Source organism: Pseudopodoces humilis, chromosome 1, assembly GCF_049639895.1.
Source record: "Pseudopodoces humilis isolate 2021_Gansu_Grassland_sample_001 chromosome 1, ASM4963989v1, whole genome shotgun sequence".
Lineage (NCBI taxonomy): Eukaryota > Metazoa > Chordata > Aves > Passeriformes > Paridae > Pseudopodoces > Pseudopodoces humilis.
This window is the reverse complement of record NC_142200.1, coordinates 11,268,024-11,389,919: the sequence shown is the minus strand read 5'-3', so window position 1 is coordinate 11,389,919 and position 121,896 is coordinate 11,268,024. Positions and strand designations below refer to the sequence as shown.

Sequence of the window (121,896 nt, the reverse complement as noted above, 5' to 3'; positions counted from 1 at the left end):
TGTTAGTGCAGCAAATACCTGGAGCACATGAAGCCCTGTGAAAGCATATATACCTCATAACCCCAAAATCCCCAGCATACCCCATTTTAGAATCCTTGCACCCCAGAACATCAGGCTATTGTGCCTCTGGAGCTGTTTTATGAGCCTAAACACTAGCTGAGCCATGAGCTGAATGCAGAAACATGGTTGGAGGAGGAAAACAGGTCTCTGTGAAGGAGCACTATGAGCCAAAACCACAGACTTTTGCTAGGCTTCAGTAAGCAGCTGGCTGCACTTGTATACTTGAGTGCTTTGGGAAACCTTATCTACAACCACCGTCATGGATATAACAAAGTGTTTAAACAGCCTCACCCAGCTGTGGCGGATCTCTCGGTGCTTAATCATAAACACAGGCAGAATCCTGATGGCAGCCAAAGGAAGAAGACTGGAGTGTCTGGCATGTGTGGGATGAGCTGCTGGAGGCCTGCTTGACACCAGACAACAGGAAGGTGTAGGAGATGGAGGAAAAAAAGCCCAGGTAATGTCTCTTTTTATTTTTTAATTTTTTTTTTTGGTAGTGAAAATGCAAGTCATCTGCACTTAGAAAAAAAATAATTTTAAGAATACTTAGAGACTTAGAATTTTAACATTAAGGTGCTTGCACGATGGTTTCATTTAAGTCAGGAAGTTTGGGTTATATTTTGGTGTTTTTTTTGTTTTGGGTTTTTTGGGGTTTTTTTGAGGTTTTTTGTTGTTTATTTGGGGGTTTTTTGTTTGTTTTTTGTTTGAAAGTCTTCAAGAGAAGATCATGAATTCTACTGAACTACAAGTAGGAGGAGATTAATGTCTCTGGCAAGCATATTTTCTTGTGTCTTTAGGTCTTTCTTTTCTTGTCCAGTGTTTTCTAGAATTTCAGTGTCTTCTGGTTCACACTTGGTGTTCATTGACCCAGCAGTGCAAGCTAAGAGGACAGAAATCCCTTGGAGCACTCTGGTCCAGGGCTGTGGGGCTTGAGTGTGTAAGAGTGGTTTCTGTGTCTGCATCAGTTGGCTTAACATAACTGCTATCTCTCCCTGTAATTTTGTGATTCTATTCTGAAGAAGTACTTAGAAACAGCATTGCTGTGTTTCATAGGTAAAGGTAGATACATATATCCATCAGTTTATCCATTGAGAATGTCTTTTAATTTCAATAGGATGCATCTAAAGGCAAAATTTGACACTTAAATCTTTTAATACTCATGGCAATACTCGTAGCAGCTGGAAATAATCTTATTTTCCTGAAATTGATCACATTCATGAGCTGGGGATCAGCTCTAGTTTGTGAAGTGATTATTTTTCATAAGGAAAGGTTATTGGCTTTTTGCTGAAAGAGAACAGAGGAGGATGTTTTTGTCTTTAAGCATATGCAGACATGTATAATGTGTGCGTGTGTGTGTGCATTATCCATGGTTATTCATACTTTTCCATATTTCTGTTAACAGTAAGATTATTTAAATGGGATGTCCTGCTTGTAGTGTATATGCTTATTTCCACCTTCTTTTGCATAGAGCTGAATGTGGATCTAAAAAACAAATTTTGCCTTGACTGTAGGAGAACAAACCTAGAACTTTATAATGGATTTTGTAGCATCTCTACACATTCAGAGATGTGGAACTGAGACCAAACCTTGGCCAAAGTTCTTAGAGAATTTGCCTTAGAATTTCATATAATTTATATAAATAGTAAATAAATGGTAGCAATTAAATAAATTTAACCTAGAGACAAATTTTAATTTGTGCCTCACTCTAAATTCTAGGACAACTGCACAAGGTTTTTCTTTGTGTAAAGAGAAAGTCATGTTTTGCTTTAATGGTTTGCTTCCCTCATTGAAACAATCTATGTACCTAAAACTAAGCTAGCATTAGCTCTGGTAAGATTTATATAAATTTTTCAATTTCTTCTGCTGAAATGTACTTGTTCTGTGAGATATATATGTATATATGTGATTTTGGAGTCCAAGTAATTTAATGTTCTGTAGAACTGATCCTGCAGACCAGGGATATCTCCATCAGAGAAGAAAAAATTTCTAGTTATTATCACATAAATATTTATTCTGCACTACTGTGAAATATCTTTAAAGTTAACAAAAGTAAGTGTTTTCTGAGAAGGTCTTGTCACAGAAGAAAGGCAAGAGGAAGCTGGGTGGGATTATTTGGATTAATTTTAGGTATTGTGTTGTATCCAGGCTGCTTGATGTCCTTGAGGGAAGTATTCCTCCTGAAAATAATTCACATAGCTCCACATAAGCCTTTGTGGCTAAATGCCCTCTGGAAGAGCCTGTCTGTCTCCACAGGTCTTGTAGGAGGATCCTGCCTGCTAATATGCAGGCTCCCTCCCTCAATCTCAGCAATGGTGAACATAGTGGGGGCCTTTATTCCAAATTTGGAACTCTGTTCCTGTTCACTACAGCTCAGCAGCTCTGTTAGGGACTGCAGCACAAGGAAAGAAAAGCGGTTGTGCTGGGGATGAAAAGTTTTTGAAACAGTGGATATGGAAAATTACTTGAGGGATTATTGATTTCCTCTTTGAGACATACAAATACCCTCAGCAAGTTTGCAGATGACACAAAGCTGTAGCTGATTCACTTGAGGGAAGGGATGACATCCAGAGGGGCAGGCTTGAGGTTCTGTGCAAACTCATGAAGTTCAGCAAGGCCAAGTGCAAGGTCCTGTACATGGGTTGGGGCAATCCCCAATATCAGAACTGCAGAAGGAGTGGGCTGAGAGCAGCCCTGAGGAGAAAGACTTAGGGATCCTGGTTGGTGAAATATTGGCCATGAGCTGGCAACGTGCACTTGCAGTCCAGAAAGCCAAGCATGTCCTGGGCTGCACCAAAAGAAACACGGCCAGCAGGTGATTCCTCCCCTCTGCTGAGCTGTTGTGAGAGCCCACCTGGAGTCACCTGCCCCCGCTGTGTCCAGCTCTGAGGTCTTCAACATAAGAAAGACCCTTGGAATGGGTCCACAGGAGGCCACTACAATGATGGGGGGCTGGAGCACCTCTCCTGTGAAGAGAAGCTGAGAGAGTTGAGATTATTTAGCCTGGAGAAGAGAAAGGTCAAGGGAGACCTTACTGCAGCCTCTCAATATACAGATGGCACTTACAGAATAGCAGAGAAAGACTTTTTTTACCAGGGCCTGTAGTGGCAGGACAAGGGGCAATGGTTATAAACTGAAAGTCAGTTGGTTTAAATTGGACATAAGGAAGAATTCTTTTGATGAGGGCAGTGAGACACTGCAGCAGAATGTCCAGAGGAGTTGTAGACACTCCAGCCTGGGAAGTGCTCAAGACCAGGGTGGATGAGGGCTTGGAGCAACCTGGTCTGGTGAAAGGTGTCCCTGTCTGTGGTGGGGGTTGGGCTTAAAATTTTTCAAAGGTCCCTTTCAACCCAAGCTAATCTACTATTCTGTGATTCTGTGAATAGAAGATTAATTATTCCTCTTTATGTTTATATACAAATAATTTATTTGACATATTAGTAATTCTTCCAGCAATCTTTCTTCAAATAATAATCTGCATCTCTTTTCATGTTTGTTTGCTTTTCTTCCTTATTAAATAGTCCTGGTAAAATATGAATGAAATTTGGTCTAGAACTAATTCCTCACAAGAGGACCAAATTTTATGTGGAGACAGGCTTCTTGTTAGACTGCAGTCACGTATTTTTGACTAGCCATTTCTATCTCTGACACTAGCAAGGCTTGTGGCAATTGCAGTTGCTCAGCTGCTTCCAAGCATCTTGAGAAATACTGCAATATCCAAAAGAACTTGTTTCAACCAAATGTGCTTATTGTTGACAAAGTGAACCATACCCCCAAACAGCAAACTCCTTTGAGTTCCACCCTGTGATGGGAGGATGCTCTCAAGAACACTGATGAGACACAAATATTGAGACATAAAGATGTTTACTGTAGTCGTTAGTAGTGTTCTAGACATTTTATACAGCCTTTATTTGAGCAGCTTTCCTCTAGCAACAGTGAAACAAAGAAGCAATATTGATAAACAGTGTTATGTTGATGGCTGTGGTAAAGGGTGAGAGAGAAGATATTTGTCCAGAACTTTCAGGCCCTCTCCTTTGAATCATAAAACTATCTTTGAATTAAAGGGTGATTTTGTGGAAAATCTGGACTGGTCACAAACCTTCTTTTTACAAATTTCGATTTTCTGGTAGCAAATGGAAACTGAGTTGCTGCAGCACCAGAGGAGAGTGATTTCTAGTCCAGCGTAAAGGTATTTGGCAGCATGAGTGTGAAGCACATAGTCCTGGTTTCAGCTGGGATACAGTTAGTATCTGGTACAGAGCTGCAAGGTTAGGATTTAGGATTGAGAATAATGTTGGTAACATATGTTTTAGTTGTTCTTGAGAAGTACTTACTCTCTGTCAAGGACTTTTCAGCTTCTCACGCTGCCCTGAGAGTGAGGAGTCTGGAGATGCACAAAAGGTTGTGAGTGAACACAGGTGGGACAGCTGACCCCAGCTGATCCAAGGGATATTCCATACCATATGGCATCATGCTGAACAATGAACTGGGGGAATTGTCTGCAGGTGGTAACTGGCTGGGGACTGGCTGGGCATCAGTCTGTGGGTGATGACCAAACTGCATTGTGCATAATTTGTTTTGTGTATTATTATTATTGTTGTTGTTATTATTATTTTATTTTATTTTAATTATTATTATTTCCCCTTAATTTTTGTCCTATTAAAATTCTTTATCTCAATGAAAGAGTTTTTTCTTTATTTTTCCTAATCTCCCCCCCACTCCACTGAGGGGGAGTGAGTGAATGGCTGTGTGATGTTTAGCTGCCTGCCAAGGTAACCCAGAAGACATGTGTAGTGTGGCATTGGTCAGCACTTCCAGAGGGTCACTTGGTGCTGAGTGGCAGCAGCCCTGTGTCCCGCTCACAGCCTTTGGCTCAGGCAATTATCCTCATGCTCTATAAGTCATTGTTCAAGGTGCTATTATTTTTCTCTCTCTCTTATGACTGGTTCAGGGCTGGAGAATAAAGGAGTTTATTTGGCCTGGCAGGGTACAGGCTATCCATACTGAAAACCAAGTCACCTTGCAGTGGTTGCTGTCTGCACCAGAACACAATTACTGCAGCAGCTATTCCATAGAATACTCCCGTTAAACTTGGTATCCTTAGAAATGCTGAGGGCAGCATCCGCTCTTCTGGTTTTCAAAAGATACGTCTGCTATGAAGATAATCCTCTAAAATCATACAGAGGATTAATTTGAAAGTTTTGCAGTTATTCTGGAATATGTGACTGGTAAGCTTTAGCACTTTACAGCCCCACTGAGCCAGAAATAAGAGTCTTTTGCACTTTAAGATAGGTATGATATTCATCCTATTTCAAGAAATGTCAGAATAACAAGCTGCTTGCCTCTTTATCTAGGAGCATCTTTTGCATTGATTAGTGGTGGTCTTTTCACTTATTTGGACTGAAGTAGGGACAATAAGAACAGATTTATAATGGAAGAATAGATCTAAAAAGAAAAGAGATCTAATGTTGGCAGTGTGGGATCACAGGGACATAGGAAGTGAAGAAGTGTTGTCAGTCTGTGGGCATTGCAAAAATCATAACTTTAACCACATACACAGGCATTTGTAAATAGACAACTATATTATGTGCTCAAGAACTGTCAGTAGCCTTTGGTAAAACACTGTGAGGGCAATGTATGTTCCTTATCCTCCTACCAGGTTTCCTACCAGGACCCATGTTACTGGATGTCTGTACTTGTCTTGGTAAGGTGAGCTACAACCTTTTTGAGGCTGGAATGAAAAGGCAGCTCTGTGCCAGGTGTAGTGACTTCTGAGCTGCTTTGTGCTCACAGCTTTTTGTTTATCGAAACCAACTTGATTGTTCTCCTGAGCAATGTTTGAACTTCACGTCTACTTGGTACAGAATCTCAGTGTGTGGGGGGGATAAACTGAGATGCTGAGCACTTCCCTCAGCAAACAGCCTGGTTTTCTTCCTGTGTCAGGAAGGATTTATTTGGGATTAATACTTCCCTGCCCACCAGTCAATGGTTACACTCACGTGCAAACAATCTACTGATAAAACAGAAGCATCTTTGCAAATGTCACTGCTTAATTGACATTCACAGTATATTCTATGCCATCACTGGAGGGTGATGACCCAGCCAGCAGTCTTGGGGCTATATTGTTGGGCTGTATTTTTGGTCATGAGAGACACCTGTACCGAGCAGAAGGCAGAGCCTTCTTTCCCCATCAGAGCATGTGAGGCACTGATCCTGCTCTTGGCACTGACAGGGTTTGGTACAAAATAGGGCAGCTCTAAATGTGTTTCATATCCATGGCCCAGGCAGCCTTCTACAACCAGAGATGTAAGGGAGGGAGAGGAATTAAACCACTGTGATTTAACACATACCTTGACAAGAGACTAACCTCTGACTTGGGATAGACCACCACATCCAAAATATACATTATACTGTGGGCCAAGTGCACCCGGATGGGATTTATGGTTCCTCTCATTTCCTAGCCCCACAATAATTTGCTGACAAATCTTGCTAGTGGACTTGGGGAAGTCAAAGACTAAGTATATTGTGAGTACTGTAAAATAACAAACCCCTTGGGGAGAGGTAGATTGCACAGCTGACCTGCAAAGCACGGGCTGAATACTGAGGTCTGGCACGGCCTGGGAACCACTGCCTGTGAGAAATGGCTCTGCAAGGGATGCCTGTCTGCCTGGCTTCACAGAGCAAGGCTTGGTCAGGAACAGTTCCTGCCCCAGGCATGTTTTAACACTCACAGGGCACTAAGTCAGGGATCATCACTGACTATAGGCAGATTACAGACCCCTCCAGGCTGACCTGGAGTGAGACTGCTCTGTGACTTGGCAGCTGAGCAGGTTTCTTTTGCAGACCAGCACAGCCCTAAGTCTGTCACTGACGCTTCATTACTTCTGCAGATGCAGTAGTTTTTATGACTGCACAAGTAGAACCAAAGGCATTAGTGGGGTCTGAGTCACTTTGTGCTGCCTGAGTCACTTTGTGCCACCTGAGCCACACTGCAACACCTGCTGTACAAGCAGGGAGATGGAAGGGGAAGCAGGGGCACGGAGACCTGCCAGCAGCTGCTCACCTGCTTTGAGCAAAGTTGGGATTACAGTTCAGGGCTCTTGAGTACCACTTGCTCCACCCTTTTGTATGTCTTTATATCCCTGAAATAAAAAATTTAATAAAGCAAGTGTTAAAAGACTGAGTTAGGGATGGTATCAGAACACTGAGGTGCCCCTGGGCAGGGCACTGAAAGTAATACTTCACTTCCATAAGCACATATTATATTTCTCAAATCTGAAATATTTTTCTTTACATCAGAGCATCCATCTGTTCAATATTCAGGAAGAAATACACTCACTGAGGTAATCCAACAGCATTGTCCCATGCTGTCCTGGTTTTGCAGAGATCAGCAGGTTCTGTCTCTCCATCCCTGTGTGACCACCTTGCAACCTGCTCCGCAAAGCTGTAGGAAGCATTGGAAAATGCTCTTGCTATGGCCCTGTACAGCCCTTGCATATCTGCACTTCTCTTGGCCCTTGGTCAGCTTTGCAGCATCATTTAGACAAGCCAAATTTTGCTCTTTATACTTGGCTTTATCAAACTTCTTTATTTATTTTCACCTGGATCATTGGTTAGATGCCTCTACATTGTTTTTGACCTATGTGTTATTCTCTGAAAAATTAGAGAAATCCCATTAGGGATTTATATTTTCATTAGGGAAATCCCATAAACGGCTACCTGGTCAGTGAGAGAACACACCAATTTGTACCTGCTGAGTGGACAGCCTATTTAATGTCTTTTTCTAACCAGGTATCACTTTCTCCAAAAGATGTTGTTCCAATGCTTTGAAGACTCCCTGTCAGCAGATGATTTATGCTTCTTGTTCTCTGACTTCCTGCAAAATGAAGTCACAACTGTTTATAGCTGCTTGTAGTTGGCAGCAACACGCCCAGTTTGGTACCATCTGGAATCGTAGAATAGTTTGGGTTGAAAGAGATCTTTAATGGTCATCTGCTCCCAATGCCCTGCCATAGGCAGGGACACCTTCAACTAGATCTGATTGCTCAGGGGCCTGTCCAGTCTGTCCTTGAATGTAGAAGTGGAGACCACCTGTCCCAGTGGAACAAATGGCACCAGGTCCCTCAGGGTCTCAAAAGTGCTTGAGAACAATATTCTGTACCCATTAAAGAAACTGAACACAAAACATGTGCCTGGGGTAGTTGGGAGGAACCATTTTGCCCTCAGATGCACCAGCCCATCTCTGTAAATGCTATGGTTTTGATCAGAGCTCTTTTCAAACCACTGAAGTCTGATGCTCTTCCCAAGGGACAGGTAAATCTTTTAAATCCATTAACTGAAGAGAACACTCAAAGCTACACAACTTTATTGATATGGCAGGAGCGAGGCTGGAAATAGACTCTATCTTGACTTTCTTCTCATCTCTGGCCTTCCACAGGAGGCTGGACTTAGCCCAGGTCTGGTCTACCTTTTTATGACAGGAGAGGGGCTGAGTCACTTTTTTAACATATTGACTATTGAAAACCTCCCCTTATGTAAACTTTCTATTTCTTGACACTCCTAAGTTCCTAAGCATCCTATAACTTGGTGTTGGGCACAGCTCCCACCTTGATTTATCAGGCAGCTCAGAGAAACACCCACTCTGTAAATACAAGGGAGTTTCTGTTCAGCCTCAGATTCATAAAATGAACATGCCAGCACTTTCTGTCCTTCTGTTGCTGTGGCACAGAGCAATCCATCAGGCAGAGGGACTTCTGTCCCATGGTGCCTGGCTGAGGCTCACAGCTGGTGCAGGGCTGTTCCTGCTGGGTGAGAGTGGGAGATGCAAAGCTGAACAAAGCTGAGCATGGACAAAAATGATTTAAACAAATATTTAACAAATATTGCTGAGGTTGGGGAGAAAAGGGGTAAAGCTTGGTAGAGTGTTCCCCCTCAGGCAGTGATTTGTGATGTGTTTTGTGGTCTGTGATGGGCAACTGGTGAAGGCGGGGTTCCTGTGGGGCTCTTTGCTGCTGCACAGCTGGAAACTGTGTTTTCCCTTGTTTTCCACCAGTTTTAATAGAATGCAGTTAATCACCTGCTGATAAAAGTTTCACTTTTAGCTACCACCACCCTGAAGCCGGTTCTCCCAACATGGGGACTGTGCCCCTCACCCAGCTCTTACTGTGTGCCACAGCAATCGCCAGGATTATTATGGTGACGTTTTTCACTGTCTTTGATACAATGGAAGGTAAAGACCAGGACCCCACTGTGTTTGGGTCAGGGTATGTTCACAGAAAGCCTCAGAGAGTCTCACAGAGTCTCTCAAAGTCTCTGAGAAAGTATTGAAGAGTTTTTAGTTTCACTAGCAAAGAGTGAGAGGAATGGAATTGTCAATACTATAGTCATGCACATAGGAAGTATCTGATCTAAATCAGATCTAAATGGTCTGATTTCATTAATTTAATGTCTAGCTTCTACATGGCACCCATGGATTTTCTAGTGAGTAGTAATAAATGGAAAGGGTAGTTCCTGGAAGAACACTCTCACTGTACTATGTGCTCTGGAAACATGACTTGATTTCAGTATGTATGGATACACACATGGAGTCTGCTTCTGCCCTACTTGTTGCACAGCAGTTCTGGAAACATAAACTTCAGAAAACATGGGCTGAAGTTGCACCTGGAACGTGGTCCTTCACAGCAACAAGAACAGGAGATCCCACCCTCACAGCCTTTCCTTGCTGTTATAGCACTCAGTTATAAAACAGTCTGTGAGATTTCTTGCCAGCCTTGCCAGTCTGGAGGCACATGGACTGAGGAGCAGTGTACATGTTTACATCCACTTAAAAAAGCCCTGTTGGCAGCTCAAGGCGGGCATCCCATATGGCCTGAAGGCTGATTTACACCTCTTTACACACTGAATCTTAACTGTTACATTTCTTAAGTCTGAAAACATTTCCTACAGATTAAGCAGTCAAGACAAACTTACTCTCTACTTTCTCCTTCAACGAAGTGTCAAGAAAAGAAAAGAAAAGAAAAGAAAAGAAAAGAAAAGAAAAGAAAAGAAAAGAAAAGAAAAGAAAAGAAAAGAAAAGAGAAAAGAAAAGAAAAGAAAAGAAAAGAAAAGAAAAGAAAAGAAAAGAAAAGAAAAGAAAAGAAAAGAAAAGAAAAGAAAAGAAAAGAAAAGAAAAGAAAAAAGAAAAGAGAAGAGAAAAGAAAAGAAAAGAGAAAAGAAAATAAAAGAAATTAATTAGGTCAGGGCAGCTGATGAATGGTCACCTCAGCTTTTGCTACTCAAATGCTAACTGAGTCCTCAAAGCAGAGCCACCATGTCCAGCTGAGCAAAGGGGATGTTATTGGATTGCTTCAGCTTTTATGGGAAGCTTTGCCCAGTTAGAAAAAAAGCTGTTTGAGACCTGGATGGTGTAGGGGGCTTGCAGCCTGACAGAGAAGCTCTCTGGAGAGGTAAACAGAATTTGGTTGCCTAACAGGATGCTGCTGAACAAAACTGATCATCCTCTGGTGTGCCCAGGACTCTGTCTCCTTGACAGCTTTTTCCTGCGGAGCTGCCAGTTCTGCAGAACTTGGTTGCAATTTCTAGGACAGGGTAGTGAAACCATTCTGTGCAGGTCATGAATCATTTCTCAATTCATCCCTGCAAGAGATATTTTTTTAAAATTATTAATTAATTATTTTTTTTTAATTTTAGCAGACTGAGCAACCCTTCCACTGAAAGGGCTCACTGACTGCTCCCGATGTTTAGGACTTCATCTAGGAGCAGGGTGCTTTAAAACCTTTTTTTTTGGTGAAAGTGCTTAGGAATGGCTGTGCTGTGTGGGATGTCCCAGGGTACCACACCATTCTACTGTCAGCCCAGTCTGCCTGGGCTGGGTGTACTGCTACATGCTTTTATCCATGTTTCAATTCCTTCCTTAGCATAGTTCATGCTTTTTAATGAGAAAGTTATTAAGCCTTTTAAGGGAAGTAGATAGTAGCTGCCTGTGGCATTGGCACATTATTACCCAAAACTGAGAAAGACGCAGTAGATAGAAAAATTAAGAAAAGAAATTGAAGAAGGGTATCCCCAGTAAATGCCAGCACAAGAACTTGGGGCTAATTGCAAAATTCAGAAGGATGAATGAATAAAAAAATAAAAGCATTAATTTTCTGCTCCATTGGAGAAAAAGGAATTTTGCATATGGTTTTTACAGATATAGGAGCATATGAGATATCTGATTTAATTACCATTTCTCCTCTGAGCAGAGCTGTGCTCAACCGCTCAATTCAAACAAGAGTGTGATGGATGCTGGTGAAGGCAGGGCAGCTTCTGGACAGCTAGGCTGGAATCTTCTTGAACAGAAGAAGAGCAAATAAGCCTGACCTGCAGAGGCACCCATCTCCCTAAATTCCACTGAAAGAAACAAAAGGATAGAGAATTTTGACCCTGATTGATTGCTTGGGTTAAGCTGCCTATTGTAGTTTAATTTCTCTGCAATTTTTCACTCCAGCAAAATTACTGATACTTCACATGCTATGGGTACTTCATCACTGCAGGGAATTTAATTATGTATTTTGGGAATAATGAATCCTCCTGCTGGGGTTCAAATGCTTAATTCCAAAGGTGTCCTTAAAAGAGATGTTCACCTCAGAGTAATATAGTGTCCTCTTTAAAGGCCAGCTCCCATCAGACAAAGTTAGGAACAATGTGAAAATGGCCTTTGAGAAGTGCAGAACAAAAGTGATCTTGTGCCTCTAATTTGTTCTCAGTAAGGACTGAAGTATGTCCAAGAGGAAATGTCAAGGAAGCAGCTGTACTTATAAGACTGGAGTCAAGAGCTGTGACTAATATAATGGTTTATTAACTAAGAATAAGAGATATTAATCCTTTGAACTGGGGAGGTTGGAGGAGTAGAATGGGGAGTCACAAGCCAGAGCCTTGTACATTGAGCTGCAATAGAGAGAAGTTAGGCAAGCTATGTGAGGAAAAAGAAAATAGACCAAAAGAAATTATGTCCTTATTAAAAAAGAAGTGAGTGCAGATACAAGAATACTCTAGATAGGCCTATTTTTCCAGAGACTGGTTGCTAAGACTGTCTGAAATCTAAACCTTTTCAAGGTGTCTTGGTGAGTGTGATAAATCTGGTGTCCTTTTAGCTTGGAACTGTTGTTCAAGAGCAGTGCATGGCTTCCACAACACACTGGCTCCTGCAGATCTCTGCAGAGCAAGAGGAGTTAATGTTCGCACTGAGATAAATCTTTGTTCTTGTTCAGTGTTTACCAGATTGACTAACCAGGCAACACATTTGCTACCAGCAAGAAGCAAACTTAAATGCAAATAGAACAAGAGGACACAGCCTCAAATGTGGCCAGGGGAGGTTTTAGATAGGATATTTCAAAAGAATTCTTCACTGAAAGCGTTATCAAGAAACGAAACAGGCAGCCCAGGAAAGCGGCTGAGTCACCATCCTGGAGGTATTTAAAAGACATGTAGATGTGGTACTCAGGGACATGGCTTAGTGGTGGACTTGGCAGTCTTAGCTTAATGGTTGAACTTGATGGTCTTAGAGGTCTTTTCCAACCTGATTGGTTCTATAAGCTCGGAAAGCCCATTCACAATGTAAGAGGTAGAGACTGAAAGAAAAACAGCAGGATGGAGCCCTCAACAGTGATACCTCAGGCCCACAGGTATGCCTAATACTGTCAGGAAATCTTCCATTTAAATTAAATTCAGCTAATTATATTAAAAGACTTTTTCTTGAGGGAAAAGAAAATCAACAAGTCCTTTAATGCTTGTTTAGCTGCTCCTGGGGGGTGTGATAATTATTTCTGGTAGGATATAGTCTATAATGCCTTGTGCCATCTTTAATAATTTCTAACTGCACAAAGTCATGGGAAATCCTTTACAGTTCAGCAAGTGAGGATTCAAGATCCCTGCAGAGGAGTAAAAAACTCTAAGAGGTGCAGGAACAAGAAAAGGGATATCTCTGCATGTAATAACTGCATTCTTTATTTTGTATGCCTGTGTTAGCATTTAGTAGCTAATTTAATTTAGTTAGATCTAATTCAGTTAGATCTGTTACCCAGCTCTTGTGTATTGACACAAGAAAAGTTGTTGAGTATGACCACTAATTTGCATCTGCTCAGGATGTGGCTTCCTTGTTGTCATGACTCATGATGCATAAGGATGCTAAATAATAAGTCATTGGTTTTCTGCAGAAGGGACAGGGCTTGGAAGAAACCTGGCTGTATGTGCCAGGGTAAATGGCCAGTGTGTGCAGATATACTGTGCTGTAGTGCTGCTGTTCCTGAAGCCTTCTCAAAGTTTGGAGTTTTAGATAATTTATGGCAGAACTGTGCACAATTCAACGGTTCAAACTACAGGTTCCTCAGAGTCCATATCATTATACCTGGTATTTCTTCTTCTGCATCTAGGGAAGTGATTTTTTAAATTAAAATGCTGAAAAACATGGAAGCAACCATGTCAAACCAGTTTCTGCCTCCCAAGAAGGGCCAAAGGTGCATAATTGGAAGTACAGTTTGTGAAACAGGTATGAGCACAGCCTCAGCAAAGAAAGTTTATGAGCTGGATGGATATCAGACCCTCTGTCCACAAACTCCGTAAATGTGCCTGAAATCTCTTTGAATTCTCTAACTCAACAACCTCCTTTGCAATGTGTGATTTATGTGTCTCACTGGAGAACACCTCATTTGTTCACACCCTCATTTGTTTTAAACTTGTAGCCTGATAATGTCATTGAGCACTGTGGTTTTGAGGTCTGGGGAGTAAAACTGAGACACTCCTTTTCTATCCATCTTTCCATGTCACTCATTATTTTATGGCTCACTTCCAAAGAACACTTCAGGTGTGGTTTAACAATACAGTAAACCCAGGTGCCTCTCAAAGACAGGGTGATCACATGAGACTGTGATAACTATGAATGAATTCACCTTCCTGCTCAAGAATTCTCCAAGAATGGATTAGTTTGTTCACTATCAGGCTTTATGCTGAATTAGATATAAATTTGGCAAAAGCTTGTGCTGTGTGCTTTGATCTTTCAGACAGAAACATGATAATGAACCCATACCTGATTCAAATCCATGCCAGGTGACCCAGCCATGCACAGATTTGGTATTTATGATCAGGGAATGACTAGAACAGGAGAAACATCCTATGAGGTCAGATCCCATATCCATTTGGCAGGGTGCTCTTCTACAGCAGTAGCAAAAGAGGGGGATATTCAGGGAGAGCACATGAGCCTGGGCACTTTCTGTGGTCCATTCTCCTTAGAATCCAGAACATTTTTTTCATGAGTGTTAGTGGATACCTCCCCATCCAGTCCTTTTAGCATTTTCAGTCTTGTTTCATCAAGTGCATCCTCATTCTAGTGTTGTGTGTTATACTGAGTAAGAAGCAGCTCTGCTTTTACCCTATTTGCCAGTTTAAATTTATAAAATTTCATCCTATTTCATCCTATTCATCCATCCCACTCAGTCATCTCCTCTCCAAATGAAGAGTTACAGCTGTTTCAGTCTGTCATAAACTGACTTTTCCCACCCTTTTGCTGTGCCTTCTCTAACTCTGTTGCCTTATTTGAGATGTGGAGACCAAAGCCACACACAGAATGTGAGAAATCAAACTGATTTATTCTGTGATCCTGTGTTGACCTTGTGTAGGCTCACAGTGCTTTAGAGGCAAACTGGCCCTCACTCCATTCCTTCTGACACCCATCCTAACAACAGCCAGCACAGTGTGGATGTTTTTAACTGATGCTGCACACTGAGCTGCTGATTCAGAGGCCACCAGGGATGACTCCAGGACCATCTTCAAGTGTTTTGTTGCCAGTTCAGCGCTTCTCAGGCATGCTTCATTATTTTTACCTCACTGCATGATGAAAAACATGAAAAACACAAGCTATCATCCCTTTCTCAGGCTGAACAGACTCTGCCAGGACCCTCTTTTGATCACACTTCGGTGTTTTCTCTGCATTGCTGAGTTTTGCTTTTGAGATGGGGAGACAATGCAGCAAGCTGTAGCCAAAATGCACTAATTTAGTGGCAAAATATGTTCCCTGCCATATTTTTATTTAATTTCTTAAGCTTTCTAATGGCCGATTTCACGTTTTGACTGCCGCAGTGCAAGAAACAGAAGTTTTATGCAGAATTACCCACAAAGACAACAGAATTTAATAGCTATGTAAAAACTATTCTCGAATGCACAGAGCCAGTGTGTAACTAATCCTCACCACTGTATTGTCAACTTGTAATTTTGTTTTCTTATCGATGAGCTATTAATAGTTGAGATGAGACATGTAAAATCAGAGTGTCACATAGATATGAAAAACCCTGAGATTCAGAACTGATACCTCTGGGTGTGCCAACACTTATTTCAATTGCAGTTTGTCATGCAGGATTCTATATTCACCTTCTTGAAGAGTTGAAGCTTTCCCATTGAAAATCCTTGGACCTGTCAAAACAGCAGAACCAGGGGGAAATCAGGAAAAGTGTAAACAGGTTAAGGCAGCTCGTAAAAGCTCCAAGCTTTGAAAGAACCACAGCAGAAATAATGGATTTGGGAATAAAGGGAGGTTCTTTGCTGAAGCAAAGGATGAAAGATCTGACAGTACACTGAACAAAGCAACCCTGCACTGGGAAGCAGAGTGAATTAAATGAATAAATTGGTATAGTCTTCCCTTAACTTCTATAATCCTGAGAAAAGAAGGCATGAAATGAGTACATCAGTAACCACTCTTTAAGATTTTTTTTTTGCTTTCCATATGCCCAAGATCACAGAATTTATTTTATTCAGCCCTCCTTGATAATTAAATGTAGTTCAATAAATTTCTTCTCTGGGACTTCATTTATAATCACAAATGACATACTGTCTTAATAAAAAATGCTTCTGAGTTAACCAACTGTGCTTATGTGACTGTTTTAAATTTATTAGACTTTTCATTTTGAAATCACATCTTTGTCTTGTAATTATATTTTATTCTTTAGAAAAAGGGATATAAGTTATGAGATAATTTCCTTGGCTAGTACATATTATGGAAGGGATAAAATGAGCCAAGAGTCATTCCTAAGTTTTAGATTCTTTTTTTCTTCATTTGAAAAGAAAAGAAGAAACATTTTTATAACTTAGAGAATTAGGTTCCTTTTGCTTGTGTTTATTTCATGGAAATTAGAACGACTCATGTTGATAATTATTCACCTAGTGCAGTACTGTTTGATCTACTAAAAAACTCTTGAAAATTAAGTTACATTGAAAGAAGTGGAATTTTAAGGAGCTGAATAAAAACTCCACCAAGACATCTTACAAAATGCAAATAACAAAATGCAAAGATAAAACCCCACCTATCAAATTTTATGTTCGTGTGTAGGAAGGCAGAAGGCTTTTTTCCTCTTTCTTCAGTTTCTACTTCCTAGCCAAGGCAATCACTGTACTCACGGCTTACAATCTTGAGGCACTGGAGCTGGCTCAAGCTGAGGTGCACAAACCTGTGATTGTCCCTGAACTAAATCATTTTGATGGTTCCAAAAGGTTTGCTGAGACTGCTGCTTCCAGGGAGGAAGGGACTTGAGGGCAAAAAAGCGGGGCAGCTGCTCCCATAAGGACTTTCTGCTGGCAGGAGCAGGCTGGCAGAGCTCTCAGCTGGTCCGTCTGAGAACTGGATGGTCTCATAGGGAGTTGTGTTGAATAAAACAGGCTTCATCTTCGTGTCTGTCCTCTGTGTTTCCAGATCTCACTCCCTGGTTTCTTTCCTCTGTGCCCACCAGGAGTGCAGCTCACACACCAGCACAAGGGAGGGGCATCTCAAGGCTACAAAGTTGGAACTTGACAAATATCTTGGTCTAATGTAGCTAAGCCCAAGGCTGGGTTTTGCTTGACCAAGTTCTAGAAAACTGCATGGAGAAGGGGCTCTGTGGAAGGGGACAGAAGGACCCTCCTCGAGGTACACATGCCTGTCCTTAGAGGATCAATTTATTCTTCTGACTTTGTAAGTGATGGAGGAGTGTTTTAGAGCATCCTACAGTGAGTGCCTAGAGTGAGGTAGATAACCTGCACCCTAGAAGTGTCTGTCTCTGGATGGTTTGTAACCATTCCCACAGCAGGAAGCCAGTCTCCTCCTACATCAACCCTTCAAGCATACAGACTTCTGAAAAGATTTTGCTGGAAGAAAATACCAAGTTTAAACAATGAGGAGGAACTCTGAGGTTCAATATTAGTAACATTTGAACTGTCATGCTGACAGCTCTGAAGTGTATTTTTTTGCCAACTTCCCTTTAAATTAGACTGAAAATTGCAATTATTTGCTATCTAAGAGAACATTATACTGTAAAAGAAGTGATCACAAAGTCTCTGTGATGATGGGACAGCTTAGATGAAAAGGAAGAGCATGAAAGCAATTTTTTGAAAGCTGGACGCTGGCATGGATGAATCTTGACAAGAAGAGAATGAAATTTGTGAGTCTTTTTTTCAAGGTATGAAAATTAATTCATACACCCATTGGACCTGTGGCACAGATAACAGAAAATGAATACTTATGTTGACAGAGATCTAAATTCAACATGGTCTGAATGTATTCAAATGCTGTGGTATGGTTGGTGTCCCACTCTTATTTACTATTTATATCAAGAAAAACTCAATGAATTACAGTCATAAAGTAAGGTCCACATTCTACTGTGTATATGCAGAAAAGAAAAAGTCTCCTAAGTTCAGATTTTTTTGCAATCTCCATGTGAAAGGAGCTGGGACCCTCAGTCCTCTTTGAACTAAGAAATATTCTTGATTAGCTGAGATGGCTGATTTTTAATTGCTTCTCATCAAAGCACTTAAAACAGGAAACCTCTTGGTAGCCTGTGAGAACTCTTTCATCTGCCTTTTCTTTGGACAGGAAATTGCTTTACTCTGTCTCAAATTAATTTGTAAGACCCACGAAGGAGCAAAACCTCTGTTTATGCATCATGTAGCATGTGGGGGTTAAATCTTTGCTGAAGTTTGTGAGTAATATCTATAACACTAACAACCTCCAGCCCCCCCACAGGTCCATGACAGGTGAAGCAGTTTTTCTGCACCCCTGTCTCTCCTGATTTCCCATGTTTGTGCCTTGCTGACAGCCAGGAGGCCCTGTGGGGAACATGGGAAACATTTCCTCATGATAGCATTGGGGTTTACCTAGAGGAGGCACACAGTTTTATGCCTGGCTTAGGGATACAGACAGATATGGATAACTTTGGGGGCATTATCAAATCTGGTATAACTGCATAGAAGGTCCAAACTTTCTTTTGTTAAAATTTACAACATCTTGGGGGAGAAGGCATGGAATAATTTTCAGGTTTTCAGCAGTTAATTGAATGTAGGTCAAAACTGCAGCGAAAAACACTTTGTGGAAATTGGAAAAATGTTTAATTTTTTTATTCCTTTCATGAGGACAAACTGTCTACCACAAAAAGAATATCCACAGATCACTTTCAAGAAGCCTAACTGGTTATATTAAGCAGTATGGATGTTAGCCATGTGCACAATATTAGGGTGTGCACACAGACACTGGCTGACAAGTGGTTTACATATCAAAGTGATGGAGCCTGTTGTGAGGAACTGATTCATTCCATTCCCTGAAGACTTAATTTCCTTAGTTTAGACCCTTACAGAGGAGATTCTCTCTGGCAAATCCCATGTACAGAGAACGCTGCCCTGCTCTCTTGCTGAACAAACCCACACTCTTTGTTCCCATGGCTGAGCCTTGCAAGTGACCTGAGCTTGCTGCCTCCCCAGTTCTGGGGGACACATCTCTGCATGGTTTTCTTGGCTAGGGTAACCTCTGGGGTCAGGGTGCAGGAGAGCTCAGATACAGCCTGATGCTGTTTTGTGCCCAAACCTGAGACTGAATTCTGGTTTACTTCAAAGATGGATTTTGCTCTTGGCACCATGCAGTTATCCAAATCTTGGCTAGTTCTCTTTCTGTTACCCTGTGGCACCTTCTTCAGTTCTGTCTTAAAGCAGTTTCAAGTGTTATGTAAACGTAAGAATCATGGAAGACAACCCAGTTAACACATCAGGCTTTATTAATGGCCATTTCCTCCAGTCACTCTCTGACTCTTGCTTTGCTTGAAACACGCTTTTGTCTGGATGCTACATTTCCACTCGTGATGAGCAGATTTTAGCATTCTTTAGCACAAAGATGTTGTGCATTTTCTGCTATTGTACCCTGCATTGCTGACATTCCTCTTGGGCTGGCCAGTAAACTTAATCTGCTTGCTCTGAATACAACCTTTAAACGTTGCTAACTTCTCTTTCTAGTTTGCAGTTTCTTTTTCTCCACAGCTAGAGTTTGCAGATGATTTCAGATGTTTGAGCACTGGTCACTATCAGATTTACTCAGCTTGTAGTTGCCTGCTTGTTTTGGCTAGTTGGACTGTGTTTCTCCAGGTAAATTTTTATACCTATAATAACTGAGGCAAACAAAAATCCTCTAATGACAGAGGGAAAAAAAAATTGCTGAATGTTTGCCACTGCGTACTTGTGACCAAAAAAGAACCTGAAAAATGCTGCTATTGTATTAAATCCTTTGTGTTTGGCTCTCACCATTTTGTTTGTTTGTCAGTACATCCAATGGCATAAAATTCTCAAGCACCATAGACTGTTTCTCCCTCTGAAACACGTGGCATATTTATTGTCTCAGAAGAACTGAAGCTGGGCAGAGGTATCTCTAACACAGCTTGAAGACTAAGCCTTCTTCAGGCTTGTTCATTGCTTTGCTGATCAAGGGGAGTGAGAACTACCTAAATTATGTGGTGTATGTGCCACTGATAGCATGGGTGTCCTGGGTGTTGTGCCCAAGGTATTTACACAACTGACTTTATCTCAATTCAGTGGAAAACTGCTTTTTTTCTGGATCCTCTAATCTGCCTTTTATCTCTGGTCTTGTCACAGGCGTGAGCTACAAATGTGGGAAATCAGTGTATTGGAAATTTATCTTTGATTTCCTTTCTTTGCATCTTGCCATCTTGGTTTGAACAGAAGTTTTGGCTCTTGTCATATTATGTTTGCCTGTACATGGCCAAATTTTAAAAAGAACCTAATTTAGATGAAGCAAAAAGTCAGAGCTTTCTCTTGTTTGCTGTCGATAAAAGGAACTTCAGAATATAATGATCTTGCTTGGAAATCAAAACTTCCTCTTAACAACTCCTTGAGTTAAATTACAGTCCAGTACAGAAAAAGGGTTTGAAGATACTGCACTGATCAATTTTCTTTACTTTTTCAGAAAGGGGCTGTTTGCTGGCATGAAGCTGAAGAAAAAAAAAAAAGGCGAGAAAGGGCTGACAATTGCAAACAAAGATGCATTGGGTAAGGTCTCATAAATCAATATTGCAACGGGGATGAGCAGGTTGTGGAGGATTATATGAGATCTGATTTCATGTGAACTCATTTGAATTGTGTCTCCAGGCTTAGCATTGAAAAAACAGGCAGTAAACTTATCACTCCCAAATAAACAGAGAGCTAGTTCTTTTTGCATTAACTGTTTCATGAAGTTCACATTCAGATTGTGTGAGTTCATACCGCTCTATATGGTAAATTAAAAATTTCTGCCTCTTACCAAAAAGAGATGGCATCTTTTTGAGGGTTTTTTTCTACTTTACACGTAGGTAATTTACTTCAAGTGTGCAATTCCTCTGGAAGTTCTGCTTTTAGAAACCGTAACTACACAACCTGCATAGGCTGTGATGGCCGGATGGGCTGGCTCAATAAAGCTGGCAGCTTTACTCAGCTGGTGCCTGTTGTGAGTGCACACAAGGGGAGGAGAGTGGCTACAGTCACAGAGATGTGGCAAATGGTTTTGCACAGGCAAGGAGCTGCTGCTGTAATCAATGCTGCTCAATGCAGACCACGAGAGTATCCCTACCTGGGACATCCAAATAAGTAAAATATTTAGTTCATGATGATAGATTCACTGCTCTGCTCCAAGTGAGCTTCTTGCTACTGGAAATCAGATGTGGGTTTTACTTCCTTGTCTGTTTTCTTCATCAGGTGATCATGATGAAGCTGCAAATTTTCTCCACGACACTCTTGGAAGACAGGAAGAGGTAGAGGAAGACCTAATAAACAGTGATGCTCTGTCCAGTGCTTTTGGATCCTTAAGCCCAAATAGAAAAAGGTGCTCCTTCATGTATCTTACCTAACATGCCCTTAAACACCTTTTCCACCCTTCCTGGGTAGGGCATTACCCTTGAACAAAACATCTGACAGAAAATCTATTTGCTGACAGCAGTGATCCTTTCACTCCCACTCTCCCACATGACAGAGTGGAATGTACTTGTCAGCTCAGTGATGTCAGAGATATCAGATGCTATCCTGTGCAGGGAGAGATTGAAATGGATCCTGAGAGTGTCTCAGCTGTGCTAAGGAGCTCTGCTAAACAAAACAAGCCAAGGGAACAGCGATCTCTGTTGCAAAGAGCTTGTGTAGTTGTATTTTTCATACTGGAGAGGAATGGAGTCAGGTTTGATGGGGTCAATAAGTGAAATCATTGCTGTGCATGAAAGGTAGCACTAGTTTGTGTGGATGTAAAACATTTCCCTATCAAAAACTATATGTGAAAGACAGAGATGGTCTCTGCTGATGAAATCAAGCCTAACAGTTCACAACAAAGCTGTCTGCCATAAATAATATTCATTTACTGTTGAGAAGTCTTTCCAATGTGTGTCCAAGTACCAGCTCTTGCCTAGAGATGTCTAATGACTTCTTTTGTCATTTAAACAGGGCAAAGCTGGTGACCAGAATTCATGAAGAGGAGATGAAATCCCAGAACTACCAGGTGAGCAGGGGGTGACAGCCCCTATGTGCCTGTGAATTCCCCAGGCAGGCTCCAGGAGCCCAGGAGTGCCCATGGTGTCCTTGTGCCCCACAGATTGCCATCACCATCATTGAGGCCAGGCAGCTGGTGGGCGACAACATCGATCCTGTGGTGATCATCGAGATAGGTGATGAGAAGAAGCAAACAACAGTAAAGGAAGGCACAAATGCCCCTTTCTACAATGAAGTACGTGCTTTCTCTTAAAAAAGACACCTTCAATGGTTCTGGGTAGACTCTGCCATTTGGTAGCTCATAAGGGGTTGAATTAAGTTTGCAGCACTTCCACAACTGAGCAGGGAGGTCTCTTCAGGAGACAAAGCACCAGAAATAGCTCCCTTGGATTTTAGATCTGTTTGCCCTTTCTCTTCTCAAGGTCTGTCCAACCTGCTCCCCATCCTCTCTGACACATTCTGCCTTACCCCCACTGCCACTGCAGTTTTTTAAATCATCCATTTGGGATGGTAGCTTTTTCTACACTGCAACCCCCACACCTCCACTCCCTTTTCTACTATTTCATGATTTCAGCCTTTCCTTCACATATGTTTGTTCCAATTGATGACAAACAATACCAAAAAACCCACCCCAAACCAACAGGTCCTTTGGGTTTTCTTGTGCCTCCTGTCCCTTTTGACAATACCTTCTGATGCAGACTGAGGCTCATGGGCAGTTGTGAAGCAAGTCTTGTGCAGCCATGCAAGGAATAGAGTAGAAAACAAGCCTGGGCCGAGGAAAGAGTTTTGCTTTATCCACCACTTCCACCCAGCACCCCCAGCATCTCACTGGGGCTCTGTGCAATAACACAAATTGCTGAACCATGCAGCTGACAGCTCTGGCTGCCTGCCCAGGGATGATTCTCATCTTCTGTCCCCTCTTCCCACAGTACTTCGTGTTTGATTTCGTTGGACCTCAGGTGTTGCTCTTTGACAAAATAATCAACATCTCTGTAAGTACTTGGGAAAGCTTAGCACAGTAAGTAAAGGTCATTGCTGTTTGTGTCACTTCAACTCTAAATGATTCTTCACATAGTTAAAAATAATTAATTTTAGGTACCAAGAGTGCTAAAAAGTCAACATGAAGTATAGGAAAGAGGATAGCAGAGAGTATAAGGAGGAGAGTCAGCTGGCAGAGATTTGAAGGAACATACCCAAAAGGAAGATTTAGTCTGCATTTTCAGGGACACTGATTGCTGGTGTGGCAAACTGCAAGGTAGAATGAGAAAATTCAGCTTAGCTCTCTCTTCTCCTCACTGTCTTCATCCATCTAATTTTCAAGCTACCACTTGATTCAAATGACTGAGTTGAAACTTCTTGTTTACATCAGTTCCTCAGATGTAATTGTTTCTAACTAAATTAATTAAACTAATGCAGACACTTTTCCTCAGCAGGGCTCTTGGGCTGTCTGTGAGTGTCACTGCTTGGTTGCTATTAGCAGGGGAGTGGTCTCCAAGAGTTCAGGGCTGCTTCCATTGCTCACTGCTCACTGCAACTAAACTATATATATTATATATACTAAACTAAACTATAGGGGGACCTTATTGCTCTCTACAAATGAAACAAGGTTAGAGACAGGTGTGGGTTGGTCTCTTCTCCCAGGCAACAAGTGACAGGACAAAAGCAAATGGATTCAAGTTGGACCAGGAGAAATTTAGACTGGATATTAAGAAAAATTTCTTCACTGAAAAGGTTGACAGGCATTGGGATAGGCTGCCCAGTGAAGTGGTGGAATCACCATCCCTGGAGGGATTTAAAAGGCACGTGGATGTAGCAGGTGGGAAGATGGTTTAGTGGTGAACTTGTCAGTACTGGGTTAATGGTTGGGCTCCATCTTAAAGATCTTTTCCAACCTAAATGATTCTGTGAAATCTCAGAACTGCCCTGATGGAAGACATGCACGCTCTTGGACTTGGAGCATTAGATAATGATGTGCAGTTCAGAAGGCCGAAATTATGGAGCCATGTTAATTATCTTGTCTGAAACTCATCACCACATGTAGCAGAGCTGCTAAGAAATTAAAGATCTCATGAGACGCTGGACAGTGCTGTATTTGTATTATTTGGAAATATCACAAACTGTGCACTTCACAAACTTTTTTTTTCTAAAAGTCCATCCATTTTATTAGATAGAAAAGTTCTCTTTTTCTGAAGTGCTTTGTCTATTTCAACAATGTACACTGGGAAAGGATCTGTGCTGGTTGAGCTTGACAGCAACAAGCAGTGCTCAGGAGCTACAGGACACAGCACTGTCTACTTCCTTTTCTGAGCTGCTAATAGAGTGATTTTTGCCAGCTACAGAATAAAATGTGTTCATTTACACACGGACAACTGGACAACTAAGTTTTCAATGCTGGGAGTAAACTGACAGTCAGAATCCTAAAGTTCTATTAAAATCCACTGTATCACACTCAGAGCTCAAATATATGAAGTTCATAATTACATATTATCTGCATATCTGATCTTCTTTTATCTGAGAGGACAGAATTTACTGCAGGCTGACAATGGCTGACTCCTGTGTGCTGCTGATGCTGTTGGGGATGTATAGTTATTTTTTTCTCAGATATAGTCAGTCTTTCCAATCTCACATTCTTTGGATAAAGATTCCATATTTTGAGTGGTGGAGGGGAAAGTTCCAGTCCTCTGACTGCACTGGTGGTGTGGGAAAATGTGTAACTATTACCTGCTGTATATCTGCACAGTTTAATCAGGCTCAGAAAACTTTTTATTTATAGCTGATGAAGGTGAAACACAAAGACATTAAAGGCCTTCTAGGTAAAAATTACTTTAGGAAGAAGCTCAGTAACAACAATGAACTAACCTTGGGCAATGCTCATGTATGCTACTGAAAACAGAGATTCATTACCTTGCAACATACTTTTGGAGAATGCAATCTATCAGGGGAATAGAAACAAAGAGGAAATATGTGTGCTGGGAGTGAAGGAAATCCTGAGGGATGGAAAGTTTCACAGCAATTGCTCAGCATGGCTGTGAGTGGCTTTTCCACAACCAAGGAATAGGTTTCAACCTTTTAAGCTATTCTGAAACCAGGTGAGACACATTTTTTGAGAAATACAATTCTAGAGCAAATCTTCCCTTAGAAGAAGCCTCTGCCTAGTAAAGTGAACCACATGCAAATATTTGAAAACAAGACACAGAAATACACAGGTCTGGGAATCATGGCAATTGAAAATTATTAATTAAATTAAAATTAAATTAAAGTCATCACTTGGCTGGAAGAATACAGAGACAGACTCACTGGGGCCTGCTTGCCATCTAATTTACATCTATATCGCTTCTCTGATTTAATATTGTGGGGGGTAGATTAGAATTGAGTCTCTTGGTTTATGTGTACATTAAAATGTTGCCAAGAAACATTTAAATTCTTTCTCCTCCGAGTGTGCTCAGTTCTTATGGCAATTCAGCTATTGCACAGAAAGTGATAGGATTTCTGCAGCCTAATGTGAAACCAGTTACATCCCATGTGTTAATATTCATTATGATTTATTTAAAACTGTCAGGATAAGTAATATAACTGCACCTGTTCTGAAGGAACATCAATCTAATTCCTGTTCTTTATATCCCAGGGACCTGGGATACACCTGTGCGATTCCTCTCAGATGCAAATATATTGTTTCCTAAAATGGCACAATGTTGGGTAAAGAATGTGTTTCAAATACTTGCTGTATCTACTGTGACTGTGCCCCCAGTTTTGGGTGGTGCTGGATTTTGCTGCTTATTGCTTCTGAACCAAATGTGTTCTTTGGATGCTCTTTCTTAGACTGAGTGGGAGGAGACATAGTGACATTCTTTAATCAGCATTTTTCTGACAGGTTATGCACAATAAACTGATTGGGAGTGTGCTGATAGGCTCCTTTAAAGTGGATCTGGGGACAGTGTACATTCAGCCAGGTGAGTGGTGCATTTTCTGCCCTTTTTGTCTGTTAAGAGAGATTTGAGGCAGGGAAGGAGAGGAGAGGGAGATGTGCTGCTTTTCCACTTAGATGGTTGTTGTTTACACCAACTTAAAGCTTTTGGGAGAGTTGTTTTCCTATTCGGATAGCAGAGAACAAGCCAAACTCTTGGAAAACACCTTGTCAATCTGCCCATTGATGGACAGCATTTTTCAAGGATGGCATTTCTTTAAGTGGTCAGAGTGGGCAGCTGAATGATCTACAAAACCCAACTGCACTCATTTGTTACAGAGCATCCAAAGCTCTGTCACCTGTGTTGGGGTAGAAGGAGCAGAGGGAGGGAGACCAGGATGGAGAGTAGAAGGAATGGTGAGGAGAACACAAGACAAGAGGAGAAGCAGACCATAACAGGAGAGAGATGACAAAGAGTTCACCATGGGTCCACTTGACCTGTGATCTTCAGAGCTGTTCAGTGCTTTCTGAGATCTGAAGCTAAGAAAAGATCACCTACCACTCTTTTTCTCTTCCATAATTACTCAGGAACACGGTCTCTTGGTCTTTAGGAAAGAACATATTTAGGCCACTTGCTGTAGATGTCACACAGTTATAGCAAGAGTATAGAGTCATTCGGGCCACCCTCTGCAGGGTTGCTGTAAGAGACAGCAGAGAGGAATGGCCTATCCAGAGAATCAGATATCAGTTCTTGGTTGCTGTAAGAGTCAGTAGAGAGGAGTGAGCAGTCTACATCCGTGCTCAGGCTGTGTTAGTCCTGAATTCTGTCCCAAATCTCCTGCTCACACTTTAACAGGAGGGTGGTGTCTGAGGGTTGATCTTGAGCTCATATCTGTGCTACACTGTGGTCTTTCCTTCCCACTCCTTTACCCACCCAAGGTGATGTCCAAAGACTTAACATGAGATCTTAGGACCTTTCTTGACAGGGCTGTTGAAACAGGGTTACATCAAGGGCTGTTGTGGGTCAATTGTCTTTTCCCCCTTGAAAGATGGAGCTGAATGTGTTTCTGGCTAATTCTTCTTCCTCTGATATCTGTCCACTCTCATCCCTTTCTCAGCTATCTGCCGGCATTACAGTGGCCACAGCACCCAGCAAGGATTTTGCTGCCAGAGTTCTGAGATCTTCAGGCAGTTCTCGTCACAGAGGTGGCCTTTCCTCATAAAGACTCAGCTGTAGTTCAGTTGCTGAAATCTCACCCAGGCTTCCACTGGTCTTTAGTCATTGATCTCAGTAAACACTGATAAAAATGAGCTCCTTTCTGACAAGCCCTGGATCAATCCTATGCTTGCCTTTGTGATCACAAAATATTTTGGACCCTCTAGAAGTGTCAGCACAATCCTCCTGACAGCACAAACATTGTTTGATGTACCTTTTCTGGGAATGAAGGGGAAAATACTTGTATGTTTTTATATCCTCTATTTGAGTGTTTAAGCTTGTCCTTCTTACAGGTCATCAGTTTTGTGAGAAGTGGGCACTTCTCACAGACCCTGCTGACATTAGGACAGGAGCCAAGGGGTACCTGAAGTGTGACCTCAGTGTGACGGGGAAAGGTGATGCAATACAAGCTACACAGAAAACAGCTGATACCGAGGAACAGATTGAAAAGTACTGCAATAATTTGTTTGGTTTTTTTTTTTTTTTTTCTTGCTTTCTTCCTTACTAGGTGCCTCAATAAATCTCTGTCCTCCTTTCAGTCCTTTCCTTGTTAACTTGGGGTTAGTAGCAGGATAGCATTGTACACCTGGCTGTTCTCACATGCTCAAAGAGAGTTTCTACAATCCCCTCATCTAAACTGAAGGGCACATTAAGGTCACTTCTCTGCAGCTGATAGAATTGACCAAGTCCTGTTGGCTAAGCCAAATTACCCCTGGCAGAACGTTCATTGATCTGAAATCAATTAATTATTTCTTAAAGCAGGGAAGCAAGAAGAAAAAAAGTATGAGGAAAGCCTATTCGTTCTCCTCTCTCAGATGTGAGTGCATGGATATTTCCATATCCTTAGATAAACTCAAGCACATTATCATTCTTCTTGTAAGATACAGACGTCCAAGTTTGTAAATATGCTACCAGCATACTTTAAATTTTACTGAAGCAATGTTTCTGGTCAGTACTGACATCCTGGACCAAGTCTGTGGAAAGTCACCAAGCTGATGGGGGACTGGTGCACATAGTCTGTGGAGAAGGGTGGTGGGTGTTGGTTTTTGATCCTAAAGAAGAGCACTCAAAGAGGTATCATACATGAGGAGGGCAGAGACAGGCTTTTATCAGATAAGTGACTCTTTCCAATACACGGATGAGAGGCTTTGGAGGCAGGTAATAATAATGAAATTTCAGAACAGATTTTTTTTAACATGGAGATGGTCAAACAAAACAGGGGCCCAAAGAGGATGGGAAATCTCTGTCCTTGAAGATATTCAGAATTTACTGAACAAGGTCCTGAGAATCTCATCTAACTGGACCTGATTCTATATCACATATACAAATTTGCTGAGTAATGCCATATCATTTTCTTGTGGCAAAAATATTTTTTTTGATTCAGATGAAAAAGCAAATTCATACACCTTTAGGTGCATGCTAACACAAGGTCACAATGCTGTTGGAAAAAATATCACTTCATTGTCCAAGTTTTCAGTTTTAAGAAAACAGCTTCTGTTTTCCTTTCAGGAATCTCTTGATCCCCAAAGGCTTTCCATCTGAAAGACCATGGGCCAGATTTTATGTGAGAATTTACAAAGCAGAAGGACTTCCGAAGATGAACTCTAGCATCATGGCCAATGTCACCAAAGCATTCATAGGTGACAGTAAGGACCTTGTGGATCCCTATGTGGTGGTCATGTTTGCAGGTCAAATGGTAATTGGGATCCTCTTGATCACAAAAGTAGGCCTTCTTTCCTATTAGCTTTGCTACAGGCAGGTGATTATGCTGGTCTTCTTTAACTTATGGTTACATAAATTAAGTAAAGCATGTACCTCGATCATCAGAAAATGTTCAGTTCTTAAATTATGCAGAAATAAAGTCATGGAGACACTTAAGGCCAGCAGATCTAACATCAGCCTCACAGCAGTAGGTTAGAGGCAGGAAGCAGGAGGGGAAAGAGAATTCTGTAGCACTGTTGCTAAAACATAGAGTTACAAGGCAGTGATTTACCCAGTGCTGTATTAGGCGAGTGCTATGTTCTGGACTCCCTTGCGTGAAATAAGGAAGCAGGGCTGAAATCAGTGAATGTGGCTCAATCAGGGGTTTAGGGACAATTGTATTGATTTCTGAATTACTCTGCTGAAATTCAGGACCCTCTCAGCTTTCCTGTGGGTGGAGTAAGAATTTTAGCAGCCTGGCAGTGTTGCCTGGCTTCATTGCTCCTAGAGCAACTTGAGCATCAAACACGGTGTGACAGACTGCTGCTTAGAGAGGCTTCTGGCTCTGGTGGAAGAGGCATCTAGAGGAGGTCCAGGGTCTGCTTCCCCTGGGGTGCACCATGAAACAGTGTCAGGGAACCTGTCTTGATTATTGGTGTAAACATAAACAAAGGATCAAAACGGAAACTATTTTAAGCCAGCAACACTTTCTGTGTGCAAGGAAGCCTTAGGGACAGCTCAAATTAGTACTTCTTAGATATTTCAGGCATGAGAATGAGGCTCTTGGTGCTGATTGCATGTTTTGTCATGAATCCAAATTGCAAAGTACTACTGTGGGTTAAGACAGACAAATACATGCAGCACCTTCAGATTCAATGGAGGGCTGAAGAAGACAAGAATGGATCACTAATGTGAGTTTGCACATTGGTGTGCAAAATACAGCTTTATAGAGAGGGTAGGTGGGCTTTCTGACTCAGTTCTCTCCACTTAATGTGAAAGTGTAAGTCCTGCCACAGCAAGTGACTGTACAGACTGTGATACAGTACTGCCATCTCCTTAGGTTTGGAGGACTAGCTCCAGGACCTACCCATCTTGCACACAGGCATATGTCCAGAACATGACACACAATAATAATTTTTTATGCTGGATAAATTGCCTCATTTAAGGTAATCCCATTGGTACACACAGCCTGGCATCTGTAATGAATTTAGTTTTTTATAAGAAAAATTGCATCACCACTACCCAAATGTTTCAAAGAACATTTGAAAATGTGCAGTTTGTAGCAGAAATGCCAAAATCTGGCTTTACAAATACATTTTGTGGATAAGGGTCCTGAAGAATTAGATTGTATTACTGCTATGTGCAGGTGCTGTGTGCAGGTGAGAATTCTTTAGCCATAGTGTGGTCTTTTATTAGATATGGAGGGCAAAATGAACAAGCTAATAGAAAAGCCAAAGTACTTTCAAGGTAGGATATTTGTACTTTAAAAATGGCCAGAGAGATGCTGTTAAATGCAATTTCTGCTGTAGTCATTGCCATTCTCCAGAGTTCGACCCCTCTGGAATTAAATTTGCTGGACTTTTATTTCAGGGCCGGACAACAGTGCAAAAGAACTGTGCAGATCCAGTGTGGCACGAACAGATTATCTTCAAAGAAATGTTCCCTCCACTCTGTCGAAGAGTCAAAATCCAAGTCTGGGATGAAGGCAGCATGAATGACGTGGCCTTAGCCACCCACTTCATTGATTTGAAGAAAATATCAAATGAACAAGATGGTGACAAAGGTAATGGGGAAAATGTCTGTTCCAGGATATACCTTTAAGGTAAAATCTATTTGCATGGGATCTTGGCACTGGCTAATCCTAATTTAGGGATGTCCAGAGTTCAAGTGCTGGTTCTGAGCACCTTCTGTTTAATTTCACATTTATTACATTGTGCTCTATGCATGGTGGCTCTGACATTGTTGTTCTTGTTAAGGGGCTGCTGCATAATTTGGTACCATCTTTGTGACTGTGGCAATAGTCTACACTAATCTGTTGGGGATGACAGATGTAAGTTTATAGTTCATGTAAGTTTCTTTTAAACAATGAAGCCACAAACTGAAAATCACTGAAAATCAAAGGCAGAGCAGGCTTGTGTTTTTGATATACCTACTGGAAGCAAAGTGTTTAGGTAAGGCTCAGCTGGGTGCTATCACAGCCCAGGGAGGCAGCATGGACTAGTCTGTTATCCTCTGTGTGAGGAGAGGCTCACTATCTGGTAGCCTTGTTTATGTATTGTGACCTACATGTGAAACATAGTCAGTAATCACAGCACAGTAACTCCCTAAACTGCCAATTCAAACGTGTATCTCAGTCCTTAATCAGGAAATGAAAGAAAATTTTGTATAAATTGAGTGGCTGAGGCTGTTTGACTCCTGTCATGTCCCAGTCTGTAGTCTGCAGCAGCAAGCTCTTTTTTCACAAGATGCAATAGACCTCCTGCCCAGCACATGTGGTACCATCATCTTCTGAGAAAAAGCTCCAACCCAGCAGAGTTGGTTGGGTATTGGCAGAAGTTCCTTGGTGTCTAAGAATTGCCCTGCAAAGCAGCACTCTGAGTGAAGTGATTCCCCACTGTCCAGAAATGGGTCCAGGTTTTGCATTTGGGGTGTTAGAGGCAAGATTTCTTGGAATAGCCAGTGAGGAGAACGTGCTAACGCCTAACAGAAAAGCCACAAAAGTTACTTTATCTTCAGGGTTTTTGCCTACTTTTGGGCCTGCCTGGATCAATCTCTATGGCTCACCCAGGAACCACAGCCTCATTGATGACCACCAGGAACTTAATGAAGGTTTTGGAGAAGGGGTCTCCTTCAGGGGGCGTCTCTTCCTTGAGATTGCTGTGGAGATACTTTCAGGAGGAGCCCGTGAGTCAAAGTTTTCAAGCATTATCAAATTGTCATCTAAAGATAAAGACTTCAAAGCACTCAAAGGAAAAGACAAAACTGATAAAGCAGGAGAGGACCGAAAGTCAGCTTCTCCTTCAGACAAAATGAACTCAACTGAAGTGGAAGTTGAGCCATTTGATGTACCTTTAGAGGTCAGTATGATATTAAGAGATTGGTTGTCATGTGTCTCTAAGCCTCTAAGAATGGCACAGGTCTGTGTGTTTGGGGTCAGGCCATATAATACTGCTTTTTTGTTCTCCCTACAGTTTCTCCATGCTTTCACAGTCTTGGGACCTCCCCACAATAATACAGCATGAATAGAGCATGAATGTGTACCTGTAACTCAAAAAACTCTTGAGTTGGATTTGGTATTCATAAAACTTAGTCTCCTGTCATATTACCCCTTTTGCACTAGCTGCATCCACATGTTCCTACTAGAAACGTAGCTGACATAATATCTACAAATGGACAGAGAACCAGTGTGGACAGCTGGGAATTATAAAGCCTGACTTCCTGCATTCATTCAAGAAAATGCATAGTTGTCAATTGAAATCAATAGAGAATCATTGACATAAAATCTGTGCAAATGTTGAGAGATAGATACAGTTTAGCCTGATTTAGTCTCTTCCTTTAATGCCGCATTCCCAATGTGGTGTTAGTGTTAGGCTGATAATCCCTTTAGAAGAAGAGCTGAAAATCATGTGCTCAGTTTCAACCAGTGTTAACTGATGTTGTTTGCCTAATTCCACCTGTTGTGTAGGATTACATCATGGGAAAATCTGCAATGTGGTTCTTTGAGAAGGTTGGGCAGTTGTGGCAGGGTGTGTGGACTTGGGAGCTGAGCCAATGTTTGAGCTGTGGTTCTCAGCTCCATCGCATCACTCTCTGGGAGCAACAGCAATTGCTTCATATGCAAGCTCATTTTTTAACCCAATAAATAGGAAAAAATATTCTCATTACCAATTTTCCTCCCACTTCACTATATCTACTACAACTACCTGACAGGACGTTGTGGCAAGGCAGGGGCTGGCCTCATCTCCCAGTCAACTTGCAATAGGACAAGGGGGAATGGCCAAGAGTTGTGCCAGGGGAGGTTCAGGCTGGATATTAGGAAAAATGTCTTCACTGGGAGAGTGGTTAAGCTTTGGAACAGGTTCCCCAGGGAAGTGGTGGAATCATCATTGCAGGAAGTGTTCAAAAAATGAGTAGCTGTGGTGTTTTGTGATATAGTTTAGTGGGCATGTTCAGTCAAATAAAATGAATAGCTGTGGTGTTTTGTGATATAGTTTAGTGGGCATGTTCAGTCAAATTTAGACTTGATGATCTTGGAAATCTTTTTCAGCCTTGATGATTCTGTGACTAGGTCATTGATCAAAACTTTGTTTTGTTGTAGTGGGAGTTCCAATGCACTTCTTAAGATATTTGTGTCTTTTATTAGTTCTCATTCTTGGTCTTTCCACTCCGTCTCTACAAGTAAATAGGAGAGGAGCAATTGCTCTTTGGTCTTGAGGCCTAGCCTTGAGAAGTACCAACTTCCTTGGCCTGTGCCCTGGCATTTCTGGCCTGAGGGCTGGCTGGAGAGGGTCAAGGAGTGTGTTAGCAGAGAACTGGCATGGGTAATTGCAAGCCAGTTGTGTGAACTTGTCCTCTACTGTTACTTTATTTACTCATATAGTTGTAAATTACCCCTGTCCCTCAGTTCTTCTCTGACGACTAACAGAGGTGATATTCAAAGACATTTATTTCCATATGAATTTTTCTTTATATGCAGGAAATCCATTATTATGAGTAGCTCAGACACTATGGTCTTGGGCCTGGCTAAATACCCCAGGTAGAGAAACAAACCCTGCTGTAACACCCACCAACAAACATTAATAGTAATAATAAGGATTTTTTTCCAGCTTCTGTTTCTCAGTTTCAAATAGAGAATGAATAAAAGGCAACAGCATAGTACAGTGATAATTGATATTCTTTTGGTTTTAACATTCAGAAATACCTTGTGCTACAGTAGGCAGTAATTGTATTACAACTCTCTGAAAAGAAAAGCGGGAACTGGAGACATTACCAATAATGCAAAAGAGTGTTTTATAGAGCCTCTGAGACAACAGAGGCAAATATCCATCCCCACAGCACAACTTAACTGGCCTATTCCAACAGCAAGAAGGCATTAAAATTTGTTTTCTTTATAATAGGAGATAGATGCATGTGTCATAGTCTCTGAGCCTTGGCTTTATTAGATACTCTTTTCTCTGGGCTTCATACTGGAAAAGTATAAAAAGCTAAAGTTAGTCTGGAGCTGCAATCTGTTTGAGCTGTTGACTGATTTATTATGGTGCTAATCATTTCACTGAAGACTTATGATCTTTTGCCGTGTATAGCAGAGGTTTTTCAAAATGAAGAGATCATGGGCTGTGTCAAAAAACTGTTTCTGCTTTGCAGAACTCAAGGAAACAAATATTCATGTAGAGCTGATGTTTTATTCATTGCCTCACTCACATTGCAGAACTAGTGCTGATCTTGCCTAATGGGACTCAGTTTGCAGGCGTTGTGAAATGAGAAGGGTTTGGATGGGAGGATTGGGACAGTTGGGGTGTAAATTTGGGGAGAACTCAAACTATAAAGTATATCTCCTTCGAGTTTAGTCTTGGCTTGGGGTTAACAGCTTGTTAATAACTTTGGCCTGGTGTTAATGTCTTGTTTTCTTAATGACCAAGAGCATCAGAAGTGTTAGCTGGACCTCCTTGACTGAGATCCATGCCAGGCAGAAGCAGATGCTAGGTCTCCAATAGATGTAAACAGAGCCTAGAAGAGCCTTAAAATTCAACAAAAGGCCATTCCACTTTCCCTTTGTGCTGCAGAAAGTAGTAGAAGGCAAAACAAATGCTGACATTTTCCTCCTTCTTCTCCAATAGATCTATGAAGAGAAAATTGAGGAATTCCTTCTCTTCGGGATATTTTTTGAAGCCACAATGATTGATAGGAAGTTTGGGGACAAGCCAATAACCTTTGAGGTTTCTGTTGGTAAGTGTGTTAAGGTCTTATCCAAAGGAGAGAGGGAGCCTCAAGAGCAAGGAGATGATAGATGTTCCTGACCGGGGTGTCTCCCGGCTCAGGAATCAGCTTCAGAGTAGAGCTTACATTTGAGTTAAACCCTGATTATCATTTCTTTGGGTAACAGTCAAGTTGGGCATAATGATCCCTATCTCTCTTACTCCTCAAATGCCCAATTTTAATACAAATTCTCTCCTCCTGTACGTACAGCAACTTAGCCAGTATTCACCCTCTTCATCACTTGAGAGATCAAACTCAGATAATTTACTTCAGGCAGAGTTCATTCTGTGATGTCCATTGCAGTCTGTCCCTGGCTGTGAGGGAGCCCTTTGTGGGGGATGATCCCTGTCCATTGTCTTGGCCAACTCCACTGAGTTACCTGTGGGTCTGTGAGTGTGGCAAAGGATGATGTACAGACAGGACACAAATTGCAGGCACCACCTTTTCCTAACATCCTCCTGGTAAGTCCTTTCCTCTTCCAGGGGAAAGCAGGACCATACCCCATGAGCTCCGCATTGTGCAGCTAAATTATCCCTGGAAGCAGTCCAAAGAGAAAACGAGGACATTTTCATGAACATTGAATGCATATTTTCAAAGCAGAACTACTTTCTCTTAAGAGAGTAGTAGCCTGAATTGGTCTCATTTCCCTTGCAGGGATTTGATTATCTCCTTACCAGACCCACCAAGGGTCCAGGTGCACAGTAGCACCCTGGCACTTCCAGTCTCTGTGCTCATGTCCATGGCTGTGCTCAGCTGTAAGGCTTTGTGTGCAGAGAGAGGTGCTGTGAAAAACAGGGAATCAATGAGTGATGCTGATTCCTGCTGAAACTTAGCAGGAAGCTGAGCTGAGAATGACAAGAAACTAATTTAAAGAGTTGGGCAAGAAATGGTAGTGATTCTTGTCAGAATTAATACTAAAGATTAATCTGGCTCTGAATTCTGGACCTAAATATCTATTAGCCACCTGTGTAGCTGAAATTTGGACCCAAACTTGTCAAGTTGTCATTATTTACATGAAAGGCTGAAGCAAAAATGCAGATCAGGATGTTATATGGGGTGATTCAGCACATTCTTCTCCTGCAGGGAATGTTTCCTCTCTGTCTTTTTTAAAATCTGTAATTATCAGTTTGATGGATGTACCTCTTTCCCGGAGCTGATAATTGCCCTTTAAGGCAAAATCCTTTTAGGGAAGATGATTATATCATTAGCAGAATTGTCTGGCATTAGCCTTGAAGCTGGAGCCTCAAAGCATTGTTATTACTAACTCTGCAACCCCAATATGCAAAATTTACTTGTCTGAAAAAGAGTTTATCACTTCTGAGACCAAACTTTGAAATGATCATCCATATGTTGTGAAGAAGACATACATTTTCTGTGTGAATCAATCCCATATCAGGGCTCCTGAGTATAGAAATATCAACAACAGTATTGTTTTGGTTTCTGAATTTCTTTAGCAAAACTGAAGGTCCTGGGGCCAGAAATTAGAGGATCACATCAGTAAGTGATGTTCACATCACTCCTCTAGAACCTGAAGGTTGTCCATTCCAGGGACAAACATAACCTGTCACAACCTTTATGAATGGTTGTGTGGTTAAAACAGCTAAATTAACAAATTTTCCCAGTGGTATGACTGGCCATTTTCTTTTCTTAAAACCTCATTCATGTTTACCACCTCCAAGTTAGACATCTCCTGTAACCCTGGGTCTCCAGGTAACTTTGGAAGTATTACTGATGGGGTGTCAGGAGGAGCTGGAGGGAAAAAGAAGACACATAATGGAGAAGCAGAAGAAAGCCTTCTGCACGAGGGGGAAGGTGACATTTCTCATGACCTTGGAGTACCCCTGATATCTACCACACCCCCAGAGAAGCCACTGATCACAGGTGGGAACAGGTGAGGATCTGTTTTTCAAAACCTTATTATGTAGGACTCTGGTTCTTATTTTATAATCCTGTGGGACTCATTGATGAACCCTGGCAGCATTAAAGAGTTTGTGTGAAATGAAGGCTTTCAGGTTCTCAATTGCATCTTTCACAACAGTAAATTTTCTTGTCTTTGCTGAAGAAAACAAGCTCTGAGCTATTTTAAATTCATGTGATCTTGGCCTCATGGGCTCTTGAACTATTTCTGAAAATGCTGTGTGTTACACCAGCTGCACATTGGAAAGCTACAGCAAAATGCCACTTCTCCAGTGCCATCCCTGGTTTAGGGTCCCAGACTGTGATCACAAGTAACACCCAGCCAGCCCAGCTCCAAAAGCACAATGTCACACGTGAAGTGTTGAAATCTGGTCAAGGCAGTCACCTTCCAGAACACTTTCTAGAGCTAATAATGACAGATACACACTTAAATAGCAAGTAGTAACAGAGGTAGGAGGAAATAGTCATTGAGTAAAAAATAGAGCAATGGATGAAAATATACAGGACAGTTCTTCGAAATAACTTTGTTATAAACAGAATTCTAAAGGTTTAATTCATTTGAAAGATGCTATTAAAAGGAAATATTTTCTTTGTTGTTTTGGTAGGTAGAACAATCCCCAATATTGGTGACTGCCAAGACTAGATGGTACTTCTTGCTTTAGAAGGCCAAGCAGTCTACAGTATAAGGACCAGGAGGAAAATATCAACCTGGATCTGTTTGGTTTCTGGATGTTGCTACATTTAAAAAGCACTTCTATTCATTTCTGCACTCAGTGGCTCACTTAGATTAAATGAGAGTTAGAGAAAGAAAAAAAGAATGAAAATATCATGGTAAAAATTCTGGTTTTGCAGCAAATAAAAAAAGAGGGGGAAAACCCCCCCAGTGACTGATAGGAAGACAGTTGCTTTTCCTTGTTACCAGAACTGCAAATTTGGGTACATGCAGAGAGTTATTATCTTATTTGAGAGAAGCTGGGATTTTTTTGTTTTTCCTTAACAAGAATTAAGATTTAAAGAACCATTTTAAAATAATTAATCATTCTTCAAATCAGCTATTTTCTTCTTGAATGTGTCCAGTATTAATAAAGTTTTCTCTCATTAAAGATCCCTTTTCCTCAAATTTATGTAGAAAGCTGCATCTTTTGTTCCCTCCTGTGCTATTTAAAATAATTTGGTCAGCCACAGATAACAAATGATGAGTTTTTCACTATTTTCTCGTAATGGCATCTTGGTTGGTCTCACCACTGGATAATTTTAGTATTAATAAGTACTTACTGGGATATCCAGTAGTTTAGATAAACTGCATTTTAGATTCATAAATGGACAATGGAAAACAAAACGAAGCATATATTTTGGAGATTAAAACTACTAACTAATTAAAGGAGCAGACAGAGCAATAAGACTTCTAAAGCAGACACCATGAAACTGCCAGGAATTTTCCACATTTATGTCAAAACTTTAACTAAGGCTAAGCTAAAACTGAAAAAGTGATTCCTCAAAATTGTAATAGTGGGAATAACAGAATTCAGTTTTCCATTTTGAATTTTTTGTGGCTATATACTCTTCTTAGTAAATCCAATTAAAAGGCTCATAAACTCTATGAATTTCAGATTAAGATGTTCAGGCCCTGGGAGATGGTTAAATTGTTTTTTTCTCTTCTGAAAGCACCAAAATTAATGACACCCAAGGTAGCTCTGCTGTGCACCAAATTCAATGGGTAATCCTCACCTTGTTGTAGGTCGTGGAGGAGAAAGTAAATGGAAAATTCTCTCTTTTTTGATATCACATAGGGCAGTAAAATGAAGTTATAGAGAAGATATTAATCTTTTTAAATGGAAAAATTAACTCATAAAGGTTTATGATGATCCCCTCTTAGGGATGTGTGGAAGTTTGGAGTCATTGATATGCCACTCAAGAGCAAAAAGTGATTTGGTTTCCATGGTCTTGGCTTGGTGATCTACCACCTGTGGCCAGTTCTGTCTGAAATCACCGACACTATCTAAGGCCATTAGAGCCACGGCCAGAAGAACATGAAGTGGTTTGCAGTGGTTCATACACATTAAAAAGATCTCCACTGTCCCACCACTGGTAAGGAAAATGAGGAGACCTCTATTTTTAAATCCAGTATGGCTGAGCAATTAAGTTTCATAAGGCTGTAGTATTTATATAAAGGAGGACAATGTGCTTATCAGGTACATGGACTTGACATAGTACTTATTACAGATCAAATCAAAACATCAGCTTTGTGGCAGGTCTGCAGACTCCAGTTATGCCAGCCTCCTGCCCACTTTTTTTAGTGCAAGTCACTCATGCAGCTGAACACACAAAGAAAGCAGAGTTACAAGAAGGGTCAATATGAAAACTTGGACTTAAGATCAGAAGTGCTATGAGAAAGAGTGGTGGATGCATTTTATCACTGAGTTATTATGAGTTTGATATTACTTTTACTAAGCAGGCTTTGCAGATCAGTTTCTGCCAGGGAATGTCAGTCTTCACAAACTCTGAGAAAGGGCTTCTTGTGAAATTAATGTGGTATTAAGACTCTGCCATGCCTCTCCCACTGTGCAGTGTGTGGAACCATTGCTTTTGAAAATATCAGATATTAATCTTTGCTCCTTTTGTCCTTGTAGTTTACCACCATTAATAGTATTTTAGAGCTTCTCTACATGCCTTTTTGTCTGGCTTTTCTCCCTCCCTGGAAATCACTGAAATTAGATCCATTGACTTTGTTTTTTCTCTTCAGGGATCTCACAGGAAGAATAAGTGATTTTTGTGTTTGCCCTTTCCAAGATTTACTTGTTAGCACTTGAGAACACATCCTGTTGTGTCTACAGTTTTCTATGCTGTGAGAGCCCCAAACAACTTGTCTTTGCTCTTCCCCCTCTTGAACTGCTCTGTCACCTTCATGACCTGCTCCCTACCTTGTTTTCACAGGAACTACCAGTACCTGCCATACGATGAGAGGAAGCCCTGTATCTGTGTAAGGAGCTACTGGGGCAACCAAACCTTTCGGCTGTACTCTTCCAACACTCTTGAGAAAATGGCAGATCACCTGGTAAGGGGCAACCATCCTCCCAGGCTCATGTATTCGGCAAAATAAAGCAGTGAGAGGCCATGCTTCCTAAATCAGACCTTCAACATTTCCCCCAGCTGCATTCCTTGTTCATTTTGTGAGAAAGTAGTTGATAAAAATATTTTCCTTTTTCTTTCCACCAAATTGCTTTGAAGTGTTAGAGCTGCTCAAGTATTTCCAACCACAACTATTTTTTTTGGCCATAGGTCTGCCTTCCTTCCTCAGCAATGTTTTATTCTTTGTAAAAACATTCAAACAATTAAATTATGTGATTCAGAGTAATTTTGTCTCCTACGGCTCTTCCTCTAATGCCTTCTTGCCATATGTTTATACTGGGCACTCATTAAAGGACAATATTTGCTCTTAGTTTTCCTAAATCATTGATAGAGACAGAATGATATATCATCTCATGGGCAGTCACTCTGATGTCCTAGTCACAGTGTTTTCCCATAATGATGGTTTTTTCTACCTTTGTTTAAAGATGACTATCAGTGGTCTCAAGAAAGTAGGTTTTGTTGTTTGGTTTTTTTTTAAAGTGAATCCTAGTGTTGAATATTTTAATGTGGGGCACTTGGATTAAGAGTCTGATTCATCCCTCATTTATCCCTATATATCTCATGAGAAGCAATGCTGAAGTCATACTGATGCAAGGTTGTATCAGGAGAAGACTGACTTATAACCAAACATTTTGGGCTCAGGTATTTGAATATTAAACATCTGAACATATATATGTGGAGAGATGTTTGTCAGCACACCCAAACACTCACAGGCCTTACTGAAAATCCAGATATTTATTTTAGTTTTTAAGAACAGACTCCATTCCTCATGGATAACAGTAGGTTTTGTGATGCACCTTACATATGGATTCAAGTGACCACTGAAGTTTAAGATGTTAGCTCCAGCAACCTGCTGAAGTTAAGTAGGAGGCTTAGAAACAGAACCAAGAACTATTTTTTATCTCCTACCTAGAGGATAATGTTTCCAAATTATTGATCTTTCTCAAAGAAGTAAGAATACAAAGTTGCTCCAAACAGTAATAGCTTGGAAAAGTAATTAGGAAGACTGGGAAAAGGTCAAAATATATCATACTGCTGAAGTCTTTTCTCTGTGCACTTCAAATATAATGATATATCAAAGGTTCTTTCTGTCAGGCCATAAAATCGCCTCCCTCATTCCTGCTAGTCATAAATGGTACTGTTACACTGACAGAATGACAAAGTGCCCTCCTGTGCATAATGGCTTTCTCATGTGTTTTTCATAGGAAGAATCATTAGAGCAAGTAAAGGACTTGATCAAGGTTTCAGAGACTGCAGCTGAGGAAAAAATGAAGAAGACACTAAATGGTTTTATCAATCAAAGCAGGTAATAACATTTATTAGACGCATACAGAAAATCAAATTTAATATTGGCTACAAATTCGAGACCAGACAAGGAAACTGGTGATAATTTTAAAAAAGTATAGTAAACCTACAGAGATATATATTTTATTTATTTTGCTGTAAAAGCAAAGACCTTCCCAAACTGCAGTTTCAGTTTAGACAGAGAAAATATTTATTGTTATTTTCCATATTCAGTATTGACAATAGATGACTGCTAATCATTGCCATATTATTTTGGCTCTCAGAACTTCAAAAAGATGTTGTATATGTGATACATAGGATTAAATAAAGTGTGTAATAGATACACTGTAAACAAAGCCAGAAACAACGAAGATTAATGTAAAAACAAAGGATGCCGCATATTGGTATAGATCCAGTGGGCTCTGTTTCAAATGACATGATTTGGCTCAAAATAGATATAACCCCTTATTTCTAGATATTATTAACCCATTTCTGTGAAGTGTGCTGCAGAGGTTTTGGACTCTATTCCTTGAATCTTATGGGTACATAATATTTTAGAAATTTTCAGTGTCTTTGTCTTCTGGTTAGGTACTGCAGCAGACACAGAACATTCCAATATATTTTAGCACATTAGTGTTCTCACATTAAAAAAATAGCAGATTTAAAAACCCTGTTATTCCTGTGTCCTAGGGCATTCATGGTCATTGCTGAAAAGAAGCCCAAAGGGTTGAACTACACTGCTTTGGACAAAAAGAGGCTCATGCTGTTCAAGCAAGAGCTGGTATGTGCTGTTCTTTTCCTATAAGTATTGATGCAGTGATGATTACTGAAAGCACACTGCTTGTTTGGGTTTTTTTCTATTTTTTTTTTCTATTTGATTGCATCATATGGGAATTCTTTGTAATTCATATTAATATAGCACCCATGAGCATTTATTTTAATAAATCTCACTGTGCTTAATAAAGAGTTGTCAGATATGCTAAAATGCAGCAGAAGATGTTTTTAAATACCAATAAAGCATTGTAATAATGAGATTATTTTTCTTGTCCATGCATCTTAAAATGGAATGATGCTGGATTCAGTGGAAAAGCACTAAATTTACACTGCTGCCAGGCGTCTAACGACTGTGGTGGTGCTGAACTTCAAGACTAGTAAAGTCTGGCCTTTGATATTTCTGGATCTAATAATCTCCTCCAGAGAACCAGTGAGAAGATACCAAACTGTGTGGAAGTCATCTGAATATTTATTGCCTTTTTTTACTGTTTGTACCACAAAAGATTGTTCCTTCTGTCAAGATCAAGGACTGGTAGTTCCTTGGCAATCACGAGGCGACAATCACATGTTGGCAATCACGTTTTTTTGGGACTTCCATACATGCAGTAAACAGACAAACAAAGACAAAAAAATGGGGGACATTCAATTTTTATGTTGTCCAGCTCCAAAGAGTTAATCAGTTTCTGTTGTGACAAAGAAACATTGAACAAAGTATCTCCCATCTTCTCTTTTCAACTTGAATCAAAGACTGTTTCTCTTCCAGTTCAAACTACTTGATAACAGATGAAAAGAATATATTGTCTTTCCTCACTACAGGAAGCAATGTCCAATGATGCCAAGGGAATCGTTGAGCAGCAGAAAAAGAAGATGCCACTGGATGAAATGATTCGTGAAACTCAGAGTTTTATAGATAAAATTCGATTCTTAGTTGATGAGGTAATCCACACAGAATTCAGAAAAATTGAAAATCCAAGGCTTGTCTTTGATTTTCATAATCCCGTGTGAAGAATAACTTCTGGCTTGGTTATCCAAAGAGTTCTCCTTTAGCTATCTGGACCTTATTCTCTTTTGCATTAAATGGAGCCGTTATCAAAACAGGGTAAGAAAAAACAGGTTGGGCTATGTGGTATGGAGAGGATGTACCACAGATATATTTTTTTCAATAAGTTCATCCCATACCTGCTGGCTTGGAGAAGCCAACTTTCTGATATGAACTCATGCCTCCACCTGTATGGACACCTGTATGGATTTGGGGTGCTTATATTATTCAGCCTGAGAATAATTGATATATTTGATTGGGCCAAAATCCAGCCTCTGGAAAGCTGTGCCTCTGAGAGCTGCCTGTGCTAGCAACCCATGGCTATTCCCTGGCTCAGAGAGCAAGTGGCACAGTGGCATGGTTTGCATCCTACACACAAATTCTCTTTCTTCCTAAACCAGAGTGACCCTGCTAACAGTTCCTTCAGGGAACAGCCCCTGGGCTGGTCTTTTTTCAAACCACACTGAAGCTTTGCTTGGAGAAACATTATCTGGAACAGGGCAAGGCAGTCTCACTGAGCATCATCACAAGAAGAAAAGATGATCATATTCCAGTGTTTGAGCTGGTCCTGGTCCTTTTTGATTTGCTGGTATAGATTAAATTGATGGTATTTCCATGGTAGTTACTTATGTGGTCTGTGGCTAAGTTATTCCCTGGGACAGAGCCATACCCAGATCCTTTAGTTTCTCCTAAAATTACTTATGAAGTGGGTGCTCCTCAATCACTCTACAATGCTCTTTACCTTCAGCTGTAATTAGAAATTGAGGTGTGGACTGCAAAGCATGAAGTGACAGCCTTGTTTAGTTCAGGGGCACATCAGGAGCCGTGAGGGCATCAGCTCTTAGTAAGAGTGTTTCAATAATAATATGATAGTGGTGGCTCATAGAAGGAACTCTGTTTTACTTCAATATATACCTCATTTAACAGCCACAGAATACAGTGCCTGATGTGTTCATCTGGATGATCAGCAACAACAAAAGAGTTGCATATGCAAGAGTCCCAGCAAAAAACATACTCTACTCCCCAGCGAAAGAGCAGAGAGGCAAGGACTGTGGGAAGATTAAAACTCATTTCCTGAAAGTAAGTCTGTGGCACACTGCAAACACAGGTAATACCTGGGGAGCATTTGGTATTCAGATTTCTTCCAGGGATAGTATTTTACAGATTAATCTTTGTAGTGTAAAAATATATACAGATTTGTATCCACCATTTATTAATATTTGCTTCTTACATTTAGACTTGTCATTCTTTAAGCACTCTATCATTGGCAGAGTTTTGATGTATGAGTAATTTATTCCCTCACTGCTTGTTCTGGCAAGTATAGAACATTGTTTATCAATGGCTGTATACATAAACAAATAGAAAAGATACAGCCTCTTTGCTGGCAAAAACATCAGAATGCAGCACATGAAGGTCCGGGAGGAGAATGGTGAGAGATCATCACTCAGCAACTCAGCAAGGAAACCTAGGTATTAAGGGGTAATACAGGAATTATTTATACTTCCTAATTAAAACATGCTTAAGTTTGCACAGTGTATGTCCAAAATACTGTTACAGGATTATTCATATTGAAGGAAAGCCCTAGTGGCTATACTCCTACAAAGGCAGTGTAACCAGTAGTACCTACAGTGGGAAGTTATGCAATGTAATTATTACTGTGACCATCAGGAAAAACCCAAATATTCCAGACAACAGTAATTTCATATAATGACTTTTCAGTGGTTTTTCACCTTGGATTTCTGGGAATACTCCCATAAAGCACAGCTAAAGAGCAGATAAAAACATCTAAGATCCTGAGATACTTGCCATAGGTACTTGTTAAGCAAAGTACTGTTTGCCTGCATGAAATAAAGTATTCCACAATTAACTATCCAGCCCCCTCAGTATCAAGACTTATCTTAGGAACAGACAATACTAAACTCTGAACTTCGCAGATCTAGATGAAGTGGGTGGAAGAAAAAGAAGTAATAGGTCAAGACTAGTAATATTTTATAGTGGAAATTTTTTCTGAACTGCCCAATGAAGTAATATTTTTAGTAATACATGGGACCTAACTACTGGAGACCAGGAAAACTGCATGAAATGGAAAGTGGGTTGAAGTCTGGGCAAAGTAGGGCATAAGATAGCACTTATGCAGCTATAAGATAGCCTGCACAAATATCTGCATATTAGGCAGTATGCAGCTTACATAGACTATTAGTTGAGCAAACTGCTAATTCTTTCCCAAAGAGTCACAGAAATTTCTTGTGCTAAATGAGTCTCAGGGCAACTCACTAAGGAGAAATGTCATCTATCAACATACCAGCTGAGAGAATGCTCCTTTATTTTACTCTGGCTTGGTAAGACTCAGCGCCCAGCCATGTCTCTTGAGCTTGTTGGTGATGTTGGATTTTTTTTTCAGCTCCCAGGCAAGCGCCCTCTTGGCTGGACTGTGCAGGCAAAGGTGGACATCTACCTATGGCTTGGACCTATCAGCTATGCCCACAGTGCCATGGAGAATTTGCCTGTAGGATATGAGATTGAATTACCATCTAACAGCAACTCAGGGCACAGTGTGCTACCCTCACCTGCTTGCCTGCTGTATAAAAGTAAGGCACTCTTTCTTCTCTCTATAAACAAGAGAAATGGCCCCAAAAACTCTAGTTCAGAATGTGGCTCAACCCCTATATAAAGTAACTGTTCTAAGATCATAATGGCTTTGCTTCTCGTCAGAAAAGGCTGGCTTCTTTGCCAAGTCATCAGCTTTGCCGCTGACACTTTGTAAATGTAAGGGAAAGAAAAACTTGTTCGCTTGCATTTTCTATTCCCAGTCCCATGGATCTGCCTCCTTTTAGGGGAAGCATCCCTCAGTTCTCCTGATGATGCATAGAACATGTAGTAGATAAAAGAGTGATGTGAGATAAAAAAAGGCACTTAATAGCCTTGAAGTAGAGACCTACATGATTGATTTTAAGTGAATTCAGGTGCCTTGCACAACTTCTGAGTGTCTCAGATGTTTCTTTAGTGAGACAGCACTAGCAACAGTTCCCCTTGTCAGATCCTGGTTGGAGAGCAGCTGATGAATCTTCCCCTCCTACCCGTGTGCTTCCCTGTTTCCATGGAGCTGATGTTGCTGTTTTCTCTGCCATGATGTAGCCCCGCACCTCTTCCAGCTGAGAGCCCACATGTATCAGGCGAGGGGGCTCATTGCCGCTGACAGCACTGGGCTTTCTGATCCCTTTGCAAAAGTTACTTTCACATCACGCTGCCAGACCACAAAGGTAAGTTCCCTTTTTTAAAGGTAAAGCCTCTTTTGGTCAGTGAAAACTTGAAAACTCCTTTTTTTCTGGGTTTATTTTTTTGTTTTTTTTTAACAATTAAGCTATGAAAAGGGAAAAGCTTGGTTTTGCAAGGAGGTACTTAGCAGGAAAAGTTAGATGTTAGATGTTAAGGAGCAGATCCTGAGAGTCCACTGCAAACAAGTTTACATGTTACCTGGTTCTCTTATAAGAGATGCAGCAGTCCTAGTTTATTTTAGCTCAGATATGAGATTATTTGGGACTATTGGGACACTAGCAAGTGTACATTTCTTCACATCTTTATGTGTTTTATATTTGGACTGTTGTCATTGCTAGGTATAAATGTGGGTATAAAGATGAACCCTCATGGTTCTCTTTTCCCCTAACCTATGCATTCAGTCACTGAGCAAATTGGAGACCTTTCTATGGCTTCTGTAGCCATGTGAGCCAGCATGGCCCTTTGTGATGGAATATGGCAAAGCACACTGGTGGTTTTAGAGCGTTAAAATGGAAATGAGCTGAAAACAGAGGTGGGAGACTTAAAGGCTGTTAAAATATGCCCAATAGGGAATGGTCTCCCATCTCCCTCAGGAAACTCCAGGGATCAAATGGGCTCCTGTGAAGCCCTAGAGAGAAGTGGAAACTTCTACTGAGTTTCAGCAAGAAGAGTTGAAGTACAGCCTGGATAAGTGAAAAGGAAGAGAGTCCGTCACAGAACATGGAGATTGACTTTCAAGGGACCTGAGCCCTTTACAACTACCCTGGAGTTAAAATTGGGCAGGAATCCTGACAATCATTCCACAAACAGAATTTGCTGTGCCAAATGTGGTTCACAACAAATACAGTCTTGCTTCAGAAAAAAATATTTGACCCTCCCATCCAGCCCCTCCCCCTAAAACTTCACAGAAGACTGGTTTAATTTAATTAATTCTAAAATTCCTTTGACATTTTATTCTGTTACAAGGCAAGTTCTGTTGCATGTGCCAAAGCGGACAAAAATTAAAACTTTTCTCTAAATTGTAAATGCCTGCTTTTGCAACTTTTGCCTCAGGGTTATTAATTGATTTTTTCCTGTAATGTGATTTTAACTTCTAATAGAAGGTGGTGAATGAATCCAATTAAATTAGTGTCTAGGTGGACCAGATTCTGGAAAGTAGAATTTCACCCAGGAAAAATAGGAGTTTATAGGCACAGAAGTGTTGAGTTTATTCACTGCCTGAACAAAATACTGCAGCTGATAACTTGCATATTTTCCTAAGACTGTCAGCCAAGTGCCAATAAATGGTAGTAAAGAACCTTATTTCCATTCAAAAGAATGATAGCAGGTTATGAGTAATTTTGCAGTTGGCATATTTTTCCTCTTTAACTGTTATCTTTGTTAAATATATTTTCGGCCTAGACAGTTAAAACATCCTCTATGATGAAATGCTATAAGCATCCACCTAATTCAAATTACAACTAATTAAAAACTTTTGATTTCTAATGAGCGATTAATGAAAATATCTTCTTTTTTTCATAAAGTGTTAAGTGTCATTACATAGAACTAAAAATAAGATTAAAAAAACGTGCTCTGGGGAAATGAAAACTGGCCACAGTTAGGGCAAAAGTTTTATTTTAATAGCACTTGGGATGTGCCTGCTTTCCTAAATCAACAGCTTTCCTCTAACTTTAATACTGGAGTTTGTCTACACAGACTGGTTGCCATGATATGCTTGTTAGGGATTTGTGAGACAAACAGGGAAATGGAGAAATTGGAGGTACCACCCTCAAAGCAAAAGATTCATATTCTTCTGTCTGGGAGGAGCTGCTGAAAAATGTGGTGTCTCAGACATGGCATTGCTCAGGGTGTGGAAAAGGGGGTCACCAGCAGATGAGCATGTCCTGCTGAAGGACGCTCAACCAAACAGCTCATTAAAAATTTCCTCTCTTCCATTAGATCATTTCTCAGACATTATCCCCTACCTGGAACCAGACACTGCTTTTCAACAGCATTGTGCTTCATGGTGACAAAGAGGAGATTGCCCAGTTCCCACCGGAGATTGTCATCGAGCTGTATGATGATGACGCAGTGGTAAACTCAAAATGCTTCTCACTAAAACCCTGGGCTCATCCTATTGCAAGCATGAAAGCAAAGCTTAGTCACTGAATAGGCTTTAAATGGATCACCTCGCTGAACAGAGCTCAGTGTTACTGTGGTTTGCAGTTTAACATCTCAGAACAGCCCTGAGATTCACTAGATGGCCTTGCAAAGATGTGGCCTTGTATTTTCCCCAAGTGAAAGAAGTAAGTAAGTGAATCTCACTTCCAAAGAAATCAGAAACATCTTGCCCCAGGTGCCTTGAACACTGCTGTAAATATTGTAATTAGGTCTTGGTCAAGACCATGCAGACTCTGATACAGTTTCATTGACTAAATATAGACCTCAGAAATTTTGGATACTCTGAAGAGTATCTTCATACTCTTCATAGCTCTTCCTCTTCATAGCTGCCTAACACCTCACTGCCCTCATACCTTGGCCTTTCCTTCTGAAGGTTTTTTCCTCATAAATACCAAGCTCTGCATCATCTTGGCTCCTATAACCATTGTGAAACCCAAATGCATTTGACCCCTGTACTCTCCTTTATCTAGGGTAAGGCAGAATATATTGGGTCTACAGTGGCTGCCCCTGTGGTGAGACTTGCTCATCAAAACTATGAACCACCAAAACTTTGTTACCACCCAGTGCACTGTGGAAGTCTTTCAGGAGGAGACCTTCTTGCTGCATTTGAGCTTCTGGAGGTAAATTTGACTTTCTCGACAATTTCACTTTTACACCCTGGGGCTCACAAAAGCTGCCATGGCATCAGGGTCCATGACCATATTGAATTAGTAGGAACAGCAGCTGGAGCCATTGGGCCTCATAGCTCCCATTCCATTCCTGTCACCCCTTTCCACCTTGTCAGGGGCCACTGTCCACACACAAACACAACACTGCCAGCCCTTCACACTCTGTAAGCCTCCTTTGCCTGTCACTGACCCTGCCCTAAACTGTGCTCTGGCCTGAGAAACTCTGAAAATGCCACTGCCATTGCAATGACCTGCTGCTTGGAGTAGCACACGGCCCTGACTACCAGCCTTGAAGCTCCCAATACTGCTTTCACTCTTAGGAAAATGAAATGGTGAATAATAAGGAGTGGAATAGGGAGGCTGAGTTTTTAAATACCCCTACTACATTAAAAGAAACATTACATGGTTTCCAGCTGCAGGACAAAAGGAAAATTCAGTTCTGGTAGATGCAGGACTGGGGTTGATCATGCTGGGATTTCAGGCAATTTCACTGGAATTTGCAGAGCCACCAGTTAAAGGTAACTTCCATCTGCTGAAAACCTACAACAGTTTGTTCTGAAATCTGAAATGGGAAAAATGTGGAATTTCATAACATGTTTTACAGCTAAAACAGGCTTTTAATTACGATAGCTATTTATGTTTTTGGTGAAAGCCTGAAATATAACAACATGTGGAATATTTCCTCATTATGGTTGTGTCACAGGAGAGAGTGAGAACTTCAGACAAAGTTCATTAGAGAAGCTGTCCTATTGTGTCATGAGGTGCAGAAAGGATCTTTTTGCTTTCTAAACTCCTTCTGTGGGAGGAACCTGAGTGTGGCTGGGCCAAATCTTAGTCACAGATTGTCAATGGTTTAAATCTAAAGAATTATAGAGGTGTGAGTGAACCTTTCTATGATTTCACTTTTTGGTAAGCAGAAGAGTTATATATTATATTTTGGTTTATTATCTTTTGGGATAAAGAAGCAACACTATTTAGGGGATATATTCAAATATACTCCTAAGAATTCTGTAGAAATTTGACAACTTCATTTCAGGAAAGGAAATGAAATCTTGCAATTACCCATTTGGCAAGTTTTGGTCCATTTTCCAACACTTTGTGTCATCCCATTCCATTTTAATATTTTCACTTCATTTCAGAATTATATATATATATATTTTCCCCAAGCACTTCATTTCATCATTTTCTTCTCTCTCTTAGTTTCACTTTGCTCCCTCATTTCAAGATGTCAGTATGATTATGGCCACTTTTGGTTCTTTTCAGTGCACCTCATTTCATCCCAATCCATTTTGTTGTATTCACTCCTTTTCCAAATTTCCTTTTTCTTTTCCATTGAATTTTATTTTATCCTGTCTCCATTCCAGAGGGTTTGTTACGCTTTGTTCTCTGATTTCAAGATTTCATTTCCTTTCATAAAATGAAACTGCCAGGCCTCAAAGAACTCCAAGAGCTGAAGTGCTGCTGGCTTTTTCCAATATCAGGGGATTCCTGATGGTGCTCTGTGTGAGGAATAAAAAAAACTCTCTCATCACTGATTTATTCTCATTCTGAACCCATAACTTTTCCTATGACATAGAATTCTTGATAACTCTGATGAGCAGGTACTGTTTGGTTCAGCTGAGGAGTGTTGTGTACAAAGTGAATGCTCCTTTCTCCTTTCTAAATGAATGCTTGCTGGAGGGATAAAATCTTACAATGAAGCATCCTGGCATTCAGAGAAAGAGTGCACTAAAAAAAGAAAGACTAATGGATACTGAGAGTCTTGCATTTGTTCAGAATGAATTCAGGGTTTATTGTTGTTTTTTTTTTTTAATTAAAAAAGCAAAATTCCTTTGTAAACCTTTATCCAGGTATTTTGCTCTACTCTCATTTGAGTACTATATCATTTTTCACCTCCAGTTCTCTGCAGTTATTATATTAATTGCTTTGGATTTTTACTGATAAAATGTAGATCACATGTGCACGTGAATGATTGCTGGTAATTACCTGAATACTCACCTCTGCTGCAGGTGCTTTTCTAGATCTTATGTTTTCCACCCATCTCTTCCTCCACCTACAAGGTACTAAGGAACACATCCTTTCTCCTTTTTAGTAATTAGATTCCCACACAACTGTACTTAGACAGAGAGCCTGGTCAAATGAAGTAGAAGACTTCAACTACACAGACACTTTGAGAGCTGTATCTCACCTGCTTCACCTCTCAGTAGTGACAAGTTAGCTTAGGAACACTGCTGCACTCCAGAAGTTGTGATTCTTTTCCCAGAAGCTGCATACACAATACTCCTTAGGTGCCATGCTTCAAGTGAAAGCTGAGAAGAGCTCTGCCTGTAGGTTGTTCCCTGCTGCCACTCCCTGAGCTTCTGTCAGGACTCATCACCACGTGCTGGCTTCTGCTGTGTTATGTAGGAATTTTCTAAAACAGGCTAAACTGCACATCTGTCCTGTTGTGGAATGAGAAGGTTATAAATACACAGTTAAAAATTAGGAAGGCATTTGGAGCCAATGAGCTTTGTCACAGAAAGTGCACCAAGCAGGCAGCAAAGCCTGAAGGACAGCAAGAGGCAGAGATGGTCATGCCTCAGAGCTGCTGTGGAGTCTGCTCTCCTCCCACCCAGCTGGAACAGTCATGTACACCCAAATGTGCTCCTGAACGTGGGGCAGGGTCATGTGCAGTCACACACAAAGAACAGAAGTGCTGCCTGCCACGAGAGTTTAGTAGCTGCACGGAGAAGACTCAGCCCTGGTTTTAGAGAGGTGGTTTGGAGGTTCTCAAATGGTGAGAGCATGCAGGAACACTATTCCATAGCAGCTGGAGAATATTATGTCTCTCCAGCAAATTTTTGCTGATGTGCAGTCTGTTCACCAGCTCTTTTTAACTAGAATCACATCTAGAATCTTCCTGTGGAAGCCTTCTAAGCAGTTTTGCTCAAGATTTTTGTTAAATAGAATTACCATGCTTTCCATTTTTAGTAAATAGAATTACCGTGCTTCAGTACATGCATGTCTTTAGGGCAAACTGTGTCCTATTAGGTAAAAGAAGCCTTTTTTTCAGAAAGGCACATAAACCAAATATATTGGATGCTTTTTCTGCCATATATTTTAGCATCACAGCATGAGAGAGAGCATTTCAGGTCACATCCCTTTCACAGTACAACTGTTCTGCTCTGTAACTTGTCTTATAAAATTGATTAAATTGGTGTGTTCTATGTGTCATTATCAACAGATATATCCGTTGCTGGTTTTATTCTTCCAAAAACCAGCCTGAGTTTTTCAGGCTTCATTTTTCAAAACTGCTTCATTTTTCAGATTCCTGAGTCAGATCCAGACAGACTTCCCCCACTGGATCCACCAGATATTGGCCAGATTTACCCAGTCCCAGCTAACATACGGCCTGTTTTAAGCAAATACAGAGTGGAGGTGAGATACTTTGACTATTTCTGTTTCCTAATCTCATCATCTTTTATTTTCTTGTTGAGCTGTAACAGTAACTGATGATTTTACAATCTTGATCAATAGGATTCACATGAAAATAGCATATAAGGGCATGCAAGGCTGTGCTTTCACTGAGGGGAACAGTGGGGCTGTGTATCAATCCTGACCTTTTGAGAAAGGACTTCTCTTGTGGCAGTGCATGGCTGGTGGATCCACACAGCCAAGGAAGTGTCCTCAGGAGATGGAGAGCTTCTCCTTGCAAATGGCATCACTGGAGCTGAAGTTTGGCATCAGCCATCTCACAGGCTTTTTCTGGGTCCTTGACTTCAGGGGAAAACAAAGCCAAACAATGCCTTCTGCATATGTACAAATGTCTACACCTTCCCCATCTTCTCTTTTGTATGATTTGTGTCCAAAGTAGCCTTATATTAAAAAGCTGGGAGAAGTGGCAGATTTTCTTATCACTGCAATGCCTGATGCTGCCCAGCCTCACTGTTCACTGCCACTCATTCTGCAGCCTTCACACCACCTGCTTATTAGCCCATTTCCCCATGCCAAGCCAGGGTTTCTGCAGGCTAACTGTGTTTTTCTCTGCACACAACAGGTCCTGTTCTGGGGTGTTCGAGAGCTGAAGAAAGTCCAGCTCCTCTCGGTAGATCGGCCCCAGGTCCTCATCGAGTGTGCAGGGAAAGGAGTCAAATCCTCTGTTATACAGAGCTACAAGAAAAATCCCAATTTCACTGGCCTTGCAGATTGGTTTGAAGTGGTGTGTACAGCATGCTGCCCCTTGCTTGTCTGTTCTCTGGTCAGACAAGGTGTTAATTACCATTATCCTTCCTTTCTTGTCAAATAATTTCTTCTGTGTCTTGATTAAATACTAAGGGATGTCAGTTCTCGTGCAAAAGCTACTGATTTGAAAATGCTTTAAGAGACTTTTGCTACAACCATATGATAAAAGAAGATGCGGTTCTACATGTTAAGTCCCGAGTAGATAAGAAAATGCGTTGCAATCAGATTTTTACTGATAAGTTGGAATTTGTGGGCAGCTAACAGAAATATATTTACTATTTTTCCTCCTCCTTTCCAATTTTGCTTGGTAGTGTTGTTTCCTTTGTTTTCTTTCCATCCTTGCAACTTTCCTTTGTGTGTTACTGGGCTATTAAGGGGATTGATAATTTCTGGTTTATGAGCTCAGGACCTTCTCACATTTTCACACCTGCTTTTATGAACTGCAAAGCAATGTACCTCCTGTTGGTTGGGTTATGAGAGCTGGCACTTTCTGAATCAGTCACCATCAGAATAAAACAGTCTGTTCCATTTGCTCTTGAGAAAAGTATAACAAAACAATAACATGGATACTGAAGTACAGCTTCTACAGTATTTTGAGCTCCTATTATATTTTCTTAAGAGCTGTTTTCCTCTTGGTAGTTCATCCTATATCATCCAGGTCTTATTTTTGGGAAAACTGAGGCAGATAGGATTAATAGCCTTCAGCACAGCAGCACTGGAATTAATGCTCACAACTTTCAATGTTGTGTTCCATCCTTCTGAACACTCCTGATTCTCCCAGTTTATTCTAACAAGACATGCTTCAATATGAGAGCATGGGATTCATCTCAGCAGCACAGTCTGTACAGTCTACTCTGTATTTTAACAAAGCTTTCTCTAGATTTTGCAGAAAACCAAAATCATATTGCCTATGCTGAATGCATTTTGCATTATGAATATGTTCATAGCTAAAGAGGAGAAGGGAAGGAGGGAGGGAGGAGTAGAAGCCTTACTGCTGTGCACAATAAATATTCTGTACGTGTTCTATGTTCTCTAGCCATTCTCTCATGCTGCTGTCTGTCTCCTGCACTAGGAGCTGCCTGAAAATGAACTCTTGCATCCACCACTAAGCATCTGTGTGGTCGACTGGAGAGCATTTGGGAGAAGTACTCTTGTTGGAACACATACCATCAATTGCCTGAAGCAATTCCTATGCAAAACCCCATTAGGTCCTCATGCTCCACCTAACAGAGTAGACATTGCAAAAACTGAGAAAGGCAAGTGTTCAATTCTGACCCCAAATAAAAAGCCAAAGGACCTTCTTAGAGGTTTACACTTAGAAGTGTGCTTTATTGTGTTGAGCATAGGATCAAACCCTTAATCACATGATTATTTGATGATCATCAAATGCTATGACAGTATTTCTGGCAAAATGTTACCTAACTTGCAAAGTTTCAATCTCAGCTTTACCTGAGTCATCCCAGCCTGCTGTGCTATCCCAAGAAGAACCATTTTTAGCTGATGACATCTACGCTGAGGTGGAGCAGGGTAAATGGACAGTGGTAGAGCCAGACCCAGCCCTCACAGCACTTCCTGCCACTGAACCAGAGCACTGTGCCTCTGAGACAAGGAAAGAGAAGAAACAAAAGGTGGGTACAGCTGAAGCTACCAGTTAACTTCCTCCTGCAGTCTTGCAGACTTCGGCCTTTCCTAATAAAGTGGGAATCTGTTGACCCCAGGTTTTGACATTTTGGGTGTTGATGTTTATACCTACACTATCTTGCTGGCCCTCAAGAGAACTAGTTAATAATACAGCTTTGACCCCACAGAATTTAATTACTTCCACTAATAGATTCTTAAAATACTTGCATACTCATGTGGGAGAAGCCAATTTGTATCTGAATTTTTGCATCCTTTGAAACATCATTATTTATTGTCTGTGTAGATTTGCCTACTGTATGGGTTGCTCCTGTGGCAATGTCTCCAATGTTTAAAGTCATGGCATAGTCAGTAGAAAATAAAGAGACAGCTTTAATAATATGATGATCACAATGAAGTGTCTTGGAATAAAAGACAGAGACAGGAATTCATATGGCATTTTATTTAACTCTTGGAGGCTGAAATTTTCCATGTATACAGCTGTTCATGCTTAATGTCATGAGTCAGGTGATTAGTTTTAATCAGTTCCAGTGGTTTTCCCATCTTTTGGTAGGAGATGAAAAAATCCATCCGACGGTCAACAAAGAGGAGAAAAAGAACCATTGCAGATGAATCAGCTGAAAATGTTATTGACTGGTGGTCAAAATACTATGCTTCTGTGCTCAAAATGCAAAAGGTGAGTCACACAGCATGCCCAAAACTGTCATGGATAAGCAATGTTGTAAAAGTAGATTTACTGCTGAATGATTCCTTTTTGCTATTACACTTATAATGATTAGTTTGTCCATTGTGTTTTTCTTTTGAAAGGCAAAAGGAATTTTTTCCAGTGAAGGAAAAACTGAAGACAGTAAGTAAATTATTTGCATTTTTCTATTATTTTGCACTAATACTTTCTCTAGTATTGCTTCTCTACCGTTTTACTAGCAACAATTAATGCCTGGTAACAGAGTACTGCTGATGTACTGAGCTCTTTCCTCTACAGCTGATCAGATGATGGATAGGTTAAAACTTCACAGCCAGTGTTGGGTTAACATGAGTTTCCTGTCATTCAAATATCATGCACAAAGATTAGCAAAGTCAAAGTCCTGAAGGATACAGGATAGACATTGTCCTGATCTTAGGCTGCATTTGTAACAGGCTCTGGAAAAAAAAAGTTGTCTCAATTTTGAACCCAGTTCAGAATCAGCAATGGAAGGAACAGCTTCTGCTAGGACACCTCTAGTCATGTGTGTTATTTCCATAGCTGGAAAGTTTTATCTACCTCAGATTATAGGAATTTTTTTTTTTTCCCCCAAGAACCTAAAATAATTGGCCAGAAACAGGCTCTGTGTGCATATGTATGTATGTCTCCATACACATATATTCCATGGCTCAACAGGTCCTACCACAATCAAACTGAACTCTGGAAAATTTTATTTTTGGACAAATATGACTGCTTGAGAATGCTAAGAAAAAAAGAGAAATATTTGCTCTTTACACAGAGCTGCTATTCAGAATGAAATTAGTTACCTTTTCATGGCAGAACTGACCACACTCCCACAGGGACTGAGGTGATTTAAAGGGGTGTTGAGGTTGCTCTGAATGGAAGACATGACCTAAATATCACGACATCATCTTGGGAATAGCAGATAATGGTGCTTCAGAGATCATCATTGCTGCTGAGAGATGAGGAGGAGATCAGTTTCTGAGTGAAGCTCACTTGTCCGAATCAGGAAGTATTTACACAGAAAATGTTCTACAGAAATATGATGTTCATTTACAGTTGTGACATCCACCCACAGGCTATTCAGGCAGTTTTGGCAAATTGGTTCTGATGATTTCAGACCTTGTAAATTCTCTTCTGATCATTTTTGTTACAATTTTTCACCTGTGATGATAAGAATTACACATACAAGACATCTCTGACATGAAATATGTATCTCTAGATATTTAGTACTGTTAAACACACAGGAATTACTCAAAAAATGAAAGTAAAATGAACTGAAAAGCCAGATTTCAGTCAAAGAACTGAACCATCTCAGTGTAACTTTTGAGAGCTCACCCTCTTTTTGCTGGGAAATCCCCTCTCAGTGTTTGGAATCTGACTTTAGTCTGGTGTACCTCTTCCCATTTCTCACACTTGTAGCTTTCACCAGATGAGATACACCCTATTTTGTAATATCTTTAAGCAGAGAAGGACTTGGGTCATCCTGATATCTGAAGTAATTGTCAGCCTAAACAACAGTTTGCAATCTTAAATAAACCTTAAATTTTATGTGAAAGCTGTTAAGATCTGTTTATTTGCATTGGGGAGGAGTCAGAGAGGGAGGAAAAGGGTGGTCTGGGGGTTGGCCACCAGGGAGGGGGTCACACAGGACATCATCACACTTGGTCCAACAAGCTCATGATGAAGACTGGTAGCCACAGAGAGCATAAATTGCCACCTCTGCCTGGGAGAACCAGTGGTAAAAGAGAGGATCCCTATGTCCAGCAGTAGAGGAATAAATTGAGAAAGAGCAAGGTGGACTCTCTGAAAAAATTTTGCTGTCCTGAAGCATTTTATGTGCTTTGCTTACTAAAACATACATGATGTCATTAAATTTTTGAAGATAAGCAGACTTCTGACCACATAGCATTGATCATAGAGGATGAGCCAGACAAAAAGAAGAAGGATAAGACATTGAAAAGGACACAGAAGGAAACTCCAAACCTAGCAACATTGCAGGTAAGAGAAAAGCAAGGCTGAGGTAAGGCTGTTGTTCACTGTCTCTCCAAAGTTTGAACATCAGCAGCTGAGTTTGGTAAGCCCTCCTTACATATATTTCAGACACTTTAAAATTAATAAAACACACCAAATTATAGTGATAATGCCCTTCAGCACATGGGACACAAAGGAAACCAGGGTCTCATAGGGAGGATGTGGCCCACTTGGTCTTAGACAGAATTTGTTGGTGTAGACAAACCCAGAGAGACTTCAGTGAAATTCAGTTTTGTTATTTGCATGTAAAATACTGTAGTTGGAAATCCCAAAATTCATGCTAGAAATATTGCAGCCTATTAAGAATGCCTTAAAAAAGAGATGGAAAGCATTGCTGTGATGGCTAGTGAATCCTCCCCGATGGGAAATAATACTCAGCTCACATTAGATTTGGTTGGGTAATGATAGAAGGAATTCAAAGAAAACTGTATGGGTTGTGCAAAATGTCTCGAGAGATGAGAGGTTTGAAAAGATTAAGACAGTTTGGATTAGATTGTAGCTGAATAAATGGGAACTTGAAACTGCTGTTTCCATTTTTTAAGAGGTGGCAGTAATACAGGCCCTTCTATTTCATGCTTGATAAATTACTGTGGGAGAGTATTGAAAAAATGTGTTCTTTGAAAAATTATTTGGTCTTTTGAGCTATCCTAAAGCTCTGTCCCCAAAGCATTTTATTATTGTCTGCTTTGCTTTCAAGTTTTGAGACATTAACACAATAGAACGGGTCAGTTCAACAAAGGCACAATGCAACAAGGAAACAGAAGCAAAGAGCAGCACATCTACAATTTTTCACTCACACCAGTGCTTGCAAATGTTCATTTTGGCCCCTTCAGATTCACTTTCACTTGCTGCATTAATGTGTTATTTCAATACTTGGGGAAAGACTTTCTTTGAGGACAAAACTGGTCCTGTTTTAAATGGGGAATTAACTTTTTTCCTCAAGGACTTCTGCAAAACCTTGGTTTTTATTAAAGTCTGCATTTTGGGTCAAAATGAATTTCTATTAATTCTCTAATAAAAAAAGTTACTATAAATAAATTCACTGTGCCACAAAATATAAGCATTCTTCTATTTTCAAAGATTTATGAAGGAGACTTGGAGAGTGAATTTAATAACTTTGAGGACTGGGTGAAAACTTTCCAGCTCTTAAGAGGAAAATCTAATGATGAAGTTCATGCTGATGCTGAAGACAGAATAATAGGAAAATTTAAGGTAAGCTTTAATGTTGATTAAATGGGTAATAATTTAGAGACTTTAGGTTTTAATACATATTTCAGGTATGCCAGGGATGAAAGGAATAGACATTTATAGTCTGTTGTAAATAGAATTAGTTTTATTATATCTAGAGTCAAGTTTTTTCCTTTCACATTATCTGATAGAAAAAAGCATCATCCAACACCAGGTGTTCACTTCTGTTTTGAAATAAGGAATTACAAGAAGTTTGAAATTACAGAAGGGGGGGAGGAGATATATTATGGTATCCAGATTTCACTAATGCAACTTGGTTTCTACACTATTACAGAACCTTCTATGTAATTTTGTGTAATTTAAATGTAGGCTCTCACAGCCTCATCCAGGGCTCCATCAGGCAATCTGAAAAGTTCAAAGGCTGAGTAATGTTATTAGGATTTGTTTGTAGTTTAGAGGAACTGATTAAAATCACTGATATCTCAATTAGCTTGTGATGCAGATTTCTGTCCAAATGACTTGTTAGTTGCTTTCAGGCAGTATGAGCTACTCAGCAACATGAGTCGATATTGATTTATATGAGCTGCAAAAATACAGTTGGATTCATGTCACACTGTCATGAAACTTACTCAATGGAATTATTAATTTTCCAATATACAGTTAAGGTCAAAATATTATTTTTAAAATATTAATGGTTAGAAAACTGGATTTAGAATATCTACAGGTATTAGTTTTAAATAGTCAATAGGCATGGAGGTATTCCTTGTAAATATCTAGAAATGATAGCACCATATTGTAGGGAAAATGCATTTTAAAAGGTCATGTTTAGTGCAATGCAGTTTGGGTGACCTGTGAGGGCTACCACAAAATAAGTTGCATGAAAGATGTTTTTTTCATTCAAAGGGTTGGGTTTTTATTGCACTTGATCTGTTTTCAAGGGAGACAAAAATCAATGTATTTCCAGGGCTCCTTCTGCATTTACCCAAGTCCTGAGGATGGCAGCTTGCTGGACGGAGGCCAGCCCCGCATCCTGCAAGGGATACCCCCAAACCACTCTGTCAAAGTGCTCATCAGGGTTTATATTGTGGCAGTAAGTAGACAGATGCTCTTTTAACCTTGAAATAACTTGGATTTTTCTTTTCAGCTCAGTTTACTTTAAGTGTCTTTGCAGCAAAACTTCTGAAAATCCCTATCCATGGGGTTTGGGATTTTTCTGGTCATATTTCAGACAATGTTTCATACTGTAGAAATGGGTGTTCAGAGTAGAAGATATTACATATATTCTTCACAATAAATCTGGGGATTTCTGCAAGACTGGAGAATCACTTTACTTGTTCAAATTAAAAGCTCTGGATACATAACTAACATAGTACAGACAACCTGTTCCAGCCACAATATGCAAATGCAGCCAGTTTTAATGAGTAGAGCTGCTCAAAATGACACACATTTAAACAAAACCTCAGTAAAGAGGAAATGGTAACTTATTTTTGAGGGGCTGTGAATAGCATTCTATGAAAGTTCTACATGTGAATAATTTTTGGGGTCAATAAAGGTAAAAAATACAGAGCACAAGATGAGGAAGAATGGTGTAAGAGGTAAATTGGGTAGAAGAAACTGGTATTTCAGAGAAACAAGAGAGTTGCAGGTAATCTAAGACAGAAATATGGTGTGAGGAGAGTCTATGGCAACAAAATATGAAGAGATTGTTTTACTTCCTGAATGAATATAAGGACTTAGAAGTCTTTTCCAACCTTAACAATTCTGAGATTCTATAAAGAGTTGGTTTGCCCTGTTTAAGGATCTGGAACTATATTTGTGGGTAAATCTTTTCTGAATCCTACCTGCACTTGTGCAGCCGGCTTCTTCCTTAGCATTGCCTCTCCTGCTCAACTTTTTCTGTCTTAGTGATGGAACAACACTTCCAGCTTTGCAAACTCTCTTCTCCTCCAGATCGTATTTTCCTAATAGCCTATAAAACTACAGGCCAAATTTTACATTACATGAGGCAGACAAAGCCCCTCAAATTCCAGAACACCGAGGACTGGGCAGGAAAACCATACTCCTGTGTAGGGACCCTGCTGTATTTAAGCAAACTTCTTGAGGACACAATTTTTCTTCTTAACAGGCATTTAACCTCAGCCCAGCTGATCCAGATGGCAAGTCAGATCCCTACATCGTGCTGAGGTTGGGCAACACAGAAATTAAAGACAGAGAGAACTACATCCCCAAGCAGCTAAACCCCATATTTGGAAGGTCTGTGATGACTTATTTTTGCATTCAGTGTAATTTGTGCTTTATCTCTTGCTACCACTGATGCTGTTTGTTATATGCAGACTTCTGCCTGTTTGGATGTTTTGTAATACTGATGGTTAAAACGTTGGGAATTGGGGTCAAACTGTATGATAATAAAATATTTCATTTTCGTACCCATCAAAACATACCAAGTAATGCAATCTGTCAGAGGTTTTGCAAAATGATGTGTGAGAGGAAATGAGGCAACAAATGATAATGGTCTGTTAAAATTAATATAATCATTTAGTTTAATGCAAAATAAACATCAGAACAGTAAAGTGTGATTTAACAACCTTTGTTGCTGTTTCAGGCTGGATAGAGTGCTAAATAAATCTCATAATTCTAGGATATGAGTTCTGTTATTTATATTTTTAACGCTAACAGCTGTGATTTTTTTTTTTCCAGTAAATTTCCCTATTTTAAGAAGGTTGAAAATATTTTGAATTGGGGTGGAAGATCATTAAGACAGAAAAACTATACTATTTTGGACTGAAAGACCCCTAGAGTGGGGGTGCAGGGGGATAAAAAACTCATGCTTCAAGAGACAAAGCTCAGTTTTTTTCTGTGCTTTGGAGAAACCTGGAGCCAGTGTTGTGGTGATCAGGATGTCCTGTCTTTCACTAATTTGTCAAATCTCTTTTCTATTCATGTTTATATTTTCACTTTCCCATAACATCTCAGCAATAATGATTCCTGAAAAAATGCACCAAGTAAAAAGGGAACTTTTATGATTGCTTTTTTGAGATTTATTTAGAACTTTTGCCTGATCATTTTGTTGGGTGCCTCCAGATTCACATATTCAATATTTAACTTGCAGCTTTTGCAAGAAAACAGAAAAGACTTAGATGTCCCTTTTGAGGGTTCTGAAAAACGTGTGAGAACTCTTACATACAGCTGTGTTAACCTTACTGGATTCAGGATTGTAAGAACAATCTTAGGACATTACACAGGGTGCTAGGGAAGCAGGAGAAGGAATATACTTTTTCACTGTATGTTTCCAACATGTTCAAATATTTAATTGAAGCAAAAAGCACTACCAAAAAAGCTCACTGCATATTGGAAGAGACACTATTCACACAGTGTTTTCGTGATATTAATTAGCCTAGCCTTTTAGGCTTCAAAATTGATTTGATTTCATGTAGGTCTCAATTTTTCCTGTAGATCATTTGAAATCCAAGCTACATTCCCCAAGGATTCATTGCTCACAGTCTTGATCTATGACCACGACTTCATTGGGACAGATGATCTTATTGGAGAGACTAAAATTGATTTGGAAAATCGTTTCTACAGCAGACATCGAGCTACCTGTGGGTTACAGAGTCAATATGAAATGTAAGTACTTCTTCAGGCAGCAACACAGCTCACAGTGAGTGACTTGACTTGAAGTAGAAATTACAGATGTGTTCCAGATATTATGCTTTCTCCAGCACAAAAGTGTCACAGAGGGTATTTTAATTAAAACTCACCAAAGAGCTTAGTGGTATCATTGGGTAGCTGCCAGCCTCAGTGGGAAGTGGCTATTTTTAAATTAAAAGCACTGTTAGTTCAAGAAGTATTTTAGATAGTAAACAGCTGATGTTTACACCATACCTGCTTGATAAACTGCCTTTGGACAGGCATAAAGGGCAAATGGGAAAAATCTCTCAAAGAAATAGTGGCAGGGCTCTGTCTTTGCTGTGCTATTCAGCTGCAGCTGGAGTGATTGCAGCAAGGCTGGTGGCACTGGGGTGGCACTGGGGGAGCAGGAGCAGAGGCTGCTGACATGACCTCTGTAATGGGGTGAGTTGTGGGGCAGTGAGGCTGAGCTCCTGGTCCCTGCCAGACACCTGCACTATCAAGGACCTTGCACATAAAAATTAACTAATGCAGAGAAAGTAAATCTAAAATAACTCCACTGCCCTGGGGTGGGGCACTAACCTGGGAGATGTGTGTTTGGGGCTCTTCCATGATTGCTTCTCATTTTGTCTACAAACCAAGGGTGGACAATGCCTAAAAGCAATCCAGGAACACAGACCAAACCCCAAAGCTTCCCTTGCTAGCTCAATCTCAGTGTGAGATATTTCTTCATGTGCTTATTACAGGTCCCAGATAACCTGAGCTTGTCCTTTGAATCTGGGAGCTCCAGAATAATTCTCCTTGAATGGAGGCAGCACATGTAAACTCGAATCTTTTAGGTACAACAGGGAACAAGCTCTGTTCCTTTTCCTCATGGGAAGCATGCCCATGCGATTACTTTATCTAGGCAAGGCTGCCTCAGCTTCTCCTGTGTTTTAAGAGAAATGAGTGGTTGATCTCCAAGGACCTGACCAGAGAGAGGCAGTGTCTCAAGAAAGAAGCAGTGCTGGACAAAGGAGAAGTTTGACTGAGCAGGGCCACTGACCACAAAACAAATCTCTGCATGGAAATTCCTGATCTGTCAGTGCACTATTCTGAAGGAAAACCTCACCCATTTTGCCTCACTGTGTTCCCTCCTTGCAGAGAAGGGTACAATGCATGGCGAGACTCAGCCAAGCCAAGTGAGATCCTCACTAAGCTGTGCAAGGACTACAGAATAAGTGGACCCTTCATGAGGCCAGGAGAGATACAAGTAGGAACAAAAATCTTCAAGGGACAGACAGTCTTCACAGAAGATGAGAACGGTAACAAAGCAGTTCAGCATCCTTTCTTTGCATTGTACCACTACCAGGAGCCTGCCAAGGTGCAGCTGGAGCCCTATTGTGCTATGAACTCTCGAGTCAGATTATTGGAGCCAGTGTCTGCTCTTTGAGTGTTTACTCACGTAACTCTGGCAATGAAGGCTGTGTCTGTATTAGCTTTTGCTGCTGCTTAATTGCAAAGAATCTGTAGAGTGAAACAGTTGCTGCTGATGACTTGACATCCCCATGGTGGCTGTTTGGGAATACCTTGGACTAGCTCCTACCTGATCCCAAGGATGGGATGTCCAGGATTGGTTGGAGTGTGGGGGGCACCTTGGAACACATCTTCTGGCTTAGTGTTGGTCTGTGCATGCTCTGAAATCCTTCCCCACAGAATATCAAAGCATGAAAAGTCAGGAAGAGCCTTTCAAAAAATGTATTCTCTGTCTAAATTTGAACACTGGAATAGACAGACCCAAGAAGCGAGAAGGAGAAGGAAGGGAAATACTGTTTTGAAGGGAGTTCCTCAAGGTCAGACAAATCTCTGACCACAGTTATATTCCAGGCCATTTACCAGACATTCCTACCTTACCTACTTGTCTTTTCTCTCTGTTGTTTTTTTCTTCTTCTTGGTTACTGCCACTCTGATTCCCTTTCTGAAGCACTGACATAGCACTCTGTAAATCTGTGGAGTCCATGAATCCAGATGGTTGGACAGAACTTACTGCCAGAGCTTCCAGATTAAAAAGAGGTCAAAACAATTGGGACCTTGAGTGCCCATATCACATTGGGGTGGAGTGGGACAGAGTCACCTGTCAAAGGTGCCCCTGCCAATGGCAGGGGGGATGGACAAGATTGTCTTTGAACATTCCTTCCAACCCAAACCACTCTATGACTCAGTTTTGTACTTAGAATAAAGAAAAGAGATGTGAGGATGGAACCTTTCAAGGGGAGTGGAAGGAGCTGGTCTCAGAGACAGTAGTGGACACTGTGGAAGTGTAAGAAAAACCTCCACTCCCTTATCAGCATTGGTTTATCTTTGACCACATTCTTCTTGGCAACTACAAAACACAACTCACACCTTGAATGGAAGGCTGCCAAGGAAGCACTGTTGAAGGGAGAAGAGTTGATCCATTTTTGGTTTCTTGGCCTGAAAGAAATTTTTTTTACAGTATTGCTGTTTGTTTTCCTAACTAGCAGATGACTGAATGTGACTACCAGCAACAAGATGTCTCAATCAAAATTCTGGTTCACTAAAATGAGATTCAGACAAACCAGTGTCAGATAAGATGATGGAAATGAGAAGCAAGGAAATATAGAAGTAGATGGCAAAGACCAAAGGACTTATGTACACTAGTTTTTAAATATTGTAAGAAATAGTTTATTGCATGCAGTCTTTATGTAATTTCTATCCAGATTGCTGTTCTGACAAGTATATACAGGTCCTTACTTCCTGCTGGATTTCTGTGGTGGCCATCATTTGCATCTGTAAAACTAACAAAGGCCACAGATTTGAGCTCTAGAGGCAAACTGAAAAGGGAAAGCAGTTCCATTTCCACTGTACAGGCAGAGAAAATTCTAATTATCCATACAGCTTTAACTTGCAAGGGAGGGAAAAATTTAACTTTGCTCTAGGAACAAAGAAATTAGGATAGGATAAGAATAGTCCAGTTGGAACAGACCTACAACTGTAGATCTAGTCCAACTGCCTGTCCACTACTCCCAGGTAGAATAGGACTACCTGTAGCCAAAGTGAAGAAAAATGAATCTTCAAAGGTAAAAAAAATCTTTAGAAAGGTGATGCAGGATACAGGATATTGTAGGATAATCTGTGTCATTATTACTGAGGCTCCCTGACGGAATAGCAGCTAGAGAATTGATTTTAGCTGGCTAAAATTAGACGTTGGTGCACAAGAGGGAACCAAGACTCATAACCACAGGATCATCCTTCCTCACTCTCTGAGCCATTAGGGAGGGTTTAATACCTGCTGTTTAAATTCCAGAAGAGTCTTTTGCCAACAATCAGAAATTCAGACATTGAAACATGCGTAGGAGAAGTGATAACAATTTGTTGACACAAATAAATCTTAATCTTTTTCTCACTTAGGGACTTCTAATCTAGAAGATATCACTTGTCAAAAGTCTGAGCTCCTTTTATGTGGAGCCCACACAGAAAGGGAGGAAAGAAGCTCAAGAGCTCAAAGGGCTTTGTCTTCTTTCTAACATCCACACTATTTTCAGTTTTAGCACTGGTCCTTCCTTGAGGTGCCATTCTCTGGGATTCTCTGTGTATCCCTTTCAGTGGCCAAGGTGAGAGGGTCAGGAGGTGAAATGTTCTTGCTCATGGACTTTAACTCTCTTCCATTGAGCTGTGATTCAGTTCTCTAAGGCAGTCTTTGCTGCTGCCATCACAAAGTAAAAGGAGGCATAGTTAAGTCCAAGTGTGTTGTAGTCTAGGGTATAGCAGAGCGGAAGACACCGGGATGTAACGGAAAGTTAGCAAAAACCCCTCTCTGTTAAGATAGTAAAACCTTCTGCAATTAGCCAATAGCACCCAGGTGTGATGTAAGCAGATGGGAGTAACACAGTGACCCCAGGCTATAAAATGCTAAATTCCCCTGCAATAAATGCCATTGCTTCGCCATCCATCATGTTGATGTCTTGTGGGTAGAATGGTCTGAGTGGCCAAGGGGGGCCACCGTGCTGGCTTCTGAACCAGGGTGTCTGCCTTGCTTGAAAAACCTACACAAGTGCCTATTTACTCTCAGCTCTGTCAAATCCAAGTCTCCTTGTCTTTCACAGGCTTTAAAAATTTTCATTTTTCTGTCAAAAGGATAGCTGATATGTTTCTTCCATCTTCCTGTTAAAAACTGCTGCTATAGTAGTGGAATGATTTGCTGTATTTTACAGGAAAACTGCTGCCTGAATGCTAATCTTCTAAGTAACCCAGTGGATCCCCTTATCTATGTAAATTAGAAGCATTTCAAGGCCCTTCTTTATTTAGCTGGAATACATAAAACCTTCCTCTTAACTCAAGCAATTTTTTAACAAGTACCTCTAATAAGCAATGAAACATATTACCAAGGGGTTCAATATTATAGTTCAGCTCTCATTGTTCTTTTTGTTTTATTCTTTCCTATAGAGGAGCCAGTTGAATCATATGAACATCTCTCCTTAAAGGTTTTACGTGCTTGGGAAGAAATCCCTGGAGCTGGCTACAAACTGGTCCCAGAGCACATTGAGACTCGGCCTCTCTATCATAAGGATAAGCCAGGCATGGAACAGGTAGAGCAGCTCAGATGTGGTGGTGATGGTAGACCCAGGAGAAGTTTTCATTTCCTCCAGTTATGGTGATTTCTATTTGTAACTGCAAACTTACAGAGTCAGCACCCAGTGTTGTACAAAACACAAGACTTTGTACAGCATCAACCTGGAAATTGTCACCCGTGTGTGTACCCAGCCACTTACCCAAATACACAGTGATCACACAAGGTGTAACTGCAAATCTTAATTCTTTTAAATGCTTTACTTTATTAAGTTAACAAAACCTCTGCTTGTATCTAAACCTTGTTTATCTTTTTTTTCTGTTCATCACATACTATTTTTGCATGGATTTTACCTTGAAGCTGACAGTGTTTGAGTTCTATTTCAACTTCACCAAATACCTAAAAGAGTGAAAGAATATATGGATGAGAAAGATACTATATAGAAAGTTCCTAGATTAAATCATATTTACAGGATATTGAGATGGTTGGTGCTTGTAGAGGAAGTGCTGATTTTGGATGTAAGAACTACATTTAAAGCCTTTTAAAGCCTCTGTAAAATAGGGTTACAGAGATGTTTATCTCTTTGTTTTCAAGGGTCGTGTACAGATGTGGGTTGACATGTTTCCTAATGATATGCCTCTGCCTGGACCCCCTGTGGACATTTCACCAAGAAAACCCAAAGGGTAATACTCTGTGCTTTCCTCTCACCACAGTGGCAATAATTCTTCACAGACTGAGTCTTTCTTAAGTGTCTGAAAAGAAATAGAAAATGAACTACTAAAACAAACCACTCCAGTCCGGAGGAAAGCTTTCTTAGGTTCACATGACTTCAAGTCAAAGAGGATATAGTTTGGTTTCCTCCATTAAAGAACTCAAAGAGCTGTTGGTGATTTTTCAGCACACCTCTTACAAAAAAATCCTTTTTTATCCTTTATCCCTTTATCCTTTATAAAAAAGAGATTGCAGGTGGCTAGAGGCAAGTAATTCTGATGTTATCATCTACTTGTTGAGCTGCAGGAATTAATTCTAGTTTCACTAGCTTTTTCACTGAGATAACTTACTCAACCCTGGTTGAGCTCTTTAATCTGCTGCAATAGCATTACATGTATTGGGTTGCCAGCTATTTCAAGGATAAGATCAAGAAACACATAGAGCAGCAACAGATAGTAGAAATCTGTTTGAAGTAGCCTTCTCCCATTTCCTTATGCTGCTTTTCATGCAATACTGCACATAGTTGTTCAAGCTAATTGAATATTGTAAAGAAAACACAAAAGTGAGAAACAGAATTCTCAGCCCATCCTGTATTTTAGCAATGCCTTTCCTGAGAATTTCATATCTAGAACATCATCAGGTACTATTTCTATATTATTTGATTTGACAAACAAACAAAGAATCCATGCAGCAATTGCTTCTTTCAGACCAGAACTTTCTATAAAACCCCTTAACAACAAGCATTTTTCAATCCAAAAATATTTAAAACTAATCAAGCCCATAAAACCAAATTGTTGCTGCCAGATTTTGTAGTCTACTATAGCAGGGGAATATACTGCTGAACATCAATTCCAAGAAAAAAAACAGTGCACATAGACACAAGTTACACATCTTGCTGATGAATGCATATTTGCTGCAGCAAAACAGGCTCCAGCCTCTATAAAACTTCAAACATTTTGTGAAAACACCTCTTATTGATGATCTTTGATTGAACAAGGCTCAGGTGGGGAACTGCAGATTCAAGTTTCTCTAGCTATTTCAGAGGCTTGGTTTTCATGGAGCTCCTTAAGAGGTCCATGATATAGTCTCTGGTAACTTCTGAGGCAAATTGTTCCATACCCTGAGGTTGAGGCTATTTCCAAAACAAAATGTCATATCAGGGAAACTGTCTGTTGGTGTTATCAAACATTGTTTGTCTTTTTTTATGTATTTTGCAGTTCATATAATGATTCAAGGAATACCTAAATCTTTCAGTATTAAAAGTTTATGTCACCTGCAATATCTGTATTTCAGCTCAAGTTTTGAGAGCTTCAGATGACCAGCATAAAAGTTTGCATATAGGAGTGGAAAGGACAGAGAAACTTTAGTTCCTTTTACTGTTGTTTCTAAAGATTATTGTACCTGCTTAAATGCAAATATCTCCAAGCAGTTCTCTTCCCTTTTAATGCCCTAGATTGCACAAAATGCAATGTTAGCTCAGAGAGCCCTATTCTTTATTAGCAAGCTAGTCACTGTTTTGGACACTGCTCCAATGAAGTTTTTCATATCAACTTTGCCTGGTTCCACTGCAGTATTTTTGTGAAAAGAGTTGAAGATGAACAGGCATATAGAAAGCAAGGAATTTTCCATCCCTCCAAAGCTGGCAGTGACCCTATTGCTATTATACTCCATGAGCTGACATCCCCACTCTGTCACCAGACTCTTGTAAACAGAAGAGGCCTGAGACTCATGCACAAATACAGTATTTCTCATTTTATAAAAGTATGATTTGATAGAGGTTGGCATTAGTGCCTGACCAGAGCTTTACACACAATCCTTTTTTCTTTTTCAGATATGAACTGAGGGTAATAATCTGGAATACAGAGGATGTAATCCTAGAAGATGAAAATATCTTTACGGGGCAAAAATCAAGTGACATCTATGTAAAAGGGTAAGTTCTTCACACTTGTCTTCAAAATAACATGCAATATTTGAGAGGAAATCAAAGGAAAAAATTATGCTGTGAGAATATTTGATTAACTATTCAGTGACCTTGGCACTTTGCTCTAAATGCCTGCCAAAATTACTCCCTTTTTTCCTGTTTTATTTCTTCTGAAATTCAAGTAATTAAGATGACATTAATCGTTAGTTCCTACTCAGGCAGCAATGGCACACAAGCACCAGGCTCACAACAAACAAACACAGAGGAATCAGTTAAAGAACTTGAGCTGTAATAGCTGACATAGATGCAGAGAGGTTTGACAAAATCAGAGAAGAGACCATTATAACCACATCAGAAATAAGAAAGCAGGTGTTTGCCAGGCTGTTTCTACTGGAAATATTTTCTAGCCTCATGAGGGGAGTGTGTGTGGGTGAATGATCATGGTCATGATGAGGAGAACATCACATGGGAACTTTCTGCTCTTCATCTCCTTCCTTTCCTGAGATTGCAGTGAGTTATTTCTTAATTCCTTGCTGGCTTTGGAATACTGCTTTGCACTTTCTGCTTCTGAGCAGGATTTGGATGCAGGTACCAGGGAGGGCTTGGAGGAAATAATGGCCATAAGTGGTAGTCTGAAGTACCAAAAATCCCAGGTGCCAGACTTGGATTTCTTGCCATTTTTCCACTTCTAGAGAGTAAGTTTAATATGCCAATATGAATTGTGTGTTCAAAGCAGTAGAATAGGAGCTTTGAGAACATGAATTTCAGGAATTAAATAGGGAGCCAGCCTTTGTGCTCAGCTGTGTGATGAGAACATCAGCATCAGTGTCAGAGTGGTCTGACAGAGAAGCCAGGAGTGGGAAACGTTTTGCTTCTGTGCCTTAATGATGAAGACACAAATCTCATTATGTTCAAACAGTGCATGTGGCACTGTATCTGTCACCAGGCATGGATTTGCACTTGGGGCAGTGTCATGTTTCAGATTGCTACCATTTTTCACAATTCTTTTTTGAAATATTGGGGTTTCAGGGGAATAGCTGCTCTTTGGATACAGCACAAAAACACTAATCTTTATTCAAGGTGTGATAAATCATCTACAGAACTAAACCATACCTAGCTGGGTCATTACCTCTCTTCAGGTGAGAAAATTATGTTTAAGAAAGCGTTGTCCGTTATACCACAACACATCCATTGTAGCAGAAACCAAGAAGAAATCACAAAAAAAACCAAGAGAGACTTCTCCAGCCATACTAACACCAGGTTTATACCTGCAAACAAAAATTGCAAAAAAATTTGGGCTCTAATACTGAGCACTCATATCAGTCTTGAGACAGTGACACAGAATTTATTAGTGTGGCAAAACATTGATACAGGGTGATTAGTGCAGGATAAATGACTGATGCTGTCACCACTGCCTGTCCCAAAGAAGAGAGGTGACCTTGCCAATAGCAAACTGGTACTGGCCAAGTGGTACTTTGGGGTCTGATTGAAATAAAAAACATGTTCTCATTCTCAGCTTTTGATCACCACTGGTCATTACGGCACCTGTGTCCCAAGATCCCCAAGCCAGGGCTGTTGCTGCCTGTCACAGTCCCAAATACTGTGTGGTCTCTTACGGGTTAGGGAGGAATTAGTAAATGGTCAGGCCTGTAACCAAATAACAATTACAATTCAGGATCCCCTGGTGACAGCGATGCTTTCCACTATGTGCTTGCTGTAGGTGGATAAAGGGCCTGGAAGAGGACAAACAGGAGACAGATGTACATTACAATTCCTTGACAGGAGAGGGCAACTTCAACTGGCGCTTTGTGTTCCCGTTTCACTATCTCCCAGCAGAGAAACAAATGGTGGTTACTAAAAGAGAAAACATATTTTCCTTAGAAAAGACAGAACGCAAAATACCTGCTGAGCTGGTGCTTCAGGTGTGGGATTTTGAAAGACTCTCTTCAGATGATTTCTTGGGTAAGTATGCCATGGATCTGCTTGAATTTCATCTGAGGTCTCACCAGACCTGTATTTTGCAGAGGTATGCGCAAAGTGGTGTCTGAGCCCCAACTTTTGCTTTTCCCTTTCTGAAGCACCACACTGCAAACCTACACATTTCTTGTAAAGTCAATAATTAGGAATCAGATGAGAATTCTAGGGCAATACAAATGAATGACTGACAGTGTAGAGAGATCCTCAGCTGCTAAATTCCTCCATGGATCTAATCTGGAAGCTGATTTTTGAATATCTTTGAGTCTGTCTGGTCCCTGAGTGTTGTCACATTATTTCTTTCTCCAGGCACTCTTGAATTGGACCTGAATGGGTTTTCTCGAGCAGCAAAGACAGCCAAGAGCTGTGACCTAGGCACAGTTGTGGCAGCAAGTGAAGAAAACAAGATCTCCATATTTCAGCAGAAGCGCATCAGAGGCTGGTGGCCTTTCATCAAGGCTGGGGAGCTGACGGTAAGCAGCTCACTACAGCTGAACAGCTTTTCTCTGGGACTAATATGCTAATTTTGGATTTTTAACAACCACCACTGGCAATCCGTAAGATTCCTCCAAATGCTTTAGTGGTTCTCCATATATTTGGTTCAGAAGAACTTAGGTAACTGGGTTGTAACTGAGCACTAAATTTCCTTTTCAGGTGTTCCCTTTCAGTTCCCTAGGGGGACACAGACCAAGAGCTCTCAGCTACTCATTTCCAGTAGTTTAGCCCTCTATAAATTCACCTTCTTTTTTAGTGGTTTCTTCCCTTGTCTCTAGACTTTCATTGATTCTCCAAGGGTGTTCCTAAAGCTCACCATTCCTTTACATTTCTGTCATTTTCCAGAAAAAATAAAGTTTCAATAAAAAGTGCCATCTTCAAGTTCATTGCCTTACTCAGCTTGAAGCTGACTGTGTACTTTCCATGGACTTAGTGAATGAACTCCACTTCCAAATCCCAGATTTATTTCCCTATTGTCAACTCTAGTACAATTGATTCCCTTTCTCCCAGTATAATTTGTTCTCTCCCTTGCTTCCACATTCATGACTTTTATTGGCATCCTCCTTTCAGCACAGTTCTGTGCTGAATCACAGCCAGGGGGCATAGATCAACACTTCAGATTAATACCACCCACAAAGGTACAGGGTAGGAAAATCGCAAATCCATGTAAAGTCATTTGTCTGGTTTTCATCCATCACAGATTCTATAAAGCTGATTTGATTTATCCACTCTGAATTGTAACTGGAATCCTTAAATTCCATCTTCCTTTTGTGAGCTGAGACCCTACAGCTCAATGTCTCCAGCACTTGTGACTGGCTGAATTTCCCCTGGTGATGGATTACATCTGGTCCATGTCAGCAACGCAGCTTCCAGCTCAGACATTCAGCTCTGCCAGGATGTGTGATAGATAGAAGACATGTCTTCTCAGATGAATTACATTATAATTTAAGAAGCAGAAAATATATTTATGGGTGTGGAAGAAAGTATCTGACCTCTCTTTCCTTCAGTCCTTGAGCATAAGTCAGCAATCTGTACCTGGATTTTCGTTTGTGCTTTCTTTTCAACTGCAAAGACCATCTTATTTTCTTCAATTTCCTTTGCACTCAATTGGTTCCATCATTTCTCCATAAGACAAATCCTGCTGTGAATTAGTGATAATAACCCACGACTGGATGCTTATGTATTCTCTCTCTGATCCAGGGGAAGGTGGAAGCAGAGTTTCACTTGGTCACTGCAGAAGAAGCTGAGAAGAATCCAGTAGGCAAAGCTCGAAAGGAGCCTGAGCCCTTGGAAAAACCCAAGTGAGTAGGGTTAAACATGCTGGGGCAGGGGCACTCAGCAGCAGATGGGGAAGGGCAACCACCTGACCTCCTTGCAGGGCACCTCCTCACTTGTCTCCTGGATTTTCTTCTCTTTCCTGCTGCAACCTTCAGCAGGTAATTTGTCCAGCTTGTGCATGGCCTGGTGGCTGGCACTGCTGCTGGCAGCACCTTCCAGGTTTGCTGAAATGTCTTCCTCTAGAAGCCCAAATAAATTGCATTGCTGAGCATTTGTCCTCAGCTGGAATTCACACATGAGCTCATTTCATGGCTGACCTGGCATGTGATAACATCTTAAATCATCATTGCTTACACATAGAGTCAACATATCAGTTTGGTCACCTGTAAAGATTAGATGGATTATATTTATTATATTAATAATAGAATCATTTAGGTTGGAAATTATCTTTAAAATCATTGAGTCCAACCATTAATCCAGCACTTCCAAGTCCATCACTAACTCCTGTTTCTAAGCATTACGTCTTTTAAATACCTCCAGGAATGGTGACTCCACCACTTCCCTGGGAAGCCTGTTCCAATGCTTGACAGCTCTTTTGGTTAGTAAATTTTTCACTAATACATGGTCTAAACCCTCCTTGGAGCAACTTGAGGTTATTTCCTCTCATCCTGTCATTTGGTAGTTGGGAGAAGAGACCAATTCCCACCTGGCTACAGCCTCCTTTCAGGTGGTTGTAAAGAGTAATAAAGTCTCCTCTGAAGCCTTCTTTTCTCCAGGATGAACAACTCTAGTTCCCTCAGCTGCTCCTCACAAGACTCATGCTCCAGACCTTTCACCAACGTCATTGCCCTTCCTTAGACACACGAAAGATGTGACTTCTAATTTTATTGTACTTCACACTCAAAGAATGAAGACACTTATTTTTCATCATAAGACTTTTTAATTAGGGCATTTAAGTGTTTTAACAAAGGCAAATGATCTAGAAAGAGCAGTTTATCTTTCAGTATTTGCCACATTAAAAATGTATCAGCTGAGTTTTTTGCATTTAGAGAAAAAGTACTTTTAGTCTATTTTGGCTCAAGTGCTTTGTTCTACTAAAACACTTGAGCAGCTTTTTGTGAGCTGGACAAAAAAAAAAAAAAAAAAGAGTGAGAGAAATTGATGTTATGTTTTCTACTACCAAAGCTTCTAAAAGTCAGTTGCTACTCATAATGGTAATCATTACACATTCTATTTAATTTTGTTCATTTGAGATACATCTCAGGATAAACACGAGAAAGGAGGAAGGAGCCTAAAGGAATTATCAGATCAGAGGTATCAGAGCATTGTTTAAAACTATGAACTTGGAAAGACTTGAATCAATCACTTCACTCAGCACTTTTACCCAAAGGCAGGAGGAGCTTTGCCTGACAGGTGTCTGTTTGGAGGATTCACAGTAATTAAACTAAAATACCTCTTTCAGAGGAGAAAGGACTGGGATAGCTCTGAAATACATGTGGTGGAAAGCAATCAGCCTAGGGAGTTTTAAGAAGGAGTGTCAAGAGTAATAGAAGGATTACATGTCCAGAAGGTTGTCAACAGGATGCACAAGGCACTGTGTCATTTTCCTCTCATTTTTTTGAGACCCAGCCCACTCACCCATGGCTGCCTAGGGCTCCCTGTGTTTTCAGCTCAAGGGAGTTTTATCTGCAAATGTGCTGCTGGGAAAATAAGTTGTTACCAGCCTGGTGGCCTCTTTTCTGCTGCACAGCCTGGAGGTGTTTTGACCCAGAAGCCTCAAAACCAGAGTCTTCCTTCAGATCTTGCACTGAGTAATCAGTGGTTTTTGTGGTGTGAATACACAGCCAACATATGGCTCAACATAATTCTACTCTCAATTGACATATATGCCTCAATTAAATCAAAAGTAGGGTGCGAATAGTGTCATTTGACACTACCCATCTCAGAAGCAAAACATTCAGGCTCCTTTTGTAGCTGCTCATGGTGGGAGAGTCATCCCATTTACCTAGCACACATATGCTAAGATATGAGCTGAGGAAAGATATGACTTGGCCTCCTTAAGGTCCTTCCTCTCCCCATGCAGACAGCCCATGAAGGACCAGACTGAGCACCTAGGCTTTAAAGTTGGGCAGAATAAATCCTAAGGTTGCAAAGCAATATTAGCATGTAAATAGTAAAAATTATTTTAGCTAGACACTCACTCACTGGAAAGAAAATAAACTAACAATTGAAGACATTGCATGCCTCAGTTTCATTAAAGTTTAAAGATATTAAAGTTTGCCAGCTCAGTGCCCCCAGGTGATGCAATATGTGGTTCATACATGTAGAGTACTCACAATCAGCTGGGACATAAAAAATAATTTATTTGACTCTTCAAGTGAATTCTCTTCAGGAAGGAGTGGATCTCAAGGACCTCTTTTCTCAGGACTTCCAGATCTCTATGCCAGTACTTTAGATTCACTCTAGTTTTTTTGCTCATCATGTAGGAACACCCAGAGAAGCAGAGAATTTTTTAGATTGTTTTGTGATATTATTCTTTTTAATTAAGAAACAAAATAATTTCAAAACAAAAAATTATTTACTAGGAGCTATAGACAGTAGAAGACTCCTTAATGTACCAGAGCAAAGGTGGACAAAGATTAAATGTCTGTGAAGTACAGAGAGAAACATGCAAACAAAGAATAAGGCTCAATGAGTGTAATTTCCGGCTGGCCAAAGCACTATGAGGTTATCCATCTCTTCAATTCTGCTGATCAAGACATGATGCCTTTCCGGATGCAGTCTATTGTAATAAATACACCACTATAACTGATAATGAGTTCTATTGCCTATGTTGCAAAGGAAACAAATTAAATAAGCAACAGTCTGACTTTTTTTTTTTTTTCCCCAGCCCTTAAAGGCTATGAAAAGTCCTCAGCAGCTGGTACATGCAGACTAAGGGTCTTGCTACCCATGTAGCAAGTGTCCAGTTTTTTAATAATTCCTTTTAACCTGGAGGGCTAATTTGATGGTGTATTTCTGAATCATTTCTTCCTCAATAAAAAACCCAGTCTTTCATTAAGAGATATTCAGTTGGCCTTTTACATTTACAGACTTTCTGCCACATCAGCATTCACTTCTACTGGCTGAATGCTGAGTTCACCAGATAACTAAGACAATGTTTAAATTCCTGGAACACCTTTCTGGACTGAGACATGGCCACAGCTTTTTGTGACCCTCAGTTAATTTCATTCTCCTTATTGCTGCGCCACCTGCACAATTACAGTGACATTGGATAAGAAAGACAACCTGCCCCAGTTCTGCAGGTGTTAATGTTGCCCAACACCACTGTATTCATCCCACTGAGAAAGCTGTCTTGGTAAGGCTGTTGGAGCAGCAGCAGAGTGCCCTCCCAGTCTGGGGGTGATGCCAGAGGACCAGGCCTACATTTTTCCTAAACAGAACATTGTTTCCCTCTCTTTATGCAGTTAGCTCTCTTGTACAGTGTGAAGAAACTTCTGGGTATGGAGGAGAACACAACATGAGGCAACATGGGAAAAACTTGGATTGTGGGTTGCAGATATTTTCACTGGAAGAGGGTGGTTCTTCTTTATGTACACAGACAAACCATCTGGGTTTCATTTAATCATCTGTTTTCACGAAGCCTGTTTTAAATTTCCTTCTGCAAATACACCATTTTGGGCCACATGCCCAACCTGAGCTGGTTCTGATTATTATGGCACCGTGACTATCACTGTTCAATCAGACTTTTTGTAGTGGCTCATTACCACTATTGTGATGCTAAATTCCTTGAAATTATTAGAAAACTTTTGTACTCAAGTTCATGATGAATGCATTTCCTCTTTAGGGTTTATCATTATCTTGTTTTCAATTTTGAAACCTATAATTGAAGTATTTATGATGTGTGAGCTGGAATTTCATTACAAGTTGTGTGTGGAGCTTGGTTCAGGAACGGGTGGAAGAAAAGGAACTCAACAGCTTGTGGACATTCCCTCTAATCACTGTAGTGGGTTCCAAGGAGTTAAAGGTCCTTTTTAGTCTCAAATATATATTTTGCAGTGGGACTTTGCAGTGGGATAATTTTGGAAAGAGATGGATCTGCCTTAAAAAAGATTTTCTTTTTCTTTCTTCCCCTTTAGCCGACCAGACACGTCCTTCTCTTGGTTTGTAAACCCTTTCAAGTGTTTGTATCACCTGATCTGGAGGAATTACAAGAAGTACATCATCATTGGCATAATTCTGCTTATTCTCGTTATCTTCCTGGTTCTCTTTATCTACACACTGCCAGGTGCAATCAGTGAAAGGATAGTTACAGGAAAAGGGTAGATCATGTCTCTCAGTCAATCAAAAAGAAAACTTCTGATAAAAATAAGTCAGGCAAAAAGAATTCATTAACCTGAAATACTTCTCATTCCTTGTAAAAAGAAAAGTAACAATTCACATCAGAAATTGGAGCTCTCAGAATATTCTCAGAATATTGGAATGTCTTCTTTGAATGCTCATTCAGATCTATCCTTAATGTGCATTATCATTCATGTACATTAATGATATATATTAATGATGTATATCATTACTGCTGCAGCTTTATTGACATTATTATTGAAGTGTTGTTATGCATCTAAAACTGAATTTAAGAGTAAATTCTTCAATGCCATGCAGAAATTAATTCCTCAGTCAAGTATTTATTATTACAGATGAATGATTAAATATTAAGGTCAAAATCTTTACACAAAGATAAATGTATAGTACATTCTTTGCATGGTTGTGTAAGTAATTCTTTTAATTGTTTTTCAATAACCTTATACTGGCATGATTATTTTTACATAAAAGGTATTATTAAAAGAACTCTAAGGTTAAGTTGTCTCATTTGGTGTCATGTAGAATTCATTCTGCACCTCTCAGTAAAAATGCTGTGCTCTACAAAAACATCTCACACACTCATAAATGAGCAAAATGCCAGTGACAGGGATGTAGTAGCAGAGATTGAAATAACTTTTTCCAGCTGCAATTTGAAAGTGCTGGGGGTCTCTGGAGGAGAGGGATCAGGAAGATGAAGATTCATCCGTGAGTATTGTGGAAACTGATGATTCTTATAGGGAACAGGGAAAATCCTGTTGCTTGAAAAGCAAAGGCAAAGAGTAATGGAAAAGACAAGGGCTGCAGAATGGAACAAACCATGGAGTATTAAAGAAAACAAGGAATAAAACCTTACACAGTTATCAATGTGAAAATCCTACTTAAGAATATATAAAATGTGTCATGCACAAGGCAAGGCTTGATAATTCAGTGATTCCACCTGGCCTTCAGATGAGTGGTTATGAATTTGAAATAGCCATCCAAATCTCCTCCAGTGTCACCCACAGTTAGACCTTTGTGAAAATGCTTTTCACCACACACCCCTCACACAAAGTGTGAGCACCCTTTGCACATTTCAAAGTATCAAAACACAAGACAAAGAGATTAAATGCTGATGATTCTGCCAAGCTCAGGGTGCAGGAACAGAAAAGCAGGCACCTTGATAATTCTCAGAAGCCACTTCTAAGGGAAGTTTGTTTGGTACTGCTTGTACCTGGCCTGCTAAGGCTGTGCAATGAGCCTTTGTGCTCTCTGGCCTACAACACAGTTATTAGTCTGGAAAACGAATATCAGTGAAACTTCCACAGACAAGACACCTCACTTTTGAAAAGCATTTTAGAGGCTTCTTTTGGAAGGGACAACTTGCTCTAAAAGTGCCTCTTCCCCATTCCATTGATGACAGAGGCAGATGTCTAAAGGCAAGCTGAAAGCATCCTATCCCCATTCCATCCAGCAGATCATGACTCCATTTTCTTCTAAATTTCATCTTCTAAGTATAAAATAAATATAACTAAATTATTCAGATATGTGAGTGACTTTATTACAACTAGACTTGTGGCAAAGGACCACAGTGGATGAGTTTTTCTGTTCTATTTTCCTTTAGAAGTTATTATTTTGACCAAGAAATTAAAACACAATTACATGGTTAAATCTGTCCCAGTTGAATGTAGCAAGACAGTGATGTGGAAAGGTGCTGATCACCCTTGAGTACCTCTTCATCTCATATCCCTCTGCACCAGCCTATTGTCTGGTGCAGTCTCTGCTCACACATCATGTGTGACATACCCCTCTGAAAACACATTTTTCAGTTTTGTGCTATTTTGCAACTGAGCCTGTACGAAACAGAAAAAAAAAAAAATCGTTTCTCCCAATATGTTTCATCATACCATGAATTTTGGAAATGAAATTGAAAAGCTCTAGTGAGACCAGATAATGCACTATTCTGGTGCAAAAGATGAGAGCTAAATATTTATGACTAGAGTATGTTGAGACAGCCAAAAAGGCAATGAATCTGAATTTTTTCCATTGTGTCAGGTCAGAGGTCCTGATGCTGCATGGCAGCTGTTGTGTTCATCTGTCCTTACTCTGCTTGTTTGTTTTTGCTGCCTTGGACCATGTCAGGCGCTGGACTGTGGTCTGCTCTGTCCTGATTCTTGAAGAATATTCTGTGCCTTGCTCCCAGTCTGCAAACTGCACTGGACCCAGCAGATCGGTCTCATAGTGACTAATGACTATGTTAAAATGACTTTTATACTTGGAAGAAAGAAAGCCCTTGACAAAGTGATATAAGAATTTGCTTTCTTCACATATTAGTCACAGAAAGATTTTTTGTTACCAGGCAGAGCTCCTCATTGCTCTGTGTGCCAGCTCCAAAGGGATTTTTATCTTCTTGGCTGAATAGCCTGCCTGCCATCAGCTCCAAAGTTCAGAGCACTGTCTCCTTCCAGACTAATTTATACTTTTCTTATCAGCTATTTGTGACCGGGGAAGAGCTCAACCCAAGATCTGGTTCCAGCCTACCAGATATTTTGTATATGACAGCCACCTCTTTTTTCCATTTTCTAATTAATCTCTTTCTCAAAAGCAAACAAATTTTCATGTATTTTCGATGGAGAAAGGATAATTTATAAAACTCTTCCAGACAGCCTCTCTTTTAAGCCCTTCTGTAAGCAGCTATGAAGACTAATCAGAGCTACACTGATTAGCAGAAATTCTGTGTCTGCTTCCTGGATGCTCTGCCTTGGCTCCAGGACTCCACATCAGGAACAGAGGCTGCCTCCTTTAGGAACAAGTCAAAAAGATTTGTGGATGTTCCTTCCCTCCCTCTGACTGGAGAGTGGCCCTGGCTGAGCTCTCTGATGACACTGACAGTTCATTACTGCCTAATTCCAACACACTGCTCTTCCAGAGTCACCTGCCCACCACAGCTTAGAGCTTTTTTCACATGACAGCTCCTCTAAAGGGCTGTGTTTGGCCCACCAGCATGAGAAAACGCTGCTCCCAGCAGTGCCTCCTCCTTTTGCTCTTTTCCCAGCAGCTGGCTCCTGCCAGGGAGCAGCTGGAAAGCTGCAAGTGCACTGCAGGCAGCTGCTGCCTCAGAAGTTGGAGTGAAGGGGAGACTGACAGAGGGGAGGGAAATCACCTCCAATTTACATGTCCATGTGCAGCCTGCATTTTCCCTCACCATTCAGATACTGAAAACACAGCAGACCTGTAGGTGATATCAACAGGTGCTGTAAGACTTCTTTCCCAAATGTCTTTTAAGACAGGCACATACAGAAATTTTGTATCCACTAGTGGGCAAAACTGAGAATTACTGAAAATTAGGAAATACTGTAAGATATATATAACAAAATATAACAAATACAGACCAGAAACCTGTCAGATGTCTACACTTCGAGGTGGGATGGTCAAGCAATATACAGTTATACTGTAACTACCTTCTTCCAGTGGATTCTTCTACCTTTAGTTCTTTGTCATTCTCTGAAGTTCTCATTCATTGAGGGTCTCTGTGTGCCCTCAATCCCTGAACTAGAGCAATCAGCTACCACATCTCAGAGGCATCCTTCACCCATTTTTCTACCTCCAGCCTAAGTGGCTACAGCTGGTCCTGCAGCCTTGTTTGGAAGCCCTGCCTCTCCACTCTTCATCCTGGATCAAGGCATCTTGTACCCATGAGCAGCAAGCCCCTGCTAGGCCAAGGGACATATTTCAGGCACAAGAAAATCCAGGTAGGTTTGTCATGCCCAAAGCATGCTGGCACACACTGTTTATCTTTGCACTGCTACTTAAATGCCAAATTTTAGAAAAATATTAGGAAAAGAGCCAAATACAAAGGCTGATACAACACAAGAGACAAGGATTTGTTTGTTTGCTAACTTATTTGTTAGTGATGTTTCTTTTTCCTGACAGATAAGCAATAGTTAATCCTCTCCAGAAACCAGCACACAATTCTAATATACTGACAAAGCACTGGCCTGTCAATATGACTGTACTACAAATAAACATTGGCTGCATTTAGCGCTTGTGATGAACTTTTAATTAGCCATAGCAATAAAACCTCACCAAAGCACTTAACAAAACACTTATAAAAAGCTTCTTGATACTATCATTATGCTCTTGGCTCTTGGTGTGTGAATAGTTTCACCCAAGAGAGCAGCTTTGCCTTCGACCGACAGCTCCCTGGGGCTGGTACCCACCGTGCAGATGGATGCACACAGCCTGTGCAAAAGTGCTACACTACAGCAGCTTCAAAGGCTGTTTTAGTGTGTGGTACACAACTGTGATGAATACAGTACAGAAAAGTCAATATGTTAAGAAAAGAGTGATAATAAGAGCAATCCTTTAGGAAGATTGGTTCTGCTCAGTTAGTGCATTTCTTCCCCTTCCTTATCTTCGAGATGGATTGCAGTCCCAAGCTGTACTTTGAGTGAATGCTGATGGTATGCAGCTCACACAGATATTCCACCAGCACCTATGACCATAAAGTGGATTCGTTCATAGCTCTGGAAACTGGATTTTGATGTACCATGGCCAGGTCTTCCTGTTCTTGGCACAAGGAACTGCAGTAGCCATTTGTGAGGAGCACTTAAGGATTGGGTATTTAAAATGTGACAATACAGAGGATGGGTTTCAAAGCCAGGCATTCTGATTTTCCCTCCCAGGGCCATGATAGAACCCTAAGAAAGTTGAATATCTGCCTTAACCAGTGCTGTCTGTGTGATCCTAAGTCAATCCAGTGACAGATATGTCCTTTAAGGACATGCCCACCACAGACCTTTGCAGTGTGTAGTCAACACATGTGCTGTAAAAATAGTTGTTGGAGTTCTGAACAGGAAAGACTTTTCAGCCTTGAAGGTGAAGCTGGGATGTTCTGTTGGCACATTTGTTTCTTTTTTTGTAACATCTATGATGGGGAGATGGTCAGGTTGTTTTTAGTTTGTAAAACCAAAGGTTGTGCAGGCAGATAAAAAGGGAAAGCTTGGGAAGAACTATATTTGTAGTTCAAATCCTATTACAGTCCTCTAAAATTCAAGTGACTTTAGAGCCCATATAGACCCTCAAGTCAAGAGCCAAAACATCTTTATTTCCAAAAACCTCACTTTCCCACAAATAGCTCTAGTTTGGGAGCTGAAATTTTATAGATCAGCTTTAGTGGTTCTATTTCCATTTAGTGGTTTGAGAAGTCAGCTGGATTTATGGAAAGGGAAGCAGAGACTGATGAGAACTTGGTTTTAATGTCTCTGGCTGGACTGTGAGCCATCAAAGTCATCTGCCCACCCAGAAGCAGCTGAGCTCTTCCATCAATCTTTGGGAGCCTATATCATAAACACACTCCAAAGTGTGAGATCTTGTGTAGCGGAACTCCCTGCTGCCAAAGCCTTTATTACTACATCGGACAAATTATCTCCTGGCAGATGTTAGGTTGTTCAAGGTGGTCTTCCCATTGGAGCCAAAGAGGATCTCTTGCCCCTGTGGTCACTGGGGTGCTGATTTAATTCCCTGTAGCATCTCAGTCTGTGGCAGACCCCAGGTAGTCCATTGCTTATGCCATACACAGAACCTTTTTAGGTACAGAATAAAAGAGATCTGATAAATGCCTGAAAGGTTGTTCCACTTGGTTACTATTCAGATATGCTAATTTATTCATGGGAAGAAAATGATCTTGCTACACACAAAACTAAACCCTGGTTGCTGCAATCACATTTCATTAGCTTCACAAAAAAGTGACAGGTTTGACTGTGAATTTACTCCCATTCTTTTTGCTATCATGCAAGGAAGTTCCTCATGAGTCCCCATGAGCATCCTGAGGAGTCCCAGACAGGTTTGGGGACTGACACCTTGTGAGAGAAATATCAGTTCTCTGTTTAAGTCCGGTCTTATAATGGCTGCAATATTTAACAAGCCCTGCTGATCACACCTTGCTTTGTTAATTGAACCCATCCAATGGGGCTGAAGGACAAGCAGAGCAAGTGATATGAATCCTACCTGTTAATTACCTTTGGGTGGCTCCTTGCCTTCAGACCTCTCCTCTGCATCCTTCAAGGGCACAAAGTTTTTCTTGCAGTCCCTGATCACAAGACAAGGTTTCCAAATCAGCTCTCACTCACTACTAAAATTAAACACTCACCATTGCCAAGCGGCCTTCTAAAACTCCTGTTTCTTCTCCTCTGTGCCACCTGTTCCCACTACTGCAAGAGCAGATAAGTCCTTCCCTCTTTGGAAGAAAGCAACCTCTTGGGTTCTTCTTTCATTTTAAATACTGATGGAACAAGCTCTTCTTCCACAAGCAATGAAAAGCAGATGCACACCTGGTTTATCTGTGCTCATCATTGCTTCCTGTGAGGCCAAGTACCCACAGCATGCTAATTACTGAGCCTGTATTTTTGACTTTCTTCAGGTATTGGCTGTAAATTAAAATATAAAATTGTGTGGTTCACATCTCTGCAGTCCTAGGGACTGGAAAATGTGTCTGCTTGGGAAAAAGTGAAATTTAGTTTCAGAAAATTCATTTTATGATCAGGTTTGGCAGCACAAATCAGACCCAGACTTGGAACCCAGCTCCTGTGCATTCCAACCCACAGCAGAAGCATAAAGGAGGAACCAGCTCCAAATTTCACAGGTGATCTTTCTACCTCCAGGTTTCAGAGCAGCTTGATCCTGACAGGAGCAGGCTTATCAAGTGGAGCAGGCTGCCCTGTGGGATGTGTGGTTGAGGGCAGGCTCTGATGATGCCGAGGCTCCTCAGCACTGATCAGGGTCAGTGTCTGACAGCAGTAGCTCAATCCTACATGACCTGGTCTCATCTCAGCTCCATGGATCTGTAGGCAGTTCAGTATATTTAACAAGTTTTTCAAAGGCTATATTTGATTCAAAACCACTGGCAGTTTCTCCTGTAACTGGATTAAATAAATTATGATCCCTGTATCAGAAAAACACGCAGTATGGGGTTTTTTAGTGCTTTTGAGAGAGCAAGGCAAACTTGTCAACAAAAGATGTTCTTTTAACCTGGGGCAGCTGGCAAGTACTTCATATGGGACAGCTCTTTGGTTGTACTGCTTATAATTAAATTAACTCAAAGCTTTTACCAGGCTTTGATTTATGAATGTGCATGACTGTGATCTCCTTTTTTTTAATCCATCAAAATACCTGTCATTGCAGGGCAATAAAATCTTTTGTTCAAGAATCCTTGTGAGTTGGTTTTACTTTACATACTTCACTGAAAAGGGACATGTCTGCATTTGCAAGGCATCTGCTGTGTGTAGCTGGAATGCATCCTGCTCACATCTTGCAAGCCCTCATGATGAGACCCACAATCAGAGAAGAGCCCCTGAAACACTGGGATGCCATAGCATTCATGCTCAATTAACTCATTAGCGGACAATATGGTTTGTGTGGTCAATCATCCCTGGCACATCTTAAATATTAGACTGAAATGACTCTGTGTCAAAGCATCACACAGGAAAGCAGTACTGCACTTGTTGAACACAGTGGGAATTGTGTTTCTGGTGTGTGAGGCTTGAGATTGCTGGACTTCAAACATTCAGCAGTCTGAGTGTAACTTTGCTGCAGAAGGCTTTGGAAAAAATCTTCTATTGGCTCTCATCAAATATATGTGCTTCTCATAGTTTAGTGTGTTAGAGGAAACAGAACACACAGTAAAGAGAGAGCCACTGTGATCAAATGCTCCACTATAAAAAAAGCTGTAAGTAGCTTCAGTATTTCACATTTTCAGACTTTTGTAGTGTAGGACTCAACATGAGGGCTGGGGAAAAAAAGCCCACAAAAAAACCTCTCTGGAAAAAAACCCAAAAACCTTCTCTAAACTCCTGCAGTGTGACTGCAGCCCTGGAGATCAGTTTCTCCCATCAGGCTCTCTCGGGGTGCAATTCTGAAGCAGTGGGTGGCTTGGGGACATGAGGGCAGGGCTCCCATGAGATGCCCCGTTTGCACAGGTAGGGTGGGGCAGGCACTGGAGGCAGAGCAGAGCAGCAAAGTCAGCTGCCTGTGCTCACCCCACCACCCCTCCTGCAACACCTGATACAAGGACCTCACCAGCCCATCCTCACCAGGAGATCTGCAGATGCTTATCCAAGCCTGGATATGAGCTCTGGCTGCAAATGACACCTTATGCAACATACTGAGATGGGGCAGGAGATGCCACAAAGCTTTTTCAGCAGTCAGTGGCTGCAGAATTGAACCCTCCTAGTCAAGAACATTTCAATGCTGGAAGAAGGAACAAACAGTACACAGCAGAGCAATTCAGAGTGAGAGGAGAGAGAGTCCTGAGTTCAGATTGTGCAGCAGCACTGACCCAGAACAAGCTATTTCAACAAACCTATCAATCAAACCTTCATGGTTATGAGATAGGAATATAGGCGCAGCTAGATCCAAGTTTAGTCCCAGACTCAGTCAACCATTTATATCTAGAGGGTTACATAGGCACAATCAATTCAAAATCTATCCCTTAGGTAAGATTTCAAAGTTTAGCATTCAAGCACCTGTCAGCCTTGAGGAGTAACCTTGAGAAGCATCCCTACACAAGAGGAGATGGTGCCATGCAGCCTGCTGCCCTGCAGAAGAATTCAATGGACCCTGGGCTACCTGCTATTTATGGAGTAGGGTGATCGACTTAGCCATATTTACACACCCGCTCTATTTTGGGTTGGCACATGCTCAACTAGTCCTTAGCTGTTGAACAAGATTTATGGCCCTTAATTATTTTGTTGTTCTCTGTGAGGCAGACGTGGCCTTCATGACCACCACCAGTGGCTATTGCATAAGCAGGAAAAGAGGAGAGGGAAGCACACCATCAAAAAAAGAAAAATAAAAAAAAAAAAAATCAAGGAAAAAGTTTGGTCTCTGGTAGTGACCAGGGTAATGAAAAACTTTTCAGCTGTTGCCTCTGTACCCCACAGCACAATAAATAAATAGGTATTGACTTCCCAGCAAGCTCTCTTTGAGAGGTGTGTGGGCAGGTGTGGGAATGAGCAGTTTGCACAACTCCAACCTCTGCATTAGTGATACAGTTCTCAGTCTCTGTAGAGATAAAGCTTCCCATGGTGTCGGTACAATAAATGCATCTTACAAGGTGCATTTATTGTACCGACATACACAGGAATTCAAAAGGAAGCCTCAGCCTAAGAAGACTCTAGAACTGAGGGGCTGCCTAGGAGGACAAGATTGCCCCTGATACATTTGCACACCATCTCTCCAAGACTGAGTTTCAGAGCCTGGCTTTTGTTTGTGTATTTCACAATATAACAACAATCTGAGCCACCAAAGCTGCCTTCCTGCCACAGGGAAGAATCAGCAAGCAGAATTCAAATGCAGCTGGAAAAGAGGCCCATCACAGATAAAAAGACCAAGAGAGCTCAGCCACAGCCACCACAGGACGGATGGAAGGTGTTTGGTCAGGGCTAAGAACTCAGAGTTCAGACCCTTTAGGGTTCAACACTGAATAGCAGCACTCAGGAAGACGAGTGTCAGTGCCTGAACTCCTTTCCACTCAGAGCCTCAGGGCATCTCAGCAACTACCAGGCAGGAATGTTTCTGCACAGGTAGGATCTGAGGTTGGGTTCATTTAACTAAGTTTGGGTTAATTTATTCTGTCTTTCTCTTCTATAAGCTTTTTCCCTACTTCAAGTGCAGCTACCTTAATTTGGCTTGGCTGAACTAAACCTGTCATGCTCCCATCTCTGCCTTGCCTTGTGAGAAGTCTTGGGAAAGTGAGAAGCCTGTGCATCAGGGGAGTTAGAGATGTGCACAGGCAGACCTGCCACCCAGGACACTGTGCCTCCTGCAGAGCTCCAAAGACAGCTCACTGAGCAGTTTTTCCCAGTGCCAGCTCCCAGACAAAGTCCCTCTCCAGCACCTGGGGGACAGCTTCCAGCTCCAGCACCCTCCTGTCATTGTCTGCTCTTGGCACATGCCTCCCTTGTCCAAGGGAATGAAAAGTTTGATGCAAGGCAGTCTTCAAAACACTTGTGTCTTTCCTCCTACAGGATTTCTTTTCTATTTTGATTGTGCCAGATCACTGCCCAGGCCCAGCAGGTATCTCTCTCTCTCCTCACATGGGCTACACTGTCTCATCTCAGTCAGTGCTTGGGCATGACCCATCTGAGATAACATGAAGAAAGTAGGAATTATCTCACCTATTTGACCAAGAAAAAATACCATTATCCTGATATCATCACAGCACTTTTCCATCAATTTCTTCTGGACAATATCAGATATCTGTTTCTTTTTCTTCAAATGGTGATGTCATTGTCACATTTTCACAGCTGTTCTGATACAGATATTTCTTGCATTCCTGTCAGGGGTTCAGGGCATTGCTGTGCTTCAACATCAGGAAATTCATTGCAGAGACTTCAGAGGTTGAGTAGGCTCTTCCAGTCTGCTAATTACTATTATTAAAGCTAACTAGCTGAAGAATTAAACTGTGGAGTAAATAGGTGTATGAAAAAAGCCCATTTCATCATGGGACCAGCCCAGAAGCTGGATGCTGGTTCCATGAATAGCAGCAGGGAGCAGATCCTGCTCAGAAAGGCTGACAGGGTGTGAATGCCCTCTCCCCTCAGGCAGGTGAAGGTGCACAAGCTTTCTACAGCACTCTGGCAATAGGAACAGCTGGTTTAGTGATCCTGGCAGACTGGCATCAAATAGATGGCAAAGGTTTGTGCTTCATCTCAGTTTCCAAATTCAAGAAGAGAGTTTGAAGTAAGCAGAGGTAAGGGCCTGAGATAGGTTCTATACCAATTATTGGAGATGTAGCCACACTTGCATCACTTTTTCACTTAGTTTACAAGGGAAGAAAAGCCACATGTGAATCTTTAAAGATCTTCTGAGCCTTTCACATACTGTTAAAGGTATCAATAGAAGGAACTTCTTCAGCACCTGCTCAAACATCACTTATTTGAAGAGCCATTAGGCCTGAGCTCAATTCCCTGAAAGCAGTGTCTTTTGTTTGATAACCACAAAATACAAATTCTGTTGGGCATGTTCTGAAGTTTGTTTTTGTTTTTTTTTAAAGTCGCTCCTCCAGTTTGGATTGGATGACTGGGAAGAGCAAAGACTGCAATTTTCCCAAACCAAATTCTTCCAGTCCATCTTAGCAATGGAACCAAGAGAAGTGGTAGAACATAAAATTTTGTTGAAACTTGGGCTAAAAGTTTCACTAAAAAAGCTCAGGCCCAGGGAGATTTCCCAGGCTGGAAAATTTTATCTCAAACAGTTACAACTGAGCAAACTTACAAGTGCTTACAAAGCAAAATTTGGGTTTAGAAGGATTCTACCTTCAGAGCAGATGAATAGGTAGTAGAACATCTGTTGTTCTCATAGAAAGTATTTTCTGCTTTTCAATATGTAATTTCTTTTCTGTTTCCTTGATTGCTTCTTATCCTACCCATCCTGGGATGGAAGTGGGTATTACTGCTTGCTCCCTCATAGAAACCTGGCATATTTCAAGACCTTTTTATTGTTTCTGAGTCATTGACTCTGAATGTATCCAAAAGCATCAGCTGAGACCTCATTCCTGCTGAACAGGGCAGCAGGGTAACCTCAGGGGCCATGTAGTCTAACTGCAAAAGTCACCTTAATAATTATTCTGGTGTGACCTGCTGAGCTGTATTGCTTGGGGAAAGGTGGGGGAGTCAGGCAGATCCAGGCACTTGCTCTGTTGTCCCTGTTTCTTAGCCAAGTACTGCAGCCAGCCATGGAGAAGGAACAAAATGGTCAAAGAAATCAGTTTATTTTCTCCATTGTTAATCCCAGTGGATCTATAAGGCTGTTCTTAAAGCTGTCCAGTTGAAAGGTACTTTGGGAGTGCACAATACACTGAAGAGTGGAAGATATTGTATCAGGACACTTCTACATCTCTTTTACTCTTTTATGTATCATTATTACCTAAATGCAGAGTGACATTATGGACTATTATATGCAGAATCTCAGAAGAGGAGATAGTAAGGAAAAAACTCCACCCAGAGAGAACTTCAAAGACCAAGAAAGGGGTAGATGTGATTTATTTGCAGGTCATCTAAATTCTATGACTTATCCTGACCTCAGGGCAGATAGCAATTGTTAATTGAACTTTGTAGATCAGACAAAAAATGTACATTAGAGTATCCCCCAATGGCTGTCTCCAGTGCAAACTCAGCCTCCCACTTCTGTTGGTGGTGGATTACTTGTGACAGGCTGGGCAAAAGATTGATTATCATTATAAATTATTTCATGACCCCTCTTCTGGTGCAATAAAAGGAAGTGATTCAGCTATGCAGAGAGTGGTGAATGAAAATAAATGAAGGACTTAATTAAATGCAGTTCTGCAGCAAAAGTGGATGGTGAAAGATTTTTGAGTCCATTTAAAATTTACTCAGTTCTTTTTATTTCTATTAAAGTCAGTAAAATGGTACCAGCATTTCACTGTGATAGGTTGCACCTTGACTAACCATAGCCAGTGAAGGTTTTTTGAACTGTTTTTGTTTTAATGTATTTTTTGATTTAATAAGATTAATATTTTCCCACATTTTCTACAGAGTGCTATGGGTTTTTTATCTATGTCAATGCAGCATGAAAATATTCCAAGGCTGGAACAGAGGAAATAGGTAAGAGAAACTGGTTTCTACAAGTGGAAGAAATTAATATACTGGTTGTGAAATTAATGTTATGTTTTCTAGAGGGAAATTGTAAGTGGATAATAAAAGGATATAGGTACATATTAATTCACATTTAAAGAATTATCCACAAAGGATTTTTAAGAAAAAAGTGTGATATTGCATTAAACAAGCCCTGGGAGTGACCCACCACAGAAGAGTCTTAATAGATGGCTGACTGAAGTCCATGAAGGGAACTGGTGGCACACATTATCCCAGAACCAGGACTCGAGCAGTGGCCCCATCTCTCCAACTCCAGTCCAGAGCTCAACACCTCAACTTTCAGTGTGATGCATAAATCATATTCCACAAATGGTACAGGTGTAAATAAGAATGGTGCCCTTGTGTTTTCTCAGGCACTACTTGGAGAAATGCTCAACTCTAGAGCTAATCTTTTCCCTCCTTAATCTTCCCTCCTTGCTCCTCTTACAGCCCATTTTAAGGAGCTTCAGTGCTGATATCTTTGTACCCCTGTCCTGTGAGCTTGTGAGAAAAGAGGAGGCTGCAGTTCTTCCCTGCAGGTGTGCATTGAGGGACACCACCCCTCTGAGACAGCCCACAGCTCAGCCAAACTGTGCTTCAGACTGAGTTGTACAGCACCTGCTGCCCACAGCATCATAAAGCAGCAGGGAAGACCAAAATTAATCCCTCATGTATCACCATGGACAAAAGAGCTCAGAATTCTCCAGCGCTGAAGATTTAGGAGGGACAGAATGCCAAAAAAGCCTCCCTCACAGCACCAAGTTTCTTATATCTAATTTATTTCAATGAGCAATATCTGGCATTCCTTGAGAGGCCAAAATTTGAGAAATTTACTTTTTATTCTGAGTTTGCAGCATTGCAGTCTTTGGCAAGAAAATTCAGCTATTAAAAATATCAACCTCTTTTTTTTTTTTTTTTCCTTCTTTTCCCTTGCTTTTAGGATAGGAGGAAGGAAATCAGCAAAAGTTCAAAAGTTTAGGTGAAGGGCAATGAAATGTTCAAAAAGGGAGCAGAGAAAAAAGATTGATTATCCCAGGAAAAAGAGAAAGTTGTACATCTGGTTTGTAGTTTTGGGTTTTTAACTTTCCACTCTGTTTCTTTTCAGAACATCAGGTAGGTTTCTTCTATTCTTACTGCATTTTCAAACTTCTCAGCAGTTTCAGACAGTCTCCTGATCTGGGTAGTTTTATCTTGGAAGGCTCCTCTGGAAGTCATCTAGTCCAGCTTCCTGCTCAAAGTATGGATATCTTCAAAGTTAGATCAGGATTCTCAGCACCATGCATAGATGATTTTTGGAACTCTCCAAGGACAGAGATTTTCCATCTTTGTGGGCACCTACTCCTGTGCTGACTGACCAACATGCCCACACACACCGGTTTGTCTAGGCAATCTCTCCTCTGTACAGGGACATAGGAAGTGAATATAACAGCACAGGACATCACTGTTCTCCTTCATATTCTCATCATGTCCATTTTTAAATGATTACAGGCCTATATATATAAAATGAGACAGCATTGGATACTCCATCATAATTCTTTTGGGAAATTAGGCAAAATTCAGCTGCTGCTGAAGTCAGCACATCGCCCCAAAGACTCCTCAGCAAGATTCAACCCAGTATCCAGAACTTTAAGGCATGTCCATCTTTTCAGAAACCTGTTTCTGAAAATACCCAATACAGTTATTTCAGTTATTTCCAGGCTCATGCTCAGTCTTTCCTTCCACATTTGGCCAGCAGGTAAGGTCTAGAGAAGTCATCTCTCTGGATGACAAAGGATTAAATCAATCAGCTAGCTAGCTGACCTTTGGACAACAAGGAAAGCCTGAACTCTAAAACTGCTTGTTCTGCTTGTGTTTTTATGAAGAGCAAGCATGATCCTGTAATACAGCTGAGTCAGTTCATGAGCACTGTGAGATGAGAGATCAATCAGATCTGGCTACTCCTGCTAAGAGAGGCTTATGTGCCTTGTAACATAATGTTGGTCCACTGGAACACTCAGCGCGTGGCTTTCAGACTTGGCTGAACAGAAGACATAAAAATCATTTTCCTCTGGGCTTTGTACTTCCTCTCAATGTTTTTTTATGTTGTGTTTTTGCCTGTATATTTGCTTGTTTTCACATTCAGATATGAATTTATGTATGAGCTCCTCTGAAGAAGATGAGATTGGAATAGCCAGAAATTGTGCTTACACAATTAACTGATTTCAAACCCAGCATGGCCCAGGGAGAGCTGATTCTGTCCTGCACAGAGAATCACAAGATTGATACAAAAACCAAACACAATCCTTCTTTACACTTCAGTTTACTGTTTTAGGTTTTTTTTGACCTGGCCTGCAAAGCTGGCATCTGTATAAGACTTGACAAGAAGAAAACTGAAGTGATGATCAAGAAGCCATCTGTCCTATACCATGGCATATATGCAAATAAGTATCTTTATTTCCAAATACAGTATTTGCTTCCCAATATGAGTTCATTTTTCCTGCTTATGTCAGAGCTTTTAATCTCAATAATTAATTTAACCAAATGGATATGATTCTTTAAGCACACCCCTCCTCCCACTCCATTAAATCTAAGATTTGGGGTTTCTTGAATCAGGAAAAAATAATAATATTTTATCTCCCCGTTTCCTCTACTTAAATCAAAATGGCCCTTTAAGGCATTGATATATGGTTTCTGTGGTACTACAACTATCACAAGGGACTCAAATGGGCTTTGAGAGTAACTGCTTCAAGAAGATGTATATCCCAATGGCTGTACAGGCAAAGACAGACTGTAATTTCTCCCAGCCAAAGACAGCTGGCTGTTCTGAGACAAGGTGTCTCACAATCTTATGAGACTCTTTTTACACTATTTACTCTGGAGATATGGCTTGGGTCTTCTCTACTGGAAGATTAATGAGTGAGAAGTGATTTGTTTTATGTTTATCATGCAAGATTGTAAAACTGAAAATAAAGTGAAAAGGAATGACATTTTCTTACTATCTAGAGATCTTGGCTCTGAAAAATTCCAGTCCTACAAATGCTGTTTTCCAAAACATTCTGATGAAGCAGCTAACAATGAATAAATTTGATAATCTGTGGTAATTCAGAACAGGGCATTTTTTACCTGGGACTGGCAATGGCCCACACTTGGAAAAAACTGTGTCTCTTGAGAGATGTACACTGGAATGTGATGGGTAGGAGCTTTCAGAAGTTACAACACTCTGCAAAGTAGTTTCCTTTTCACTTGTTCCGTTTTCCTGTTTATCTGCCTTAATCAAGGCTAACTGGTTCTAAAGCTCTCTGAGTGATATCAAGACAAAGACCCAGTCCTTTCATCTTGTTTTCTCTTTTACACCGGTTATGGCTGGAAAATGTCCTTTGTAGTCAACTACCTTGGGGAACTTTTCAATCACAGAGTTTGTCAAAGACATTAGATAAGACCAAGAAGCTACACCCCACTCCAAACAACATCAGTTTCATCCATACCTTGGAGCTGTGTCTGAGCATGACATTTATCACAGGACAGCAGGTAGTCTTGATAGTGTATCAAAAGTAATGCCAGAGAATGCTGACATTTATCACAATGAAGAAAATGCAACTCACTGCACATCAGTTTCTAAAACATGGACATCTGCTGCCAAGCTTGTCATCACTGCATTACCTTTGTGATCAATAAGGAGGAATGGGCACCGTTCATCTCATCTACCCCAGGTATGACCAATCAGTCTACTTCTGCCTGCTAACTGGAAAGGGAAGCTAAGGTGTCTAGCTCAAATGGAGATATCTAAAGCAGTGATTATCCTGCTGTTGAGGCTCTTAGTGTAGCCTCACCCTGAGCATGAGGTGCAGTTCTTGGCCCCAACAATTAAGAAGGAAGTGAAACTCCTTGAGCATGTTCAGAGAAGGTCAACAAAGCCGGCAAAAAGCCTCAAGCCCATCAGTCTTCAAGAGGTGTTTGGATAATGCCCTTAACAAAATGTTTTAACTTGGTCAGCCCTGGGATTCATTAGGTAGTTAGACTAGAGGGTGCTTGTAGGTCCCTTCCAATCAAAATATTCAGTTCCATTCTGATCTGTTCTATGCTATTCTTTTCCTATGTCCAATCCAATGTCTAAAGACTGGCACAGATACTGCCCCACAGTCCTTGTTTTGTCCTTCTGCCTCACAGACCTCTGCCAAAGAAAAATGAGATGCCAAATTACAGACTTCAGTGAAGTATTTCGAGAAGCACAAAAAAAAAACAGATAAAAGGAGTTACTGTTATTCATTTCACTTACAGGTGTCACAATGACATTTTTCTCCCCTGAGCACTGAACACAGAGTAAAAAGACTGAGAAAGAAAGTAAGGGAAGAGGAGCAGAGGTCGAAGATGAATCAATGGAATCCCTCTGCAGGATGGTGCGGGAGGAAGGTGCCAGTCAAGCCTTGTCCTGAATAGAGCTTACCCTGACACGCAGCTGTTTCTCACAGAGGAAATAGTAGAAGGCCAGGACAGAGGTGAAGTGAGGTAATGGCTGAACAGTCCCCATGGGACTGTTGCTTGGCAGTGCTCTGTTCTAGGTAAGACCCAGAAGATACTGAAGAATTTCTTGTTCTAGTGCCCAAAATATAACACCCCCTGTGAGAGACTGAAATGTTATGGTAATTGGTTTAAACATTGTTAAAGAAGCTGCAACCACCAAAGTCCACTCCCCACTCAGATAGGCCTGCTGATTGGAACTGGACTGTGAGTCAAGCTCTCCCAGGTCTGAGGAGAAGAATGCAAACACAAGGAAAGCCAAACCCAGCAGCTGTCCTGACAATCAGCCCTGGCTGGGTTCCGGGTGGGAGGGACCACAGCCCATAAACCCATTTGCTGATGTCAGGGTTGCACACACTCCCCCCAAGCACAGAGGGAGAAGGAGTTTTTTGGTGTGTGTTTTTTGGTGTGATGTGTGAACCTCTGGTCAGAGGGAGTGAACACCCATCCTGCCTTACACAAACTGTCTCCAGTGTAAAAACCCCCACCATGGGAAGGCCACATACATACCAGACATTTATGTGAGAGGCAGCTGAGGAGGTGTCATAAACCACCAAAGACACCCAAAGCACCCCCAGACTCATTCCTGAGGCCTTGCACCAGAGGGCTGCATGTGATGCCAAATGATACAACAGATCCAGTCTGTTACAAGAGACTGTTCCAAACTTCCCCCTAACAGGGTGAGGTACCTGGGTATTCCCATCCAGTCTGAACATACACTAATCCATTGAACTCTGTTTAGCAGGACACCCAGAACTGAGACCAGAAGAGGATCAACAAGATGCTGTTGGGATCCAGGGAGTGGTGATATTTTCTAATGAATATATCTCTCTGTCACTGTCTTTCTCTTTCCCCCACTCCCTTTTTCTATTTCTTTCTCTCTCACACATTTACTGTTAAATACAATTCATACTGTTGGCTTTGACATATGGTCTCATTTGCACCTTCATCAAGGCAGAGGCATATCTCTAACAATTTTAATAACTGTATCTTAGCACCCCTCCCTTCTGCATCCTGAGTATGGAAATATATGCATACATACTGCTTTCTCTAACAGATGCACTGAGCAAAATCCCTTTGTATCCTGTCTTGCACTTTTGAGGCTTCATATCCATATTTTCTATGAGTTGGAGAAAATCTCTTCAAAATCATTTAATCAAATATTTCTCTTTATAACCTGCACTGGTTTACACCAGAGATGTATCTAATATTTCCTGCCTTTGCCACAGAAAAGGCAGTAGCAAGAGCAAAGACACTTCTTTACTGTAAGAGGAAACACAGGGAAAGTGTTCCTCCCCCTGAAAGTGCACACAAGGTCATTACTGACATTGCAACATGACATTTTTAAGACTGATCATCTCTTTTTAATTGCACAAACACAGAAGGTAGCATCATAGATTATGACTAGAAGTCATTTGCCAGATAGACACTGCAATAGCAAATGAACTTGAACTTTCTTTGAAATTGGAAAGGTAGTCACAATATATACGCTACTGTTTATACCACCTACCCATGGGCTATCTGGGGAAAAGCTATTTGAGCAAAATTGGAAAATGCTGCAGAACAGCATGCTGACAAAATAATCTCTCTTAAGCCAGTATCCTGCCAAGTGAATTTAGTGAACACATTTAGATCTGATTAAAGAGATAAACTTCATGTAGCTGCAGCTGAAAATATCACGACTAAAATTTTTCCTTTGAAAAATATTTGTTTTACAGAATTCAAACTTCTCTCTTAATTCCTTATCACATGGCCACAGGTGAAAATGCCTGTACTGGTATAAGATTTCAGATTTCATAGTTGGCTTGGGTTTTTTCAGTTTGGAATACAAGGTCAGAAATGCTAGAGCTTCCCAATGGTGGAAACTGCCATTTCTAAGGAACTAAAAAGATGGAAATTAATTGAAAATGTCCTGCCCAGACTCTGATTTCAGGCCTACAGCATGCCTTTCATACCCCCCTTGAACAGTTATAAACTTGCAACATTAACACATTTTGTGGACAAATAAATAACAGAAATGGCAAAAAGCTTCAGGTGAAAGACAGAGAGAGCAGGGTAGATCTACAGAAGAAACCAAGTGGAAATTAGTCACCTACATACCAGAGTATATCAGGGTGTGCAGCTGAAAACCAAAGGGTTTGGGGGGAACTTTGTAGGCTCATATACTGCTGTCAATACCTTTTTCAGTGGAACAGGAAAAGACTAGACTGCTCATCCTCCTGGAGATACACTTCAAAGTACAGCTCTGGCAGTCCCTATTGCTGTTTGGGGAGTGAAATGTGGAGTGTTCAGGTACCCCTGAAAATACAAAGATACAAAAATAGTCCAGAGAAGAGACCTGGTTCAGGCAGTGCAGCCCCAAAGGCATGGGCCATAATCCTTCTATTGCTAGCTCAAACAGATCAGTGAGGTTGTCCTAGATGACTGTAAAACATTGCAGGTTAAATAAACCAGCATATCCACATGGGGCAGGAGGTTATAGCTACTGGGCAGTGCTGGTCTACACAGGCCAAGGTCTCTTAGGATAAACTACTCTTTTCTGTGTGACCAGATGTGCAGAGCAGTACATCAGAGACATTCACCTGGCTTTTCTTAATAGTGGTTACAACTGTCCATTATGTCACTCAATGTCTAAAACACACTATATAAATCATATTTAAAATTAGCCTACTTTTCTTTCCATTGGCAGTGCCAGGAGATCAGATAGAGAAACAAGCACGATAGTCATCCAAACGTAGGAATTATGTATATTTCGCTGTACAGCAGAGGTACTTTTGACACAAAAAACCCCTATGTCCACTACTTTTAAAATTAATTATCTGCAAAAACATATACTTTGACAATATGTTTATTTGTTGGTATGTAGCATCTAATCAATGAAATTGCTTTGTTCTTCTTGCAGTGCATGGAGCTTTATTTGGTTACACTGATGGTAAATTCCTGCACAGAGTGTGTCAAGGCTGTTTGCTAAGATCCCCTGGGAATCACTGATAGATTGCTCTGGCTGTTGTAAGTCTGCTTCTGCCTGTTCCCATTTCTGACATAATCTGGTTACTTTAAGAATAGATCCCTTCCTTCCTTCCTTCCTTGCCAGAGGGAACTGTTTCCACATGCTAGCAGGGATGAGGATGAGTAGTTCAGAGCCCTGGAGAAACTAAAAACAACTTTGACACAGGCAGTAAATTATATTTTACATTTGGAAGACTATCTGGCCTCTAAGTGACCTTGCAAACTGTGGGAGCAAAGAGAACAACAACACACTAACTGGAGAAGAGGCAATAGTTCATATTGCACATTATCTTAATTTTTCCATTAAAAGCGGTGTTCAGTGGGAAGGCAAGAGATTTCCATGAGCTTTTCTTGCTTCTCCTCAATCTCAGGAAAGAGAAAGGTTGGATGAAAATGGTAATTTTCCTCCACCTTATCATTTCAAACAAAAATCTGCTGCAGCCACCTGCTTGTCTCCAGGACTTTCTGTTTTGCCTGACAACTTCTATTTTTAAACTGGCTGAATTCCTCCCTGTAAGGAACTGCCACAGCCACTGACATCCCTTCCAGTCACACCCCCCAGTTCTACCCTCCTCTGGACTGTGGATTACGTTTCCTCATACATTGTGGTCTTGTTGCTATTTTATGTCTGTTTCTCTGGCTCTTCCACAGCACATGCTGTATGGAACTGACATAAAAGAACAAAATCCAGAAATATGTCCCAATTCCTTTTGCCTTCCTCCAGGCTACAGAACACACTGGATTTTTCTGCTTCCTATTTTCTTCCCACTTCCTACCGCTGTTCTTATTTTAAACATTATCTTCACATTTGATTACTGCAGTTTGTAATTGCGCTTGACTTAATAGTGGAAAAAACCACAGCTGTTCAGTGTGTTAGCTTGAAAATGCTGGTAGCTTTCACAGTGATTTATACCTCTAGCCATACTCCCCTAATACGCTGGAAAAAGGTCATTTGAGTATTATTGCTCATTCATTCACATGACCCTAGGCCTTGTGTGGCACATGTGTGATCCAGAATCTCATGGTCCTGTGTGCTAACCATGAAAGTATTTTTAGCACAAGTCAACAACTGATTTGTTTCTCCTCTGAAATTTTTTAGTAATGTGCTTTTTTCTCAATTATTATGCAGGTTTTCTCTATGTGAGTGAGGGCTCAGTCAGGATCAATCTGAGTATTCAGCCGGGACAGGACACCATGCTCTGCTGCAGATCTCCTCACACAGCACACAAAATGCGGAGCATAATGGGATTTCAAGTGCTGTGTATAACTGCAGTGTACGTAACTCTTACAAAACACTACCTCCCTTCTTTCTTTAAGACATTTTAAACCTGGTTTTAATGTAATTGCTTTCTAATGCATCCCACACATTTGTGGTCCACTTTTCAGAATCAAGAACCCCTGCCACTGAATTTTCCTATGATTCTACAAACGTGGTGAGAAACAATAGCTTTGGGAATCCAGGTGAAACTCTGTGGGTAGATAGGTCAGGACCAAAACTTCAGCTCTGAGCACAGGCATGAGAGAGCCCGCATGTGGTCTGTGTGCAGTGTCATTTGCATCCAGGAGGTAAATTCATACCAGCAGGGATTTTGTTTAGTTTTGTGTTGTTGGGTTTGGGGTTTTTTTACTCAGTGTTTAGCAGAACCTAATCCCAGTGTTCAAGACAATAATAAATGTTGAAAGGAAATTTGTCACATGAGTTCAGGTCAAGTCAAGCCCTAATCCATCATTTCCCCAAAGTCTATGATTTCCATATCTTTAATCATCTATCTGGCTACATGCTTACCTATATTCTAATTAAAGAACAGAAGAAGGAACTTAATGTTCACTACAGCATTCAAATTCTTTTCAGTCTCTCATTACTGTTCAGTCTTTGCTTAAAGGAAAATTTGCTCTACCCTACTTTAGTTTAGTCTTTTAGGCAATTATAAGGGCAAAAGAGATCCTTTATCATAAAACGTGTCCTGCACAATTCATTAGATACAGAAGCATGTCACCCTATGAAAAAGGAAGAATACACCTAAAGATAGGAATTTGATTCATAATAGTATTTTCTGTCCTGATTCAACACTGAGACCATAGAGTCATTGAGGTTGGAAAAGACCTTTAAGATTATCAGCTCCAAACGCTAACCTAACACTGTCATGCTCACCACTAAACCATATCCCCAAATGCTGCATCCACATGTTTTTTTAACAATTCAAGGGTTGGTGACTCAGCCACCTCCCTGGGCAGCCTGTTCCAGTGCTTGACAACCCTTTCAGTGAAAAAATTTTTCCTAATAGACAATCTAAAACTCCCCTGGCACAACTTGTGGCCATTTCCTCTAGTCTTGTCACTTATTACCTGGGAGAAGAGACCAACCTCCACTTCACTACAGCCTCCTTTCAGGTACTTGAAGAGATTGATGAAGTCTCTTCTGAGCCTCCTTTTCTTGAGGCTAAATAACCCCAGATCCCTCAGCTGTTTCTAATCAAACTTCCCCAAACCTTTCCCCAGCTTTGTTGCCCTCTTTGGACATGGTCCAGCACCTCAATGTCCTCCTTATAGCGAGGTGCCCAGAACTGAAGGCAGGATTTGAGGTGTCACCTCACCAGTGCCAAGGACAGGGGACAGTCACTGCCTTGGTCCTGCTGGCCATATTTACTGATATAGGCCAGGTGCCACTGGCATTCTTGGCCACCTGGGCACAGGCTGGCTCATATTCAGCTGGCTGTCAGTGTCCCCAGAATGCACATGGCCTGATCCCACACTTCTGCAGGGTCCAGTTGCTGTGCAGGTCCACAACCACCCTGCAACACCAGGTAATTTTAGTACCAAATCACTCTGTTTGCAACAGTAAAATGACAGACCAAGTCTCCAGTGTTCAGTGCATGGGCAGTGCTCAGAGTCCAGGAGCACAGCACAGAGAAACAAAAATTATAGCAGAATTAGGGAGCAGCTTGTCAGGGGATGAGCTTTTGTTGGCCTTTACCCAATGGCCTTTATGTACCTAAATGTTCCTACTTTAATAGTCCTCAAGAGAGGATTTTCTTACCAGCTGTCAACCCATTTCATCACCTCAGACGTGGTTTATATTTTGCATATTAAATACCAATTTTTATCTTGGAAAAAGCTCTAACACATCCAATTTGTGTACAAGGGTCTTGGCTTCACAAAAGCATTGGGCATCCTTGTCTTCATGGCAAGCCAAACCCAGCCCCAGAGCCCACACAATTCCATCTGGAAGATGACTTGTATTTTCTGTATAATTGTTTGATTTGGGTTTTCTTAGAAGCCAATGAACAATGGCCCAGCCTCTGTGATTGGACTTCCCCATCCTCAAAAGTATTTTCTGGAGGCTGCCACACATCAGCTGTGTGGTTCCCTTGGGTCTGCACCAAGGTGGATGGATAAGAACATCCCCCTTGGCACTCCACCTCAGCCCACAGCTCCCAGGAAGCTCAAAGTACTCTTTGATCACAAATTAGCAGCACTTACTCTGCCAGTGAGGGTGTGTGGGCAGTATCAAATGTTCTCCCAAGACGTGTGGAGGTCACGTACGTCCCAGCTCACACGGACACGAGGATTGTGCAATGTGTTGGGAAATGTTCAAGGACACTTGGGAATATGCTGCTTTCTGCTTGCACAGCACAGAGAGGAATGCACAAGCCAAATCCAACGGGAGCAGCAGGAGGAGCACAAATAGAGCCAGGCAAGTTCTGTGGTACTCCATCCTCCACTGATGTCAGTTGCTTATGTCCTTTTTCCCCAAGTCAGATGGAACTGCCTGAAACCTGCAAATACCAGGAGCCTCTCTGAAACATGCTGCCAGGGAAAGGAAGAGGCTGGTGTTTGCTAGCTCTCAGAGTCCCAGAGACAGGAGAAGCAGCATGGTGGCAAAGAGGATGGGGAAATCCTCTCTATTCAATCATTTGATTATAACAGTTTTCTCCTTTTTTAAGTATCTGTCTCTTCTGTTCACAGGTTGTGAGGGGAAGGAAACGATGATTTACAATGGTGTGTCCAGATTGTGTGAATTCTCCTGACATAATTAAAAAACCTGAAAAACAATGTGTAGTCTGTTTTCTTGCCACATTATTCCACTGATGAAAGGAATGCCTTTCACACCAATTGACTGGAACTTGTACAGTGGAAAAATTGGTGTAGTTCTGTCCTGCAAGTCTTAGAAGCTGAGTGATAGTGGTAGGGGAAAATCTAAAGTCACATTCACAGGTAGCCATGATCATGGTCCTGCACACCTGAATTAATAGATGCTTTTATTCACATTCACTGGTTACAAGATCAGACCCCACTTGCACAAGAAAATATACAGCCCATGCACGTGACTGTATTGGCTGTGCATTTAAGTCAGGGCTATGTTGTTGTGCACATTTCCAAAAGGAAAACTAATGTGCATGATCTGGAAGAAGAGTTCAACTTAAAGAAAAGCTTTAAGGTTCTCAAAAATTTAATTCTGTTTCAGAGCATGGTTACTACTAAATTATTTTTTTCCTCTAAGTACTTTCCAACATGATAAACCTTACTAATGAAAATCAGCATGAATTTTTGGTAATAGTTTTATAGACTTAACCCTAGAATTTTGAGAGTGTGGGATTTCTCATGCACATCTGTGTTCATATCTCCAGTCTTTGGACAGGTATTTGAAAAAATCACTCAATCTTTTCTTATTTTTATAGATAGGATGATCTGAAATGATCCTAAGGAGCTCATGCTCCAGATACATAGTGTGTTAAGGAGCTTTAACTGGGAGGATTAACAGCCAGGATTCTTCTAATTAAATTCTGGCTTCTATGTATCCATGACTCCACCTGGACTGCATCATCTAGACACCCACAGAAGTCTGCAAAGTAGACTAGAAAGATTTAATATTCAGTTTGTTTCTATTTTCAATGGTTTTTAAATAAGAAGAACTATGCCCCACAGACTTCATTGACTAACAGTTAATATTCAAGAATGTTCTGTGGGCATTCAAAGTGATTTTGACAAATCTTAGTAAACTTGGCTATTAATAACTGTGTCTTATCAGTCAGAAAGTAATGGGACAAGATTTTTATCTGGTGCATAAAGTTGGTCTGTGTTGTCTTCCATTGTATTTTGACCTACTGCCTCCCTTTTGGGGATTTGCTTTGTAGTGTAGTAATTTGGACAGTTCAACAGATCAGAGGTGACTTGCTCCATCTCCACTGTTTGGTTACTATCTGAGCCAGACAGTCATTCTGAAAAACCCAACCTTCACCTACAACAATCATTTGCATATGTGCTAATTATTTTCTGCATCTACAGACAGAAATATTTACTCTAACTCTACATTCAGAAAATTAGGCAAAGTCTGCAAGGAACACAGATTCCTAAACAGGCTTACATTTATTTTCCTTTTTTTTCTGTCTCATCACCATATTATCAATTATACAGCTTGACATAGAAGACTCATTTTAAAATCTACTTCTAGCACAGGTTATGACTGATTGCAGGACCATGTGGATCCTCAATGGATGGCTTGACCAGAGACAAATACACATATTTGAAAAAAAAGGGCCATTCCTGTTCTTGCCGGATGTGAAGGAAGCACAGGACTGTGATCTTGAAAATCTACTTGAGCAATGAGATGAGAATTCATTTCCAATGTTGTTCAAGTTGTTCTTCCACACTATAAATCTGCTGAAGGAAGTTGGGGAAAAATTTTGTGGCATTGGTAAACCAAAGATCAATCAGCAGCAACAGCCATGTGTCATAACACACTTTGTAACCTGTGTGTGGTCTAAGCCAGACCACGAAATATGAAAACAACAGAAAATGTGGTTTCAGTAACAGCTGAAGTGAGTTCCTCACACAGATATGTTTGCAGTCTGCAGCACTGACCACAAAGAGCAAAATAAGACAGTATTAACAATCCCCTCTCCATCCAGTGGTTTCTTTTCATTCTGTTTGCATGGGACCTAATATCGGTCATGTGACATTCTAGTCCATGCTCAAAATCTGACACCAAAATCATGCGGTCACCCAATCCAGAGGGAGAAAATGTGCAGGTACTTCCTGCCTTCTCCGCTCTCAAGTGCTGAAGCAGGGCCTGCCATGCAATAGCTCAAGATGTCCTGCTCACACAGCTATCTTCAACCAGCTGCAGTAAACCACAAAGTGATGCTTTGTTAGCTTTGAAAAATAGACCAGAGTTGAGAAGTAGAAACGGGAGTCATGACCTTGCCTCCAAATCAGGGGACCTCTGATTTGAATGGAGTCTCTCTGTGTCAAAGCACTTTTTTGCAAGCTAGATGGTCCCACTGTCCTTACACTGCAGCTGTACCAGAGATGGGAATGAGGCAGGAGAGTCATGGCCCATTATCTTTTCCATCTGTACAAAAAAGTCAAAAGTTAGAAAATTTATGGGTGCATTTTTCATTTCTGTTAGGATGTATCTCTCATGAGATCTCAAAACCTGTTTTATTCATCTGTCATACACATCCCTTGTTGAAGACAATTATTTTCATAAAATAGGGATAAAATAAAACCAACCTGCTTTGACACAGGGCTAGAAATTGGCAGAGGATGAATCCTTGGTATTCCTCCAAGCAAAATATCTGGGTTATACACTCCCTGTCAGAGAGAGCATTTGTGTGAATGGTCAGGAGCAAAAGTGGAAAGTCTTCATGAAACTAGAGGTGCAAACACCTACTTAATAGTTCACAAGCAACACAGAAGTAAGCATCAGTTGTTTAAAATTCCTCTAGGTGCCAACTCCTGTGGCTTCACAACATATTTATCTGAAAGTCCCTGATGCTGAGATGGGTCATATTTGGCAATGAAAAAATCTCATATTTACCTGTAAGCTGTTCCCATTCTAAACCTTAGAGTGGAGCTGAGACTCTTCTCCCTCTCTGGAAATCTCCACAGAACAAGATGTATATCTGGAAGGATTGTTTTACTCAAACACACACTGTTAGGTTTCATCCAAGAGTCCAAAGGAGGAAGTCTAAGCTCCTTCCATTCAGACTGTCATAACGAATTATTTAACAGTCCTTGCTGGATTTAATATTTATGCATTTAAAGAATAAAAAAAGAGATGGCAAGTGAAAATAATCCCATTAGCTTTCGTTATTATTTTTTAAATAATCTTTTGGGGGGTTATCTTGTTTATTAAATAGTTGAAAAAATTGATAATGTCTTTACTCTTCAGCCTGAAAATATTTTTCCATTTATTTTCTATCTAATGCCGACAATGCAAAGAGATCAGATAAAACAGCCAGTGGGATAAATCTAGTGAAGAGTATAAGCACGGCATTATCAAAGACAGTGGCCCTAAACTGTATCCTTTGATGAGAGCCAGAAGTTCATTTATCCTTAAAACATTTGCTGTTAGGCTTAGTGTTACTAATTTTGATTTACAGATGGGGAAAAAAGGTACTAAGAAGGTAAAATCATTATGGTAATTCAGCCTTACGTACAGCTGGGAATTGATGTGGTTTTAAAAACAAAGATATTTGAGGCCATTTCATGGCCCCTATTACCAATAACTGCAGTAGTAAGCCATTTGGAGAATCAGATATTTTGGTGCTGAGGTTTCTCCCTCTGTGCTGTGTGGTGTCAGCAGAAGGGGTGCAATTCTGATGAGTTTCCACCTGGTCCCCTGGACGCCCAGTCTCTATTGGTTGTGGTACCCCAGCTCCCCAGGCAGACTTCTTCCACAATCCTCTGTCCTTCCACAAGCTCTAAAAAGGGTTGCACTGAGCTCATGTGTGCCATGCCAGTGTCAGGAGCAATTTACCTGTCATCATTCACAGGGGCTTTGCAGTCCCTCATATTGCTGGTGCCCTGCCTTATTTCACTAAGAGGTTGCCATTTATACAAAAAATGTCCCATACAACCTTTGGACAAACAGGTGGTTTCATCATTTTGAAGGGGGTTAGATTTCACTTTGGAAACAAACCAGGCTGTAAACTGACACAAAGCTCTCCCTCTGCCAAAAACTTAGTTAAGGAAAAAGGAACAAGGGTCTCCCCAGTCTCTGGTATATCCCTACTGTCTGCCTGTTTATGAGTCCTTCCCTGGGAAGCAGCAGGACGTGAGACCACAGACGGGAATGCAGAACGGCTTCAGTGGCAGTCTCACCCCATGGGCTGTCTGCAGGAGCACTCCAGACCTGCCCCAAGACTGGGAGGAGAGGATTTGGCACTACCAGCAGTGCACTCTGTGGTCTTTTCTAGGCAGCAAGATGAATTCTCCATAGAATTAAAACCTGATCAGAGCTTATAACTACTGGATATGCTGGTCGCTGGATAAAGAGCTCTCATCCAAACAGTTTCCATATTAACTCTGGGACCATCTTTCTGAATGGCAATCTCAAAAGTTAAAAAAAAACAAATAAACAAACAAAAAAAAACCAACAAAAACCAAAAACCCCAAGAATCATATGCACAAATGGTGTCTTTAAGCTATGACATACTTTTAATTTGCATTCTCTCTGATATTTGAATCATGACATTTATTTTCCAAGTTTTAGTACAAGCACAAGGAATCAGGAGCTCGGTCTGTGTCAAATATGACCATCCAAGTTAGGAACTAGAGACATGTGAAAACAGCCACCAGAAGAGGAGAGGTAGAACTAGTCAAATATTTCAGGCATCTTTCTGAATAATAACTGAAAACAAACTGAAAATTTTACACTTATTTTTGATACATAGTTCTCCTTTGGCTTTTTCTAATATCTTCAGCCACTTTAATATCACTTGTCTGTTCATGACTCAAATTAACACCATGAGAGTGGTTGTTTTTATTATTAGACACCATTCACCAGGTATAAATATATGAGTGGAATCAAAATGTAAATGAATTTAAATATGCTAACATTACATCCCCTTTTTCCTGCATTTTACCCACATTACATAAATCATGGCATCCAGTTGTAGACTATCAGGAAATGAAAGGTTTATAGCAATCCACAACCCATCAACAACAAGGATTAGTTTTATTAACCTAGGATGTGTTGATATACATTACCCAAGAAATATGGAACTCTAACTAGAGTTTTAAACTTTATCACTCTATGTTTTATAGCTGCTATGAAATGGCATATGGAATAATGATTTTAAAAATGTTATTGCTTTATTTTAAAAAATTGTATTGGGTTGTGTTCAGGAGAAACTTATTAAATTAATGGCCTGTGGCGGGTACACTACATTCCCAGCTATCCTGTTCTAGCAAGAGCAAGAAACCTATAGGTGTTAAGGCTCCCAAAAAATTCTTACTGAGACAGATAAAACTGTCCCATGAACCTCCATGGTCAACCCTTGGTGTATTTTAGAAACACATAGAAATGTTCCACAGAGCTCGAAGATAAGCCTGTGCTTCAGGTTAGAGGTGCAGGGTGCAGGATGTTGGATTAATTGGCAGAGGCACTAAGCATGGTTTTAAATGGATGAATTACGTACATTTTTACATTTTTGAATTACGTACATGGATTTTGGATGATGGGGCTGCCTACTTTTTGCTGGTTTTTAGCCTTTTCAGCATGGAAAAAGTTCATCCCATATGGATGTTCAAAAAAAATTCGACTTAGTCAACAACAATTAAGTCTTTGTTTACAGTCTGCCTGACAAGTTATACTGCAGTAACTGTGGGAGTGGATGCTCAACAACATCTCAGAATCCTTTAATCATGGGAAAATTATTTCCCTCAGCTCCTTCTTAGAAATGTTGAATATCCAGCAGAGGATGTATTTATTCAGACAATGAATTACAATATCATGCTGACAGTTTAGAAAGAGGCCCTTTCTCCTACATAAAGTTAAAAGGTAGAAAGACAGGGTCACTCTGTGTGTTGCCTCTGTTTGGGGCAATTTTGTGTATTTGTAGGGCTGAATGTACTCAGATGACAAAAGAATCAAATTGCCAAGAGCTGGAGCAGTCCCTCTGATCAAACATGAAGTGGTGGAAATTTTGGATTATTCTTAATATAAAACCCATTCACATCTTCCTTTGAAACACACGTACCAACAGGGGACATTCAGCTCCTTTATTATTTTCCCTTTGCCATCTCTCTTGTGGGAACTTCAGTTCTCAGGTTGACTGATTCTTCAGTAATTAATAGTTTGAAGTTCTTTATACATCTCAGCAGCCATCACGACCCAGAAAACAACCAACTCCTCTGAATAGATCATTTAGGCAAAGCAATTCTATCAATCACCCATGAAAACAAGTCCTGTTTTTCCTAACCATATTTCTCATTTGTACTTCTGAACAATCTTACAGGATGAGAATGGAGGATGGAGGAGCAGCTAAGGGGCAGCACAGAGGCCAGATAATTTTCTGCCTCCATCTCTCCAGTGGTGGAACCAATCTACTTTACTTAGACACAGGACTTCACAACTAAAAAGGCATTAAAAGGTGTATATGTGTCTTGCACAGATGGGAAAACAGAGAAAAGGAAAGGAATATAACTAGATGTGTCTTTTTAATTTAATTCAACTGAAACTATAGATTCTTGTTGCAAAAAGCCAGGACCCACATTTTCAAGGATCTAAGGCATGCAGCTTTCACTGATGTCTACAAGACCACCAAGAACAGGGACACTCCTGCAAGACCAGGCTGTTACCTCTGGCCTTTCCCATCGCAGTACTACCAAAAGGTGCAGAAAAGGGCTTGCAAAAAATATTTGCTATTGTTCCATCAGTGACCTACCAGGCAGACTGAAAAGAGCATTACTGTTGTGACCAGCTGCTGAATTTACCTGAAGAATTATTTCCAGCATTAATCAGCTGATGAACAATTTTGCCTAAGTTTCATTATGTAAAATTATACATCTTTGTAAGATAGCTATTCTGGTGAAACCATTCCAAATGGGGCAGTGCTTGAGTCAGGATCAAAGAAAATCCAATTGAATTACATTTGCCACAGTCTCTAAAGTAAGAAAAAGGACCATGGATCTGCTGAAACAGTGACTGGATTTTGTGTCTTAGTCTTTCCCCTGACTATGGCACTGCCACCCACCTGCAATATAACAGTGAGAATAGTTGTTTCCCTGGTAGTGCTCATAAAACAAATTAATAAGAACCACTAGATGTACCTGGTGCTTTGAAGGAGCTATTACAGAATTCAGCTGGGATATGTACTAAGCTTTGAATTGATCTGTCTCTGTGAAAAAGCTTGAAAAACTTAATAGATTTACTGACTCCTAGAGACTGAAGAGAACTGACATGACCTGTGGATCTAAACAGCTGTGTCCCCATGAAATTAATGCTCATGCTCTCCCTCCTTCCTGGCTACAATAACATTTGTGATTAGTTTTGACAAAAGTACAAAACAGAAATAATTCTGGCAAACCAGTAATTCTGCTGAATACTGCTTCTCTTCAGCAATCTTTAATATACTTTTTTGACTGATTGCTTACTAAGAAGCAGACTGGAGGCTTGCAAGTCTGCCTTGTAGTCTTTTCTCATTTACTTTTATTTACCATTTTATTACACCAAGATGGGTGCTTAAATTATAATTCTGAAGCTTAAAATTATTTTCTTTGGTTATTTTTAATCTAGACGTTCTTATGTTGTGCCCACTTCCTAACATTTCTATAGAAACACTATGAATTTAATGTAAAATTATGTATAATAATCAACTGAAAAATGTTAGCTCACTACTTACATATTTTCATGTTAACCGATCAGCAAATTAAGAGAAAATCCAGTGAGACTTCTGTAAGGATTCATGTTTCTTAGAAATGCATGCTGCCAAGAACATTCCAAGATGAGATGGAAGTGAATGGCTGCATTTAAAAAATCTTTTTTCCAGCCAAAAAATAAAAAAAATAAAAATAAAATCAGCCTCTGATATAGATATAATCCTTTCAAGACTTCATGTGAATATTTTAAAATCTCTTTGCTTGCTTTCTGCTGCATGAGCCTGTACATTTTGTTCTGGCTGTATTTTCAATTTCTCCTGTAAGGAGGAGAGACTTTTAAAAACAGAAAGAAGGGTAAAGCTATTATAAATACACAATAAATAAAGTTTCCTGAATAACGCCAACTAGAAACTAGGATCAAGACCATAAGGTTCAAGGTCAGAAGAATCAACAGATTTTTGATATCTCAAACTATGAGATTTACTCTCGCTAGAAAAAGAGTGATGCTCAGAGAGAATTAACTGTTCATCAACTAATAGATGTCACTGGAGTCCAATAAAAACCCAGAAAAACAGAACTCACAAGGTAGGAAAAATATCTAGTTTTTTCCTGCACTGTCACTGTGACATTAGAATCCAGTCAACTGAAAAAAACAAGTTTTCCAACTATATTCTGAATTCTAAAATTCAAACACTTTTTTATATGCTCCAAGAACATGTGGGGTAAACTAACTGTGAACAGCAGCACTATCTTCATATCAAATAGGATCAAATTTCAGATTTTCACCATTCTTTTGTTTTGTTTCTCTTTTTTTGGTGTATCAAAGCAAGGAAACTTTTATGTGCTTCATTGTTTTAAAAGAAGGGAATTCCTAAGCCTGGATCTAATCCTCAGTCAATTAAACAGTCAGTTAATCAGTGAATACTTGTATGTGACCCTTCAAATTTCTGCTGTTGGATGAGGAAGAGACATATACCACATCAGTTAAAAATATTTTGTCTAGGAACATTTTCAAATCCTAACTTCTTATGAAAAAGATATTTATAATTCAGGTATATGACAAGTTCAAAATGCATTTCTGTGCTTTCTCCTGCTTTGTCACAAGTAACTCACCCTTCTTCTGCAGTGGAGATGAGTATATTTTTAAGCATTATCAAGACCACCCTGAAGCTGCTTCAGAAGTTACTACTCGATGCTGACTATAAACAAATGTTTATGTGCATCTTTTAAAGCTACACATTAAGGTTAAAATTTCAGCTATTACAGCTCTAATTGTGAAGTGTCATTTCACAGCTAAGAATAATAACCTTTCACCTAAACTTTCTGAGGGATTATGTACTGAATATTTCCCACATTCTGCAGACTTTCAAAATTCCTTCAAGTGGACCTTTTTTCAAATTTTCATCTTCATTTGCAGTTCTTATGTATAAAAAGCTTTACATGGATGACAATGTCATAAGAGGGATAACAACAAAAACAAGGACAATAAAGATGAACCTGTGCATGATCATCTACTATGTCCAGATCTGGTTCCTACAATTCAGAAAAGACATTAACAGACTGGATAGGGTCCAAAGGAGAGCCTTAGAGATGTTCAAAGGGCTGGAGAATCTGCCCTGAGAAGGAAGGTGGAAAGAGATAGTTCTTTTCATCCTGAAGAAGAGAAGGCTCAGTCTTCTGAGGGAGACTCATCAGATTATTTGAATAGTTAAAGGGAAGCTACAAAGAGGATGGGAATGTCTTCACAAAGGCACCACAAGGATCAGCAAGTACAAGTTGCACAAGAGGTTTCATGTCCATATAACAGAGGCATTTTTTAGAGTGAGATGATCACACACTGCAACAACCTCTGCAGGGGTGTGGTGGCAGCCCCTTCACTGAGGGGTTTCAAGCTGTGATCAGGCAAGGTGCATCGAGGCTCCCTGATTGGACTGGGTGGCCTTTCAAGGTCACCAGCCAGGGCTTGCTGTGACTAGAGAAGGGCCAGGAGCTGGTGTGTCCCTGCTCATGTTTAATATGGTCATCAGATCACTGGAGAGTTGAGAGATCCAAAACGGGGCCACCCAAGGCTCCCCATACTGAGAGGTGAGATACATACAATAGCCTGTTGCCTTCCCAGTGGGTTCTCTGGGAGGACAGAGGGATAGACAGTAGCACTACAAAGACATATTTTCTTTTCAAGACTGGCTGAATTTTTTCTGTTGTTTTTCTATATGGAAGCAAAGTTTTTGAGACAAGTCATTAAACCTGCTTTCTCCAGCTGTGTGCAGGATTAGCTCAGCACTAACTCAACATGGAAACTGCCTCTCCTTTTATTCCCATGCTGCAGCTCTGGGAGAAGCCTGCTCTCCCTGCTCTACCAAACCAAGACCTACATTAAGATGATGGAATTGTGTGTAAGTGTCTGAAATCTGTCAGGTCACAGCTCAGTCCCAAATGCCCTCAGGCTTCTCTCAACTCTTCAGCTGCTTTCTTGTGTAAGTGGCTGAATAATCAAATACCAGCTAAAAATCCCAAACTTTCATAAACATTCACACATAGAAATACTACAGCTGATTGGGGTAGGGTATGAGAAATTGGTAAGGGTCATAAGTGGGCAGCAAACCTTTAGAGACACGGAAGTCTGATCACCTCCAATACAGAGAAATGGAACTGAAGCCTCCCTCCTGAAGCTCAGCTCTTTATAATTTTAGACACATTAAAATGAAATTAAGTGATCTATTTTTGTGTAGCTGTCTTACAGAGGATACAGCTACATCTCTCTTTCAGGCTGGCCAGTTAGGGAAGCAGTGATGCACTGCTGTGTTATTGCAGTGGCATGTCAGGTGACCCAACAGCATCAAATCTATTATTGTGTTTAGCAGCATATCTTGCTCTTCCTACCTTGAAAGCAATTTCATGCAATGCACTATTTTGTTCTCCTTCTGAAAGAGTCTGTTTGAAAAAACTACTGTAGCACAAGAACACAGTCTACTTCCATGCTTTGCCACTGGGATTTGATAAGGAATGGCAGCAAATGTGCTTTCCTCTCTGGTCCAGGTAGATGGTAGGATTATAGACCTCTATTACAGTTTAAAGGAATAAAAACCTATTTAGGGTAATAAAAGAAGCAGAAACGTGAATTGAAGAAAAGTATTTGCATTTGCCTTGTTGAAAACCCAAAGATTTGTAAGGTTTTTTTTATTTTCTGCTACTTTTACATTTTAGAAACATGAAAACAAGCATGCACAAGCAACATCTACACACAGGCAAGCACACTGCTTAAAACTATGTCCTTGTTAATCTAGTTAATCTTACCTTTGAATTTTGCAAACATAGACATTCAAAAGCGAGTGACTGTCAGTAACAGGTCTGTTCTCATGTGCTACCATTTTTTCTGCCTTTTGAAAAGGAAGATTAGTATCTTAGACTGTTTTTGCGGCGCCATTCTTCATCACTTCCTATGAAGAGCAATTTCAATCTGAATATCAGACTGAAACAAGTCAAGGGGAGACCATAACTCTGTGCTCAGAGGAGTGGATGCTCTGAGAGGATGGGTGATGTATTGGGATGCTGCTGAAGTTTGAGTGACCCACATCCAGCACACCCTGGAGCCTTTGCAGGGAGGTTCATTGAGTTGGAGGCAGCCGCCACAGAGCTGCTTGTGAGAAGCAGGATAAAGCATTACAGACTCTTGCAGCCAGGACACAGCTCTGCTGGCCTGTGCAATTTGCAGCCTTGACAGATATGGGCCTGCAGATGCAGAGGCTGAAGAAGCCATAAGGGGCTCCCAGACAGCCTCCTGTGAGGCCAAGAGAGACCATCTCTCATCTTCAATATTCTGTCTTTATAATGCTCTGAAAACTCTTGTTCTACATAGACCAACATACTTGCACACACCTGTGTCTTCAGCAAACTCTTTGCTTCCTAATTTCTGAAGGAAAATTAACTTTTCCACAAGGATAATTTCCCTATTTCTGTTCTGAGGATTTTGTAAGAAATCATACCGTAGGCACAGGGAAGGACTGAACTCCACTGCATCTCAGCTGAACATAAACTGGGGAAGCTAGAGAAAGAAGATGTTTATCTGGGTAAGTTGCTATTCCTGCAGCTGTAGCTGCTAATACAAGCTGCTCAGAACTCCTGGTAAGGGCAGATGTATCTTCTGATGAATGGACAGAGTGTAGGAAATGGGCAGCTCTGAGGGTCACCATGCTGCTCAATCCCTATTTTATGGGGATCTGCATAATTATTCATCAGGCTCCAAATGCCAAGCCTGGGCTGGCTGAACTCTCTTGCCTTCCAGCCTGAGTAACCACCAGCTCAGAGACAGACACTTAGCTGAGCTGCTAAAAGGAAGGAGCATTAAAACTACCTCAGTACAGCACCCACGTGCTTCCTTGTTAATGTTTGGTTGCCATAAACCCAGGGAATGGACCCCAGCTGGCAGCTTCATGGAATGGCAATATCTCAAGAAAATTCCTGTTCTGTTAATGCCTGAGCAGTGTATATTATTATTATCATTCACTTTATTATTACATATTATTATAGTCAGTTACAGTAAAATTATCTCCCCCCAACTAATTAAAATTAGACAATTTAGAGGATGCTTAACATCTTATCACCAAAAAAATACTTTAAGTAACAACTTTGGCATTAATTTAAGATATCTGCTTCTAAAAAAAATGTGAAATAAAAGATGTTATCAGTTTCTTTGTTTCCCCCTACAGCACAATCTCAAACTACCAGCTCTCTCAGAAGGTTGCACAGTGGTGTGCAAAATGGGAGCAAGAACAATTGTAGACACAGGGCAAAGACAACCTCATTCCCAGCTGAGAACAGCTGGGTTTGCTGATGGCGCTGATGCATTCAGGGATCTCTGATCATTTCACCTCTCCTGTGTTTCATTTTTCACCATTTAAGAGGCCAGGAGATATGTGTGTCTTGCCTTTATGCTTTTCCTAGTCCAAGCAAGTCAAGACCAGACCCTACCTGTAAGAAACAATCTGGGGACATATTTTAAGAGTAATACCCCTCCCCACCCCCCCACCTCCCCCCCCCCCCCAGTAATCCAGTGATGATGGTTTCTTACAGGAAGGCTTGCACATTATTATTCTTGTCTTTTAAAATTCAGAGAAATCCCAAGACTCCCTCCTTTACTAGCAGCAATATATCCTCATTAGAAAGCTTTGGGAGTAACAAAGAAAAAAAAGCCTTCAGGAGATATAAGATGGAAAAGAAGGGAGAATTCATCAGAAGTTCCAGCCAAAAATCTAAGAATAGCAATGATTCAACTCAGGCTAAGAATATCTTCATTTCTGGTGACAGGATCCAGATGTGGAACAAACATCAGTTCATGTTACTCAGCTCTGACCCAAGCACATCCAGTGAAGAGTGCAAGCAAAGAAATGAAAATTAAGCAGTTATAAGAATGACTCATGGACTCAGAAAGCAGCAGCATTTCAGTTCCCACAGCAAAGAAACCCATCTAGCTGGGCTCACCCTTAAACCCTAAAACAGGCCAGTGCTTTTTATATCCAAAAGCTTTAATAGCTCATGAATGTCAGACTTCCTCTGCCAGAAATTAATCTCTGCTTTGCTAAGTCCTTTCAGCTCTCCATGTCAGCTCTGAGCTCCTGAACTCACTGCAGGTTTCCTGGTTTGTTTTTGGCAGAGAGCAGAGCTGCAGGGCTGACAGCGTTCCTGGCTGCCTGCCCCGGTGCTCTGCCACCCCACTCGAAGGAGCTCTGGGGAGGATATTTTGAGAGGGCAGAAGAGCAAGGGGAAATTTATTTTCCTGGAAATAGCTTTGCAGACTTCCCCATGGTGGTGGTGTTACTTGCAGCAGATCCATGGACTTGATGGATATGGGCCACAATTATGGTGAGTCCTAATTGCAGGTTGCACATCCCATTAGGAAAGATGAAAGCAGGGAAGGAATATAGCCTTGGAAAACTCATCCTTGGAAAAAGGCATTATAAATGAAATCAAAATGCTTCGGCTTCATAACTCTCCTGCAGATCTCCCCACCAGAGCTGTGTGCCCTGGCAAGACCTAACACAGCCATTTTAATAGAGCTTTGCTTTAGCAACTGTGCCATGATACTGGGACAGAAAATTTGGAAGAGCAGCTGACTCAGACTACAGCAAAGAACAGAGAGAGCCCAGTGTCATGGAAGAGCACTGTTTGATTCCTCTTTCCTCTTCTCCTAAGGAAAAAGCATGAGTTTTTTCTGTGAACTTATGCTCTGTCTCTGAACACACAATGCTGAGAGCAAATAGGGAGGGAAAGGCTGCCCTTTTCCAATGCAGATCTAGGAAACAGAGGACTTTTTTCTGACTTCCCTTAGTTCTTGGAGAAAAACTTCTGAGGCTGGAGGATGATCAAAGGACGAAGGGAATTGAGAGCTACTTTTCTACAAATCACATTGGGACATGACCTCTGGTACCCTAATCCAGTAACCAGACTCAGCTGAGTTACATGATGACAACTGCAGCTGTGGCACCCAAACTCCTTTGCACAGACATAATTTGGAGACCTGGCAACCTGCAAACTTTAGGGATAAAAATATGGACAAAAGATATATTAAATCAATTTGGAGATACTTAAATACCATTTCTTGGTCCTTTCAGTGGCTTTTCTTGTTGTTTGTGACCTTTTAGGGGCTTACAGCATTCTGGGATAAAGGGGGGCCCTTGTACTTATGGAAGAAAGGCCTGGAAAGGTGAATGGGGAGATAGCAGGGTGTTCAGTGTAGTCCAGTATCTCACAGACCAAGGGTGATGACCACATTTGTTATCAGGGAGGCAGAGCTGTCACAGATATGTCCATGTTCAGCTCACTCATGTTGCTGTTCAAGTCATACTAAATTGTCAGTCTGTGAGCAGAATGATGCCAGTAAAAGTTTGGGATAGTCAACAAAATCAACCTGTGTTACCAGGGAATTATTCTGGCACATCACTTCTTGCTTGTTGGACGAGTTATCTCTTAGTTGGATGCTGTAATTGCTTGATGCCACTGGTATCCCACTTTAACAGAACCTTCCATGCACAAGAAACTTCTTTGAAGCTGGCTGTGCCCATCCAGAATACAAGATAGAAACATAATTTTTTGGCTTGCTCCAGGGGTAAAGAAAACCAAATATACCAGAAGAGAAGCCCTAGGCAGCACACTCCTGCTGCTCCGTGTCCCCACTCTTGCAGAAAGCTTGAGTCAAACCAAGCACGTAACCAAGGAGCTCTCACAGACAACTTTATTGCCAAGGTGAGACAGACTGATTTCTCTCTCCTCTACGTCTCTGAAACCTACCCACACTTACTAAATTTCAGGCTCCTTATCTTTGTCAAAAGTGATGAAAAAGGTGAATTTTAGAAGTATTGGGAGGAAATAACTCACTGACAAACAGACAGAAATGCAGTTCCATAAACTGCCATATTTGACATAGGGCTTAAAAAATCCTGTCTCCTAACATACTTGTTATTACCAAGGTAATTACAAAACAAGATAAAAAATAAAGATAAAGCAAAAGATTCTGAAGAAGTTATGCTAGGTGTTTCTGTATTCCAAGTGACAAAAATCTGTCCAGTTTACAAGAAAATGTATTTATTAGGATGTTTAGGCTGTCCTCCCAAGAGCAGAGAAAACATGGTTCTGTCTGGTGATGAAAACTATAAATAAGATTGGAAAATGCATCAATTCTCCATCCAGATTGTGAAAATTTAGCTGCCCAAAACAGTAGCAGCCAAGCATGCATTTTGATAATGATGATTCTTTCATACAAGAACTATATCAAAGCTCTTCATAGGTCTTTTGATCTTATGATAAATCATCTTCCTATTTACAAACATTTGAGTGTTTATTTGTGGGGTTAATTGTGAGCTACAACAGTCATGAATTATATACTTCAACATAGTTTCAATGTATCTAAACAATGTCCCTGGTGAAAGAAGTAAGAGTGCTAGAAAGCACCTGTTTCCTCATTAAAATAAACTTGATTATATTTCTGTGTCACAAGGACTGCATTTAATTGTTCAGTCCTTTAAAATACATAAACAACTAGTGTAAATACCTTTCAAAGTGAATGACACAAAAATAAAGCAATTTGACACCCTGCTAAAACCTCCAGTATTATCCAAATTTCTCTGTTTGGCTTCTCCCCAATCCCTACTGAAAACTTCATGATATGTGTAGGCCCTCCAGAAGTAAAATAATTGTCAGAGTCAAGGAAACATGGAAATTGGCCCCATGTCTTCTCCGTTTTTGAAGCTGCAGTATGTGAAAAGGTAAATTGTCATGAAGATCAGCACTTACTAAGTTGACCTCCTTCATTGTTACCAAATGGCATCTGTAAAGTTTGGCCTTATTTCCCTACAGAGCACTGGATATTACAGCACTAATGAAAATGAAAATTTAATATTAGCTGTGTGTCTGTTTTGAAGACCTGGTTCCATCCTGAGGAATCCTCTATTCCATCCAGTGTAGCTGTTTGAAATGCTCATATGGCATAAGCTCATGTCCTGGAACAGCTTTGGCAGACAAAGCAGATCAGCCCCTTTTTCTGCAGGAAAAAGGCAAGAATCATGCTGGAAAACAGAACTGGAAGGAAAGGACAGAGAAAGCCTCACTGATTATTCTTGTGGTCAGCACTGAAACATTTCCAGTTCTCCAGCTCTCCCTAGGCCAACATTATGCCAGCTCTCCCTGGGCTTAACATTATGCCAGCCTCTAAGACTGCAAATCTAAAGGGTGTTAAAGCTGACATCCAGATTTTCAGGTCCAGATTTCTCTGCCTGCCTTTCAAAAGCTCAGGATGGAGGAAATGCTTTGCTGCCTATCAGGCTAAAATTTAGAGGAGACAGGCAGTGCTGTGTTGAGCCCAGGAGCCTTAGTTCTATGTGACAGCCTGTGATCCAGCTGTCTGACTGTGAATGAAAACATCAAAAAGCTCCTTTCACCAGGCTAAAACTGAAGAAGATAATTTTACAGAAAAAAAATAATTATATGTATATATCTATATCTATATCTATATCTATATCTATATCTATATCTATATATGCAAGTAGACAGGAATGTAGGCCAATAGTATTAATAATTACTGACTAAGGTCTTTGACACAGTATCATGGGGGAAGAGGTAGAAGCTCAGTATAGTTCATTAATCCTCCCAGGCAGAGTACTCATGGCTGTAATATTGAATTACCTTTTTCTGTGACCTAGATAAACTGGGGAAGAAACATATCAGGCCAGAAAAATTACTGTTAGGATTTAGCACTGCCAGATCATCTAAAAACTACTTTATTTTCAACTTAATAAGAAAATTCCATACTCATTTAGTATGTTTCATCTTTTTGGTTTCAAAATATTTTGCAAGTCAGCAACTGCTGGGATAACTGGCTCAGGGAACACTTCACATGACTGATATCAGGTGGTGTGTTGTATAGAGACATAAAAGCAGGCTACCACACACTGTGCTCTCTCTCTTCCTGCCCAGAAGCACAGAGGGGTACACATTGGTGGGATGGAGCCACTCAAGCTAGATGCTAGCTAGCCTCAACACATTCTCATGATAAGCACACACAATTTTTAATGTTTTTTTTTTCAACAGGCATTTAGGTAGGACCTAGAGCAAACCAGGAACTACCAGGTCAGCTTCACTCCATCCATGCTTGAAGCCTGGTCCTCTATCTCAGAGAAAAACCCTCTCTGGAGGATACAGAAGTTGAAGAGTTGTCCCCAGGGTTGTCATAAAATGATTTGCCCTGAAAAATGGTTTCCTTCGATATCCTTTTAGATATTGACTAACTTGTGACCTGAAACTACAAACTAGAAATCTATGGCACAACAGCAGTGGAGGCACATCTGCTGTTCTAGCACTTGAACTCTGTCTATTCTGGTTGCAGGTACTGCTGTTATCAAGACAATTGTCTAATCTTTTCCTATGTCCTGTTCAGTCATTTAAAACAATCAAGCCCTGCGCCTTGGGATATCTGGTCTATTCCTCTGCAGAACGCTTCACTGCAGAGACAAGTAAAATTTGGATTTCTACATATTCCCTCAACATATGCTATCAATATTGCTTTATTATGAGAGGAACAAGAAGTCCAACCTATAGAACTTTTGATAAAGCGTTTCTATTCATAGGATCGAGGATTTCAATCTTTAGACTGTATACTTTACACCTATTCCTAAATTTTTGAGTGTACCTCAAGTCTGATTGCTTTGGCATCTGTATTACATGTAGAATTAGAGCATTGCAGAATGTGCTGGACTTCCTACAGCTGTGCAGCTCTTTGCTGTTCATTTCATGTCAACCATCTACTCAGATCTCACTTGTCTCCCACATGCAGATTTTAAAAACTGTAAAAAATTTGTAAATCAGAATTTACAGAATCAGTATCTGTGGTAAAAAACATAAATAAAAGAGACATAAACAAAAGAGTCAAAAATGCAGAGATTTTGAAGACAGCACAGAGTTGGTGTGTTTTCCTGCCAGCTACCTTAAGTTTCCACAGCATTCCTCAAAAATGTACCCATCAAAACTTCCAAGCGTATTTTGTTCTTGACTGTTTTGTCTGTGCAAGGAAAAGTGACCAAATGCCTTTAGAATAACACCTCTATCTATCTTTCTGACGTATATACCTGACTTAAGCACAAAACAAATGTCCGTGTATCGACTGAAAGGAAATTAAATTGCATCTTCTCTAGAAAAAATGCTAAACCCAATACTCATGAAGGGAGGCTGCCTGAAGCCCCTCTGACCCCCATCCCTCTCAGGACAGACTCCCACTCTCCTTCGAGCTGGGTGGCTGTGACTAAGGAGGTTATTCCTGGTGTGCTCCTTCAAGTTCCTTATGCTACCCATGGTGAACTTTCCCCAAGGAACAGGCAGAGCTAAATCCATCAGGACATTACCATACAGCTGGTGGATTCCCAAGCTGGAACACAAGCATGTGCCAAGAGAAGTATTTTAAGAAATTAATATAATTCTGCTATAATTCTGAAGTCAGAATGTAGCCTGTAGGGCAGCACACTGGAACTGCCTCTTGCACTGGTATCCAACCTCTGCGTCTCTTCAGCCGCTCTCTGTATCACTGGCTACCGGGCTTTTTCTTTACAGGTAAAAGGTTCAGCCAACCTTTACAAACAGGAATGCTGTGGCTGGGTTCATTCATTTCCTTATGAAAAATACAGACATTTCAGAGCTGAATCAAGAGTTCTGTCACGTGCCTATGACAGGGAGAAGGACAACCTTCTTCATGTACCACATGTCTGTCACCCAGCACCATGAAGATCTGCCACCAAGTCAGATGGGAAGAGGAACTCTTGAATGGAGGCCTCTTCCTGTGAAATATATATTTCTGTCTGTGCCACCTGACACAGACATTAAGGATTTCTAATAAACCTGAAAGGCTCACTGCAGGTTTAAACAGCTCATTTCATCAGTTAGAGCTATGGTCGGTGCTGCACTCCTGACTGTCCTGAGCTGCATGTAGTGCTGGCAATGGTCACATGCACAAGACTTGTCCCAGCAGTGCCACAGAAAGGGGAAAGGCAGCACAAATCATTTCAGTGAGTGTGATTTTTGTAATCTTTGAGAATGAGTCACATCTTACCAAGAAATGGGCAATGCTGTGTGCTTCAAAGCTACTGCCTTGAAGCTTGAAGACTTTATGCCTACACATAAAATAGGCAAGTACTGAATACTGGGGGGACCATACTTGTTTGGTCAAGTAGCATAATAGAAATGTTCCCAGCTGAGCAAAAAGCATAAAATAAAATAGCAGGCATCAGCCTCCAGGTTTTTCAAGCTGTCTACTTCTGTTGTTGAATCAAGAGACAGAAGGGACCTTATTGTTTTGAGACTCATTCCTTGATCTTTCTGCTGTGTAACAGGAAAGGCAGAATAGTAGCATGATTAGATAGACCAAGCCAGAAAAATATATCAAACTAGAATACAAAAAGCCCTTGGCTAGCTAGAAACTTCAAGGGTTTATATGGGTAGAAGAGGCACAGTTTTCATACAGCAAATTCTAAATTAATATATATCCTAAGTGGGTGAAAAACCCACCATATGTATGAGAACAGTATCTAATAATTCTGTACTAAACACATTAATAAAAATCATTAGTGTGTTTGATGGGTTATCACTAGTTTAATTTGAGATTAACCCAGCAACTACTGGGCCTAAATAAACTCCTGAAGGATACCATGTGATCATTAAAGGCACTTTGAAACTCTTTCCTAACAGAGTTCCATTCTCCTTCTGAGTTTACTAATAAATCATGACAGAAACATCCTTCTGTGACTTTATTCATATTTTCAATTGTTGAAGTTCAGTACCTTTGGGATGAGATATTTATAGCAAAGTTAGAAATACTAAAGTCTTGCTTAAAGTGAGACAAGAAATGCAAACTTTCCTTAAAACTTATTCATAACACCTTTGCTCTTTACAACGTAGTTGGTGTCACATCCCATTCATAAATTTAAAATGCTCCTGGTTTCATTATCTTCTATGAAAGAATTTTGTATCATCTTCCCTACCCCCCACTCACAGTGTTTTATAACAATTAATATTCC

General features: G+C 40.6%; 1 protein-coding gene across 2 annotated transcripts; it reads left to right on the top strand.

Annotated features, from left to right (window-relative positions):
• Positions 1-392: 392 nt before the first annotated feature.
• FER1L6 (fer-1 like family member 6) lies at positions 393-78,044 on the top strand. Of its 2 annotated transcripts, XM_088051604.1 has the most exons (41): positions 393-517; positions 20,300-20,382; positions 21,064-21,190; positions 21,796-21,850; positions 21,944-22,075; positions 22,770-22,832; positions 25,712-25,790; positions 27,254-27,410; positions 28,470-28,656; positions 30,252-30,444; positions 31,398-31,738; positions 34,499-34,607; positions 36,348-36,528; positions 39,489-39,609; positions 40,889-40,989; positions 41,658-41,748; positions 42,558-42,677; positions 43,708-43,860; positions 45,182-45,368; positions 45,916-46,040; positions 47,995-48,129; positions 48,687-48,836; positions 52,191-52,301; positions 52,921-53,082; positions 54,178-54,361; positions 54,549-54,733; positions 55,297-55,419; positions 55,551-55,590; positions 57,332-57,447; positions 58,561-58,692; positions 59,633-59,758; positions 60,794-60,921; positions 62,122-62,292; positions 63,439-63,599; positions 66,739-66,881; positions 67,457-67,545; positions 69,405-69,503; positions 71,215-71,456; positions 71,778-71,941; positions 73,164-73,264; positions 77,381-78,044. In XM_088051604.1, exons 1-41 carry the CDS (start codon positions 498-500, stop codon positions 77,565-77,567), a joined length of 5,574 nt encoding a protein of 1,857 aa, XP_087907730.1. In that variant the 5' UTR covers positions 393-497; the 3' UTR covers positions 77,568-78,044. The 2 variants fall into 2 exon arrangements, with proteins under 2 accessions (XP_087907730.1, XP_087907736.1); XM_088051610.1 differs by lacking the exons at positions 69,405-69,503; positions 71,215-71,456; positions 71,778-71,941; positions 73,164-73,264; positions 77,381-78,044 and having other exon boundaries at positions 66,777-66,881; positions 67,457-67,548.
• Positions 78,045-121,896: the final 43,852 nt, after the last annotated feature.

Excerpts from the sequence above, each read along its gene's own strand:
- FER1L6 (XM_088051604.1), top strand. The coding sequence starts at position 498 with ATGGAGGAAAAAAAGCCCAG. Across the intron at positions 22,076-22,769 it reads ATGCCCCTTTCTACAATGAA|TACTTCGTGTTTGATTTCGT; the intron begins GTACGTGCTTTC and ends CTCTTCCCACAG. Across the intron at positions 73,265-77,380 it reads GAGCCCTTGGAAAAACCCAA|CCGACCAGACACGTCCTTCT; the intron begins GTGAGTAGGGTT and ends CTTCCCCTTTAG.